Raw genomic sequence first — 105765 nt, 5'->3', positions numbered from 1 at the left:
TAAAATCTCTGACAATTTGAATGAAAAAAAAAAAAAAAAAACATTTGCTCCAAAACACTAATTATAGTCTCGTGAATGTCCAACTCATTTCCTTCAACTACCACTTATTCTTTTCCTTCCAAGTTTTCGACAAATTACGAATTTAAAAGAATTTTCTTATAGGATCTAAAGATGATTGGGCTACAACTTTGAAAAAAAAAAAGAAAAAGAAAGAGTCGTGCTAGAGTGACTTCAGTGAGGGACACACAAGGACACCTTGACTTAGTGGCGCACACATGTCCATAGATATATTTTACTCGTATCTCGGAGATACATCTCTGGGCATGTGCACGCCACCCCATCAAGTCTCCCATTGAGATCACTCCAGCATTAATAATAATAAAAACCAAAATTTATTTTGAAATGATCCACTCAATACACATAAGATAAAAATAAAATCCAATAAAATGGCTATTGCAAAATAATAATCATTGACAGTTGAAATGAGTAGATATTCCCAAGGATTTGTACAAATAGATCTCTAAGAAATCACTAATGATTCCTAGGAATCCTATGTTTCCCCTTCCATTTGACAATCAAGAAAGAAAAGAAAAAGCAAAAGCAAAAGAAAGTCATTATTAGTTGACAAAGCCAGAAAGCAATCAACGTTGGGCTCTTTGAGGGGCTTCAAACCTTAAGAGTTCAAACACAGTATCAAAATGCGTTGTAGAATTCATGAAGTTAGCTTATTTGGCATGCTTTTGAACATTCTCTCTAGTTTTATCAGCCAACACCAATGTATATATAATTTTACAAACAAAACCTAAACCCAAGGCTCCACATGGAAGACATGTCTGATGATTTATCCTACTGAGGATTTGCAACCAAAACACTTACGCAAATTAACGAGCTCTAACGATTAATACGCTAGTAGTTTATGTGCCAAATGAATTAAACAAATAATTAGCAAAAAAAGACACGATCCAATGACGTTCATCACTTCAATGATTGTCATTCTCTAGTAGTCTGATCATCACCCATTGATTGTGGTCCTCCATAGTCCATTCTACTATTAACTAGTTTTTCAATTAATATCTACCTCCCTAGTACAATTAGGATCATCTATCATCCCTTTTATTACTAGAAAATAGTGATGATTCGATCAACCGATGTAAATTTCTGTGACTTGGGACCACGACCCATCTAGTAGTCTGATCACCATATATAGGTTGATCCAATTGTTCTTTTGAGGTAGAACGAGAAGATAGGATGATATATGACGTGAGGAATTGTTGACTTGAGATCAATTTTATATGATTCTAATCTTGATTTGATTTTCAGATATATATATATATATATATATATATATATATATATATATATATATATATATATGTTTCATTTGTTTCTATACATGATTGTGAGCTCTAATTTTAATCAATAAACCCATTTTTAATGAGATCAATTACTAGGTGATGGCATGAATCAAACCCGATATGTATTTAAAACTCTTGACTTCTTAACATAAATGAGTGCTCATAAAATATAATCTTGCTCATGCACTGTAAATATGTGCCCAAAAATTTTAATCAATTTTTCTGAGCTCTACTTTAGCTTAGGAGTCTAAATTGGGCTGTCGCAACACAAGTTTTCTAATCCCAAGCTCAGAAGTAATACGAACTTCAGGTCGGACCTAAATATCATATTTCAATTTTATTTTTATTTTTTAAATTTTAAAAATGAATAAAAATCTAAATCTAAAAAAATTAAATATGAATTATTTACATCCAGCATGTCATGTTACTTGTCTAATAATTAGTGCTCCTAAAGCTATGTTTGGGTATAGAGAAGTGGAGAGAAGAGAAATTCGTTAAGATAAGAAAAGAGAAGAGAAACTCAATATCTCTCCACCACGTTTGCATTGAAAGGAGAGAATTTGGGACAACTTTGAAATTTTAAAATATCTTAAAAGTGAATTAGGGGTAAAGTTGAAATTATAAAATATTTAAAAAGGGTTTCTCTCTTCTCTCTCCCTTTTAGAGTGAAATAAAACTTACCTTTTTTTCTTTCTTCTTCTCTCCCCATTTAACAATCCAAACAAGAGAAATGGAGAGAAACTCATTTATTTTCTTTTCTCTTCTCCTCTCCATTTCTCTCAAATCCAGACACAGCATTAGTGTTTTAGACCACACAATTGTAAATGCCTCCACCTTAAAGGCTTGCATGATCATTAGCACTGAATGCATGTATATGTCATGGTTGCTGAGATAATTCTCTACACGGCTTAATATGGTCAGGCCGGGCTGATCAACCTCAAATCGATTGGGCTTCCAAAAGTAAGACCCAGGATCAGGTCTGCCCACGGGCATTTTTTTTCCAATCAAATACTTTTCATATGCCAGAATGCATTCCCCTTCTTTAACTATGCACAACAATTAGACTAGGGCTGCAACTCGATCGGGTTGGGCCGGGTTAGGGATCAACCCAGACTTGACAAACACCAACCCGCACTCTTGCCCAACCCAACCTCGAGCATGAAATGCTCAATTCAAACCCTAACTAAGTCGGGTTAATTTAATATTTGCAAGGGTTTATATAAAGATAAGTGATGTGTGAAGGAAGTTTAAATTTACAATTACTTTTTCTAAAAATGTGTTCCAAAAGTTTATATAAGTAAAATTAGAGGTTTGGTGGAGTGACCTTGAGCTGGAACCTCATATTGCACTTCTTGAAGTGAAAGTGGATAGTAACCATAGATGCTTTTCCACTTGTATCTTGATGAAAAGCATCTATGATTACCATACAGTTTCACATCAAGAATTGTGATATGAGGTTCCAGCCTAAGGTCACTTCAGCATTATTCATAAAATTATAAGAAAATTTAAATAGAGAAGAAAAAAAATAAGATTAACAAAAATAATAATTTTTTATTATTAACAATCCTAATTTTCAAGAAAAGAAAAAAAAACTTTTTAAGTTATAATATTTGTATGAAAATATAGAATTACATTTAAAACAAAACATTAATAACAAAACAATTATTTATCGAATGAAAATAATCATACATTAGTTTTGATACATAGATAAACAAAAGAGTACATATTGAAATATGAATTACAAGTGTGAAAAGATAGGAAATATTTTTTAAATTATAATCATATTAAGTTCGAGTTCGGGCAAATCAGGTAGGCCGATTTCTACGCCTGCACCCAACTCGATTTGAGTGCATTTTTTGTTGTTGCCTGTACCTAAGGCCGAAACCATGACAACTATGCCTAGACATGACCTAAGGTCAGATTCAAATCAGCAGGTTCGGGTTTTGCCTACCCAAGTTGCAGCCCTACATTAGAACCAATATTCCATGGGCCCACATTTGATTACATAAACAAACGAAAAAAAAAAACGAACTGGTAGGATGAACGAGTTGGACTTTGAAGCAGGAAGGCCGCTTCAAAATTTTGAAGGAACCCTCCTCGTTACAAGTCACGTGGCATTTTGAATTTATTTCACACCCCTACATTTCTGCCAAAATTTGGAATGACTCCTTGGAAATGCAACGTGCAATCCAATGGAGAGGGTTCCTTCAAAAAAAAAAAAATCCTAGATGAACACAATTCATCTGAATCTCAATGAAAATGAAGTAAAAGAAATGGGGAGTTCCTTGTTCAACCCCAATCAATGATACTGCAATGACAATCTCACAATACAAGGCACCATAAGTAAATAAAAAGAGTTATGGTGTCCATCAACACAGATTTAAAAAAAAGTCTCAAATGGGCACATTTGGATAGAAGAAAAGGGGAGTAAAATGTGTATTTTGAAAATCTGAATGAAACAATGAAGAAACTCAGAATGTAGGAGCACCGGTATCTTTGATGGACTCACACCAAACATACTCCATCGCCCCATCTTTGTCAACAATTTTGATCATAAAATTTGGTGGAGCAACAACAAGCCTAGATCGGAACTCAATTATGCATTTATCAACTAGATCGACTGCTTCCAGACATCCCACTATGGTAGTGTCTGTCTATCATGGAGAGAGAAATAAGACCCGTAACCAAACGCTCCCTTCTCGATCTTGTGAAGGGTAGCAATGTAGTCGATGTAGTAGAGAGATGGTCCGGTCTCCTCGTCATAACCGGCTAGAAGAATGTTGACACAAGTTTGGATTCTGAAAACCAGGATTTTCAAGTATTTGGCAACGTCAGATATCAATCATAGAGACAAAAATTAACGATGATGTCTTATTTTCTCAAGGAAATGGTGTTTAGAGCTATATTATGTCTTGTTTGCTCAAGCCCAGTAGCACAGGAGATCAAATGACAAGAAACATAAAAACGTAAAATGATGGTCTTGTAATCTGGTTTGCTAAAGCCAACAGTGTTTAGACCTAGAAAGGCCAGTGAGTAACTAGAAAGGTCAATGGTCTTGTTTGCACGGAAATTTTTTATCTATGTAATACTTGACATTCAAATCTTAAGTTTCAAGGTATAAAAAATCTGTAACTCTAGTGTTACATTTACTTCCTCTCCTAATTAATTGACAAACACTACATTATCTGCAAGAAAATTACACCAAGATCTTCCATCAAATACATGTGGTTATTCCAACTATAACAAGTGCAACAAAGTACAGACCTAGGTTAATCCCTAGTGCAACCCTACTAAAACTGGAAATTCACTTGTCTCATTGCCAACTTTTATCACGTAAGTTATCACTAAACATACCAAGCAAATTAACTCTCAACTTATTTGATCACATTTTATTTCTACGTCATTAAATAATATGAGTAGATTCTTCCTCTTTTCTCCAAACTTCTCTTCCGAATGAGAAATAGTTTCGATTGTATTGAAATATCCCTAACAGGAAGTAAAATTGGTGCTCCCGTATCGTTGTTCTTTGTCTTAACCATTTATCCATAATTCTCTCCCATAATTTCACGTAGCAACTCCTTAGTTTTTATCCATGATTTTTATAGCAACTTTGCACATCTCTCTTGTCCTTAATAAATAATTAGCATAGTACTTCTCTTCCATTCATCAAACATTTTCTAATCTCAAAAATCTTGTTAAACAACTTAGTTAGCCAGCACGACATAATCTCCCCGAAATTCCTTTTGGAAATTTCCAATTAAATCTAGGCCTAAAGCCTGTCCCATCGTCCTCTTATCCAAAGCTTCCTACAGTTCTGTAACTCTGCTCTAAACTAATGGTAGTTTCCAAATTCATGTTTTATTTTCCTTCCTTCATCAATTTTTTTAATAGAGGAAACTATCTTTTTCCGGTTATAATCCACTACCATATCCTGGGCGCATTTTACTTTCAATGGTTCTCACATACACTTTTTAATACAAACATACACAACCACTAACCTATGCTTATAATTAAATTTCCCCAGTGATAACCTTAGATTACTTGCATACTGAAAGTTTATTCCTTTTCAGAAGAAAAAAAATATATCCAAGTTTTATTAAATCCACTCCAAAATGTCAATAGATATTTTTCTTTATTTTAAAGTGCACAGTTGTTAAAATCAGATAAAATGACATGGAAACTCAAGTAATAATGTACTATAACCCCATATCATTCCTTTTCCAAACCTTAGACATCCATGCACCCGCCTATAATCTTTATTCTTTCCCTACAATCCATTTAGGGCATTTCCAAGAGTCGGTTCTGTTATTGGGTTGGCCTAGGCACCAACTTTGGGTTCTTACCGAGGTGATCTCCTTTAACAACGCTTCTTGAAAGTTAACCATCAAGTTATCAGAAAGTAACCACCATGTTGACATTCATAAGGAATATGAAATCAAGCATTTTTATATGAATGCAGGCCCACAAGAGTTAATGGAGGCTCTTGTCCCTCCACCATGCGTTGTTTTCCTTGTTCCATGGGTACATCCTCTCAATCACCATTAATAAAATCCTTTATTTATCAAAAGAGAACAATTACTGGATTGGACTAGGCACCAAGTTTGGGTTCTCGCCTAGGTGACCAAGTGAGTACCTCTAACACCATTTCTTCAAAGTTAGCCACCAAATTATCGAAAGTAAGCAATATGTTGTCTATGTATGTCAAGCATGATATTCACTACTTGGGATAGCTGAACTTGAACCCATAACCTAAAAGTTATATCAACCAACTAATCTATGGAGAATTCCAAGTAACATATCCAATATTATATACAGGGTTTAAAGAGTGTCAATCTCATATATAAGCAAACAAACATCTAAAAGATTCACAGGATGAAATATCCAAAGTTTGGATCAAACAAATGAAAAGCACTTTCCTTCCTTCATTCTGAAATTAGAAACAAACTGGAGAAGTATCAGCATGCACTAGACATATCTTAGAGATGATGTGTTGCATTAATAAAAGTTTCTGTGACTTCTTCATGTGGTGATCCATACAACGGTACTTGTCGAGTTACCCATATATTAGTCCACAACTTACAAACCAAAAACACCCAAGCTTCCAATAATAAATGTTTACTAGTTCAGCCTCTAACATCAACATCATTAAAAAGATATTCTTGAAGCAAATCCAACACTAACCAACGAGTGTTGGGCATAGTGGCCAGGGCCTCCTCCCAAAAGGGGAGAGGTCTTGAGTTCAAGCCTTCTCGTTGGCAACCCACAGGGATTTACCCTGTCTTGCCTGGATATGTGTGGTTTGTGGGGCACCCGGGGGATTCGAGCAAGGTGCTCTAAGAGGCCAGTTGCCTCACCCCTTAGTCGGGCCTAGGGCCACACACCCTGTAATCAGAAAAAAAAAAAAAAAAAAAAAAAAAGCATTTCCAACATGAAAGACCATTTGAAGACCTCTCTAGCTATTACAACATAATGGGAATCTAACCAAAAAAGAAAAAAAAAACATAATGGGAATCTAACAACTCATCTCCAGTTCAAATAGATCCAGCATGTTCCAACCCCATCCACTATGTTGCATGGCTATGGGTACAAATGCCAGTGTCAGATTTTGATACGGATATGAAGTATTAGATTGGGCAAACCCCGAAAAATAGGATTCATGGACTCAACATGAAGTATTGATATGGGTACAAATGCCAATGACCTCTCTATGAAGTATTGATACGGATATGAAGTATTAATTCCCACAACATATTTTTCCAGTGGATTCGTTTCATTTAATCAATGAATTCGCTGATAAATTATTAGTCAAATCGTTAACATGACAAAATCATTGGTATTTTATTATCGAATTTATTAATTTTAAAAGTAAGTGATGGATTCACTAGACAAACATATTTTGATAATTAAAATGAACAGTGTATTGGATGTAGAATTTTGTCATATTCAAGGAATGAAATGTAGATTCACATGTAAAAAAAATATTAAGCAAATGATTGACAACAAGTAAAAATTGAGTGGCGATAGAAATTTTCTCTTTTTATTTTTCTTAAAACTGTTTGAATGAGTTTGATAATGTTTTGTAATGTTGATATTATAATTTAAGCCAAACTTACTTTTGTAATGTTTGAAAGGTGTGTTTTAATCTTTAGTACTGTGTGGTAAATAATTTAAGAAATTGGGGTGTAATAACTAAAAGCTAGGGTACCAATAGCATCGGCGAGGACAATAATGCTCACCGACACCCGAAGTTTTAATGGGCTTAGAGTTTTTCCTTTTGGACTCCTTAACCTCACACGACGTTTGACGCTTCAGGTCCAGGCTCTCTCAATTGGGGAATCCCTAGAAGTATTTCCCATCACAACTGTTTATTTGATGGAGAGACACTAACATCGTTTGAAGCTAATTTTTTTTTTAAATTTTTAATGGATTTAAAAAGAGCCATCTAACTGTGTTGGCCCTCCAAAGCAAGATCCCAGAACTAGATTTTCGGGTCTTGAGGATAGGCAGCCATCGATTGGATTTGATATGAAACGATCTAACCCGATTCAGATATTAAGTGCTACATATTTATTCAAAATAATAGTTTTTTCTATTATAAATTAAGTGGATTGATACGATACTACAATCAAAATCTCAATCTATATCAATCACATACATTTTAAATTGAGAGTTGCTATTGGCACTCCAAATTTTACTTATTACACTTTAATTAAAATAAATAAATAAAAAGTGAATCTCTATTTCGTGCTCTGAATATAATGAAATTCTAAGTTTGATATCCTAATCATTTTAGTTCTCAAAACATGCATTAATCTACAAACTCGTGAGTTCCTCGCTTTTAATATCTATGAATTTGTAAATATATCAATGAATTCATTAATTATAAAAGTGAGAAATTCACTCAAAATGCATGTTTTGGGAATTAAATTGAATAATATACCTAAATCAGAGTTGGGATATAAGTTGCATACATTTTGGAAAAAATCCCATGAAACATTAAGTCACGGATTGAAAATAAGTAAAAGTTGGGGTGCCAATAGAATATCTCTCTCTCTCTCGAATTTTTTTTGTTTTGTTTTGTTTTTGTTTTTTGATTTAGGGTTTTATTTGTTAGATTTAGCATTTTATATGTGCTTAATACTAATTATAATACAAGTGTTGAAGAATGTGTTATAATGCTTTGAATTGTTTAGGCAATAACTTGAACATAATTTTTATAATGTTTGAATGGTGTGTTTTGATCTTTAATTAGGGTGTTATAAGTTCTTTGTTTTTTAAACTGAGTATTTGAACCTCTTAGAACACTCGACTAATCCTCTAGGCACATGCAATCCCTTCCTCTACCCTCTCCCCTCCTAACTGTCGCCATCTTCAGGGGTGAGATTACTCGTGTAGGTCAAGAATCCATTGTCGTTGTGAATCTAAATCATATACGGCAGATCAGCCAAAAGATAGACCCTCTCTACTACTATCTAGCATATAGTGCAAGCGCGTGCGGGGACAAGGATCGGGAAAGCCCATCCACCATCTATTTCAAAGAACAGCGGTCCATCCATTCCACCTGCTCCAAAGGTGATCAATCCATTCCTCAATTTTGATGAGGCGGGCTATCTTACCATAAAACAAAACAAAATATTTAATATAATTTATGTACCTTCTCACCTTTATCTATTTTATTTTTTTCAATAAATGTCCTATGCGATTAGGAAGTATGTGTGTCATCTAACACTCATTTGAAAGGTAATTAAAATGGATTCTTATCATAACTAAAATCCTCTATCCAAATTCAAAGTTTTGAGTTTGATAATTTAACGAAGAAGGATTGTTTCCAAAAAAAAATATTTTGAATTAATTAAAAAAGATATGTTTCTATGTGATTTGACAATAAAGAGCATGCTTTCAAATCCTCTCCTTTGGAAATTTTATAAATTCACAATAAAAGTTATTAAATGAAGGCTAGAATTTGAAGTATTATGAACATATATATAATAAAATACAATGGTAGGTCCCACCATCATTAGAATTAGGTGTGATGGGATTAAACGTCCCCTCCAGCTAGGGCTATCAACGGATAAATATTCGATCAGATAGTGTTATATCCGAATTCGAATTCGAAAAAAAATAATACTATTCAAATTCGAATTCGAATTCGAAAAATATATCGGATATCCGATAATATCCGATTCGATAAATTCGAAAAAAGTCCGTCTTCTTCAATCTGTTGGAGTTCGCACAATCGAAACCCAAATTTCATCAGAAAAATCACTCCAATTGGTTCAGATCGGAGAGAGAGAGAGAGAGAGAGAGAATGTACCTGGATGCTCGTCGACCGGAGAAGACGTGTTGGAGTTCACACAGTCCAAACCCGCATTTTCTTCAAAAAATCACTTCGATTGGTTCAAATCGGAGAGAGAGAGAGAGATGGTCGCCGGCGGAGAAGACAGTGGTTAAGGCAATTGAAACCACTATTCGATCGTTTGGTTATTCACGTTTGAAGGTTTGAAGAAGATAAAGTTTAAAAAAAATTTGGTTGTATAACATGAATACATAACACGATATATATACATATATAAAAGTTTTGTTGTAAAACATAAATACATAATATATATATTTTTATCGGAGTGGATATTATCAAATCGGATATCGCAATATCTGAATACATATCCGAAACTCATTCGAATGTTAAATTGACATCCGAATCCGAATCCAATATCCGAAAATTTCGGATAATATTCGATTTTTCAAATTTGAATTCGACTTCGGATACGGATTTCGGCTATCCATTGACACCCCTACCTCCAGCTATAATTAGACAAAGGAGACCACCCTGTCTTTCCTCCTCACCCCCTTCAACTTTATTTACCCCTTAACCTCAAAGAAGATGCTCATACCATAGGCATGGGCGAACTCTAGCTAATATGCATTTTCAAATTTTGGATATTTTAAAGAAATACAATTTTTATAACAAATTTAATTATTTTTAGGACATATAAGTTAATTTTAATTATGTTGGATATTATTTTTTCCAAACTAAAAGTATCATTGAAGATAACAAGCATAAACTAAAATAGAACACCCAACATACTAATCCTCCCCACAAGTCTCTAAGTTTCACCTAAACATGAAGTCCTCAAGAAAGAAATCCCTAAAATCTCTGACAATTTGAATGAAAAAAAAAAAAAAAAATTTGCTCCAAAACACTAATTATAGTCTCGTGAATGTCCAACTCATTTCCTTCAACTACCACTTATTCTTTTCCTTCCAAGTTTTCGGCAAATTACGAATTTAAAAGAATTTTCTTATAGGATCTAAAGATGATTGGGCTACAACTTTGAAAAAAAAAGAAAAAAGAAAGAGTCGTGCTAGAGTGACTTCAATGGGGGACACACAAGGACACCTTGACTTAGTGGCGCACACATGTCCATAGATATATTTTACTCGTATCTCGGAGATACATCTCTGGGCATGTGCACGCCACCCCATCAAGTCTCCCATTGAGATCACTCCAGCATTAATAATAATAAAAACCAAAATTTATTTTGAAATTATCCACTCAATACACATAAGATAAAAATAAAATCCAATAAAATGGCTATTGCAAAATAATAATCATTGACAGTTGAAATGAGTAGATATTCCCAAGGATTTGTACAAATAGATCTCTAAGAAATCACTAATGATTCCTAGGAATCCTATGTTTCCCCTTCCATTGACAATCAAAAAAGAAAAGAAAAAGCAAAAGCAAAAGAAAGTCATTATTAGTTGACAAAGCCAGAAAGCAATCAACGTTGGGCTCTTTGAGGGGCTTCAAACCTTAAGAGTTCAAACACAGTATCAAAATGCGTTGTAGAATTCATGAAGTTAGCTTATTTGGGATGCTTTTGAACATTCTCTCTAATTTTATCAGCCAACACCAATGTATATATAATTTTACAAACAAAACCTAAACCCAAGGCTCCACATGGAAGACATGTCTGATGATTTATCCTACTGAGGATTTGCAACCAAAACACTTACGCAAATTAACGAGATCTAACGATTAATACGCTAGTAGTTTATGTGCCAAATGAATTAAACAAATAATTAGCAAAAAAAGACACGATCCAATGACGTTCATCACTTCAATGATTGTCATTCTCTAGTAGTCTGATCATCACCCATTGATTGTGGTCCTCCATAGTCCATTCTACTATTAACTAGTTTTTCAATTAATATCTCCCAAGTACAATTAGGATCATCTATCATCCCTTTTATTACTAGAAAATAGTGACGATTCGATCAACCGATGTAAATTTCTGTGACTTGGGACCACGACCCATCTAGTAGTCTGATCACCATATATAGGTTGATCCAATTGTTCTTTTGAGGTAGAACGAGAAGATAGGATGATATAAGACGTGAGGAATTGTTGACTTGAGATCAATTTTATATGATTCTAATCTTGATTTGATTTTCAGATATATATATATATATATATATATATATATATATATATATATATATATATATATGTTTCATTTGTCTCTATACATGATTGTGAGCTCTAATTTTTAATCAATAAACCCATTTTTAATGAGATCAATTACTAGGTGATGGCATGAATCAAACCCGATATGTATTTAAAACTCTTGACTTCGTAACATAAATGAGTGCTCATAAAATATAATCTTGCTCATGCACTGTAAATATGTGCCGAAAAATTTTAATCAATTTTTCTGAGCTCTACTTTAGCTTAGGAGTCTAAATTGGGCTGTCGCAACACAAGTTTTCTAATCCCAAGCTCAGAAGTAATACGAACTTCAGGTCGGACCTAAATATCATATTTCAATTTTATTTTTATTTTTTAAATTTTAAAAATAAATAAAAATCTAAATCTAAAAAAATTAAATATGAATTATTTACATCCAGCATGTCATGTTACTTGTCTAATAATTAGTGCTCCTAAAGCTATGTTTGGATATAGAGAAGTGGAGAGAAGAGAAATTCGTTAAGATAATAAAAGAGAAGAGAAACTCAATTTCTCTCCACCACGTTTGCATTGAAAGGAGAGAATTTGGGACAACTTTGAAATTTTAAAATATCTTAAAAGTGAATTAGGGGTAAAGTTGAAATTATAAAATATTTAAAAAAGGTTTCTCTTCATTTCTCTCTTCTCTCTCCCTTTTAGAGTGAAATAAAACTTACCTTTTTTTCTTTCTTCTTCTCTCCCCATTTAACAATCCAAACAAGAGAAATGGAGAGAAACTCATTTATTTTCTTTTCTCTTCTCCTCTCCATTTCTCTCAAATCCAGACTCAGCATTAGTGTTTTAGACCACACAATTGTAAATGCCTCCACCTTAAAGGCTTGCATGATCATTAGCACTGAATGCATGTATATGTCATGGTTGCTGAGATAATTCTCTACACGGCTTAATATGGTCGGGCCGGGCTGATCAACCTCAAATCGATTGGGCTTCCAAAAGTAAGACCCAGGATCAGGTCTGCCCACGGGCATTTTTTTTCCAATCAAATACTTTTCATATGCCAGAATGCATTCCCCTTCTTTAACTATGCACAACAATTAGACTATTAGACTAGGGCTGCAACTCGATCGGGTTCGGCCGGGTTAGGGATCAACCCAGACTTGACAAACACCAACCCGCACTCTTGCCCAACCCAACCTCGAGCATGAAATGCTCAATTCAAATCCTAACTAAGTTGGGTTAATTTAATATTTGCAAGGGTTTATATAAAGATAAGTGATGTGTGAAGGAAGTTTAAATTTACAATTACTTTTTCTAAAAATGTGTTCCAAAAGTTTATATAAGTAAAATTAGAGGTTTGGTTGAGTGACCTCGAGCTGGAACCTCATATTGCACTTCTTGAAGTGAAAGTGGATAGTAACCATAGATGCTTTTCCACTTGTATCTTGATGAAAAGCATCTATGATTACCATACAGTTTCACATCAAGAATTGTGATATGAGGTTCCAGCCTAAGGTCACTTCAGCATTATTCATAAAATTATAAGAAAATTTAAATAGAGAAGAAAAAAAATAAGATTAACAAAAATAATAAATTTTTTATTATTAATAATCCTAATTTTCAAGAAAAAAAAAAAAAAACTTTTTAAGTTATAATATTTGTATGAAAATATACAATTACATTTAAAACAAAACATTAATAACAAAACAATTATTTATCGAATGAAAATAATCATACATTAGTTTTGATACATAGATAAACAAAAGAGTACATATTGAAATATGAATTACAAGTGTGAAAAGATAGGAAATATTTTTTAAATTATAATCATATTAAGTTCGAGTTCGGGCAAATCAGGTAGGCCGATTTCTACGCCTGCACCCAACTCGATTTGATTGCATTTTTTGTTGTTGCCTGTACCTAAGGCCGAAACCATGACAACTATGCCTAGACATGACCTAAGGTCAGATTCAAATCAGCAGGTTCGGGTTTTGCCTACCCAAGTTGCAGCCCTACATTAGAACCAATATTCCATGGGCCCACATTTGATTACATAAACAAACGAAAAAAAAAAAAACGAACTGGTAGGATGAACGAGTTGGACTTTGAAGCAGGAAGGCCGCTTCAAAATTTTGAAGGAACCCTCCTCGTTATAAGTCACGTGGCATTTTGAATTTATTTCACACCCCTACATTTCTGCCAAAATTTGGAATGACTCCTTGGAAATGCAACGTGCAATCCAATGGAGAGGGTTCCTTCAAAAAAAAAAAAAATTCCTAGACGAACACAATTCATCTGAATCTCAATGAAAATGAAGTAAAAGAAATGGGGAGTTCCTTGTTCAACCCCAATCAATGATACTGCAATGACAATCTCACAATACAAGGCACCATAAGTAAATAAAAAGAGTTATGGTGTCCATCAACACAGATAAAAAAAAAAGTCTCAAATGGGCACATTTGGATAGAAGAAAAGGGGAGTAAAATGTGTATTTTGAAAATCTGAATGAAACAATGAAGAAACTCAGAATGTAGGAGCACCGGTATCTTTGATGGACTCACACCAAACATACTCCATCGCCCCATCTTTGTCAACAATTTTGATCATAAAATTTGGTGGAGCAACAACAAGCCTAGATCGGAACTCAATTATGCATTTATCAACTAGATCGACTGCTTCCAGACATCCCACTATGGTAGTGTCTGTCTATCATGGAGAGAGAAATAAGACCCGTAACCAAACGCTCCCTTCTCGATCTTGTGAAGGGTAGCAATGTAGTCGATGTAGTAGAGAGATGGTCCGGTCTCCTCGTCATAACCGGCTAGAAGAATGTTGACACAAGTTTGGATTCTGAAAACCAGGATTTTCAAGTATTTGGCAACGTCAGATATCAATCATAGAGACAAAAATTAACGATGATGTCTTATTTTCTCAAGGAAATGGTGTTTAGAGCTATATTATGTCTTGTTTGCTCAAGCCCAGTAGCACAGGAGATCAAATGACAAGAAACATAAAAACGTAAAATGATGGTCTTGTAATCTGGTTTGCTAAAGCCAACAGTGTTTAGACCTAGAAAGGCCAGTGAGGAACTAGAAAGGCCAATGGTCTTGTTTGCACGGAAATTTTTTATCTATGTAATACTTGACATTCAAATCTTAAGTTTCAAGGTATAAAAAATCTGTAACTCTAGTGTTACATTTACTTCCTCTCCTAATTAATTGACAAACACTACATCATCTGCAAGAAAATTACACCAAGATCTTCCATCAAATACATGTGGTTATTCCAACTATAACAAGTGCAACAAAGTACAGACCTAGGTTAATCCCTAGTGCAACCCTACTAAAACTGGAAATTCACTTGTCTCATTGCCAACTTTTATCACGTAAGTTATCACTAAACATACCAACCAAATTAACTCTCAACTTATTTGATCACATTTTATTTCTACATCATTAAATAATATGAGTAGATTCTTCCTCTTTTCTCCAAACTTCTCTTCCGAATGAGAAATAGTTTCGATTGTATTGAAATATCCCTAACAGGAAGTAAAATTGGTGCTCCCGTATCGTTGTTCTTTGTCTTAACCATTTATCCATAATTCTCTCCCATAATTTCACGTAGCAACTCCTTAGTTTTTATCCATGATTTTTATAGCAACTTTGCACATCTCTCTTGTCCTTAATAAATAATTAGCATAGTACTTCTCTTCCATTCATCAAACATTTTCTAATCTCAAAAATCTTGTTAAACAACTTAGTTAGCCAGCACGACATAATCTCCCCGAAATTCCTTTTGGAAATTTCCAATTAAATCTAGGCCTAAAGCCTGTCCCATCGTCCTCTTATCCAAAGCTTCCTACAGTTCTGTAACTCTGCTCTAAACTAATGGTAGTTTCCAAATTCATGTTTTATTTTCCTTCCTTCATCAATTTTTTTTATAGAGGAAACTATCTTTTTCCGGTTATAATCCACTACCATATCCCGGGCGCATTTTACTTTCAATGGTTCTCACATACACTTTTTAATACAAACATACACAACCACTAACCTATGCTTATAATTAAATTTCCCCAGTGATAACCTTAGATTACTTGCATACTGAAAGTTTATTCCTTTTCAGAAGAAAAAAAATATATCCAAGTTTTATTAAATCCACTCCAAAATGTCAATAGATATTTTTCTTTATTTTAAAGTGCACAGTTGTTAAAATCAGATAAAATGACATGGAAACTCAAGTAATAATGTACTATAACCCCATATCATTCCTTTTCCAAACCTTAGACATCCATGCACCCGCCTATAATCTTTATTCTTTCCCTACAATCCATTTAGGGCATTTCCAAGAGTCGGTTCTGTTATTGGGTTGGCCTAGGCACCAACTTTGGGTTCTTACCGAGGTGATCGAGTGATCTCCTTTAACAACGCTTCTTGAAAGTTAACCATCAAGTTATCAGAAAGTAACCACCATGTTGACATTCATAAGGAATATGAAATCAAGCATTTTTATATGAATGCAGGCCCACAAGAGTTAATGGAGGCTCTTGTCCCTCCACCATGCGTTGTTTTCCTTGTTCCATGGGTACATCCTCTCAATCACCATTAATAAAATCCTTTATTTATCAAAAGAGAAAAATTACTGGGTTGGACTAGGCACCAAGTTTGGGTTCTCGCCTAGGTGACCAAGTGAGTACCTCTGACACCATTTCTTCAAAGTTAGCCACCAAATTATCGAAAGTAAGCAATATGTTGTCTATGTATGTCAAGCATGATATTCACTACTTGGGATAGCTGAACTTGAACCCATAACCTAAAAGTTATATCAACCAACTAATCTATGGAGAATTCCAAGTAACATATCCAATATTATATACAGGGTTTAAAGAGTGTCAATCTCATATATAAGCAAACAAACATCTAAAAGATTCACAGGATGAAATATCCAAAGTTTGGATCAAACAAATGAAAAGCACTTTCCTTCCTTCATTCTGAAATTAGAAACAAACTGGAGAAGTATCAGCATGCATTAGACATATCTTAGAGATGATGTGTTGCATTAATAAAAGTTTCTGTGACTTCTTCATGTGGTGATCCATACAACGGTACTTGTCGAGTTACCCATATATTAGTCCACAACTTACAAACCAAAAACACCCAAGCTTCCAATAATAAATGTTTACTAGTTCAGCCTCTAACATCAACATCATTAAAAAGATATTCTTGAAGCAAATCCAACACTAACCAACGAGTGTTGGGCATAGTGGCCAGGGCCTCCTCCCAAAAGGGGAGAGGTCTTGAGTTCAAGCCTTCTCGTTGGCAACCCACAGGGATTTATCCCGTCTTGCCTGGATATGTGTGGTTTGTGGGGCACCCGGGGGATTCGAGCAAGGTGCTCTAAGAGGCCAGTTGCCTCACCCCTTAGTCGGGCCTAGGGCCACACACCCTGTAATCAGAAAAGAAAAAAAAAAAAGCATTTCCAACATGAAAGACCATTTGAAGACCTCTCTAGCTATTACAACATAATGGGAATCTAACCAAAAAAGAAAAAAAAACATAATGGGAATCTAACAACTCATCTCCAATTCAAATAGATCCAGCATGTTCCAACCCCATCCACTATGTTGCATGGCTATGGGTACAAATGCCAGTGTCAGATTTTGATACGGATATGAAGTATTAGATTGGGCAAACCCCGAAAAATAGGATTCATGGACTCAACATGAAGTATTGATATGGGTACAAATGCCAATGACCTCTCTATGAAGTATTGATACGGATATGAAGTATTATATGGTAATTATAAGAACAATACTGGATTATGAGATATCATATACCTTTAGACAAGTTAGCATACATATATATTGATAAGTATAAAGATTTTATAAATATCAAAAGAAAGATAGTACAAAAGGGGCCGAGAGAGCCTTCGAGAAAGAAAGCAAAAACAGGAAAGACAAAAACAAGAGCGTGCTAGTTACATAAGCTATCCCATCTAAAAACAAAGTCCTCAAACGAAAATCCGGAGAAGTCCTTGCTTAACTTCATCCAAAAAAACAGTAACCCTAAAATCTCCATGTACACCGTATGTGAATTGTTCTCCTTAGTTTTGAACACCCTGTTGTTTCTCTCTTTTCAAAGACCTCAAGCCATGGCCGAAGGAAGGATAGCCCAAAGGTGCTTTTTTCTATGAGAGAAGACGTTGAAAGCCCAGCCTTCTAATATCAAAAAGAAGTTTTTCAAGAAAACCCAACACATATGAAACAAAGATATGAAAGACGACCAAATACCTTGGGAGAAAGAACAGTGAAGTAGGGTGTGATCCATAGACTCTCCATCGCTCTTACAAAGAGGATAAAAATTAGGAGTGATCCACCCACGAGAAATCAAGTTATCCAAAGTAAGAATCCTCCCTAAGGAGGCAAGCAAAACAAAGAAGAAAATTTTAAAAGGGATAAGAGAAGACCAAATAAAAGATACCGGAAAAGAGTTCTCCGACCTTGGAAGAATGACTTTGTAAAAGGGGCGAACAGTGAATCTCCTATCCTTCGTCTTAACCCATTCCCTCCTATCCTGATCATTCTCCCTGATTTCGACTCCATTCAAGAGATTTAGAAGAGATGTTACCTCGGTTAACTCTCAATCATTGAAATTTCTCCTAAAACCTAGATCCCAAGAAAAAGTGATATCATTACGAATCAGACAATACTCAATCATGCAATTCCTTTTAAGAGAACAAGCGTACAAAGATGGGTATTGAGTTGATAGAGTTTAATGACCGCACCACCTATCTTCCCAAAACCTCACCTTGTCCCTTAAACCTACTCTGAAACCGATCTCTCTTGTAAAATCATCTACAACCTTGAGAATACCTTTCCAAACACCATAAGACCCCTTGGCTTCCCCACTATACCACCCTAACCTTTTTTTACCATACTTAGCAGTAACAACTCTCCTCCACAAACTATCCCTCTCTACCCCGTACCTCCAAAGCCATTTGCCTAATAGAGCTCTATTTGTAAGCCTAAGACCTCGAATCCCTATACCTCCATCTCTCTTAGGGGTACACTTCAACTTCCAATTATCCAAATGATACTTTTTTCCTTCACTCTTATCATTCCACAAGCGAATCTCTACCGACTTAGGCATTGAGAAAAGGGAAAGGAAATAGATTGGACTGCTAGACAGTGTGCTTTTGATCAAAGTCATCTTACCCTCTTTTGAAAGATATCTTGTTTTCCACAAGCTCAACTTCTTTTCCATTCTATCGACAATCCTGTCTCAAATACTCTTACTGCTATACGTTGTTCCTAGAGGGAGACCCAAATAGGATGATGGGAGATTATCATTAGAGCACCCCAAGATAGTTGCTAACATCGGGAGATCATCAACAACCCAACCCCAAAGATCTGACTTTTCTGCAAATTGATATATATATATATATATTCCATGTTGTTGGTAGTTGAACTTCATTCCAGGAGATTCTTTTTGGGACTAATTTGTTTGATTTATAAATATTACTTTGTAAGAGTAATGTTTCTCCTTCTAGAGAAGTTTTGGATAAAGCTCCTGGATTTATTGTCATTTGCATCGTTTTGTAACTATTCTGAATACTAAGGCTAATGGTTGTGATCTTGGTATCATATTGTATCCTGAAGTTTGGATATTTAAACTTAAGACTTTCATTATTCCTAGGTCTGTTAGTGCTACTGTAAAATTAGGAAAATTATCAAAATAAATAGGTCCATCACAAAGACTTGATTCAACTAGTCCTAATAGGGAATCTGAGAAAATTAAGTGTCTTTTATCTCTTAGGCATAATAAGACTGAGACTTTTAAACTTATTCTAGTTAAAGGTTTAATACCTACTTGAACTAGTCCTATATGAAGAAACTTGTATTTTTGCTGATGTGTCATAATTGAATCTTTTGAAAATAATTCAACAGTTTGATGTTCTGATAGTAATGGAATTGTCTGTTCACAGACTTTTATGGTATAATCTGTTTTTGTTTTAAAGTTTACTTTTTTATATATATTTTTTATGGGTACCATTGGTTTATTCCAGTTATGTAAACTTGTTTTTATATCAACAATAGAATTTTCTTTCATATTTAAGACATCTGGATTTTCTGGATCTGAACTATGCCTTCCAGAGATAAATTTAATTAAGGAATTCATATTAAACTATGTGCTAGATAATCTTCCGGACTGTCAACGGTTTACTCCCGGAATTTGGCTCATTTGGCCTTGAAGGGATACGCGACTTGGGTCAGACGAAGATTCTGGCAGATAGTTTATTAATCTTTCCTTCAGTAAATTTGCTTTGTAAAACAATGGACCTGATACCATTCTACTCAGGATCTTAAATTTAAAATCTAAACCCTATTCGTTGTTTCAATCAACAATAGAATTTTCTTCCATATTTAAGACATCTGGGTTTTCTGGATCTAAACTATGTCTTCCAGAGACAAATTTAATTAAGGCATCATATTAAACCATGTGCTAGATAATCTTCCGGACTGTCAACGGTTTACTCCCGGAATTTGGCTCATTTGTCCCCTGAAGGGATACACGACTTGGGTCAGACGAAGATTCTGGCAGATAGTTTATTAATCTTTCCTTCAGTAAATTTGCTTTGTAAAACAATGGCTCTAATACCATTCTACTCATGATCTTAAATATTCAAGAAGTTTGATAAAACAAAAGGAAAAGAAACAACGATCCAAGACTTACAAAGAGAAATAAACCAAGTAAAAGAAGAAATTAAAAGACTAAACATAATAAGTAAAGGACAACAAGAACAAATTGATATATTAAACTTTAACAGTCATAAACAGAAAGAAGTCTTAGAAGAAGAAGAAGAAGAAAATTATATTCATATGATAAACAGAATTCAATACCAAAAATGGTTTATCAATATCCAACTAGTTGTTAACAAAGAATTCATGATAACAATTGTAACCCTAGTCGACTCAGGAGCAGATTTAAACTGTATACAAGAAGGTATTATACCAACCAAATACTTAGAAAAAACTACAGAAGGAATATCTACTGCAGATGGATCAAGTTTAAAAATAAAATACAAACTCTCAGATGTACATGTCTGTAATCAAGGCATATGTATAAATATCCATTCAATCTTAGTAAAAAATTTAACAAAACTGGTAATCCTAGGAACACCATTCTTAGCCTTAATACAACCTTTCACAATAGACCATACTGGTCTTAAATGTAAACTCTTAGAACAAGAAATACACTTTAAATTCATACAAGAACCCCAAGAAAGAGAATTAGACATAATCCAGAACAAAGCCATTAAGAATACTATTAACATAGTAACCAAGAAGGAAAAACAATTAAAATTCCTGAAACAAGAAGTAAACTTTTTAAAAATTGAAGAACAGTTAAATGACTCAAACCTCAAGATCAAAATCCAGAAGTTTAAAGAAAATTAGAAAAGGAAGTTTGTTCTAATTTACCCAATGCCTTTTGGCACAGAAAAAAACATGAGATTAGTCTTCCTTATGAACCAGATTTTGATGAAAAGACTATTAAAACTAAAGCCAGACCAATTCAAATGAATAAAGAGACTTTAGAATATTGCAAAAAAGAAATACAAGACCTATTAGAGAAAAACTTAATAAGACCCAGTAATTCTCCTTGGAGTTGTTCAGCATTTTATGTTCAAAAGCATTCAGAAATAGAGAGAGGAGCTCCCAGGCTAGTAATAAATTATAAACCTCTAAATGATGCTATCAGATGGATTAGGTACTCAATCCCAAATAAAAAGGACCTCGTAAACAGATTATATGAAGCAACAATATTTTCAAAATTTGATATGAAATCAGGATTTTGGCAAATACAAGTAGCAGAAAAAGAAAGATATAAAACTGCCTTCACAGTACCATTTGGTCATTATGAATGGAATGTAATGTCGTTTAGACTCAAAAATGCTCCAAGTGAATTTCAAAAAATTATGAATGACATCTTCAACCAAATTTCAAAATTCATAATAGTATATATAGACGATGTTTTAATATATTCCAAATCCATAGAACAACATTAGAATCACTTGGAAATCTTTATTAACACAATCAAGTTTCACGGCTTAGTAGTCTCAGCACCAAACATAGTATTATTTCAAACCCAAATAAGATTCCTAGGACACAATATAGTAAATGGAACAATAATTCCTATAGACAGGTCATTACAATTCGCAAACAAATTTCTTGATGAAATAAAAGATAAAAAATAATTACAAAGGTTTTTAGGCAGTCTTAACTATATAAAAGATTTTTATCAAAATTTTCATATTATAACTAAACCATTATTTCAAAGATTAAGAAAAAAGACTCCAGAATGGACAACAGTTCATACAGAGGCAGTTAAACAATTAAAATTAAGATTACAAGAAATTCCTTGCTTGAATATTCCAGATCCCAAATTAATAAAAATAGTAGAAACGGGATGCAAGTGACCTAAGATATGGAGGAATATTGAAACAAGAAAAAGATAAACAAGAACAACTAATCAGGTTTACTTATGGAGCTTGGAACCCAACCCAACAAAAATATTCAACAGTAAAAAAGGAGATTTTATCAATAGTTATTTGTATTTCAAAGTTCCAAGAAGATTTATTAAATCAAGAATTTCTTTTACGAATAGACTGTAAGTCAACAAAATTTGTTTTAGAAAAGGATGTTAAAATATTGCTTCAAAACATATTTTCGCCAGATGGCAAGCTATACTACCAATTTTTTATTTCAAAATAGAATATATAAAAGGAGAAGCTAACTCTATCCCAGATTTTCTTACCAGAGAATTTTTACAAGGTAAAAAAGATGACAGATAATCCTTCCCATCAAAACCCAAGTTCAAAAGCTCTTATGCTATGCCACCTCCAGTTCCTAAAGCAATTCCAGTTAATCCCTCACAATTTGGCTCACTCAGTAACCTTTCAAATAAATTCAGTATTAGGCACCACTAGTCCAGTAAAATCTTATGCCCAAACAATAACAGGTTCTTCTTCCCAGAGTCCATCAGACACTGAACATATTCCTACTTTTTCCTTGAAACCTTAGTATATCTACAAACCTAATTTAATTCCAATAATGACAGTAAAACCTGAACTAGAGAAATCATGTCAAAAAACCTTTGCTCAATCTATCTTTATAAAACCAAACCAGTTCATCTGCCTCAATTCCAACAAAAACTCAAAGGTTTTATAAATTTATTCTAGTTGATACAGATTCTACCCTTATTACCCATGTTCCAGACAAAAATGACCCCAATAAAATTTCTTATTCCAAGTGTCAGATTTTAAAAGTTCTTACCCTCACTACTTGGGGATAAACCCAAATACCATGAAAGGTTCTCCCAGACATTCAATCCCCAATTCTACAATTATTGGGATTACCAAAAAGCTTGGTTTAATACTTTTACATTTCAAAATGAACAATATAACCACTCATGATTTTTTTTGTTCAATGATCAAATCAAGGTTCAATTTCCTAATTGGTTCACTGAATGGTGGACCCAATATGGACCAATCCTGGCGATTCTACCAGTATCAGTTCATGAAGATTCCAGTTTTTTATTTAGAATTTCTCGGCTCCAAACAATTTGTTAAAAATTCCAAACTTGTTAATTTTTTTTGCACAATTTTCCCTAGCATGGATTTCTTGTTGGGAATACTATTAGGAACTATATCTCAACTCCAACCAAACCATTTTTAGCAAGGAAATTCAAGGTAAAATGGTGGGCAAACTTACGATTTGAGAAAGCCACCAAAGCAGGTGTTACAACATGTAGCTCCACAATCATCCGCAACAATCAAGAATCACTGCACCAAGTTCTTCAGAATTTCCATTATTTAAGTCACAGATCCAATCCAGATTAGCAGGTGCTACTACCAAAGCAGAAATGCGTAAACATTTGTTGGAAGTCTTATCTCAAGTTGATGAAAAAGAAGAACCAGATAATCACGAAGACTTCACTTTACTCAACAAAGATGACTGTGAGGGGATTCTTCCTCCTTGTCATTATCAGAATCAATAACTTGAAAAATCAAATCAACTAGAAAATCCGGTGTCTAGTAAATTGTAATGTTTAAAGTTAAATAATGTGAACTGTAAGGCACTAGCCACAGTTTTGTATAATTTCAAGTCTTGTAATAGATAAAGATCAATCTTTAGTGAGAAACCACCTAAAGACAACCGCTCATGTGCTGTTAAAGATTCTTCTTTAATAGGGGTCACCAAGTAGTTCTTTTCCATTCCCTTTTATTCAGCCACCTGTCACTACCTGTTTCAAACAAAATCTTATCCTCTTCTCAAAAGAGTTTTACCTTCAATTATCCGTTTCCTTTAACCAGCCAGCTGTTCCAATAAGACAATCATCATTATCTCCTTACCCATAATAGTATGCTCGTGAAACTTCCATCTCCTCAGAAATCAACCACCTGTCCCAACACTGTTCGGATTCCAAAATTCCAATTTCAAATCCGTAACCTTTAAAAAGAGATAGAAACTTCAGGAGGAGGACATTGAGTATTCCCAATCCTACATCCTCAATCAATCTTCTCTCAATTCTTCATCCTAAAACAACCTCTCATTCTCAATCTTTCATCCTAAAACAAACTTTCATTCTCAACCCTCTGTTATAAAACCATCCATTCTATCTTCCCATTCCGACTATCAAAACCAACCTTCAAAAGTCAAAGAATTACTTAGGTAATTTCTTTTTATCTTTCTTGTAATGGTGTTTTGTACAATTTGTGATAAGTTTTATTTATCGAAGTTTTAAAATTTCAATTTCATGTCTAGATATAATTTCAATATTGAAGAGCGATATCAATTGCTTAGAGTATATTTAGCAGATTTAATTACTATAGAACTTTCATATTCAGAACAAGACAGACCTAGAGATCAAAATTATTGGGATAACCATTTTTTATTAGTAGAAACTAGACAAGAGTTTAATCTAGTTTCTAAATTAAGATTTGAATAAAGAAATCATTGGGTAAGATTTTTATCAAAATAACAACGGAAAGGATTTATATTTTAAATTTAAGATTCTGAATAAAATGGTATCAGAGCCATTGTTTTACAAAGTAAATTTACTGAAGGAAAGATTAATAAACTATCTGCCAGAATCTTCGTCTGACCCAAGTCGGGTATCCCTTCAGGACAAAATAAGCCAAATTCCAGGAGTAAACCGTTGACAGTCCGGAAGATTATCTAGCACATAGTTTAATATGAATTCCTTAATTAAATTTGTCTCTGGAAGGCATAGTTCAGATCCAGAAAATCTAGATGTCTTAAATATGGAAGAAAATTCTATTGTTGATATAGAAACAAGTTTATATAACTGAAATATACCAATGGTACCCATAAAAAATATATATAAAAAAGTAAACTTTATAACAAAAACAGATTACACCATAAAAGTCTGTGAACAGACAATTCCATTACTATTAAAACATCAAACTGTTGAATTATTTTCAAAAGATTCAATTATGAAACATCGGCAAAAACACAAGTTTCTTCATATAGGACTAGTTCAAGTAGGTATTAAACCTTTAACTAGAATAGGTTTAAAAGCCTCAGTCTTATTATGCCTAAGAGATAAAAGACACTTAATTTTCTCAAATTCCCCATTAGGACTAGTTGAATCAAGTCTCTATGATGGACCTATTTATTTTGACAGCTTTCCCAATTTTACAGTAGCACTAACAGACCCAGGAATAATGAAAGTCTTAAGTTTAAATATCCAAACTTCAGTATACAATATGATACCAGGATCACAACCATTAACCTTAGTATTCAGAATAGTCTACAAAACTATGCAAACGACAATAAATCCAGGTGCTTTATCCAAAACTTCTCTAGAAGGAGAAACATTACTCTTACAAAGTAATATTTATAAATTAAACAAATTAGTCCAAAAAAGAATCTCTTGGAATGAAGTTCAACTACCAATAACGTGGAATTTAACAGGAGAAAGACAACCACAAATACCAGAAAACAAAGAACCTGAATCAATTATACAATATCCAGATGGAAATATTGAAATTAATTTTCCTTCTTTTAAGAATCAATAATATTAACAGATGAGGCCAGTTCAGTAACCACAATATCCCTACAATATGGCTTAGCCCCAGGATAATATCCACAAGTAGGGCTTCTACAAGTAGAGAATTAAAACTTAAGGGTGCTAAAGATGAGACAATCCCAATACCGTATTACCAAGACCCTAGAAAAATGACTTTTTACCCAACATTCTCCTAATTCATCTCCTTCACAGTCACAAATGCAAGATGATTCCCCCCAAATACATGTAATAGAAAAACAGGAATTCCAACCTAACATACCAAAAATAAAGTTAGAATATGTCTTATCACAGTTTAGGGAAGATTTTGAAGATAAGTCAGAAAAATATCAAGAACAGGTCTGGAATTATGATCATTTAAACAAAAATAAAATAGAAATACCATTTTTTGATTGGTATTATAGTTATTTCAAGAAACCCTTTAAAGGTAAACATATAAATGTCATAAAATCAAACCTTTGGGATGTTCCAAGAATAGGACAAATAGAATCCATTCATCCACCTCCAATAAATGAAATAGTAATCTCTGTTCATAAATACATAGTCATAGGTTTCCCTTATAAATCAGTAGAATTTAAAGACTTAAACAAAGAATCAAAAGATCTCGATAACATAATGAAACAAAACAATTATACTAACAAGTACCTCACCTCTCTTGGAGACCAATTAATAAGAATAGAAAACCTTTGTACAAAACCTCAAGTCCCTGAAAACTCAACAAAAACAATGACTTATCAAGAAAACAAAGTTCCTATTTTTATCCCTTATGAAATACAAAAAAATTTAAGAATAAATATTCTAGATGAACAAGAAATGTTACAAGAAATAAATAATAAACTTGCTAAATTAAATTTAGGAAAAGGAAAAGAAATCACAGTTCTAAATCAAAGACAGCTCAAGAATTCAGATAGTCCAGAATCAGAAACAAGTTCAGAAGTAGAAACCTCTTAAATGACTGAAACAGAACTTCAAGAACTTACCCAACAATTTCAAGAAAACCAAATAAACATGGCAACAACCCTTCATTTATCTAGGTACAATAACCAATGATGCCTAATTACCACAAGAGGCCTAACCCGATAGATACACAATACGAAGAAAGAAGTATGATGACACAATCAATCTATGATGGGAAATCCCTTCATGAATGGAATATCGATAGATTATCAGAATACATCTTATCATTACTACAAGAAATGGCAATCGTCTCTACTGCAGTCCAACCATATGCCTCTAATCACCAAATAGCCCAAAGACTAGTCTCAAATTTCACAGGATAATTAAAAGGATGGTGGATAACTATATCACACAAGACCAAAAAACTTTTATTTTAACAAAAAACAAAATCATAGAAGATGGAAGACCCATTAAGAATGACCAAGGACAGGATATAGGAGATGCAGTCAATACTCTAATCTATGCGATAATAAAACATTTCATAGGAGACCCAGACCAATATAGAGATAGATCCTCTGAACTTCTAACCAATTTAAAATGTCCAAAACTCCATGATTTTCGACGGTACAAAGATGTCTTTCTCACCAAAGTAATGATTAGAACTGACTGTAACCAAAACTTTTGGAAAGAAAAATTTATCTCAGGACTCCCCACATTATTTGCAGAAAAAGTAAGAACAAAAATCAGATCCCTTAACAACGGCAATATTCCATATAATGATCTTACATACAGACAAATCATTTGTTTTTTGAATTTTCTGGATCTGAACTATATATATATAATGTTATACAAGTTTAAAAAGGAGTTTTAGAACTATAGCCTCTTGTTTAAATTAAGCTTAATAAGGAATTATATATGACAATGTGTTAGAAATTGGTTAAATAACATAAAAGTGAAATTTAACACCAAATCCCTTGAAATCTTGATGCATTTCAGAGCATCTCCAATTGGCCTCTAAGAGCATAACCAACCCATGTCTCTAAACTTTTCTTCCCAAACCAATATGAACTCCAACCGGCCCCTTCTCAAAAACACTATTCATTCACTTAAAAAAAATAAACAAGAGTTTCTATTGGCACCCCAACTTTACTTATTACACCCCATGTAAAAAAATAAGTAAACGGTTGAGAATAAATAAAAGTTGGAGTGTCAATAGAAAATCTCTATCTTTTTTAGGATTGGTTGGATTTAGGATTTTACATGAGCTTAATCCTAATTGTAAACAATTGTTGAAGTTGTTTGAATGTGTTAGAATGCTTTTTAATGTTGAGGTAATGACTTGAACCAAATATTTGTAATGTTTGAGTGGTGTATTTTAATATTTAATTGGGGTGTGATAAATAATTTAAAAAATTGGGGTGTGATAAGTAAAAGTCAGGGTGCCAATGATAGCTCTAAAAAACAAAACAATTTAGATGGAGATAACAAATGGTTATTTTGTAGGAAAACTATGATGTTCCATTTAGTCCAAGTGGTTATTTATGTAAAACTAGTTAATGTTTACATCTTTCATTAAAAATTAATAAAAATATATTAGGAAAGATTAGTTAATGCAAGTTTAATATCAAGATGAATATATTAAGGTTAAGAGATGGAGAAAATGAAGTATCTTGCATGTTAAAAATTAGGGCAAACTACATCTTTTTTTGAAGAGAAATACTAAACAAATAAGGTTTATTGAATTCGCCAGCATTAATAATGTGGTAAGTAATCTCCTCCATACCTACCTTGATATTGATTAAAGCTATTGAAACCGTCATAACTAAGGGTAACAAATGATCCACCTACTCAAAAATCACGAATCATTTATTTTTCTAAATTTCTATTTTTCTACCATGAAAAAATTCACGTTTAATTGGATCGCTTATTGAATTAAGGTCTTTCTCCAAAAAATCTTTTTGTTATTATTCACGTTGAAATTCTAATTTGTTACAATTATTTTCAACTTATAACATCATGACTTGACAAAGCAATACATCCTTATCTAATTGAACAAATCGTTCATCCATTTTTCAAATTCTCAAGGTTTTACGATTTTCCTTTAACATACCAACAAGGAGTTGACTTTTTCAGTCGTCAACATCTTCTTCATTTGTTTTCTTTCTTCCCATAGGACGACCAGACGAATTAGTACGTACTTCGAATGACGATTGCTTATCTTCATCTGTATTCAAGTCAATGGATGATGATGTTCCTAGAGATTTTGATGCATAAGTCCCTATTTGAGACCCTTCAAAGTACTGATATCGATGTCGTTTGGGAATGGTAGTATTTTTATTTTAGGGTATGTTTGATTGCACATGGAAAACCAAATTTCATGAAAAAAGTCATTTTCCATGCGTTTGATTGTGATGGAAAATGATTTTCCACTCTTCAAAAAAAAATCCAACAAAGTGTGGATTTCATTTTCCCATAAAACCACATAAAAATGAATTCACCCCTATTTTCCATTTCCAAATCAAAATCCTAACCTCATTTCTTCTTCTCCCCACCACCATCATAATCAGCATCACATTCACCCTTTCCATTTTCTTCGCTACTGTCATCAACCACCTCCCACCTCTCTTCCTCTTCTTCTTCGTCTTTCTCTTCCTCCTACCCAACCCTCTATCTCATCTTATTCTTCTCCCTCAATTTTTTTCACATGGTTTTATCTTATAGATGAAATCAAACAATGGAATTTGATTTTCCAACTTTATCCATTTTTCCATGGAAAATCATTTTCCACACAATCAAACATACCCTTATAAAGTTCAACACAACATCCACTCTAATTCATTATTTTTGCATCACCCAAATTTGTTAACTCACTCGTAGTCATTTTGAATAATGACTTTCAGAGTAGGCTAATCACATCTACCATCTTTAGATTCTAATGAACATGGTAGTTCTTTACCACATTTTCCTGATTATATAGCAGAAATACAAGAGTAAGAGGAACAAGTATATTAATTCGATTATGTCTCAAACAATGCCGTCGACATATTCGAAATCACAAATAGATTGTCCATGTGGGATTCTCGAAAAATTAATCATTCTAAAGTCAAAAATGAGTTAATGATCTTCTTCCTTTCATGGTGTATTACAATATGTCTCGGAATTGAACCTTTACGTTTCAATTTGTAATCTTCTACAAAAGATTGAACTATGATAGTATTCTTGGAGGCAGATATAAACAAATTAATAGTATTTTTCTTCCTCCCACTCTTACATTTATGCTGCATAATTAAAGAAAAGTGATAAAAACTATATTTTTTATCAAAATCTAAAGATAGTAGATGGTAGATGAATATACCTGCTCTAAAACTCATTGTTCAAAATGACTATGAATGAACCAATAAATATGGGTAATGTAAAAATTATAAACTGGAGTTGATGGTTTGTTGACATTTCTAAAGGAAAAAAATAGGAAGTTTAAATATGGAAATGATTTTCAAAAATCTTTTAAATCAACTCAGCCATAAATCCTCTCCGACCCACACCAACCCTTGGATATAAAATTACAATTAATCTTCATAATTGGATTCAATACTTGTTTTTACACTCTATCCAAGACATCAATCACAATTTTTTTCTATCAACCACAAACCTTATCCTCCCACACCAAATCTTGGATAAAAAAGGTACAATTAATATCCACTATTGAATTATACACTTGTTCTTACATTCTATCATAATTTTAGCCCATGAATCACAAACCTTATCCTCCCACACCAACCCTTGGATGCAAAAAATATAATTAATCTCCACAATCAGATTAAACACTTGTGTTTACACTCCATCTAATACATCTATCACAATTTTTGTCCATCAACCACAAACACCATCCCTTAGATGCAAAAATGTACAATTAATCTCTACCATTGAATGAAACACTTGTACTAACACTCAGTCCATGATATCTATCACAAATTTTGTCCATCAACCCTAAAAGTAAACAAGCTCATAACTTTTCATACTAATCAGTGTATGCAAAATACAATTCATTTTGATCGTTGAACTCATTAACACAATCCACAACAAAATTTCTATAAATAATGGATTTTTTTTTTCAAAATCACAACTATTTTTCTTCTTATTTTTACAAATATTTGTTTTGTGTATTTAAACATAAATTTACCTTTTTTGATTGAATGTACTTCTAGTAAAAAACCAAAGATTCGTGGTCAATCATTCACAATTGAGGAAGATTAGATTTTACGTATTGTATGACTAGAGATATCTCAAGATCCTATATCTAGTGTCAAGTAAAGAAAAGATAAATTATGTGAGCGTATTAATAAAATTTGCGAGAATCATAAGCCCAACTATTATGATGTACCTCGAACACCCAAATTTCTGTCATGTCGTATGAGTATTATTATGAAGGCAATCAACAAATTTTGAGGATGCATTCGTCAACTCAAAAACTTTAATCAAAGCTATACTTCTTAGTTAGATATTGAAAGTATATATATTTTGAAGATATAGGAAATGCATAACGATTTGTTGTCTAGGCTTCTTTAAAAAAAATTGATTTCTTTTATTTTATTTGTAGTTAACAAATGCTAAAATCTTATTCACACAAGATCCAAATGAAAAAAAATATATTCTTATTTGTCAATTTCTGACCAATCCTTAAGGAAGTCGACAAATGAATTGATGTTATTCACAAACGACACTAATTTGAATACTCTTAAGGGTCTCAAATAGGAACTCATACATCCAAATATCTAGAAACACTATCATCCATTGATTTGAATGCGGACAAAGATGAGAAAGTGTCATTTGAAATTACACGCTGATCGTTTGGCCGCCCAATGGGAAGAAAGAAAATATGAAAGAGAGGTTGGCAATTAAAAAGACTCAACTCCTTACAAATATGTTCGAGGAAAATCGTAAAATACTTGAAACTTTGGAAAAATAATAAATGACAAGACATGAATGATTTACTCAATGGATAAGGATGAAAGATTGCAATACCATGGTATGATGTTAGAAGCTGAAATAATCATAAAAAGTTGGAGAAAAGGGTCTCATGGATAAAGACCTTGATTCCATAAGCGATCTAATCGAACGTGAATATTTTCACGATAAAAAGATAAAAAATTTAGGAAAAATGGATCGTGATTCCCAAGTAAGTAGATCCTCCACTACATTTAGTCGTTACGATTTCAGTAGCTCTAATCAGTATCAATGTGGACATGGAGGAGATGACTTACCACCTTATTAGTGATAGAGAATTTATTAAATCTTATTTATTTAGTATTTAGTATTTCTCTTCAAAGAAAATGTAGTTTTGAAGTTTGTGCTAATTTATAATAGTAAGGAAACGTTATTTTCTCCACTTCTCAACCTAGCCTACATTAACTAGTCTTGCTCAACATATTTTTATTAATTTTTTTAATGAAAACTACACAAATGAAATAATTTTACTTGAAGATAGAACTGGTTGGAGTTCAAAATGGTTCGGAGTCTTGAAATTTGAAGATGTCAATTTGATACAAACTCTACACTCTGTGTCGTAGTCCACGACGGCTGCACCCTCAAATAGCCTTTTTATGGCCGCATCTTTAGATAGCCATTTCCGAATGACGATTGCACCCTCAAATAACCTTTTCCGGTGGTTGCATCTGTAAATAACGTTTTTCCGGGAAGACGACCACAAAATTGCAACCCATACCATTTTTTGAAGACAGGGCTAGTTGGAGTTCAAAGTGGTTCGAAGTCTTCAAATTTGAAGGACGATGACACCGGAATTGCAACCCATACTATGTTTTTGAAGATGGGGCTGGTTGGAGTGCAAAGTGGGTCAAAATCTTCAAATTTGAACAAGATGTCAATTTGATACAAACTCTATAGTCTGTACCGTCATCGTGGACGATTGCACCCTCAGATAGCCTTTTTCAGTGAATTATCTTTAGGTAGCCATTTACGGGACAATGACTACGGAACTACAACCCATACTATGTTTCTGTCTTCAAATGTGGCTGCATCTTTAGGTAGCCATTTTCAGGACAATGACCGCAAAACTGCAACCCATACTATGTTTTTAAAGATGAGGTTGGTAGGAGTTCAAAGTGGTCTTGAGTCTTCAAACCATGGAACTGCAACCCATACTATGTTTTTGAAGATGGACCTAGTTGGAGTTCCAAGTGGTTTAGAGTCTTCAAAATTGAAGAAGATGCCAATTTGATACGAACTCTACACTTTCTGTCATTGTCCACGAAGGTTGCACCCTCATATAGCCTTTTCTGGTGGCTGCATCTTTAGGTAGCCATTTCTAGAAAGATGACCACGGAACCGCAAACCATACTAGGTCCGAGCCCATAGTTGACATGGTGCCAACTCTGATACCATTTGATACGAGGGCATTTTAGCTACTAATGTCGCAGGTATGAAAGTTAAGAAAATAAAGCCTTTTTCAAAGTAAATTGCTAGAAGGTCTGTTGGCTACAGTAACCCTCTATTTTTTACCAAATTACCCTTCCGTTATTTCCTCTCTTACATTCATTCTCTTTTGAAAAATAAAACCAAACGAATTGGTTTAGCTCTCCTCTCTTGAGCACCTCTTATGTTCGAACTCAATGAACCCTAAAGTAGCAATGAAATCAAAATCTCTTCTCCGTTCTTGAAGTCGACGAATCCTAAGACCATTACAGCAAACTGACCACCAAATCGTAAGTCAAACTTTATTGTACCATTAATTTCTCTTGTATTTGACAAACCCTAACCATTTTCTATTTTCTCTAACATTTTCTACCTTAAAAAAAAAAACTCGATGTATTTTCTCATCATGGTTGGAAGTATTATTAGAGCTAACAACTTATTTTTAGTTAAAGCATTAAAAATAGCCTACTTTGTACTTCAATCCAATCTGGATTTTTTTCTTCAAATTCTTTCTATTTAATTTTTTTCTTTGAATTAGGTGTATTTGGAGAGTTTCTGGATTTCTGAATCTTTGGAGTATTTGGAGTTTTTGATCTACCTCCATTGAGGAACATTCTGTTGAAATTTGGTGTAGCTATTGTGGGGGATTTATCGGATCTCCCACTCTCCTCGAGATCTGTATTGTTGACGATTATTGATCCTCAAATTTTGTGTTGATTTTCCACTTTTTGGTTGTCTTCTCCGTTAGTCTTACCTGAAAAGACATCGGTGTGACAACCAAGGAGCCTCCAATGATCAAATTAGAACTTGAAAAAATTGCAGAGTAAGGAAAAGAGATTTTTAAAGCAGAGTAGTATTGTGTCTTTTTTCACTTACCTTGAGGTGGGAGAAGTCTCCCTATTTATAGAATTAACTCATTTACTTCGAGTATGTAACCTCCTCCCAGGATGTCTATCATTGATGACTCATGATGTCATTATGAGCCACTTTCTCACCTCATAATAACTTTAATATACCACTATCTAGGCTCATAATGGCCTTGAAGCTCTACTCTCTTGGCTTTTTTAACTATTCTACAGCTGATTTGACTCGATGTTTATTTAAATCCTCGAGTTGACTCAATCGTATTAGGTACCTGAGGTTTATTCTGTCGATATCTTTACTCTTCCCTTTGATGCTACTCGGGTAGCTATTAGTTATAATGTTTGATGGAGATCTTGTCTCTCTTTAAAGGATTGATCCTTGTACTGTGTTAAGGGATTAACTCCTAAGGGAAGCCGAACCTCCTTGAGATATGAATGTGGTGAAGGGGTCGGTGCCCAAGGGAGGAATCAAAGCTCTTTGTGGTTGGAATCAATGAGGGGGCCAACTACAAAGGGGAGGCCGAACCTTCTAGAGGTTGAACATACTGAAGGGGTCGACTCCCAAGGGGAGGCCGAACCTCCTTGAGGTTGCAAACATTGAAGGAGTAGGCTCCTACTAGGAGGGCCGAACCTCTTAGAGGTTGATAACATTGAAGGGATCGGCTCCCAAGGGGAGGCCGAACCTCCTTGAGTTGGAAACATTGAAGGGATCGACCCCTAATAGGAGGTCGAACCTCCTTAGGTTGGAAACTTTGAAGGAATTGGATTCCTTAGTCCGAACCAGGTGGGGTATGGGTTTGACCCATTGTATCCATTCAATCAAGTTTGGATTGGATTGAGATGTTATTTTCTCTAATCCCTAGGATCAAATATTTTTTATTCCTACACCTATGAATATTCTTTTTTTATAATTAAGTTCTTGTTGAAATTGAGTGATATCCACAAAGAATTAGTGCAAATGTTGATAGCTTTGGTCTTGGTAGTCAGTCAAGTGCACTTCAACCACTTTTACAAGGCCCAATATAATTCAATGGAAATGAAGTGCATAGATTTAGTACAACCAAAAATACAGTTGCTAGCAAATCATCATCTACTATGTCCAACTTAGTAAAACTAGTCGTTGCAGTAATAGGGTATCTACAAATGACCCTAAACTCCAAATCTTCTTTTATACCAAATGTATCCCTAAATCTCCTACACAAATCTGGATACTTTATCATCTTATCTACTTGTACAAGTCTACTTATACCTCCAATATAATCTCCAGTCACATTCGCTAACTCTCCCACCATAAAAACAAACAATGAGCACCTTATCAATGTCCATCTCGTCAATTGATCAGGAGCACCTTCCTCAATAAACAAACAATATAAATTTAGATAATATTGATTCAAGTGACAGATTCAAGAACTGATGCCAAGAATTAATATGAAACATTTCTCACGATGCTGCTTTATTAACTTTAATTTATTCGGTAGGCTTCATTTCCAATTATGGAAGAATTGGATTCATCTGAGGTGTCCCTTATAAGGGAATTTTATCTTGTAGTCCTTTCTATTGCTGATGGGGCTACAAATTTGAGAAATTGTTTTTGAGTTAAACAATACTTTCCTTTCAGGGTATTAACCCTATTATTTAGTTTTAGTAACTTTTCCATTGCTTACTATTATGTTATACATGGCTTTTCATTTGGGCTTTTGCTGTCCTTTTAATTCAAGGGGTATATTGGTGTATTGCATCATACATACTTTACAGTTTATTTTACTTGGCAGGTAGAAATGTTCCTCAATAGAGATAGAAAAAAAAAAAAACTCCAAACATCAAAAACTTCAAATACGCCAAAGATTAAGAAATCCAGAAACTCTCCAAATACACCCAATTTAAAGAGAGAAAAAAATTAGTAGAAAGAATTCAAAATAAAAACCAGATTGGATTGAAGTATAATTTCAGAAAATGTGAGAGAAAATAGCGAATGTTTAGGGTTTGTTGAATACAAGAGAAATTAATGGTACAATAAAATTCGACTTACAGTTCTTGGTAGTCGATTTGCTGTAAGTTCGACTTACAGTAGGATTCTTCGATTGTGATGAAGACGAGATGATGCCGACGAGTTGCCCTTGTGTTCAGTAGGGTTGATCTACTTCAAGAGTTGAAATGAGATTTTCGTATGGCCGTTGTCTCAAGGTTCGTTGACTACAAGAACGGAGATGAGATTTTGATTCCATTGTTGCTTTAGGGTTCATCTAGTTCCAACATGAGAGGCGAGCCGAACCAGTTCCTTTGGTTAGATTTTCCTAAAGAGAACGAATGTAAGAGAGGAAATAACGAAAGGTTAATTTGGCCAAAATCCAAAACCGAATAATTTCAAAATTTTCTACAAAACCCTAAAAATGATAACTTTCGCAAGTTCGCCTCGGGTGAAATTAGCAGCAGCTGTCTTCAATGGAATCCCTTTATGGAACTGATACAACGCCACGTTCTTTTTATATATATTCCGTAAATTGAGCTCTGCAAGATTTAAAATTTGCTATAAATTTCACCTTTCTCACCACTAAGCGCCCAAGAGCTTGTGAGAGCCAACAACCGTGATCTTGCCTTCGTTGGATTTGTAAACCAAAATGCTGTTTACAGCCGATGTATCGGCCACAACCAAAGCGAAACCATTACCAACAAATCCGAAAACATTTTCTCACAGAGAATCCTTTCTCTGTCATCAGACGATGAAGAAAATCGTGAGTAATTATAAAAGCACCCCACGAATTAATAAAGGCAATCCAACCATAACTGAATTGTTGTCTTATATGAAGATAAAAGTTATGGAATGAACTGATTTTTGCTAGAATGATCTTTATAGTGAGAAGATTATCCTCACCAAAAATCGGTTCAATCCGAACTCATCACTATCAAAATTGATTTACAAATAAAATGAACGATTTATGATTCTTAAACTCATTTTGATAGGATTAGAATCCTCATCAAAAATCAGGTTATTCGAAAACTTTTAACTCATGTAAGACAAAACAATTCAGCTTTAGTATATAGTTGCCCTTATTAATTTCTAGGGTGCTTTTATAATTTCGCCTTCCACTTTTCACAAAGACCAAGTTGACTCGTCTGAGTTATCTTATTAAATTATGTTAATCTTCTTATTTATGATATAAAAAATAATAATTGTAACAAAAAAATATTTACTGAATTTTCATTAAGTCAGCTTAGATTTTCAAAATATCAGACAAATTTTCTCAAATCTTGAATCAGTCAATGTGATGGATGATTCATATTTGATTATCTAGGCAAAATACTAATTGTAACAAAAAAAATACTGAATTTTCATTAAGTCAACCTAGATTTTCAAAATATCAAACAAATTTTGTCAAATCTCGAATCAGTCAATGTGATGGATGATTCATATTTGATTATCTAGGCTAAGAGGACCCTTTTCTAGTGTTCTTGATTTTGGACGAGTATCAAAATCACGGTACAAAGTTGGAGTATTGGTGGATAATATGGACATAATGATTTATCTTTCAAGATTTGTCGATGGATTAGATCAAACCTAAAATTTGATCTCATAATATATGAGAACTCATATCTTGCTTTATGGAGGTAATCTTTGGACATTCTGATTTCTCCATTGAGGTTGTGGATGGATCGGATTGGATTGGATCCAAAAATTGTCAAATAATATATAGTAAACCATATTGAAATATTATGGCTTAGACCTATAACTCAGTTGGTTTGACATATTGCAAAACAATGTAAAGGTCGTGTAAGCCTCGTCCTAAAGTCGTGTTTATTTGTCTAACATTGATCTTAACATGAGTGTCCAATAATATAAACAAAATTCAAATTTCACATAAAATTTAACCCAAAATAAGTATTACAGAATATTATTAATTTTTTATTAGTATCACATAAAATATTAAGACAAAACATGAATAAAAATAGAAAATATTTCATTGTCATGATTTTTGACAGGGACTCCACGTTGTGTCTCTATTGATTTTCAAAGTTGTCCAACAATTTGTCGATGTCTCTTTCCACTAAAAATCTTTGGACCTTAAGTTTGAAATTGGGTTTCTAACTAAATTTCTTGTTGTCTTTCTCGCTCTGCCTCGTCAAACAATAAGTCATTACTCTTTTTCTTTTGTTTGCGATTATGTATGATACAACAAGTTATTACTATTTTCATTCGTATTTCAAATAAATATGATTGTATATCATCAAAATAGGAAAACATCTTCATAATATTCTAATAAATAGAATTTTTGGTTTTTTTTTTTTTTTCTTTTGTAGCTTAGGGAGTATCCCCACCTTAGGTGAGACTAGTCTAGACACATGGGGCCACACACACCAACCCACCTTGTCATGTGTTACAAGGGGTAACTAGCCACTTTACGTGGAGGGGCTTATAGAGACTCGAAGTCACAACTTGGGGAACAAACCCACCCATTCGTACCTTACCATCTTAACTAACCCCTGATGGGTGAATTTTAGGTGTTTGATTGTATATTTTCTCTAGTATTCAAATTTCACCCCAATGTGATTTTCAACTATGGGAAGGGAAATGAATTCCCTTCCCACCCAATCTCATCCCTCGGGAGAACGATTTTCTTTCCTCCCACTATTATTCTCTCATGATTATTCGACCACGAAAACTAAAAATCATAGTTTTAAAACTCAACTTGATTGAAATGTCCATTTAGTCAAGTTAGCAACTCATGAGTCAAATAAAATAGTTTAAATTTATAAATATTTAAAAATTAATTTTAATTTTTGAAATTAAGTTTTTTTTTCTCAAAATATAATTATATATAGCCAAATAATTTAAGATTTTGATATGACTAAATACATTTTCAAGCTGATTTAGCTGAGTTGACTCAATGATTTGCCAAGTTTATAGGTGAGTTGGTTACATCGATTTTTGGGGACGATTTCACCTTGAAATCTAATCAGATCGATTCTGAAGTTGACTTGACAAGTTTTAAAACTATTCTAAAACTAATTCTCTTCTCGATATTTTCCTAGGTGTAATGTAATGGTGGAAAACGAATTCCTTAGTATTCATTTTTCTAATACAATTTTCCCAAGGAATTCAAATTCCCTTGAAAATTGAATTCCCTGCAATCTAACTTGAAGGAAATGTCATCACATTTGAATATTTGCTCTGTTAGAAACAATGAATTTTCCCCCTCCTTTTTTTCTGACAAATTCCAAAAATTGGCAAGGAAAAATGGGGAATTAAATTCCTGTTCTAGCACATTATTCATTTTAATTTCTAAATTGATGAATTATGGTTTTTGGAATTAAAATATTTTACCAAAGTGGTAAAAAAATAAATAAAAATAAAGTACCACTGTATGATTTAGTGAAATTATATAAATAGCCTCACAATTGAATTTGTTGAAATATTTAAAAAGGGCACTTTTGTAACTGAACTTGACTTTACCATATCTATTTTATATATTAAAAATGGTAATTTATCATTTTTTATATTAAAATGAATATTGTGCTGAAACGGAAAATTTTCTTTTCAACTCACTGTCCTTCATATTCATTTATTTACATCAATGTAAAGATACCCCCGTATTCTTTATTTTATATGGATCTATCCACTTTATATGAAGTAAAATAAAATTCTTTGACTCCAACCAAATGATTTCGAAATTTTATGATATTCAAACTTTTATTATTTATATTTTGGTTTAATTTTGATGTCTTGCGCGGTTTAAGGAGTGATGTTCAAAGAACATTAAATCAATCCCAAGGGAAATAAAATGACAAATTGGACCTGAAAGTTGAGACGAGAGGTGGAGCCAGGATTTTGCCCATGTGGGAACAACTAAGAGTGAAAAAAAAAAAATAGTTGTAGGGGCAACTAAGATTGAAAAAAATAAATAAATCATGGGGCAATAGTGGCCAATTTTTTAATCCGCCACTAAAATCCGTCATAGTAGCTCACTAATTCATAGACTTTGAAAATTCTTGTGAGGGCAAGTGCCCCCACGCTAAATCCGCCCCTGGTTGAGACTATTGATTTAAAAGATCTAGATTTGGCGATGACCGATATCACTATTCTAGAGTTTATTGACATTGTTATTTATGTTTTTTTGGTCATGAGGTATAGGTCAACTACAAGGTTAGATCTGTTTATTTTAACTTTTTTAATTTTTATGTTTTAGTTTATTGAGTTTGATCATTTATGTTGGTGTTGATAACAACTTCTTGCTAAACATCTACATACGTTGAAAAAAGAAAAAAGAGGGTACATGTAATACCCCACAAACCACACATATTAGGTAAGCAGAAATAAATCCTTGAGGTTGGTCAATGGGGCTTGAACTCAAGATTTTTCCCTTTTTGTAGATCTCTAAGATTTGAGTTTAAAGTGTTATATAGGTGGAATCTATTTACAGATAAGTGTTCCATTAAATAATTTTCCCAAAACCTTTTGAAGAATTAATGTTCAAATCAAAATTGGTTTAGGAAAATCACCAATTAGGATTAATTTTGTTTCTCATAACATTGAAGGATAGGACAAGAAATTAAAGGGATTAGTGGGGGCTAGAAAAGATTAAAGCCCAAGGACTAGAGAGTCCTTCCTTAGCCGTTGGATTCTCACGCGATCCAACTGGTTTTGATTTTAATATTTTTTCATAGGCTTGAATAAAAGGTTTTGAAAAAATTACATAATTGGAGGACATCTTTACGTGATGGCATGCGCATGTTTGTAGATGCGTTTTCTACAATGGACAAGGGCAGATTTAAAATGAGAGTTGTGGGGGCACTTACCCCCACAAGAATTTTCAAAGTTCATATATTGTAACAGATTTTAGCGACGGATAAAAAAATTTATCACTATTACCCTCACAAATTTTTTTTTTCTCCAATCTTAATTGATCTCACAACTATTATTTTTTTCACTCCTAGTTATCCCCACAAAAAATTTCTACTCTTAATTGCTCCCACATGGGCAAAATCCTGGCTTCGCCCCTGAATTGACGAACATGCCCGTGCCACCACGTCAAAGTGTCCCCATGTGTCTACCGACGAGGTCACTCTAGCACGCACGACTATTTTCTATTTTCTACTTTGTATCTAAACGGGAGGATCTGAATTGTTTGACTAAGAAAGGTGGCCCACACATTGTCAAAGTCAATAACCTCTAATGATAATATGACATTCCACGTGGCATTGTACTGCTCAAACTTTATCTCATGCTTCTGTTAACATGGGAGATGGATACTCCACAGTCAATATCTATTAACATCCAGTCTTCCACGCAATCTAAATCTGATCTGCCATAAATAAAGGCCTCAAGATTTTCGCCCAAAACAGATTTTAAAAATCACTTAATTTTATCGATATCTATCGTACACAATTACGCACAGCTGAAGCGTTAGAGAAGTCAGAAGAAAACATAAATCGTGACATTAAAGTAAGATGACGTCACGTGATCGTCGCATGGCAGCACATGCACACCACAAGACAGAGATCACACATGCGTAAGCGTCCGTACCGTTGACGCATCAGGCGTGTGCTTGGCATAGGGACCCACACAAATCAGTTGGATGATGACCACGTTGGTGTCAGATTCTGATCACCAATCAGGTTTATGTCCTGCCAAGGTGAGCCTAAGCCAATACGTAGGTACCTCATTTGGCCTAAGTAAGCATTTTCAAGCAATATTTTAAAAACATAATATGTAATCCAATCAACATTTTGATCAACTGGTCCGATGCGGTCTGATGCGGTTCAATTTGGTTGGACTGATTTTCAAGATTTGAATATTAGTATTGTTCAATACTTCTTTTTTTTTTTAATAATATCTCTCATTATTTTATTTTTTAGTAAAAAAAATAAGACATACTAATCTTTTATGTAATAAATATATTTATTACAACATTAATAAATGCATTTATTATGTTAGTATTTATTATCAAAGCATTTATTATAATAAAGATTGTTAATTCAAAATACTTAAATGCTTATAGTATTTATTATATAAATAAATATTTATTATATCATTGCCTTTTTCACTAAAAGACAAATCTATGAAGAATATTATTGAAAAAAAAAAGTGTTGGACAATGCTAACATCCCCATAAAATAGTAAATATTAGCATTTCCCTAGAGTCGAATCATGGGACATGAGTAAAAACATATGTATTAACAATCATTTTTCAACATATGATTTAGAAGTTTTGGATTAAGTTGATTTTTTTGTGAGGATGATCACTATGATGAGAAGATCATCTTAAAAAAATATTAACCTCATCTGAAACTTCTAACCTCATCAAAAGTAATTTAAACTATGGATCGTCGATTTTTTACCAAAATTTTATGAACCACTTTTGATAGATTTAGAAGTTTCATATTTTTTTGTGAGGATGATCTTCTCATCATAGAGATCATCTTCACAAAAAAAAAAAAAATCAGCTCAATCTAAAATTTCTAATCCATATTTTGAAAAATCATTATTTTTACCTATGTTTTTTACTTATGTCCCATCATCCGCTCCTTATATATAAATTTAAGGAGAACACAAAATATTAATAAGAGTAATTGAGCTCAAATGGATTAATCAAATTGACAATCTAACTAGGATTGCAAGGGTCAACCCAAGCTAAACCCAAGTAGCAGAACCCTCAATATGAACTCTGCTCAACCTGACCATAAGGCATAAACTAAATAACCCAAGCTCAACCCCGAACTTGATTTTCTAAAATCGAGTTGAGTTCAGGTTAGTCCGAGTTAGGTAATTTTGGGTGATTTGGTTGGATTGGGCTCATTGAATAACCATAATTTCATATATATATATATATATATATATATAAAATCACACAAAACCTTCAAATCCATTATTGAGAGAATATTTAGACAAACCATCCAATCGGACTATCAGTCTAATCAGATTTTTAAAACACTATTCTCAAGTTTGACTCTAACAGATTTAGAGCAGGTTCAAGTTGATTTATAGATTGTATAAAAACACTAGAGTTTGCTCGTGCCTTAATCATCATCTTTGGGGTTAAGAGGTAAAAAATTAAAGATAACGAAGTTGTACGGGTATTATTGGAAAAGAGAAGAAAATGAAAGACACTAAAATTGAAGAGATGTTATTGAAAAGATGTAAAAGAGAAAATACAATAAAGTTGAAGGATATTCTTAGAAGAACAATGCTAGAATGATTGCGGACATTGCGTTTGACACTGAGATGACACAAAGGTGGGCTCAGAAGTCAAAACCATAGATGCTTTCCACTCATATCTTGAGGAAAAATATCTATGGTTCTGAGCACACCTCCATGTCCACACAATGTCGTAAGAAGTCATTTAAAAAATTTTCTTCTTAGAAAGGAGAGAAAATGAAATAAAGTAAAAATTATTCTACAAGATGCGTGCGAGATTGAATCTAAACCGCTCTTTTTTGGGGGATAAACATAAATGGGGGAAGATAACCATTTTGTTTTATTATATAAATTGAATTTGTGCGCCTTTTGAAATCATTTGAGGTGGTTTGATGTACATATCTTGTGTCGACTTGAGATATATATGGAACAAATATCCTAACCCAAAAGTTGAGATGGTTAATCAAAGATCTAATTCAAGGATTAGATCAATCCCAAAATTTATCTAGCCAGTGCAACAATAATGCCCTAAGGTATATGGTTTAAAGTAAAAATTTTAACTATAATTTCAACCAAATTAATGATGGAATTAACATTGTGATTGGGGTTTCCAATGGGCAAGTTTGGGTTGAGCTTGATTGACACTAAAATGGTAGGTTTTACCTTATACTAGTCCTAAACACCTATCTAGCCTAAGTTGGTTAAGTCTGAACCCAATCCTATCGGACTTGGGGCCAAACTCAGGTTGATTTTCAACCTTTATAAAAATATTAAATTCATACATCTTTCAAATACTTATAGAACCATTCTATATTATTTCCATAGGGTCCAAATTCCATAATTCATACCAGTTGAAAAATTGTTGAAGATAAAGATAAACTTGCTATTTTAAAATATAGTTTAGTTATTTTTTGTTACAAAGTCGTTCATTAAATATATTTGCTACAATTTCATCATAATCCAATCCAAATTTAATTAACATCCCGGTCATTGCACCTTATCCTTATTAAAAGTTTCTATTATAAATAGGAGTGAAAAGACATCAATTGTTTCGAGCACACCTCCATGTTAGCTCAATGTCAAATGCAATGTCTTGCATAGTCATTCTAACATTGAGTTTTTTTAGTAAAATCTCTATCTAAATGGTCCCTCACATTAAGACAATTTTGAAAGACCTAAAATACCATTTTCTTACCTCTTTTAAGTTACCTAAGTTTTTCGATTAGGATTGTGATAAGTTTTGATGAATTAGCGATTACCAACTTGGATACAAATTTTTTACGAGAAAAATCAAGGGATTTTGTTTTTGAGGCTAAAAACAAGGGCATTCAAGCCATTTGAAGTTATTCTCTTAAACAAAACCTAAGTCAAGGGGTATGTCATCAATTTAAAAGCTCAGGCATATTTATAATAGTGACCAAAATGAAGAGGGGTCTACCAAGAAAAAATTATTCTACTTGAGGGACATCGACGTGGATGCCCATCCCTTAAATGAGTATCATTATTATTATTTTTTTGAAAAAAAAAAAAGATCTTTATTAAAACATATAGTCGAGATGACCATGCAAAGAATTACAAAAGAATAAAAATAAAGAGAGGACAACAAAACCATATTACTCTTCTAAACTACACACCCAACTCCATTTTGTTACAAAATCTTCAAAATATACCCCATTTGATTCCTTGAAGACATTGCTCCAAAGAAAGATAGAACCTAAATTTGAGAAAACAATTCCATGAATCGTCGACTCCTTCCCCTCGAAATTCCTAAGATTTCTCTCCTTCCAAATCTCCCAGCAAATCGCAAAGGGAGTAATAGACCAAAGTCTCCTTTTGAAATCTAGAAGCCCACACCAATAGCTAGCCACCCATCAATAACTCTCAAAATGTCTTCAGAGCACACCAAGCCACATCGAGATGACCCAAGAAATGAGACCAAATCTATGAGGCCAACTTCCAATGAAGAAGGATATGCTTTACGAATTCGCCATCCTCCTTACATAAGCGCAAAAATTAATCGAAATAATTCCTCTTTTCACAACATTATCCCAGGTCAATATTTTTCCAACTGAAGCTACCCAAATGAAGAAGGCAATTTTAGAAGAAACCTTTGGACCCCACACCTCTACCAAGGGGAAAGGCTGAGTAAGTGTACCAATCAACCTTCCGTAGAAAGATTTGATAGAAAACATCTCATTTTTACGTAGGTCTCAAATGCGAGAGTCCTCCTCAAGGAAAAAGATCACCACAAAATTTCCGTCGAGATGAAACTAGCCAACGAGCTCATCTAAACTCGAAATCCCAAGACACATATGTTAGCGAGTTAGGCAAGAACGAGGAATGAAAGTCCCTTTATTTACAAACAACTCAAGATGCCTCAGAAACTACTCCTTCAAAGCACTTGACCCATATCATCAATCCTCCCAAAACCTTACTCTCGACCCATTCCCAACTTTAAAAGCTCGAGAGGCCCTAGGAAGGAAGATGTTCAAGGCAGTGGTGAATAGGGACTTGGCAGACTTTGGTGTTGATCTTCAAGGGCCGTTGGTTTATCATCTCCAATTTGCAGAAGATACTTTGATTTTTTTGGACACATCATTGTATTCGCTTATTGAATGTTCGTTTTATTTGTTTTGAGGCTTTCTCTGGTATTCTTTGAATTCAAGGAAAAGTAAAGTTTTTGTGGTTGAAAAGGTGGACAACATTGAAGTTCTTAGGACTTCAATGGGATGTATCTAGGTCTTTCATTGGGAACGGTGTATTCGAGCAAGGCAATTTGAGATTTTGTATTGGAAATAAAGGGTAAAAGGCTCTTCTCATGGAAATCGTGGTACCTATCAAAGGGAGGCAAATTATCTTTCTTGAAAAACACCTTGACTAGTATTTCGGAGTACTCTTTGTCCCTCTTCAATATGCCAAGCTTTGTGGAACATAAGTTGAGTAAGTCATTTAGAAATTTTCTTTTGCATGATAAATAAGGGAGTATGAAGTTTGAAGGTCAGTGGACTTGGGGTGAGGAATCTAAAGAAGATGAATAAAGCACTCTTAAGCAAGTGGCTATGAAGGTTTGGTACTAAGAGGAATAATCTATGGAGGTCAATCATTGCAGCAAAGTTTGGTGAGGGGTCTCTTGAGTGGGTCATTGATGCATCTCGATTTTCTTATGGAAATGAATGTCATTGTTCCCAAAACAAATAAAAGAACAATGAATTTATGTGCAAATGTGACCACGGAATAGTGGACATCAATCAAGTCATGCTTTGATCTCTCTCTCTCTCTCTACATGTATGGTTTGGGATTAGGTGCAATCCTTATTTGAAATTCTAGTTGACAACCCTTTGTCTTATAGGCTTAAAAGACCATCTATCTCTATGGACCACAAGTCAATGGCACCTAAAAACATCATCAAGCTGATTTTTCACCTTTGGATTTAAATTTTAAATATGGGAGTTTAGTGATTGTCCATTTTCAAACTCAAGATTTGACCTTCAAAAAATATCTTTTCTTATTATTAAAAAAAAAAAAAAAAACCAAATCTAAATCACATAATCAAGAGTGTTAAGATGTCAATTGGACCAACGTGGTGATCCATGTGACTCAATTGTGGACCTTGATCTAGGCTCTACATGGTCCATCAGATAGTACAACTTAGAGTTTTCCATGCTTACGACACATGCATCCTCTTTGGGGTTAAAGGGTAAAAAATGAAAGATAGTAAAATCAAACGTATTATTGAAAGGGGGGAGGAAAGGAAAGATGATAAAATCATAAGAGGGAGAAGATGATAGGCAAAATGTGGGATTGTGTGAATCTCAATCTTATATCCATGCAAAATTATAGTAGAGTGGGTGTATCGGTGTGTTTCATTTTATATATATATGGGATTGTATGAATCTCAATCATTTGTCTCAATCTTATATCCATGCAAAATTATGGTAGAATAGGTGCAACGGTGTGTTTTATCATATATATATAATGTGGGATTGTGTGAATTTCAATCATTTGTCTCAATCTTATATTCATGCAAAATTATAATAGAGTGGGTGCAACGTTGTGTTTTATTATATATATATGAAACTAAAAAGAAATCAACTATTACTTAAATAAAAGTCTAACTTTATATATTCGTCCTATAATAAATTACTAATGTCTTAGGAATTAACCTATTTTCTTGTGAGTGTCCAACAATATCCTTCAATCTCAGCCATTCATTTGATGTAAAGCCTCGAACCTCCAACATCTTTTGAGGTTGGTATCGTCAATCAATAAATAGGAAAATGCAAGGCTATACATCAAATCAAGGATTTATATGGGAAAATACTTCCAAGGATTCTCAAGGAAATGTATCCACAGAAAAATCTATTCTAAACCCTAGAAAGCAAGAACTCATCTGTGGTAACTTTGTAATCTTCCCTCTCTTCTCAAGCCTCTGTTTAATGGGGAGCTTCAAACATCTGGTTTGACGTTGGAAAAGTCCAAATAAATAGAGTGAAAATGACATTGATATAATTTTTAGAGGGGAAATGACTAAAAGAGTTACATTTTTTGCTGAAATTATTGACTCAAGCAAAAAAAAAACAGTTAATATTTACAAAAATGATCATATATCCAATTTTGTAATTACATTTTCTTCTTATGAATGGCAATTTTGAATCAATAAGCGGTGAAAGTTTGTAGGTCGTGAGTTCTCAATACCCAGTATTAGAATTAATTCCTCAGGGGCCACCTGCAAAAGCGCACGCTCACTTACCTGGTGTGTGTGATGTGCGGGCATTGCTCGTGCCCCAGGACTAGTCCTTGGACAAGATCATGGTCTATGGACTGTGCAAAGTCCAAATAGGGATATGGTCTGCCGTCTACAAGGATTCCCGATTATAAAAAAATAAAAATAAAAGATTATAAAATGTGGGGAGGTAGGGGTGTCAATGGGTACCCATTTAACTGAAATCAAATCGAAACCGGAACTGAATACCCTGGTTCCGGATCCCTTTTTATTGGAACCGATTAGAGCTGGGTCTAAAATAGAACCGAACCAATAGGAACCGGAACCGATTTATTTTGTCATTTCTTTCCATACTATAAATGATTTAAGGTATTTTTTATTTAAAAAATAAACACATATTATATAAAATCTTCAATTTTTCATATAAATTATCAATCGAAACTTAAAAGGAGTTACTCTTCTAAAAAATTATCATTTTTAACAAAGATAAATTTTTATTTTTGAAAAGAAAATTAATTTTTATCTTAAGTATAACAAATTATAACTTAGTTAACAATTTTATTTATAATATGTTAATTTTTTGAAAGGAATTTTTTTTTAAATAATAATTTGAAATATGTTTTTTTGTCATTCGATTCTTGATAATCGGAACTGATGGATACCCATGATTTTTTACGGTTCTGGTTCCGATTCTAATTTCGATTTCGATTCCATTTATATTTATTTTGAAATCGGATCCGAAACCGATAAGAACTAGAACCAAACTAAGATAATGGTTATGGTTCTAAGTTCCCTAGGAACCAACCCATTGACACCTCTATGGGGAAGTACAATTTGATGAATTTATTTTTTATGTGTTCGAGGAGAATGTAGATTCTTAGATGGGTAAATAAGTAAATTGGAAATGTGACCTAATAATATGTAAGGGTCTTGTAAATGTAAATAATTATGGATCTATGTCAGTTTTTAAAATTGTAAAAAAAAAAAAAAAAGGGCAGCTTAGTATGTTTTATTTTTATTTTTATAAAATACTTGATTTCCCATAATACATCCTTTTTAGAGTCTTTCACACACAAAATGTATTTTGAACCTAATAAACACATAAAACTGTTGCATTCATGTGAAGCTACTATGGCATTGCTGATAAAAAAAAAAATATGCATTTTCTATTTTGTTTTCATTCAAAAATTGTACTCCAATTTTGTTGATAGTCTTCAAACTCAGATGCCACACTTTACATAACTCAGCCATGAATGAATTTTTTTCATGCGTTTCTAACTTTAGATGATGTTCATTCCTTTATCATTTCACTCTCGACAAGTTTATATTGTGTGAAAGAGCACACCACCATGTTGCATACTGGGAAAAGTTATTCTATAAATAAAAAATCAGCCCATTCCAAAACCTCCAACCTATGTTTTGAAAAATGTTTTGCCAAAATGTTTGTTGCTGAACATTTCCCAAAAAATAATTGTCACTAAAAACTCTTATCACGGACGGGCCTCCCTGGAAAATCAGAGCCATAATCCAGAATGAATCAAGTTAATTCCATGTTGAAGCTGGCACAGTATTGGAATCAGCCGCTACGGCTACCTCTAAAATCAAGGTATTAAAAGATAACATAGAATGCTTGAAAAGTTACTGAGAGATTTGTAAATGGCACAATATTGGAATAAATGGAGTTTGGGATTTCTGGATCTCGAAACAAGTTTTTATACACACCGGAGAGTGTGATCAAATATTTTAAACTCTAGTATTCTAAACTTCCAAAACTATTTTCTACATTAATCCCTCGTCATATTATAATATTAGAAACGATTTACTGTTCTAATTTTAAGAATTTTTTATTATGAAAGAGAAATGAAGTTGGAATAAAAAACAGAAACAAGGAAATAGAAAGTTAAATTTAATAATTATGAACATAATTCGTTCAATAAAAGGTTCCAAGGGGAAAAATCTAGTTTTGTTGATTTCAGGAAGGCAATTGTAATACATCACATTAATAAAGGACATAATTTCAAAAACCCTTTGTAAAATTGTAATAAAGCCTTCAAAAAATTTGACTTTTCAAAATAACTGTCACTGTATAAGGCTGTTGTCTGCTTTTCTTCTCCTCAACTTTTATGATTTCTCTTACATGAAAGGATCAAAAAGAGTAGTGGAGGATCAGATAATCAATCAAAATGCTCTTTTTCAGTAAAATCATAAGATGTATCAGAACTTGTGCATCGAATGTATGATAACTTTCATTTCTTTTTTGATCACTTTTCTGCTTTGATTGACAGAAAATAATAATAATAATAATAATAATAATAATAACAACAATAATAATAATTTTGATCACCCTTCACTCCTCTCAATCTGAAACAATTAATTCTCCAAGCATTTTGTTACAAAAAAATTAATCTCCAGAAAAATTAAATAAAATAATCCATCGAGACCCACATGTTGCTATCGGGTTGAGCACGTTCATCCTGCATGGGCAAGAGTAAGATGTTTTAATCATAAAAGTACTTAAATCATAATTAGGAACAATGGGTCATTTACAGACATCTCTTACCTGATCGTAAAGCAGGAATCATAGTTGCTTGTTTTGTCTTTCGAGAGGCTCCGAGAATATTGGATCTATGGGTGTAATCAAATCAGGAAACAGATTTGCTAACTAGGAATGGGTGATGAAAATATTGCAAATTGCAGATGTATGGAGTTATCAACAAAATTAGAAAATTTATACATGTCAAGATCAGGTGGAGGGCATGGAGACGATTAAAAACGACAATGGTGAAATTCAAAGAGATGAGATTCAATGAGTAAAATTTCTCCAATTTGAGAAAAAAAAATACTCAGACCTTATTTTTTTGGGTTTTGGTTTGGTGTGGGGCTATGGGATGCAATGTCTTCATCACCTTTTGAGGCAGAGGTTTTCATCATATCAATCACCGCCTGCATCCGGGGACCATAACAGATAAGAATGGAGACATGAAAGAAATCAGGGACCATTACAAGATAAAATAGATACAAGCAAGAAAAATGTCATTTAAAACATCACTTTCAGATATTCAAATCTAGAACATGTGTGTTGGAAGCATAGATTTAAATAACTGACATTCCTAAATTGTTGAAGGACCCAATTTTTATGAGTTCAAAACTCCGGGGTTTGAGGGATCCATGACGTTTAAGCCAGAGATTTAAACATAATATGGTAGCTTGTCGAGCATACGAATCCCCATCATGACAAAAGATGTTGAATCGATGGAAATATTGAGATAAAAAGGAAATAGGATATCCACCTGTTTTGTTAAGGATATTATTCATCTTTGGATTTCAAAACCCAATCGAAATTCTTCCAACAGATTTGAAAGTTGCAAGAATTAACCCACAAGAAATCATTTCCATTAGAGCAAAAAAGCTCAAGTAACTGCAACAAGAAAGAATTTCAATAAAATGTTGTCATGTTATAAAAGAATTGGTAGCTTTAATTAGACAAATATTGGTTTTCCAAAGAAAACACAGGAAGAAATAGGAGAGAAGGATAGAGAGCATACTTGAACCAGGGTTATGACAGGTTTCCGACACCATTCAATAGAAATTAAGTTCAGTGTATCCATGTAAATGCGGCAACAATTCTTCCACTTCAATCCGAGAATTTGAGCAACTCATACTTTTCTTAGTTCTAGTATGGTGGATTGACTCAACTTCTACAGAGAAAATGCTATAAACCGGTCTATGATCTGAGAATCTAGACTCCCCGCGAACATAAGATAATTGATGGAGACCTCTTCCATACCACAAGATACGATCACACCTTCACTCAGATAATTACCTAAATCAGTTAATCTTAGGAAACAAAATACCAAATTATCAACTTTTTTTTTTCTTTTAGATCTAAAGAAGTTTCTACCATGCTGGGGTCCGTCGCTTCGCTTTAGGATGCATATCGTCCCCTGTGTATCTATCTGAATTATTCGAATATTTGTAAGTTGGTGGAAAATATATCTTCCCTTCATTCCATCCTCCAAAGACACGACCCCGCTTCTGTTCTATCCGAAGCTGCAAAGAAATCAAACAACATTCAGATTGGATAGTTTCTATGAGAGAAAAGGAATAAGAACCCATGCGGAGTCTCAAATTCTCTGATCCTTGAGAAAACTTCAAGTAATTTAAAATTTCTGAAAGATAAAACTTCGGGTAATTTAAGTAAATGGGAGAGGCATAGATATCTTGCCTGATCTTTTTCTAGCAATGCCCTCCAATTGTGCATCTCAACAAGTGCCTTTGCAGAACGATACGAGAGTGAAATTCGGTAATTCAAATCTCCAAGCCATATTATTCGACTAGACCAAGTGAAACACCAGTTTGGATATTAAAAACAATCCCCATTATAAGCAAAAATACATCCCCTTAGCCAATAAAATAGTTACAAAATTACAATGGTAGCGTAAATTTGAGAAAAAAAAAAAAAGAAATAAGACAACTGACTCAACCTCATAGATTGATAAGCAAAGCCTTACTCATGCTCGAGGATTGTTTCAGGGGATTTCTCATCCTCTAACCCATGGACCCGTGGAAATCTCGTCTTTTTCAGGATCTCCATGACATCAGAATTCCGTCTTAGCTCGTCCCCCTCCTTTTGTCCCGATGTTAAATGACTACAGATGAAACAGAAGCTTGTTTGGTGCAAAGACATACTGATTGAGATCGAGCCCTGAAAAATATCCACACAATTGTTTCCTGAGATTTAAGCAAAAAAATCTGAGAAATTTCATAACAACAAAAATATTACAAGCAAAACTACCCAAATTCTTGTAAACATTGTACCTTATTTCCGAGATACCCCATAAGTCCTCTTCCAACGCAAGACACTTTTATGTTCCGAACAACATTCGCTAAGTCGCCCCTTACCCACACCGTGAGAAATATTCCTACCATTTGCTTGCTAGTGACCAAGCAATACCTCGAGTGTCCCGATGGTCTCTCGCCGTCCTCCATTAATGAGGACCCAACATAAGACAATGGTGAGAAGATTACGTTATTTGGAGAATCTTCATCCCCGTTCTCATCATCAGACGAATCCCATTTGTTATTGGGGTCATAATCGCTTGGTCTATGGGCGAAAATAACCCTATCGCAAAAACTGAATCGCCGATCAAGTCGGGGCTGTGGAACATACATGTCATTGTCCATTCTCAAGCTACGACTCAAGGACTGGAATGATCGGCGGTTGAAGAAAGATGAAGCCTTTTCCCTTGATGACCCCTCAAAATCGGCATCCAGTTCCACAATTGGATCCGAAAAGGGGAAATTCGTGTATCTTCCCGAGCTTACACTGGTGCCAGGAAGGTTGTTTAGAGTCTTTCGGATTAGAGCGAGCCATTTTTTTGCAGGGCCATTGTCTTCTGCCCCCAAAACATTTCCAGCGTTTAACGGAACAATTTCTTGAAACCTGAAATAAAGGGAATAAAAGGGACTTGTTTTAGTATTGAAAGAGTTGTAGAATTATAGAATAAAATTGATTAACAAGTGAACATTACCCAAGAACATATATATCTGCTGGAGGTGAAGTATGGAGCCAATCTTCAAGATTCAAATACTTTGGTGGAGATTTTCCACCAACATTCCATGTAGCCACAAAGACACTACTCCCCCAAATCAAAGTAAAAAAGGAGAAACAAAAGTTAACACCAAGTCAACAAAATAAATCAATTTAGACTTAGAGAAGAACATTAAATACCTGTAATTCTCCACATCATTAACTTGAGCGGTGTCAAGATCAATCCTTCCTCGCTGAACCCGATCAGAATTATTCTTGTTTAAGCTCTCTGTGCACCAAAGTGAGAAAGAGAGATTAGAGAATTCAAATAAAAAGGGGGCAAGAATCATGAGTAACTGAATCATAGTTTTTGGTGGGGATGAAATAGAACCTTTAAACAAGTTAAAAATTATGCTTGAAATAATTGTTAATGGAGTCAACCCCATATCTTCAAATGCAACAAATAGAACAAAAAAAAAAGAAAAATGAGATCTTTGACAAAAGAAGAGGAAATTGCAGAAGTAATCAAATAAAGAAATTAGGAACTTTGTTGGAGACCAAAACCAAAACCAAAACCCAGTTTTTATTTCTGGATGAAGGCCAAGATTCTTATTTTTAATATACATTTTTTTCAAAAGAGAGAGAATATGTAGAGACAAAGAAAGGAATCTAACAATCAGAAAACAACAAAAAAACGAAGATACCCACCTCCATAAACAACATTATCTGCATGAAAATCCTCAGCTTTGCTCTTGATATTGAACCATTTTCTAACAATATTCTTGGACCATGAGAGCTTGCTTTTCTTCAAGTTTTCATCTCTCATTGTTTCAGTACTTCTTCATACAGCTCTCTACCTTGAATTTTTTTTTTTTTGTTTCTTTGGATTTTTGGGTTAATGAAGCAAAATATAACACAGGAAAGCTCAGCAATAAAAAAAGAGATCAAATATTTCTGGGTTTTTTCCAAAAAGACCAGAGAATCAAAGAGAAGAAGCTCAGGTCTCTGTTTCTAAGAAATGCAAGCTCACTACTTCACAAAAGAGACGGAAATAACAAATGGGCATCCTCTGTTTTCTTTGTTTATCAACCAAAAACACGAATTAGAGAAGAAATACGAACTTCTCTGTAATACAGTTTTTGGGTTTATTACAGTAAACAAGATTCAATAAAACCCAGTTAAAATCTGTTTTAAAAAGTACGGATTACCGAAGAGAAGAAACTCAGAATTCAAAGAAGAGCAATGGAGTTATAGACGCATGTAGAGAGAGAAAGAGTAGCAAGAAGGTGAGATTTTGAAGGTAGAACAAGACAATGTAGCAGACGTAAGAGAGAGAGAGTACTCTCCTCGAAACCTCGTTCGTGAGTGGAGCAAAGTATCGAATTTGAAGATAATAAAGTGCAGCAAAACACCACCCCCTCGAGGCTTTTTTAACTCTAAATCCAACATAAAAACCTGCCCAAAACACTGCCAGTGCATACTTCTCTCTCTGCACTAGCAGTGCCCTTGGTCAGCAAAGTCAGGGTTCGGTCATTTAAATCCCACCTGTTCTTCGTCTTCTATGCGACAAGAATAAAAAAGAAAAAGATAAAAAAACAAACAAACAAACAAAAATGCACATAAATACACATGGCTCATTCGGTACAGTAACACTCGTAATAGAAGTGCTTCTATGGAATCACTTCTATGAGAATTGTGATTTGTGACATTGATTGTTTTGGTAGCATTGTTCAAAAGAAGTGCTTTTCAAGCATAAAAGTGATTCCAAAAGTTATGGAATGTTTGGAGAAAAATAGTTTGTGAACGTTTTGATCATTAAATTAAAACTTTAAAAACATTGGAAAGATATTTTTTTGGTGATGTAGGGTGTCTCAGATACATGCAATCATCTGCAAACCATGGGAACACATTCGGGAAGGGTTGGAAAGGTATTCACATTTATGTAGACTCAGAAATCAAAAATATGTCCATACCCACTTTTCGATTGTAGTTTCTACAAGATTTCAGAAGCTAAATGCATATCAAACTATGATTTTAATCCCAAAGCTGCTTTTGGAGGTATAGAAGTTAGAAAATGCATCTTGAAAAGGGCTAGACAATGCTAAGTTGTGTGTGTTTTTAGGATCTATTCGATTTGATAATTTTGGAGGGTATGTTTAGGGAGAGCTTTTGTATTGGGAAGGAGGGTTAATGTAGGATTATCTAATATGGGTTTCTAGGGTTTGGAGTTGTAGAGAATTTCAAAGGTGTCTTAGACTAGTAAAATATGTTTATTCAAAATAATAATGTGTTACTTTGTTGTGTGGAACAATGTGCAAGTTCTTTTGGCTCAATTTAGGATAGTTGTCCCAATTTAGGGTTTTTAAAGTTGTCTATGTTTCTCTAGTTCTTGAAAGCTTGACAGGTTCTTGTGTTATGAATGAGTTAATGTGGATTTTGTGCATGGGTATCCCCCTCATTGGGAAAAATCCTTGTAGTATTGGTGTGGGATCTTGTTGGGTTAACCTAGGTTCGTGATCTGCTCCATATGCCACACCCAAATCCACTGCCTTCTATGGAAGACCCTGTATTATTCCCTCAATTAAGTCTTAATTTCTATATTTATAGGGTCTTTAGCGATTAAATAGTACATTAGTTTATATGTTTAATTAGAGTTCACTTGTGCCCAGGGGCAAAGTCAGGATTTTATTATAGTGGGGGTAAACTATAATTAATGGTACAGTTGAAAAGCTTAAATATGAATAGTTTTGGAGAGAAATTCAAAAAAATTAGATTGGAAGTTGAAGAAAAGACTATTTAAGTATTTTTCAATTAGTCCATGAAAGAAGGTCCAATCAAGAGACAATGTCATCTTCAAAAATTGTAAGGGGGTTGGGGAAAAAATTGGAGGGAGGTGATGGGGTGGGGGCAAATAAAGAGGGATATGAGTGAGTGGGGGCAAACGAGGCATGCCTTTAGTTTAAAATATAGGACTGTCTCAAAGTTCTATGGGGGCAATTGCCCCCACAAGCTCCTTACTAGCTTCGTCCCTGCTTGTGCCTACAACATGGGCATCCTCTCTTGGGTTCAGGGGGTAAAAGCGAAAAAAATATAGTGGGAATACGTGGTGGCAATTTTAACATGACTCGAAAACGATATGCAATTAGTATGTTTAAGGGATAATTTAGGTGACCCTAAACTGACCCACAACCCGGTCCTATGAACCCTACCCCACCACCCACTAACCTAGTGAAGCTTCCACTTGCATGATAGGCATATGGGTCCCAATTAGAGAAGGCTTAAACTTGTTTATGTCATTGTAGTTGTCTAATCAAAAGCTTAGTTGTCGAAGACATGTGGATTACAATTTATTCTCTGGTTTTAGGGACAAATTCCTTACCTGTCAATTCTCGACATGTTTAACTAGTGGACTTCGCATGAGTTTTTTGCAACAAACTTGATATCTATGAGCCTCCCTAAGATGGGCTTTTTTGTATAAGTTCTAGACACTTTATGTTCATGTTTGCTTCCCCTAATTGGGTATTAGGAATAATTTTGAAGCAAACAGGGAAAGTAGAGCAGTGTCAATTAAAAGAAGGATGGACCCTAACAGTTAAATGTGGATCCCATACACTTGGAATATTTTTTTGTGGAGAATCTTGATCCACCATTGTCAATAAATGGGATCTAAGGAGACACCATATATTTCAATTCAATGAAGACATCATGAGTTTATGATCATAATATCTCATCATCATCATCATTTCCATCGAAGTCTTATTCCAAAACTTTGGAGTCATTGAATGTATCATGTTTTTTCAGTCAATTTTGTTTAAAGTCATGTATGTTGTTATTGCAAACGTGCTTACATCCATTCTCTTTGTCCCAATTCACGTTCTTTTTGTTATTAATTTCTATTGTTATTTTAAAACCTTCAACTTGCAAATTCCTTTATATTATAATTATAATTGGAGTTCTTTGCATGATTTAAAATCTAGGTTTAGTTGTAATGTTGGACCTACAAATTAGGGTGATTTATAAGGTAAAACAACACTTGTGAAATAGTCGAATTAGACCTGTAGTTATGAGAAAAAAATATTTGCTCATGGATTTTTTTTGTTCACAATGCTCACAGAGTCCGGGATCCACCAATCACATGAGCCTGTGTAATGGCATCCCCTGTGTGTAGAGCTACCCATATTAGTTACAAAACTACCCTTGCTATGCTTGAAGTGGCACGCATTGGAGTCTGTGAGCTAAATTTTTTTAGTAATCTCTTGTATAATTCAAAGAAAGTATTTTACTTTTGGATTATTGAATTATTCGGAATTATTCATGCACTTTAAGTTTAAAAAAAGGGATAAACTTTATATTTTGTTTTGATGAATTTTTATAAAATTCCATAAAAAAATAACACTACTTAGTGTGTTGTATGTTGTAAAGTGTAAATTTGCAAGTTGTAATGTGTGACACAAGTCCGATTTTAAAACGGCAACGCTTCAAAATTTTGGAAGAACCTACCCTTTTGGGTGACACGAGTCTCTTTTATCTTCTCAAAAATAAATTGCATGTCCTACTGTATTTATTTGAGATATCACTTTAATTTTCCAAAATAATTATTTGCCCATTGACTTTAGTCTTATTTTATAAATCAATGAAAACTAACCTCAATACCTTAGTTACCATGACCATCATCATCATTAGAGTCACCTTCACTATCACCATCACCACTATATCATCACCTTTACCATCAACATTATATTACCGAATTTTTTATTTTTGAACTTGGGTGTATTATACATGTATAAAGCTTATGCCGCATATTTCCCATTTATTGAATTTTTCATGAAAATTTTCGCAACCCAAAATCAAATAGAACTCGAATTTTTCATATATTGCTTTTTTGCCATATTCTAATTGCTAACAAAGGTTATGAGTGTCTAATAAGAACAATCTTAGCTCCAACTAGATGCCAAATGGTGTCAGATTATTTTGAGAAAATGATCTTAACCATCCATAGTATCCAATTGTTTATAAGGGGTGATTTATCAAAATATTTACTAATGGCATACTGTTCATTTTAATTCCAAAATTGATAATTTGGCATTTTAGATTTTAAAATATTTTTGTTAAAGTAGGGAAAAAATTCATTGTTTTATAAAACAAAACTTTGTTTTAACTGTTTTACGAAAATTAAAATGGGGAAAGTATTTACTGTTTTAAAGAATAGGATTTTTTTTTCTACTTTTATGAAAATATTTTGATTCTGAAAATGATAATTTACCATTTTAAGAATCGAAATGAATAATATAATGTTTTTGAAAATTTTCAATTTTTGTCTATTTTTCGAGAATTTTCCCTTTATTAATATATCTCTATATTTTATAGAACAACAACAACAACAACAAAGCGTTATCCCAAAGATTTGGGATCCGCTCAACGAATCTTGTTCCTCTATTCCACTCTATATGTAGTGCCAGATCATTCCGACTTTGAGAATTTCTAGATAGGATCTATTCAATTGTGGATCTTATGGGCAAAGAAAATATTCCAAAAAGATATTTTACTGTGCGGAGATGATCCAAGACTGCCCTTTACTTTATCAAAGCAAAATAATGGACAAGGGGGCAGTCAAATGATGTTTTATTTGTGTCCTAGGCAAAGTATCTCTCTATTTTGGGATTTATTTCCTTTTTTTGCTTTTCAACTTTGAAACACTCCATTGCTTTTTCTCTCTTTTTGATTCTACCCATTTGGGGTAATGGGGTGTAGGTACTCACCATTTTGATGATCAAAGAGCTAGATCTCTTGAGTATGAATCAATGTGTTAGAAGACTTATAACCATATTCTTTAGGATTGCTCAAGCACAATTTAGTTAAATAAAAACCAAAGACCATGGTAAGTCACCTCTGGATCAACCCATAAACCAAAGTCAGACCAATTGAATGATCCTAGCCATCAATTTAACTGATTGTGTTACTTGGGCCATAATCCTTTTTTTTTTTTTTGATGACGGGGGTATCTGAACTTATGTCTAACTAGTGGGAACGGAAGAACCAAAGACTGGGCCAAGGAGTGTGGGTCCCTTCCCAAGCACATGCAACGTCCGCCTCTCACACACATTGGGTAAGTGAGAGTGCGCCATCGCGTGTGGCCTCGAGGAATTAATGCTCATACTAGATATCGAACTCATGACCTATGGACTTTCACCGCTTATCAGTTCAAAATTGTCACTAAGCCAATCCCTCAGGGTTTTCATAATCCAAATTTGATACATCATTTCTACTTTTGCCCTTATGAAACAAAGTTAAGCTCATAGCTCTCAATTCAGATGGCTAAGATCACTCAAATCAGCATGAGTTTCAAAACATGGCCTCATCAGAACTTAACCCAACATCATGTGTCAAGTAAGGCCGCTGAATGCCATGTGGCAGCATTGGATCCTTTTCTGTGTGGGGTCTGTGAGCCCAAAATGCCACATAACATTCTTTGGGCCCACCACCTGGTAGTCCCCCACAACCTCAATTGGCTTGGAGTCACCAATCAAAATTTTGTCAAGAGGTAGGCAAATTATTAAAGAGCCACTACACAGAGAGACAGAGAGAGAGAGAGAGAGTGTGTGTGTGTGTGTGTGTCGTGCTTGTCACTTTCATGTTCCTAGCCTTCATCACCTTCCATGTTGCCTATCAAATCATATAATGTCTTTGTATATGTTTCACCATCTCTGCTTCCTTTGAGCCTTAACCTTCATCATCTTTAGTATTGGGTTGTTGATAGTTACTAACACTAATCTACTATACCAACCTAATCAAGACATCTAGAAAGATTTGTAAGATTTATATTTCATTCTGCTATCGTTCTTTTTAGACGTTGATGTCATCGTAAGTGATTGCTTTTACTTTGGTACTTTTCTTTTCAAAACTACTCCAAATAACTTTTTCCCGAAGACCCTTCTTTCGAGATTCAAATTAGATATTTGGCATTTATTCTGATCCCATTTGATATGAACCTAACAAACACATCAAAAGTACCTATGAAAAGTTAGGACTTATCACCTAAGTTTATAATGGGCAACTTAGGTTTCTTAGTGTATATTTGAGATATTCTTGTGTTTTAAAATAGATGAGATATCTCTTGACCTTGCTTTTCTATATCTTTACATGAACTAAAATCTCTCCTTCTTCAACATCTATCCAAATGCCTTTTATTTATTTTTACCTCAATTTCAAAATGGTAGAATTACTGCTTAGGAAATTTACTGCAAAATGCAATACGTGATCTTCGTCCTTTAATTGAAAGTCAACATTATTAATTAAGAGAATTAATAGTACCCTTACAAAATGGGCAAAATTAGGGATGCTCCCTGCGAAATGCAAGGTGAGGATTCCCCCTTGACAAGAGTCAGCATTATTGACTAGCGAAGAATTAATGATAAAATTTTGATTTTATTTAAACACCCTCCTAGGAAAATTATTAAATTGCCATGGAAAATTTAAAAAGAAAGAAAAGAATCAAACATAAACAATTAAAGTGAAGAGTTTGTCTTCTTTATCGAATCGTTTTATTCTTTAGGGTTTTGTTCATCAGTTTCTGATGTTCACTAAATTAAATCGTCCTAGGGTTTTACTCATATTTTCTCCATTAAGATAATTTTAATCATGCAACATCAAACTTAAAAACTTTGATTTCATGCTATTGGCTGGGATCAAATGGCTTGAGTTCTCTTGACTTTGATTCTTTCTCGAGATCTTGAGTTGATGGACCATTTTCTATGGTTAGATCGACGATTGGAAGATGTGATTGATTTTCAATTGCATCACGTTGTTAAATATTGTACCAAAGTATTGATCCTGAGATCATCACTAGCAACAAAAACCAAAAACATCTTTCTACATCCCTTATTGCCATTGCCTTGGAACATCAAGTGATAGAAGCCAATCTTGCCACTTCATTGACCCTTGACCAATCATGCACTTCAAAATATATATATATATATCAACATGACCAAGTGGAACCATGTTTGGTCCGAAATAATGCAATCAACTGACTTTGAATGATTGTTGTCATCTTGTTAATTAGTGAATTTATCAAATATAATGAAGATAGGACCACAACATAAGTGGGCTGACCCGAGCTCAACCCGATTGATGGGTGAGCCTGGGCGAGCTAAGTAGACATGAGTTGAGCCTGATTTTGAATAATTCAACACGACCTTAACTCAGATTGAGCTTGGGTTGAGGTTTCGAATAACCCAACTCAACTTAAAGTTGACGTTCTACAATCATATATAAATATTTTAATATTAATTGTACATTTTTATTTAGAGTCTTGCTAATATGACTCGCCAGGTGGCATATTCAATTGACTCCCTGACATGAACAAGTTTGAGAATCGTAGATATGTACACCTTGAGAGACTTGGTTCCTTCGGGATACACTTTTTTATGGGGAAGTGCAATTGTGTATCTCGAGGCGTACATATCTACAGTTCTCGAACTTATCACGTCAAGGAGTCAGTTGAGTATGCCACTTGGCTAGTTATATTATCAGGACTCTTTTATTTATTGTTAAAATATTTTTTAATTATTTCTTATTTAAGATATAAAATATTCATTTGTATTTCTTGTTTAAGGTATAAATTTTTTTTTGCTAATCAAAACAAAATTAGGCTTGTTTCAAAGAGTCCAGCCCGCTCAACCTATCTAAAACTATCTAATTCGGGTTAATCCAAGTTTAAAACCTCAAGCTCAAGTTGAGCTTATGCTCAATGCTTTGGTTGAGGGCTCAGTCATTCCTGTTTGAGCTTGGGTTGACCCTCCAACCTGCCCTATATGAAAATACAAGGCTTGCACTTTGTCGGAGACGTTCAATGTCATGGCTTCGCTCATGATAAAAAAGGAATCTGATATTGTCAAGGTCACAAAAGATGACAAGATCAATATCATTATCAACAATCCATTCGTACGTTTGGCAATCCTTCGGTCAAGATTATAAAATGTAGCTACTTTTATCATGGAAGACATTCGGCCATTGATTTCAAGTTATTTTGTTTGGGTTGAGAGAAGTGGAGATAATAGAAACTCATTAAGAGAAGAGAAACTTAGTTTCTTTCCACCATGTTTGGATCGACAGAAGAGAAATTGGAACAACTTTAGAATTATAAAAAATTTTAAAATGGCTTCTCTTCATTTCTTTCCAAATCTCTCAATTTTCAGAGAGAGAAAATTCACTATTCTTCTCTTGTCCTTTCTCCCCAATTAACAATCTAAACAAGAGAAATGAAGAGAAATTCATTTATTTTCTCTTTTCTTCTCTCTGATTCTCTCAATTCAAACACATGTGTATGTTTAGGGCTTAAAACGGGTTGGGTTCAGACTGTATATGAGTGTGTTCATATCTATATCCAAATCTAACTCGAATCATACTAGTTAAGATCATATCCTAACCATTTTACTTTCATTAAAACCATATTTGGATTCAATCTGACTGAAATAATTGATTCAGGTCGGATAATGTCAAACTATTTTAAATTATTTCTAACAAAATTACTAAAATATAGCTAAACTTGGAAAAACTCTCCAATTTGGAGAGAGGCCTTAACCACTATACCCAACCATTGTTAGTTAATGAAAGATGACTTAAAAAATATAATAATACAATCTACAAAATAATATATCATTCGAATTTTGATGAATATAAGGATGGAATCGTATCCAACCTAGATCAAACTCGGATCAAGGGACATCAAGTCATCAACTCACATCTAAATCATATTTTAATTCAGATATACTTAATGAAACCAAACCTGCTAACTTCATATTCAGATCACTCAAATTTCGAAAAAAATCCGTACCATTTTAAGCCCTATGTATGTTATCGAGTTGGATACTTTGAAGAAGAATTGCTTGATAAAAAATATGGGATCTTTTACTTTTGTAATTTGTTCTTCAAAGATAAAAAAGAGAGAAAAGATGTTCATTTATTCTTATATTCCCACATTTGATGTGGAATAAGGAAACTTTAGTGTGGAAATAGAAATGATCGCAAAGTTAAAGAAGGGTTAATTCTCTTAGAAAAACAAACTGAGAGCAAATCCAATCTGAGTCGTCAGTGATTGTGAAGGAAGCTCTCAGTAAAAGACTACATCGTCGAGTAAGTTTTCTTTCCTCTTTTTTTTTTTTCAAGATTTCTATTATCCTCATAGCTACTTCAAAGCCCCAAATCTCTGTTTTTTTCCTGAAACCCTAGATTTTTATATTTTAAATTCCAGGGATACTTTTCATCTAATAACATGAAGAGGGGAAGGCCATGGAGTTCTGAGGTTGCTTCATTATCAGATGAATCTTCCTCAGAATCGGATTCGGACTCTGATTTAGAAGGTGATGCCTAAGCTTATTCTTTTAATTGAATTATTTATACCAGTTAATTTTTATGGTAAATGATGTGTAGGTTGTTTGTGATCCCCACTTGCCAACTTCGAAGAATTTCTCTTTTTTTTTTTTTTTTGTTTTCAAGTAATATGGCTAATTGTATCAAATTCTGTCATGTTCTTCACCCTTTAATTTCATATATTTATGTTTAAAGTGACTGTTGTATGGTTTTTTTCCTACTTTTGAGTAAAAATCAGTGCTGTTGGGGTTTGGGGTTAGACAGCTTTTGGAGATTTCTAATTTGGGCTAGGGTTTAGCCTTTAATATGTAGTTCTTATTGTGATGGTTCTCACATTACCTTATTGAAAATGTGATGTGGTGACTGCATACTATTAAGTTATTCCAAGTTCAAGATAGGTCAAATGCCTTTAAAAGTACTATTGAATCCTAACCTTAGTTTATTGACTCGGTAGTTTGAAAGAGAACTCATAAATCAAACTATCCCAAGCCCACGGTCCTTGAAACTAAACTTTCCAAATTTGAGGGAGATTAGGAGACAAAACTATACTAGTGTCTGATCTATCGTTCATCTAGACCGCGCCGTAACTGTTTAAAAGTGTGAAAACCCAACCTTATAGGGGCAGGGTAAAATTTCCATCCCTAGTTGTCAGGTTTGTGTGGCACAGTAGGGGGTGTTTCTTGCGTGGTTATTTTGTCTTGCTGCTTGGTTTTTGTTGTTGGTAGAAAGTTATTTGGGGCCAGGCATTGAGAGTGAATTAAGCGTTTATTTCAGTGGAAGTTTATTTATGGATGGGAAACTAACCTTAGCCAAAAGTAGACTATCAAACATCCCTATGTATTTCCTCGCCACATTTACCATGCCCAGCTTGAAATTGGACAAATTAACTCATGATTTCTTTTGGAATGATATGGAGGGGATGTATAAAACCACCTTGTTAATTGAAAGACCATTTGTTGTCCAAAAAAGTGGAGTGTTGAGATTTTGTATTACCAAGTTTATGAAACTACATTGCTTGGTAAGTGGTTGTGGAGATTTGGAGAGGATCACAAGAGTCTATGGAGAAAGTATGGGAGTGGGAATTTGGGCTGGGAGAGTATTGACACTGTCTTATGGATATGAAGTATGGAAAGGTATTTGAAATGTGTGGCTTATTTTTTTGGGGGAAAAAATAGTTTTAGAATAGGAAAAAGGGGCATTTGGTTTTTGGGAAGTATTTTCTTAGAATACGATTTCTATATCTCTATTCAATTTCTAGCAAGAAAGAAATTTTCTGATTCTAAATTTCATGATTTGTTTTGAGGATGGGATCTCTTGGGATGTTGGTTCGAGGAAAAGTTTTAATAATTGAGAGGTTGAGGTGGTGTTTGATTCCGCGTTAAAAGTGCTTTTTGCACTTTTTGTGGGTCAAAAATGCAAAATTTTAAAGTGTTTTCCGTTTGGTAAAAAAAATCACATTTAATAACCGCTTATTTTAACGTGATTTGGTCGACCAAGTTTCAAGAGCTTTTCAAATATGCGTTTGCGGGAGAAGCAAATACCGTCAAAATGGGTCACGTGAAATGACTAAAATGACCTTAGCCAAATTAAAATATTACAAAAACTATCCTCTTTCTTGTACCATCTTCTTCAACCGAAGCTACTCATCATTTTCAATGAACCCTAAAACCAGCAAGCGCTTGTGATCATTCGAGTTCAACCTTTGACTAATGGCAACCACCATCGTTGTCGACTTCGTTCAACTGCCGGTATCGCATCAACTCCAATCGACTTCAAAAATACTGGTATTTTTAATGAAAAACAATTGAAATTTCATGGGTTTTTGGTCAATTGATGTTTTGTGGGTTCATAAATTGATGAAAAATATGAAATCTTGTGGTTTTATTGTTCGATTTATGGCAAAAAATCAGAAATTTGTATTTACATAATTTGATTGATGAAAATCTGAAATTTCATGGGTTTTTGGTCGATCGAACCTTGTGGGTATATAATTGATGAAGAAAACCAAAATTCTGTGGTTCTATAGTTCAATTGATGGCAAAAAAATCTAACATTTGTATTTAATATAGTTTGATTGATGAAAATCTGAAATTTCATGGGTTTTTGGTTGATCGAACCTCATGAGTTTATAATTGAAGAAAACCGAAATTTTGAGATTTAATAGTTCAATTCATGGCAAAAAGATTTGAAATTTGTATTTCATATAATTCAATTGATGAAATTCTGAAATTTCATAGGTTTTTGGTCAGCCAAACCTTGTGGGTTTATAATTGATGAAGAAAACCAAAAATATTTGTGGTCTTATAGTTCAATTGATGGCAAAAAAATGTGCTAATTGCATTTATATAGTTGGATTAACGAAGAAATCGAAATTTTGTTGTTTTATAGTTTGATTGATGGCAAAAAATCTTAAATTTGTATTTATATCATTTGATTGATGAATAATATGAAATTTCATGGCTTTTTGGTCGATTCATAAATAGCATATAATGAATTTTTAGAGTCATTTTTTACCATTGTTCAATGGAGGATAACAATTCAAATAGTGTAAAAGCAGATTTTGAGGATGATGCTACTACTACTGTACCCCCACCCACAGACCCCGTTCAACGTAAATGTGGCGATACTCTACAGCCTCAAGGTCGTAAAAAGAAGATGACTACTACTGTGCAAATTGACCAGACACTGGATAAACTTGTAGATGTAGTTTACTCCGAGACATCTGTTACTAGCAACTACATTCCTGTTAAAAAAGCTAGTATTCAAGAGTCCATCAACCTCTTAGACCAGTTAACAAATGTAACCCCCAACGGTGATCTCTATCATTTTGCATTGAAGATGTTTATGAAGAGTAAGCCATTCAGAGAGATTTTTTGTGCGTTACGATCAGCAGTTGTTCGTCTTGAGTGGTTGGAGGGCGAGATGGCTGATTTTCTGGCTGGAAAGGATATTTAGGTCTTTTTTCATGTTCAAGTTATTTTTATGGTTTTTTTATGATGCACTATAAGGTGCAATATATTTTGGTTACTTTTTGCACTAAATATAGTATGAAATATATCTTGTACGCATTTGTTGAATGCATATTTTTCATGTTTTTATTTATTTCAGTTCTACTTATTATATTAATTATAGTTATTATGTTTAAATGATGTCAGAATATAAATGCGATATTATGTGAATGTGTTATATATATGGGATGTTATGTGGATGTTGGATTGTGTATTATGCAGGTATTTTCTTATTAGGAAAATTTCATATGTCCATTTTTAAGAGGAGATATTACCGAAATTTCAATAAAATTATAAAATTATAAAATTTATTAAAATTAAAATTATATATATTAGGGTATTCTAGTCATTTTTTGTGCATTTTGGGTGTATTATCAAATATTAAGGGTATTTTGGTCATTTTACCAGAGTACAGTAAAATCCTGCAGTTGTATCAAACAATAATTACCAAATTTTGATAAATAGCACAACATTTTTATAAGACTCTATCGAACAAGTTTTTCATTGTTCAAGTTTTTTATATCTGTTTCTGACAATTGCTTTTAGTTTCAGAATCTGATAGCAAAAGTTAACAACGTTATCAACAGGGCCTGAGTTGCTCGCGCCACTCTTGTTAGTCACATATTTTTCCCTTAAATGAACATCGATGGGTTTGGACAAAGATTTAGGATGGAGCTTTCTCAATCAAATGTTTTTACCAATCTATAGTCCATGTCTTTGTTTTCCTAGATCAATTACTTGGGGATCTAAAATCCCATCCAAGTTTTTTTTTCCCCATTTGGGCAATTGACTTGGATAAGAACATATTATCTCTCATGGTATAATCATTGTTGATTTTGCTATTTATGCAAATCTAGTGGTGAATATGTAGATCACCTACTCATTCATTGTAAATTTTCTCAAGCCACTTGGTCCCATTTTACTCATCTTTTTTGTATCAATTGGATCTTTCCTTGATCATTTATACAAAATTCCAAGTTAGCAGACCACAACTGTTATCTCAAGATCTGAATAAGGTGGAGTTTGATTCCATTTGTTTTTTTTTGTTGAGGCCTCTAGAAGGAGAGAAATGGGTGAGTTTTGGAGGGGAAAGTGTAGTCAAACTATGGGTGAGTTTTGTATCAATTGGATGTTTCCTTGATCATTTATACAAAATTCCAAGTTAGCAGACCACATCTGTTATCTCAAGAACCGAATAAGGTGGAGTTTGATTCCATTTGTTTTTTTTGTTGAGGCCTCTAGAAGGAGAGAAATGGGTGAGTTTTGGAGGGGAAAGTGTAGTCAAACTATGGGTGAGTTTTGTATCAATTGGATCTTTCCTTGATCATTTATACAAAATTCCAAGTTAGCAGACCACAACTGTTATCTCAAGATCCGAATAAGGTGGAGTTTGATTCCATTTGTTTTTTTTTTTGTTGAGGCCTCTAGAAGGAGAGAAATGGTGAGTTTTGGAGGGGAAAGTGTAGTCAAACTATGGGTGAGTTTTGTATCAATTGGATGTTTCCTTGATCATTTATACAAAATTCCAAGTTAGCAGACCACATCTGTTATCTCAAGAACCAAATAAGGTGGAGTTTGATTCCATTTGTTTTTTTTGTTGAGGCCTCTAGAAGCAGAGAAATGGGTGAGTTTTGGAGGGGAAAGTGTAGTCAAACTATGGGTGAGTTTTGTATCAATTGGATGTTTCCTTGATCATTTATACAAAATTCCAAGTTTGCAGACGACAACTGTTATCTCAAGAACCGAATAAGGTGGAGTTTGATTCCATTTGTTTTTTTTGTTGATGCCTCTAGAAGGAGAGAAATGGGTGAGTTTTGGAGGGGAAAGTGTAGTCAAACTATGGTCATCATTAGCATTTTAGGCCAATTTTTATTTGTTTAAAGTCTTCAATGAGTTTAGGAGCCTCTGTTTTTGAGGATTTCATATTTAGGTGGCTGCTTGTTTGTAAGGACAGCAGATAGTTGTGTGTTTTTGTTCTTTCTTTGTTATTCCTTGGTCTTCTTCCCTAGTTAGGTATCCTCGACCTCTGTTATTTCCTCTCTTTTTCTGGTATTATATTGCAATTACACTTATCAAATGAAGGAAAAGAATGCTTAGGGACAAATACTTTTCTAGATTTGAAATTTGATCAAGATTTCACCAAATTCACGTTTGAGTTTAGGATATTCAAGAAATAATATTTCCTACTAAGCCATTATGATTTCCTTGTTATGCAAGTTGGAGTGTTGACGTCCTATTGCCCTTCAACATTTCAAAGCTAAATGAATGAAACTTTATATTCTTATTTAGAAAGAAGAAGAAAAATTTGTAATAGTATTCTTTGATGACATTTTAGTCTATTGTAAGTTTTGGACCATAGAATTTGTTTTTTTACTTTGAGCCATAGAATATGCAATATGGTCCTGAAAAAAAGACGGAGAAACTCAATAAATTTGAATCATTTTGTCGTTTAGATTTTGATGAAGAGGATGACCAAAGTGGAATCCATTAAATGTTGGTTTTGCTCACAATCACAGCTATGTTATTTGTAGGGAGACTCCGGATCTTGTCGTAGAATTTTTATTTTTTAGTTATCTCAATTATGCAAATTGCTTGAACTTGGTTGGCTGTGTCAATACAGTTAAGCTTGGAAAACCAAAGGGTGGTGCTGTCATAGACTTTGAAGCCCTAAATAGGCATGGTTACAAAGGTGGACTCTCAGTGCTGAGTGTTCCTCCACCAAAGGCTGAGCTCAAAGAGCAAGATTGGTCTTGGTCCACTGGCAGGGAGAGTGGTGCACACCAAGTAGAGAGAGAAGAATCATATGAAGAGCATGAGAGAACTCGGGCTGCGATAGCTGATGGAGAGAAGCTAATGAACGCGAAAACTAGGAAGGAAAAGGAAAAGGAGAAGGAGAAGGAGAAAGAGAAAGAGAAAGAAAGAGAGAAGGAGAAGAATCTTTCTTTCTCACAGAAGGAGAAGAGGAAGAGAGATCTTGGTCAAGCGAGTAGGGGTAAGAATTATGTTGAAGAAGAGAAGCGGCTTTTGAGGGAGAGTGGTATTTACTCTGGTTTCGATTCTTGATCTACTATGCTTTTAATCAAAATATTCCTCACCATGCATGCAAAAGCTGGGTTTGCTAGGACCTTATCCTTTTTTTTTTGTATAATAATGATGACTCTTCTCAAATGATTTTCTACATTACACAGTTAGATATTTCCCGTTTAAATGAAACACAACTTAATCTGTAATTTTCGATTTTGTGTAATGAGTTGAGTAGATAGGATCTTTTGTACTTCTTTTAGAGAATTTTTCATTTAGCCTTTTTTTTTTTTTTTTTTACTTCACTGTAGGGTACCTAATGACAAAAAATTTCTATGGAAAATCCAATTTCTGATATATTATTAATGTCTTGATAAAGGAACAGAAATCAATGTGAATTCTGAGGTCATGCAATAATAATGAGTGAAGAAGGAAATCAAGACATGGCAAGGGCACAGGATCATAGATATTTTTCTTTGGGATACACAGAAAAAAAATCAATGGTTTTGTGACCTTCCCATGTCAGCCACGTACAGACCTCGTATATTTTAGCAAAAAATGGATTAGCAATGCTCGACTTCTATAAGCATATTTTTTTCTTTCTAACATTGCTAACCACTAATCGATAAAATAAGATTTCAGACCCACATGTTTGAAGAGTTGTCACCACTCACTCACTCACTCAATCAAATCAGGATCTTTATTCCAAAACTAATGACATTCATGATGAACTGAACATACTTTCCCTATGGTTTTAAGCCTAAGATACTACTATCAATATTCACAGGCAAGTGACTTTGCTTCAGATTATGAAGTTTTTCAATTTACAAGATACTACTATCAAATAAATTCAATTTTCAATGTGCAAGGAATATTCAATGCTTAAGGAACACATGCAAGAATGAATGAAACGGGCATCGATAGCAAGTAATACAATTCCCAGCCTAGACAATTTGTATGAACGGTTTGAACGACACACTCTTCAATATTCATTTCTAACTATTAAAAGCATTGGGATATATTTCATTTAATCAATGAAATTTTTTTTACCTTCTGCTTAATTCTTTGGAGGACTCTTTTCAACTTATCCTGTAATATTTTTTCTATGACTAATGATAAAATGACTCGTTAAAACATATGCAGTTTATATGCACAGAACCATAGATCTTTTTCCTTGTGTATCCGGAAGAAAAAGATCTATAGTTCTGATCACTTGCCATGTCAACTGTGCATATAGAGGACGTTGTTTTCGAGTCTGATTATCACAACTAGTTTTCTATCCTCACCTACATATTTGTAAAATAACTTCATCATAAATAACATAAATCAAAAATATTTGTTCAAACAGGAATCTCTTTTGTCTATCCATGTCAAGATATTTGTAAATAACTTCTTCATAAATAACATAAACCAAAAATATTTGTTCAAACAGGAATCTCTTTTGTCAATCCATGTCAAGATATTTGTAAAATAACTTCATCATACCCAAGAATCTCTTTAATTCTAAGGATATGTTTGTACCCCTGCTTGGGACTTGCAATATGGTAACAAGAATTGTTCTCCAGATAGCAATTGTTGTGTGTGGCCCATCACCCACAGGTACACTTCAGAATAAATATCATGTAAACAAATTGTGGATATAGAATACATTCTCAGATAAACCCTATATTTTGCTTCTAAATGAAAGAACATACAATTCCAGTTGTGTTTGGGATAAAACGTCGAAAAGTGAATAACTTTGCTCTGCTCTACTAAGGTGTGGTTAAACCAAACCCTGCCTATAATTTATCTAGTTAAGTTTCTCGCAAACATGAAGACTACGCAATATTTCAAAATTGAAGGGGAAAAAAAGACATCGATAAAGAAGGAATGCTAGTTAAGCCCCAACAACTTCGGTCTCACCTTCTGCCATTGGTTCCTCAGCTGGTCTCTCCAACTTCACACCGACGTCTTCAGAGTAGTCACCATGAACCTAAAAAATCAGACCAAATTAAGAACATATTGTAGATAAAACCAACCTAAATACTAGAGGCATCAATCATGGTCCACACATAATGCATTGATATTTTCTGAACCAATAACTAGTGCCAAAGAAAATTACTACTGCGTATCTACATGTCCAATCAAAACCACTAACTTTGGGATTTAAACGATTATTTCATTAAGGAAGAAACTGATCTTGCAACTGGACTCAGCAGTAAAAGAATAACTATCTAGGCATAAAACTCTTTTAACCATATGTTGGCTCCTCTGGGGAAGGAGTAATCACATAGGAGGTCTTCCAGGCAGTACTTCCCCTAGAGAATCTTGAATGTTGTCCTGAACACGTACTGAGAGATCCTGATTGACATGATGCCATAGTCTTGATTAAGGACAATCATCCACTTCATCAACGAATTTGTGGTTAGAATAATCGGATCATCTGTCAATCACCTGTGATACCGTCATAAGAGAGGGACTCCCACTGTGGAATCTTTTCTTAAAGGGTTGATCGATCTACAGAAACTGATATTAGTGCCTGACTATAGGAGCTTGGTTTTCCAGAAATAGGATCACTCTCAACCAAAAGTGGATTTCTCCAAGGATGAATCCATCAGGGAGTAGCGATCAACCGGAGGTGATTTGATGGGAAGCAAGCAGGCGAAATAGGCTTAACCAGTGGTCATGGGAAATTGGGATGTGGGCTGGCCCCAAAACTAATCCAATTCCATTCTCACCCCACCCTAATTGAAACCCTTCAAAAAAGGCCCAAAAATAATAGAACTTTCAAGAACGTGGTGCAAGGACAGATCATTTGCTCAGTTCCAGACTTGCCTCATGAGCCATACAGGCCTAATTTGAAGAGAGTCCAAATCCAGCAGCTGGCCCGAACTCTGATGATTCCTATCATAGATCTCTAGATAAAGATTTCTGTTGTTTTGGGGGGCTGACTCCTGTCAAGTGGTCGGAACTTGACATAACTGCTTCCACCAGCTTGGCTTCGGAATTGACCGCCTTCATCTTGCTCAAGTCCTCCACACGTACGCCCAAGCGTGCGTTCCTCTCTGGAGATGAAGTTGTGACTGGCTCCAATGTTGACCAACGTCTTGGTCGTCTTTCCATTGAGATGTACATCTGGCTCGAGTCCTCCACGTGTAGGACCAAGCGTGCATTCCTCTCTGGAGATGAAGTTGTGACTGGCTCCAATGTTGAACGTCTTGGTCGTCTTTCCATTGAGATGTACATCCAACTACATCAACTTTGAGGATGGTTTTAGGGGTCATTACCCCCCCAAAAGAATTTGTACAGTACATAGAGCTCTGGATGACAAAGACTGAAAACACCATCGATTGCTTGCATTCTTTGACATAAGAGCTTCATACGACTTGATTTTGCTAGGATAAGCAAATCTTGAGATGTGAGATCCAACCCTTTTTTCCTGATTTTGCGACCCTTCAATTTAGATTGGTTGGGGTTTGCTTGAGAAACTGAAACACCTTCCTGAGAATCAACCAGCAAACGGCTGGCTTTGAAGATCATAGGGGTTTGGCTTAATGAATCAATGACAATGAAAGGAGGATGGGAAACATCGGATCCCATTGCACATGGATGATGATGATGAGAATTTTGAGCTTGATCAGCTGTTCTCAACTGACAGGCTACAGACCCACCTTAGGGAACATAGGATTCTTTTTTTGAGAGGAAATGCAATTAGGTACCGACTTTGAAACAAGGCTAGGATTGAAGAGAGAAAATACCAAGTCATTTGGAATAACAATATATAGTGACCCATACCAACCAAGAGAAGTAACATTGATCAAAATGTGGTTAATTGATTCTTTGGATGATTTTCATAAAGAGCAGAAATTTATAGAAGCAACTCCCCTTGCCACAATGAAATCAATGGATGTGATTTTGAGGAAGCAAGCTGCCCAAACAAAGAATAAAATCTTGGATGGAACTTTTGGCCCCCAAATGGTAGTGCTAGGAAAGGAAATAAATTATGATTTGAGCCAATGATTTATAAAAAGATTTCATAGAGAACTCTTTATCCTTACTACTATTAAGGATTTCATGTTCTCTCAAAAAGTTGATATTGAACTGAAAAATTCAAGCAATTAAATTCGCAACCCATTGTATCTTCCAAATCATTAAAGCCCCTTCTAAACCCCAAATTGCATGAATGAAACATGAAATCCTTAATAGGAGCCTCTTTTTAGCGAGATAAGGAGAACATGTTCAGAAACTGGGATGTAAGAGGCAGAACTCTACACTAATGACCATCCCAGAACCTTACTTTATCCCCCCTTTTTACTCTGAATGCAATCCTTTTATGAAATTCCGACAATATATTTCAGAAACATTTCCATGGCCCACCCGTATAGATAACACCAGACCGCTCCATGAACCTATACAATCAACCGCGTATTTAGCCTTGATAATCGATTTCCTTTATAGAGAAATTTACCAAAACGGTACTGTTTTCGAAATTAATTACCAAAATGGTAGACTGTAGCAATTAATTCCGAAAACAATAAATTTACTGTTTTCGGAAATAATTTTTTTTACCAAAACAATAAAATGTAATTTTTTTTATACCGAAAATACCCTTTTTTATTTTACATATGCATTTACCATTTTAACCTTATAAATAAATCAAAATCCAACTAAATCTCTCTTCTTTTTAATCTTCCCAACACTAACAAAAACCTGCACTTCGTCTTCTCTTGGGTTGTGATTGGTTCTTGGAACAAATGGGGCCGATCTTAGGAAGGTGAGAATCTGGTTTGTGCTAACCATTTTGCATTTTGGATTTATCTAGGGTTTCTGAACTCAACCCAACTTCCATTGAAGCTTTTCTTGAAATGGGTATCTAATTTCACACAGAAAACCAAAAGAAGAAGAGAGAGAGAGAGAGAGAGGCTAAGAAGCTAAGGAAGAAAGGATTAGAGCGAGAAGATTTGGGGATTATTGAGGAGAGAGAGAAAGAATAGTGAAGAGAATCATTTTTAGGATTTTTTTTTCCAGTTTTTCTTCTTTGCTGAGAGTGATGCAAGTGAGTGAGAGTAAGATTTTTTCATTATTTCAGTCAAAAAATAAAAAAAGGTATTTTCGGTAAACAAAATTTACATTTTACTATTTTTACTGTTTTGGTAAAAAAATTATTTTCGAAAACGGTAAATTTAACGTTTTCGAAATTAATTACTACAGTCTACCGTTTTGATAAATAGTCGAAATGTGGAGCATGTTTTGGTAAATTTACCTAAATTATAACTATCGTCCGCAAACCTCCATAGCCACTTCTCAAGAATAACCTTATTCACCATCCCAATTTTCCTGATACCAAGCCCACCCTTTCTCTTGGGAAGGCGAATCTGATTCTACTTGATGAGGTCGAATTTTCTGTTACCCACCTTACCATTTCACATGAAATTTCAAATCTATAACTCCATCCAAACATCAACACTTCTGGGCATGGTAAACAACGATAGGAAGCAAATTGGGATGCTTGATAAGGTACTCTTGATCAAAATCATTTTTCCTCCTTTTAAGAGGTATATTGATTTCCAAGACCTATCCTTTCTAAGCCCACCAAAGGATCCTTTATCAGCACAAAACCACCTTAATGAAAGTAATAGCCAATGTTTTTAGAGGCGTTTGAGGCATAAGACTCGAGGTGAGGTGCACCAAAAGGGTGTCGAGGTGTTGGGGTGAGGCGACCAAACATCTAAGGCATGGTCAAGGCATATAAAAGGTGTACGCCTCAACTGAGACGCAAGTATTTTTGCTGAGGCATAAACCTCAGATGTAAATCAATTTTTTTTTAAAATTCACTATTAATTTCATGTAAGTATTTTTATACACCTATACTTTCAATACTACTACACATGTTATGGATGTTTTAGAAAACGATACCACATGATCTAATCAAGAAGAAGATGATATGTATGTGTAGAAGAATCCGGAAATCTGATCTCATAGAATCAAGAAAATAGGATATTCTTCTTGATTATTCTTGATTACTCTTAACTTTCTAGAATATTCCTGTAATGTTCTACAATAGGATAGTTGGTTTATTATTCTAGAATATTCTTGAAGTTCTAGATTATTCTTGTAATAGGATAGTTGGTCTATAAATACCACTATTGGGGCATTTGTAATGATCATCCAAAAATTCTCAATAAATTCAATTTTTCTACATGGTATCAGAGCACTAGGTTCTGATCTAGGGATTACCTATGGCGGGCCAAAATCCGTGGAAGACGGCTTTAACCGATGCGACTAGCAAGGACTCAATGGTGTCAGGGGAAAGCACCACAAGTCCGAACCTGAACTCCTCCATCTCATTTAGTGGTTCGGAAGGATTCACGAATTCGTTCCAATTAAATATCCAAAATGGAAAAAACTACACGGAATGGTCGCAAATCGTTCGTTTGATTTTGGAAGGCAAGGGGAAGTTTGGATATCTGATAGGAGAAGTGACAAAACCTGCCGATGTAGATTCGACTCTCAAGACCTGGAAATCAGAAAATTATTTGATTATTGTGTGGTTGGTGAACTCAATGGAACCCGCAATTGGCAAGCCCTTCATGTTCCTGCCGACGGCCAAAGATGTTTGGGAAGCAGTTAGGGATACGTATTCCGATATAGAAAATTCATCGCAGATTTTTGGTTTAAAATCCAAACTTTGGCACGCGAAACAGGGTGACCGAGATGTAACCTCCTACTACAACGAGTTGATGACATTGTGGCAAGAGTTAGACCTCTGTTATGATGATGTTTGGGAGTGTGCGAATGATAGTGTCCGGTTCATGAAACGACAGGAGAATGATCGTGTATTTATGTTCTTGGCAGGACTTAACAAAGAATTAGACGAGGTGCGGGGCCGAATTTTAGGAAAAACTCCTCTGCCAACAATTCGTGAGGCCTTCTCAGATGTTCGGAGAGAAGAAGCACGGCAGAGTGTGATGCTTAACAACAAATCGGTTCCTAGTACTACTAACTCGGAAGTAGAAAGTTCTGCCCTTGCAACTCGGGGTTTTCAGGAGGAGGTGAAGAAAGATGGTAAGCGTTCTGAACGGCCGTGGTGCGATCACTGCAAACGTCCGTGGCACACACGGGAAACCTGTTGGAAAATTCATGGCAAACCTCAAAACTGGAAGAAGTCTGATGGAGAGGGGCGTGCACTTCAGGCCAGTGTCTCGGATCAAGAGCAGCAGTCTTCTTCAAGTTCGTTTCCTTTCACCAAGGAGCAGATAGACCAACTATACAAGTTTCTCGAGTCTCAAAAAAATCCTTCTTGTTCTTTGGCTCAAAAAGGTAATTACCTGAAAACAGCTCTCATTGGTGTCAACCCTGATCGCACCTGGATCATCGATTCAGGTGCAACCGATCATATGACAGGGTTGTCAAATCTTTTTTCTTCGTATAATCCTTGTGCAGGTAATCAGAATATTAAGATTGCAGATGACTCTCTTCAACCATTGCAGGAAAAGGTTCTATTATGGTATCTCCATCACTCACTCTTCACGATGTTCTTCACGTTCCCAAACTTTCCTGTAATCTTTTGTCTGTCAGCAAGCTAACCCGTGATCAAAATTGTCAAACTAATTTTTTCCCAACTCATTGTGTGTTCCAGGATTTGACCTCGGGGAGGATGATTGGCAGTGCTAAACAGAGTGGAGGACTCTACTTCCTTGATGATGGATTTGAATCGAGGCGACAATCTCAACAAATAAGTTCCTGCTTTGAATCTATTTATGTTTCCAATAATAATATTATGTTATGGCATTTAAGATTAGGTCATCCAAGTTTCAAATATTTAAAACATTTATTTCTTAAGTTGTTTGCCAATAAAGATCCATCTATGTTTCATTGTGAAATATGTGAATTTGCAAAACACCACCGTACATCTTTTCCTTCACAACCATATAAACCATCAAAACCTTTCACTATTATTCACAGTGATGTTTGGGGTCCTAATAAGATAAGTACACCTTCTAGCAAGAGATGGTTCATCACATTTACGGATGATCATACTCGACTCTGTTAGGTGTATTTATTGAAAGAAAAATCAGAGGCCGAACGCGTTTTTAAAAATTTTTACAATATGGTGCAGACTCAATTTCAAACTAACATACAAGTTTTCAGGAGCGATAATGGGAAAGAGTATTTTAACACGACCTTGGAAAAAAAATTTCTTGAAAAAGGAATAATTCATCACAGTTCTTGCATCGATACACCCCAATAGAATGGTGTTGCAGAAAGAAAAAATAAACATCTGTTGGAGGTGGCTCGTGCATTACTTTTTGCAACTAAAGTTCCCAAGTATCTATGGGGAGAGGCTGTTTTAACTGCTGCGTACTTAATAAACAGAATGCCCTCCAAAGTTTTACAATTTCGAACTCCTTTCCAAGTTTTCACAAATTGTTTTCCAACTACTAGACCTTTTGCTGATCTACCTCTAAAAATATTTGGTTGTACGGTTTTTGTTCATGAACATCGAAAAATTGGAAAACTTGAGCCCAGAGCTATAAAATGTGTCTTCATTGGTTACTCCCCAACTCAGAAAAGCTATAAATGTTTTGACCCGATATCGAAAAAATGTTTTGTAACAATGGATGTTACATTTTTTGAAAAACAATCTGAGTCTGTACAGGTAATTCTCTTTCTCTTTCCAACAGTCAGTCTAAGCCTTCTGATTTAGACATTCCTATAGCTCTTCGTAAATGGGTTAGATCTTATACTAGTCATCCACTGTCTAAATTTGTATCATACTCGAAATTGTCTTCATCTCTTGCTCTTTTACCTCTCAATTGTCCAGTGTAGAAATTCCTAATAGTGTACAGGAGGCTCTAAAGATTCCAAAGTGGAAGGAAGCAATACTTGAAGAGATGAAAGCTCTTGAGAAGAACAATACTTAGAGTGTTGAGGCATTGCCAGCTGGGAAGACCACTGTGGGTTGTAAATGGGTCTTCATTGTGAAGTACAACTCTGATGGTTCAATGGAAAGATACAAGGCTAGGTTGGTAGCAAAGGGATTCACCCAGACATATGGCATTGATTATTCTGAGACTTTTGCTCCTGTTGCAAAATTAAACACGGTGAGAGTACTTTTATCTATTGCTGCTAATCTGGACTGGCCCTTGCAACAACTAGATATGAAGAATGCCTTCCTCAATGGTGACTTGGAGGAAGAAGTGTACATGGATAGTCCGCCGGGCTTTGAGGAGAAGTTTGGCTCAAGAATATGCAAACTAAAAAAATCCCTGTATGGTCTCAAACAGTCTCCAAGGGCTTGGTTTGAGAAGTTCACACAGTCTGTCAAAAAATAAGGATATTCTCAAGGACAAGCTGATCATACCTTGTTTTTCAAGTTCTCTCATGAAGGAAAGGTTGCTGAGCTAATAGTTTATGTTGATGATATTATTCTTATAGGTAATGATGTGATCGAAATAGAGAGATTAAAGAAGAGCCTTGCTTTAGAATTCGAGATCAAGGATTTGGGAGCGCTAAGATATTTCTTTGGCATGGAAGTTTCTCGTTCAAGGAAAGGAATCGTTGTCTCTCAACGAAAGTATATTCTTGATCTTTTGAAGGAAACCGGGTTAAGTGGTTGCAGACCGGCTGAGACTCCCATGGATCCCAATGTAAAGCTTTGGGAAGAGGGAAGTGTTCCTGTTGATACTGGTAGATACCAGAGATTGGTTGGAAAACTAATCTATTTATCTCATACTCGACCGGATATTGCCTTCTCTGTCAGTGTTGTTAGTCAATTTATGCACGCACCTTATGAAGAACACCTCGAGGCGGTCTACCGAATTTTGAGATATTTAAAGTCTACTCCTGGAAAAGGTCTGTTTTTCAAAAAGACAAATCAAAGGAGTGTTGAGGTATTTACTGATGCAGATTGGGCAAGTTCGGTGAATGACAGGAGATCTACTTCAGGGTATTGCACCTTTGTGTGGGGAAACTTGGTTACCTAACGAAGCAAGAAGCAAAATGTTGTTGTCAGAAGTAGCGCAGAGGCTGAGTTTAGAGTAATGGCTCAAGGGATCTGTGAGGTATTGTGGATATACAGAATCCTCGAAGAACTCAAGATGACTGTGGAACTTCCTCTGAAGCTGTACTGCGACAACAAGGCTGCAATAAGTATTGCTCACAATCCTGTCCAGCATGATAGGACGAAGCACATTGAGATTGATCGACATTTCATTAAGGAAAAAATTGAAGTTGGAACTGTTTGCTTGTCATTTGTGCCTTCTAATCAGCAAATAGCCGACATCTTGACTAAGGGGCTTGCTAGACCTAATTTTGAACATCTGATAAGCAAATTGGGCATGATTGACATCTATGCACCAACTTGAGGGGGAGTGTAGAAGAATCCGGAAATCTGATCTCATAGAATCAAGAAAATAGGATATTCTTCTTGATTATTCTTGATTACTCTTAACTTTCTAGAATATTCCTGTAATGTTCTATAATAGGATAGTTGGTTTATTATTCTAGAATATTCTTGAAGTTCTAGATTATTCTTGTAATAGGATAGTTGGTCTATAAATACCACTATTGGGGCATTTGTAATGATCATCCAAAAATTCTCAATAAATTCAATTTTTCTACAGTATAATATAAAAGCATTTCGTATGGTAGAAGATAGCAAGTGATTGGGTCTTGAGATTATTATTTAGTGGTGAACGTGAACTTTCTAATTTTATTTTTTGGTTACCAACTCTTAATCATATAGGGGATTGAAATTTGGAATTTTAAAATTAGAAATATATGGTGGTTATCTTATTTTTTATTTTTTATTTAAAAAATTTATATATTTTATACTATTTATTTAAAAAAATTCATGCGCATGAGGCTTACGCCTCGCCTCACACCTTAGCGCCTGAAAACATTGGTAATAACCATGTTTTCATGATTGTGGGTTTGGTCTCTGACAGCAAACCCCTAAGGTTGAACCAATCTTTAAAAAAATGGTATCCAATGAGAAAAGGAGACCCCATTTCTCAATCGAGGCTTCTTCTTTGAGTGATTAACAAAATTTCCCATTAAATTGGGCCCACCACCTTTTAAAAGACACTAAAAGGTCATGAACTTTGATCAATGAGGGATTGCAAAAGAACAAGAAGTCATATTTATATTTTGAGATGAATGGTGCCTATCATGCTCCCTTTGAGGATACATGATGTTCAGAAGACACCATTGAAGAGATAACTTCTTCAACATCATCCCATAAAAATATCCATGAAGGAAACTTCACACAAATGGCCCACCTCCACACTCCAAATCCTTTCATCTTCATGCAAATCGCCTAATGAACCTCCAAAGGTCGACAAACCCTTTCCCTGAGCTCCATTCTTGATCTGCTTAGTTTCACCTTTAGGCAAAGACACTTCTTTTAGACTGAGAGATTCCCTTTGGCATTTCTTTCCATCGACACTACCCAAGACAGATCATTGGCTACTCATTTCCATCCTTTATTCCCAATATCCTCATGAATCATAATTGTATGCGTGCTATTGGCTTCATTTAGGTCGAATGCATGGACAAACTAGCCATTGATGTACTTGCATCTTTTTACGAACAAAACCATTACTAAAAAATTTCTTCGAAAATACATTATCCTTGGGCGATTTCATCACCTTTGATAACATATCGATGAGCCAAAAAACTTATGAGTCTTATATCATCATTGATCACATCCAATCCTTCCTCTTCTCAATTAACCAAATTCCTTTTTAACTTTTTGATTCAATATTGATCGGCCTTTTTTAAGATAATATCTGATAAATTATACCAAAGAATAAACATTACTGAAACGTGATCCACACGAATGATGGAAGATGATCGGTGATCACTATCAGTTTAAGGGAAGATAATAAAGTATTAAATATGATAGATTGCAATAAGGTCCATAGATACACAAGGGAAGATGATCGGTAATCACTATAACTTTAAGGGAAGATCATGAAGTATTAAATATGATAGATTGCAATAAGGTCCATAGATGCATACATTATAACTCAATTGTTACTACCTATACTCATTTTTTTTCTATATTCAAAAGAATTTCACGAGAAACTAAATAATTCTAATTATTCTTGTTATAAAACCCTATCATAGTATCAGAGCTTTTGATCCTTCAATCAATGTTGAAGTTACTGACCTTCCTAGCGGGGGTGTCGCTACCGCTTGTTAAATATCTATTGAAACTCGTGGCAAATCAACGTCATCTAATTGTTAGAAAAAACACTTAAGAGCCTAAGATTGCAGAGTAGGTATCGATTGAGTTGACAAGCAAAGGTAGCATTGCTCATTGAAATGGCCATGAACTTCAAACTTCATCGGAAGATCAAAAACTCCAACACCATGATAGGATTCTAAACAATTTGAATAATTGAGGACTATGCGATCTCTCGTGAGATCCATTAAATAGATAAAATAGATAAACATAGTAACTTAAAATCAAGTTACATGTATCTAATTGTGAGCACATTTATCCCAACTAACTGATTTAATCCTAATCACAATCTACACTTAAGAAGAAAATGATCTAGCAAGAATCCACATTATTACAATGCATCGCATTTAGAAATCTACTAAAATATCTACATATACATTTCAATGGAATGAAATAGCATGAATTAATGAAATCCAGATCCTCAAAGCAGAGAACCAATTGGGATCTCAATTCTATAGTGCAACCTACAGAATCTTTGTATAAAGGAAGCCACAATTAGCTTTCCTTTCTTTTTTTCCTCTCTAATTTAATTTTACTTGTTACCAGTGGGAGCACTTGTTTTATGGAATGGCAATAAGATATCATCTCTTTCAATAACAAGTCGACTTGAAATTCACTAAGTCAATCCAAGCCAACAAGAAACTAAATTCAATGCAATCTATGAGGACTCAAGATGACTTGTCAAATCTTCATAACGTGAAATGATTAAAGCAATAATTTATTAATTTGAGTTTCCAACCTTTTGAATTTTAATGATGTTCATTACACTCATGACTTGGTCAAAGAATGTTTATCAAACTGGCCTAACTTGGTTTTATCAAAAATAGGAAAAAAAAAAAAAACTTTGTTGCTTTGAGCTAACTTTTTACCTTTGTGTAAAAAGAGTGGGAATCAATTAATCATTTTTTTCTACACTGCACAGTTGCGGTCAAGGCTTGGCGGTTTGTCTTTAATTTTTTTGGGGTGTATGCTTCTCTTCCTTCCACTTTCGGGTCTTGGATTGCTTTGTGGTCCCAGTTAGGCACCTCCTTCACGATTGCCCAGAAATGACTGTGGAGCATTGTTTTATTCGTGGTGCCTTGGGGTTTATGGTTTGAAAGAAATAGTCATTCTTTCAAGGGCAAAGAACATGAAGTGCATCATGTGATCATGTTCATTTTTTGTTTTGTGTTTTCTTGGGGGTAAGGTCTTCAAAGAATTCGACGTGTGTTCTTTGAGGACTTTGCTTGCCATTGGGATTGGGTTTGTGTTATTGACTGTAATTAGTTTGCTTGTATTTGGTTGTGGCTTAGTTGGTCATCTCGACCGACTTTGCTTCTTTTTAATGAAATTTTACCAATAAAAAACAATATTCATTACAGTTTTCAAATAATGATGTAAAATTACAGCACCTAAATCCACTCTCAAAATCTCTCTTTCCTTCATTTTTTTAGGTGAAGTGTTTGTGTTTTTTTTCCCCTTTTCAACCATGTGCATCAGATTAGGGATGGCAATTTTGCCCAAACCTGCCCCTATAGGGCCGGTTTTATACTACCTTAAACAGTTTTCGGGGCGGTTTTGGTAATAAAAATAAAAACCGATTTGGTTTCGGGGCGGGGACAGTTTTGAAAATGGTGAAAAAAGAACTATAAAAAGGTTAAAGGAATATGAAACTTGCCTCCATCAACTTTCCAAGATCAAATTTTGGGGCCTTCAAGATCTTGACTTTTCGAATGAAGACATTTTGTAGAGGGTAAATGCTGGATGTTTACCTTCTCTATCTCCTTGCCAATCACCTCAGGAATGAACTTCTGCACCAACTCCTTCAGGTCACAAGATGTCGCCTGGTTTAACATGATTTCTCTCATCTTACGGCGAATCTGAAAATATAAGACATAAATGCAAATCTATCATACATTCATAATCAGGAAAAAAAATTGTAGGTTTATCATATACTGAAATGGAGCATACAATCAATGCAGACTGCAAACTAAGAACTTAGTTGACACGCAGAAAAGAACAAACCATGAATATAGAATAAAAGGATCATGGATTTGCAAATGGTAACTCTTTTTTTGCAAAGGTTCTCTTGACCTGGTTAGGGTGCCTTTTAGTGAATCCAATGCAGAACATCCTTAAACTGTAGTTGTCTGTTGTCTTCACATCGACATGTGCCTCAATCAATGTCTGCCATTTATGCACGAGAGATCTCAACTTGTCTGTCGTGAAATCCATTCCCTGAATTATACAACTTGGATTAGTATTCCCCCTTTTTTTTTTCTACTTTTCATTTGAAGCATGAGATATGAGGAAGAAGAAATAAGTTTAGATAGTCACCCAAAAGTTGGTGAGGACATTCCTCCCTTGGACATCCTCTGCTCTCAATCGGATCTACCTATAGGACTGATCCTCATCTGCCTGAAGATCAGCCAAGGAAACCTCAAACACTCGATGCTTGAGTCCTTCTGATGCGATCTGTGCAACAAAGAACAAAAACAGCCAAGGATTCATTTTGCTTCAGGAAACAAATTCAATAATCTCATCACGGAGTTTCCCAAATAAAACCTAGAAAAAGAATCACAACAACTGTTTTTTAAAAACTAATCAAATGTTTTAATTAATCTGAAAAGAATGATGTTGGGGGGTAATGGGATAAATGATAAAGGGATTATAGAGCTGTGATCCAATTGAGACAGGGCACTGGCATTTTGAGATGTCAATTCTATATATGATTCTCCTCCAACTGCAATTTGAGATTCATGCTTTAGTATCTGCAAGTTGGTAAACCAATGGAAACTTGCCTCTCAGAGGAACATGAGTTTTGCAAAGAAAACTTAAAGGGGTTGGGGAGTCAATTGGAGAGGCCATTTGAAGTGGTGAGGAAGGAGTAATTTGCAGTCAAGGGGTTCGACCAGACTGTCCCTCCAAGTTTAGAACACTGACCTTGACCATGAAAACAATCCACATGCAAAATGGTTAGAATTGTTTGGGGAAAGGTGGGGTATTGTTTCCATTTATCTGTTACTCTCTTTAAATTGAATAGCAAACAGAACATATGAACACAAAACAAAGATACATTTGTCCGGAATGGGTAAATGAACCCCAATTCCTTCCGCTACTATGTGAGTAAGGCCCTCTGGGAGGTAAAGCATGAAAGCTGACACCTGAACATACAGGTAGGGGCAATTATATGGAACATCATGAAACATTAGACCAACAATTGTTCCTTCTAAAAAAAAACTACCATATCCTTAATGAAAAAACTGATAATCACTAAAATTCCATTATAGGAGAATGATTTATAGAGAATCGGTTTGGAAAAGAAAATTCAAACACATGATCTACTGAAATGTTAGAAGATCTAAAATAGATAGAAAATTTCTTAAATCTAATGTTTATTCCACATTTATTTTTCCCACTCTTTCTTTTCCTAGCTCATAATATAACTTTTACTTAAGCTTGATTAGGCGAATTGGGTTATCTTTTTTAAGCTTTTCCGATCTTAAGGATTGATCGATTTCATAGTCCCACCGTGACATCTTTTGGCAGACACTGTTCGATGATGCCCTGTTGGTTAGCACCCAACTAGCCTAATATTCGTAAGGCTTCCCATCAGAGAAGCTTCCTTGACCAATAGAGTAGATCAAGAAAACAGTTAGCAGCAGCTGCAACAAGAGCCAAATATGCAACAGAAATCCTTAAATCATATAGATGTAGCTAGGGGTGTCAATGGATCATTCTGGTTCGGTTCCTAAGGTACTTAGAACCATAACCATTATATTTTTCGGTTTCAGTTCTTGTTGTTTCTGATTCCAGTCCTAAAATAAGTGGAACAAGAACCACTAAAAAACACGGGTATCCATAGGTTCTAGTTCTCAAGAATGGAAAAACAATATTTTAAATCATTTTAATGTTTTTCCCCTTTGAAAAATCAACATATTGTGTACAAGTATCAACTTAATTATACTTTGTTCTACTAATGATATGAGTTAATTTTTTTTTTTTTTAAATAAAATTATTGTTTTTTAGGAGTAAACTTTTAGAAGAGATGGTCCATCTTAAGCGCCAATACATAGTTTATATGAACAAGTGAATAACTTTATATAATATGTATTAATTAAAAAATGTAGAAAAACCATGAATAATATAAAAAGACGAGTCGCTCTAAACTAAATTCCATCGACACTGCACTCAAGACTGCGCTGATGTGACAGTGTGCAGAGAACCATAGATTTTTCCCTTGAGATACAAGGAAAAATAATATAAGGTTCTTTGCACACTGCCACGTCAACGTAGTGCCAAAGGAAGTTAATTCAACATTTTCCTAAAAAGAAATGACAAAATAAATTGGTTCCAAATACCCATGGGTACTCATCAAATAGAACCCAACGGTTCATCTTCCTATTGGTACGGTTCATTTAGACCCGACTCTAAGCGGTTCCAATAAAAAGGGAATCGGAACCGGGGTAAACAGTTCCAGTTAAATGAGTACCCATTGACACCCGTACAAGTTGCAGACTCTTGAAATGCAATTGTTAGGGTTTTGAGGAATCAAAAGGGTCTGAAAGATTTTGCACTGAACTACTGTGGGGAGCTATTAGAGTTGACTCAACCCACGAATTACAAATACAAATACGGAATCTACACGAAACTTTCAGAATAACTATCACATCTGACAGGAACTAGAGTATCAACCATGAGAAGTAATAGAGCTGTTTAAATCAATCCATTTTCGAATAACAAGGGTCTCAATGTAAAGCCTCTCTATTGCCGAAAATTTTATCCTTTTGGATTATTACTGCAATAACATCTACTTTGGTAAGTGAAAAATCCAACAACGCATCCATATTCATAGGGCTCAAAAAGTTTTAAAAAAAAGGCATCATAAATTTACTAGCATGCAAGTAATCATTGTTAAGAGATTAATTCAATTAGCCAAAGTTCCAAAGACGATGCATCATGGGTCGTGATCACATCAGACAAACAAATAAACACATAATACATTAATTCAATAAATCGAAGGAAAAATTAACACATAAACTGAAGACTAATTCTAAAAAATTACAACTTTGATCTACTGACCTAAAACTTATGATTCCTAAGAGATGGTTGACATTCAATTAAGAGATGTGAGGGCATCTTCTAAGGATGACGTACATCCTATGTTGACAACCGAGTTCACGGCATATATATCCCTACTATCATACATCAATGGTGAAACTTGGGAGGACGCCAACATTTTATAACATAATTACACAATCTTAGTAGGGTTTACGTATCAGGGTTAATTATGTCATCAAGTTAATTTTCAAGCTGTAAAGCACACAGATTACAAAGTAACGAAACAAAAGCACAAAAATGGAGATAAACCAATCAACAAAAATACAACGAGAGAAGAAAAAACGGACCTTGGTTCCCTGAGTTCTAGAAACTAGGTTTTGCCGACATTCCTGGTGTTAAAGATCGTAGGCGCCTTGATATCATACCAATCCTTCTTAATGAAAGGATCGACCCTGTGAAAACGAAAATCAATCCAAACAGATGGAAATGAGAAACAACAATAAAAAATAAAAATATTTTTTTAGTATTTTTTCAGAGTTTTGATGTAAGAAATTACTCACGCCTTCTTCTTTCCTCCCTTCTTCCCTTTCGAGATCCTCTTATTCTTCCTGTAATAGAAATCAAGAAAAAGAGTTCACCAGCTGTGATTAAATAAAACCAGAGAAAGATAGTGTGACGAAGATATGAGAGAGAGAAGTACCCAACCGCCATTGACGACTGACTGAGGACGTAAGTACCACTAGTTTTCAATTAAATGTTACAAGAACGGAAATTTATAAAATAATAATTTTGGCGGCAAAAGATCGCATCAGCTGGTAAAGAGATCGTAGACATGTAACTCGTTGCTGTATTAATTGGAGTCGTTGTCATTCTTTCATTAAATGAGTGTGAATGAGCACCTAAAATAATTTTAAAATTAATTTATTATTAATGTCATTTATTTATTAAAAAAGATATGTCTATTTAATATTAAATAAAGAGGTTCCATTAAAGGGGAAATGTGTTAAACACCTTATCTTCTTCACCAACATAATCTTGAAATTTGATTAACCTTTTGAAAAATTTAAGAAAATAAAAAATACATGTTTGGAGGTGATGTATGTAATAAGTGAAAATATTTCTTTAAAAGGAAGATTTGATGTCAATGTGAGATATTGGGATATCCTATGAAAAATGATGACTCTTACATTATTTTTATGAGTAGTAATGTTAGTTTGGAATTTTTTAGAGAGACTCCATGATAGAATTCTTTTAATGTCGCAATCTTAATACATGTATAGAAGGCTAAAAACTTAGTTATTACATGTACCTTACCAACATCGTTCTCCCAAAAGTCAACAAGTCAATTTCACTCTGTTTGATCCACATAAGACGGATAATTCTTCTTGGTTTCATCTAGAGCACCCATAAAATCTACATGGTATGACTTCTTAATCTTGAACTTTTTATCCTTTCATTTATTATCGAAGGACTCAATAACCCAATCTTTTCGTTCAACATCAATCTTAAACACCCCCTACGTCACATTTATTAGGAATATGAGTAAAGTGTTTTGAAATAAAAAATAAATGCTTGGACATAGAGAATAAACATAAATAATTGGTAAATTTTATGTGATTTTTAGATTACCTGAACAGTTTACCAAATGGTTTCTTTGGTTTCAATTGGCACCCATTTCCAATATGAATGCATGAAAGAGCAAAATCGTGGCTTTAGTACCACAGTGCTTACGAATTGCCCAAGCAAGTTGGCTCCATCACCAATAGGTTGTTTATATATAAATTTTTTCTTTCGAACATGTTTCTTTACATACTCTACGCCAATGTTTCAATACGTTTCGAGACGTGTGTTGCCTCGCCTACGCTTTCAATGCATCTCAGTAGTCCCTATAAGGAAACATGTATAAGAAATAAATGAAATTGCATCATTTAAGTATCTTATATATTTAAGTAGTAAAATTAGACAAAATTAATTTATCTTACTGACTATGGAAGCAGACGTCTGTTGTGGAGAGGAAGTCGTGCCAATTTGCGTAGATTACAAGTGTACATCCTTCTTTTGGGACAGTTGTGAATCGCAACAAGACATCCTACAATAAAAATCAAGAAAATAATTGCTTATCTTGGGAACTTAAAAAGAAATTATTTTGGGTTTACGACAACGAAAAATTATTTCATTACCTATGAGGATATTAAATAATTAATAATAAAATCCATATCAGCAAATGCATAGAACTTAAAAGCAGAATTGTACAAAAACAATTTCAAGCAAGGCCATCACATTGAAATCTACCTCGTCCACATCAATATTCTTGAGATCCGACCCATTTATATTATCCTCTCTAATCTCATCAGTGATAGTTAGATACATTTATAATTGTTCTAGACACACATGGTTTATCTAAAGTTATGTTTTCGTTGCCAATAATCATATGCTAGTGATTCAAGCACTTGGTTAAAATCTTATTAAGACAACACTAACAACATGTCTAAAGATTTCCTTCTATTAATTAGAAAAACACACTGATCATAACATTAAGGTCACACCATGAATAATAACTTAATAAGACAACACTAAGTTATGTTTTGGTGTTTTCATGGTGTTGGCAACACCAATGCCCAAAATCCAGTCTAGCCTAGTTATTACAAAACCAAATACCTTATACATTATTGTTTTATGGAGAGACAAATCCAAAAGTGTTAAACAAAACATAAGTAGAATAAAAATTTCATAGCAATAAGTCTCGACATTATAAATAATTTCATAATCACTCTAACTAGTGCATCATATGGAAATCCAAAAATAGCACACAAAAGAACAAAAGCAATGAAATAATTGCCTTGGGTCTTATTCAATCTGGTACAACTTGTAAACAGTAAAAAAAAAATCAACCAAAAAAAATGGAAAAACCCTTTTCAATTGGGAAAAATATTCTTTTAAAATTTGATGAGATTGTAAGTAGAAAAACTAAAAAAATTAATGAAAAAATTGAAAAACACTCTTCAACGGGGAGATATATTTTTAACTTAAAAAACAATCAGATTGACATTAGAAACACTCAAAAGCCCTTTGAATTGGGAAAAATGAAAATGTTAACACAAAAAAATGATTAAATCTCATTTTTTAACCACTTGTAAGAACCATTTCATTCTTCTAAACAAATACATAGAAGAAATTGAAGAGAATTAGCCCAAAGATTGAGTTAGATGACAAAAAGAGCACACCACAAAGCAAGCAAACGAAATAGCGAACCCCACGCCGAGAGAGTAAGGGAGCGAGCGAGAAAACCACATACACACACACACACATGTCTAAAGCTGGAGAGGCATGAGAAGAAAGAAAAGATGAGAGCAAATAGAAAAATCCAAAACACGCATAGATTGATAGAAGAAAATAAGTATTTTTTAATAAAACAAATATTTAACTATAGTGGAGGATACATCCGCTGCTTCAGATATCCTAATTTAGCAGGAAACGACTTTTGCATTAAAATGTTTCAGGCGTGGGACCATGTAAAGTCAATTATTTTATCCGTCGTTATATTTGTCGCTACACGTATCCCAATTAAGCAGGAAACAACTTTTGCGCTAAAATATTTCACGTACGGGACACTATAATGTCAGATTATTTTATCCTCTGCAATGGGTAATACTAATTGCTACATACATCACTATCTGTCATGATAAAGTATCCTATTGAGTTGGATATCATTATCCGCCACTATAACCCATTGCTATAGGTAAAAAATGTTGTAGTGCTCACCCCTCACTTTGTCTTAGAGATAAGATTTTTATAGTTGAAATCCATAAACAGATATCACCACACAACTAATCCTAGTGTAAGATAAGTTGGATAGTTATGATGCACTTGAGTACTTTGGAAGTTGTGCCCATCACTCCTAACCCCGTCAAAAGTGGTTTCAAATTAACGATAAAATTTAATGGTCCACTATTCTTGAACTTATAAATTAGGATTAGAAGTTTCTAAATAGGTTGATTTTTTGTGAGAATGATCTCCTCACCATATAGACCACCCTCACAAAAAATCAGCTCATTGCGAAACTTTTAGCCCATATAAGACAAAACACTTTAGCTGTTGAACCCGACCTTATACATATATGCATTTTACCCTCTCCGCATAGTTTCAATCCCTTGTTTGGGTTATTCAAGATCGAGAACCCATACTTCAAAACCTTATCAGAATGATGAAGCTTAAGCTTTCTAATGAGATAGAGATACTCCCAAGCACCTTCTCCGCCATTAACAACTTGATTCTTAAGCCTACTCAACTAGGCTTCCTCTATTGCTCCCACCATTTTTGTGAATTCAACAAAGCTTCGTTTGGTTTCAAATAATTTTGTTCGATGAGATGAGATTGTAAGGTTCACATTAGAGAGGAGGTATTCTCTATCTTTCTTTTTTACTCTTGTTCTTTATCTTTGCGACTTTGGATCTATTGTAACAAATTAAGAGAGATTCTATTTGCACACTGACTTACTTACAACACACCAAAGGCTCACTCAACATACCCTGGATTCTAAAAGAATAACTCCAACGTACTTGGGCTCTACATTCTATCCCAACTGTCACTTTGAAAAGATAAAGATCTTTGAAACCACTCGATTGCACTCTGCATTAAGCTTGCTTCTTTTACCTCTCTTTTTTCCCCTATTGGAAGTAAAAAACGATGGCAGTTGGGTAACATTTTAGTGTAGCTGAATTTTGGATGGAATTAAAAAAATATATCAAAATATTTATGGAGAGCCATTTTGGCTAGTAAGGTTGGAGTAAAAATCCCTTGAATGGCAAAAACGACTCTTTATAATAAAATGCCTACCATTTAAAGCGAAGACTCATGCTTCAAATGGACAACATCTCACTTGCATTCACTAAAGAATGTGTTGTTGGCGTTTCTTGTGCCTAAAGGTAGTGTATATTAATAAAAGCTCTATAATTATCCATTTAGAGATTTTCCTTAAAAACATGCGCAACTTTTGAAAAAAAATTATTTTGATACATTGTTCTTTTAATGGTCAAAACATGTTTTTGAACAAGTTCATTGGTAGGTATTCTAATTTAAAGTAATGAATTCGTTGGTACATTTAAAGAGAAATATCCTTATTTTTTAATGGCAAAATCACTAGTAATTGTCAACGAGTTCTTCACATTTTATCAACAAGACCGTTAGTTTAAATTAGAATACCTTTTAACGAACTCACTCAAAAACATGTTACGGGAATTAAAAAGAACAATGTATTGGACTCTTGGAATTTCATCATATTCAGCACACAAAATGATATTTTGCCCTACATGTTTGTTTTTTAGTTTCTATTTTCACATCATCTCATCTTTATGACACATCAATGTTTATGCGTCACCAGACAATTAATTTATTTAATAAAACATAACTGTAGGGCCCACTTTGCTAGACTTGTGTAAGGGATAAACGTCTCATCCACTACAATTTAATATGGAACAAACATCCCGTCTTTTGTGGGGCCCATTTTTTTTACATTTCCTTTTCACCCCTCAAACTTTGTTGTATTTTCTCTTTAACCCTTTTATCCCACTTTATTATTTTTCATCTTTTACACTCCTTAATCTCAAATTGTTAGTAATACCCCTCTAACTTTATTTTTCCCATTTTTACCCCCCTTAACCTCAAGGGGGATGCATGTGCCATAGGCATTGGCAAACTCTCGTAAACTTTATAAATTCTTGTAAACAATTTTTTTTGTCTTGTTATTAGTTGTTGTCGCACATAAGTCTTTATAAATTTTAAAAATTCTTGTGGAGACAAGTGTCCCCCTTGCCCCGACTGTGAATTTGTCCTAACCAACCATTTAATTTGAACCCTTCTGTCATTCCTTGATTAGCATAGAGATTAGAGAGGGCTTTTATATTTAAGCTTTTAAGTTATCTTTGTCATGGTCTCTGCCAAAAAAAAAAATGACTTCAAGGTGAGATTTTATCTCTATCGACGTTTAATAATGGTTTTGTTTTCCTCCCCAATCAAAAGCTTTCGAAATCATGCAGATTTTTGGATTTTCTTTTCTTTTGGTTTTGAGAAATGTTTGGACATCTCATGTCCTCTATTTTTCAGTAATGGGTAAGATTCACTTGGTAGTAAGTTCCACTTTGCTGAGTTGGTAAAAAAGAAGAAGAAGAAGTTCTCTATGCCAAAACCAAGAGTTATTCCCCCTCCCCCTTTTAACAAGAGGTTGAATGAGGGCATTTAGGTCATTTTCTTGATATTTTGAAAGAAAAGACCATTGTCAAGAAGTATGTCTAAATTATCCAAACTCTGGTGATTTTGTAATTTCCATATCAAAACCTATCATCATCATTATTATGAGGGACCAACTAGTTGCAGATCAACTTATACCAATTGCACAACATCACCAAAAAATTCACCTCGCATTCCAACAAAAGGGGAAAAAAAAACGTTGCACTCCCTCTTCGTCGTGATCTAGACCATCAAGATTGGAAGTCGCATTTATAAAAGAAATCCTCCTCATTCTTGGAACAACATTCAAGTTGTTCATCTCAAATAAATGATTAGCATAGCAACCAAATTAATTCGATTAGATAGAATAACTATATTTCAGCATTAAACTCGATTTCAACGCTTGGATCTCCATGATATCACCTTAATTTGGAGCTTGAACTCTTGTTTACAAAGATCTGATCCGTTAAACGTGATGCCTATTAAGCCCAACCATGTTGCTTCCTTGTGATAATTAAATTTTATAATTTATCTTAATTCAGCATTTGGACCTAATTACATTTAAATTTCACAATTGTCAAAAAACTCCAAAATATTTAACTTTATTTCTGAAATCATAATCTACAAATCACTAAAAATTTAAGAAAACTACAATTATTACATAGAAGGGAAGATTGATTTGATTGGTCTATCATGCACTGGATATGAGACATATGGCATCGTCCCATTTTTTTTTTCCGAGATACACACTGTTTTGATACAATGGGGGTCAGAAATATTATAAGCATCAGTGGTTCCTGGCCTTTGAAGGTCATACATTGTTGTCGTGTGCGTTGGATTCAACTTTGGTGGGGCCTGGCTTGCATGTGTGAAGCATGTAGTTACATGCACTCACTGCCTCTCCCACCGTCAGATATATCCACTCTTGACCAATTTCTTCAATGAACTTTGACTTGTCTAGTTTCTTCATCACCTCGCTTCCAGGATTCGCCAACACAAGCTGATCATTCAAATTCAAATAAATTAAATACAAGAAAATTTAGAATTAGGCCCATTTAGTTATCAGATTGGGTAGTTTCTAGGCTCGCTACATGCACTTTTAAGGCCAGATTCAGTCTTGTGAGGTAAGCCTGCTAGGTGGCCCAACCTAGTCCAATGGCTATATTATTATTATTATTTTATTATTGTACATAACTATTATATGTATAAGAAAATTTACAAGCAGAACCATTTATAGGCCTTAAATACGTATGAGTCGTGTCGGTAATCCGACCCAACTATTAGATGGGCTGAGTTTGAGCAAAGATTTTGAGGCCCAATTAGCATCGAATCATTTAAGGCTCGATCCACTGGTAACTCTAGTTAAACTTAATCATAGTAAGGGACAAGGGGCCTAATTCTAAATTTTTAGAAGTGTCTTGACGTGGACAAGTTCGGGAACCGTAGATCTGTATGCCTCAAGATATATACACAGTTCCCTTGGGATACATTTTTTTTATGGAGAAGTGCAATAATGTATCCCGAGACACGCAGATCTACGGTTCCCAAACTTATCACATCAGAGAATCGATTGAGTATGCCACCTGGCAAGTCATACCAACTTAATATAGAGAAGAGATATGTAATGCAGAAGATGTCATTATGGGGTCTATTACCAAAGGTTCTAAAAGAACAACAGAAACACTCAGAATAACATAAATTAAGATATATAAACAAAAAGAAAAGGGCAACAAAAGTGATACCATGAGCTCTCTTCTAACCACATTTTTCTTGACTTCCTCGAGCATACTAATCCCACTAGTGTCAATGTTACTGACCGCTGTCGACAAAAGAATTCTAATGTGTGAGTTTGGTATTATAATATAGATTACAAAGGAACATGTTTAATTAAATTATGTTTTAACCTGAGTCAACTTAGAAATTCAGGGTCAGATTAGGATGTAGTAGACTCAATTACTTATATATTATGGGCAATGTTCCTTTTAGAAGAATAGCATAAATATAATTTTACATTTTTAAAATCAAGTGTTTATGATCGATCGCTTACCACCCATGTCTAGGATAACATATTGTAAGCTGGTTTCTCCTAATGATTTTAGCTTCTCTTCTTCCTCATCGATCCATCTCGAGATCCTAATTGTAGTTTTATATAGTACGGAACATGAGTACCACGACGTCCATGAATCTACACATGTGCACATACATGTGTGTGCGACAATTAAAAAAAAATTCATGTATTTATTGTATTTTTTTAAGTACCTTTCCCTTAAGTAGCCAGCATTAGTGAAGTAAATAGGAGCATCAATGTGAAGTATGAGAACTCCAGGAACGGTATCGGCCACTGGGTACTGATCTACACTTCTGTAGATCATGGAGTTAGGGATGTTGCCCATGACACAGGTTCTTGGCCTTGCTACAAACAATAGTACTCTCAGCATGGATATCGAAACCTGCATTTACATAGATAATTAATTGATAGATATTAAAACCTCCATTTCCATTTTTTTCTTCTTTCTTATACTCTGGAGAAAAACTCTTCAAACTCTAAAAAGTAGAAAACAAAAAAAGATTAGTAACGAGAATGAGAGTGATTGAGGAAGAAATCAAAAGTTGACTCCTATAGTCACAATTTTCCTTTTTTTTTTTTTTTTTGTTACAAATCCTTCTTCAATATGTTGATACTTATATCCTCATTTTATGTTTTATGTATAAGTAGAGTTTGCTTGTGCCTATGACACGATCATCTTCTTTGGGGTTAATGAGGAAAAAGAGGAAAGACAATAAAGTTGTTGAGGTATTATTGGGAAAATGATGGAAAAGTAAAGACAACAAAGTTGGAGGGGTATTATTGAAAAATGGTAGAAAAAAAAAAGTAATAAAGTTGAAAGGGTATTATATGAAAGGGAGAAGAGAAAAGAGAATAAAATTGAAATTGTTCTACGAGGTATAAACATTGGGGGAAGATATCCGTTCTATTTTATTATATGGACTTCATTAATTGGTGTATTATTAGAAAAAATCAGTGTGGAAATATAAGTTCTCTAGATGAAGGAAGGGAGTGGTGCAATGGCCTAATTCTCTATGGCCATGTCACTTACCGCTAAGACTAAGCCAATCTCAACACTGCCAAAGACCACACCAACATATGCACCCATGCACACGAGAAAGTCGAACTTGTCGACCTTCCAGAGATGGATGGCGGCATCATAGTCAATGAGGCCAAGCATTGCCGCGATGATTATAGAGGATAGCACCACCAAGGGAGTGTAATGGAACAATGGCGTCAAGAACACGAGCGTTAACATCACTGCTATTGCCATCACAACGTTAGAAACTGCTGTTTTGCATCCTGCATTGAAGTTCACTGCCGATCGTGAAAATGGCCCTGAAATTCCAAGTATATTCCACTTATTAGCAATGAAAAAAAATTCGTTAAAATGAATTTTCTCATAAGATGATTGTTGATGTTTGATTGTACTTGGGAAAATGTCAAAAATAAGGATTTGGGAGAGAATGACATGGAGATCTTACCACCCTTATGAGAAAATCATTTTAGTGGGATTAGGTGGGAGAATATATTTCCAATCAGGATAGGAAAATCGTTTACCAAGAAAAATGATTTTTTTTTTCATGAAATTGAACAATCATATACATTTGCAAATCACATTTTATCGGGAAGAAAAATCATTATGTCACCGATCATGAATATAACATAAATTTAAGGGGAAATTCTATTTCAATGAACTATTCATTTTAATTTTGAAAATGACAAATCTACCTTTCTTTTGGAATTAAAATATTTAATGTAAGTGGGGAAAAGATTTACTTTTTTTTTAAATAAAATAATAGATATTTTTCCAGCTTCAATTTTAGTATATGTAGTTAAAAAAATTCCACTTTATAATTTTTTATTATTATTATTATCACTTAATTAAAATATTTTAATTTAAAAAATGATAGATTTTATTAAGGTCCACAGGCGTAACTCAACCTCAAAACCATGATTATAAGGTGAGGGTTGTCTTCTCCTTATATACTACGTTCAGAGCCAGAGAAACGCTTCCACACATCCAAAAATAGAAAGGTTCAACGCTTTTCCATATTAATGTCCATGAACTTAACTCAACCTCAAAACCATGGTTTTAAGGTAAGAATTACCTTCTCCTTTATATATCGCACGGATTGGGCTCCTATGGGCGATGTGGAGCTATTGTTCTAACATATTTGTCATTTTCAAAATAAAAATGAATTGTAAGTTGGAATAGGAATTTTACAATTTTTAGTACATGTTTCAGTAAATTAGCCTAAATTTAAATTATTTAAACATATGCATATAATTTAGTTGTATGTAACAAAAACTTAAAAAAAAAAAAAAAAAAAAAAAAAAAGACACTGAGATAGTAAAATCAAATATGAACACATTCCCAATAATAATAGAAAGCACAACTTTGATAATGTTCTAAAGAGCCTTTAATAAATTGGAGTAGAGTCAGATTTAAATTCCATATTGTCAAATCATGGGTTTGATCCAAACCCAATCTGTAGAATCCAATACTTTGATCCAAAACCGACCCTATCAGATTGAATCCAATCACTATCTGGAACCAACCCATTTGACTTTGGCAATTTGATAGTATAATTTAGTCATTTAAATGGACGGTGAAGGATAATTGATCATAGAAAAAAGACCTGTGGTCAAGTAGCAAGAAGTGCAAGATCCAACAATGTTCATCATCCCAAAAGCAATCATCTCTTTGTTCCCATCAATGTGATAATTCTTGAACATAGCAAAACTTCTCCCCACTGCGATTCCCTCCTGCGTTATCCATCACCCCAATCTCTACAACATTAGCTGAATCTAGAAAGAAAAAGGCTAACGTACGCCCTTATTCGCTAAAATTCACCACACAAGTGGATATGATGCTTAGGCCACGTGGAAAGGAAAGAGCATAGGAGGAGGACTTACAGCGAGAGCGATGACACCAGTGATAATTCCAGTTTTAATAGCTGTCGACAGATAAGATGACCCAAAAGCTAAGTCGGTCAAAGATGGTGGGTTCAAGCCTCTCTTGAGGTGCCCAATCTGGAAAATAAAGTTACAAACAGATGCAGGGAATCAAAACCTTTACTATCGCTAGCATGGAGATTGAGATACCCCACGATTGTGACAATGAAGGCGGTCCCACCATCGACATCAAGCTTTTTAGTGATTGCAAAGGTGGTGGGACCCACTACTCTTTTAATTTTTTCTTCAAGTGGTAGATTGTAACACAAGGTTATTCTACATCAATATAATTTTTACGAGATACTATCATTTTCAGTCTACTTGTTGGACTTTTTTGCCCATAATTTAATGTTTCCAATCCGTTTCGTTCCATAAATTTTCCATTGATATGTAGGGTATCCCCACATGTTTAGTATGGGACACAACTAATCCCTACTATTGTACACCTCATGAAAGTTTTTCATTGCACTATAGAATAAGTCAAGAGGGAATCTAATTAATTTCGAACGCATAATTAGAGGGAACAAATATTTATCGAAATATTTGATTTAGGTAATTTTCATCATGATCAATCAAATGATTAGAAATCTCCAATCAAACTAAGATGCGACAAATATCCATGGGTGATTGAGGAATGAGAGAGACATATTCACAAAATACTTTCTAATGTCTCGTATGAGGGTGATCAATGGATATGATATGGATCGGAACAAGTCAATGTGGGACCAATCCAATAAAGATATAAGAATTAGATTGAATATTAGTATTAGGATCCAAATCTAATCTAATAATAATTGAATTGATCTGGATCTGATTAAGGTGATGTGATATATATAAATAAAATTTATATATTTTAACACATCAGAACATCATTAAACTAAACTCTATCTGATCCCCAATTAAAAATAAAGGAAATAAGTGAATGGTTGAGAATAAGTAAAAGTTGTAGTGACGACATAAACCGTTTAATATCTTTTTTTTCCTAAATTTCTATTTTTTTGGTTTAAGATTTTATATGAACCTAATTATAATTGTAAATAATTATTGAACTTATTTGAATGTGTTTTATAATATTGGGATTATAATTTGAGCCAAACCTTCGTAATGTTCAAAGAGAGTGTTTTAATTTTTAATTGGGATATGATATTGATAAATAATTTAAGAAATTGGGATATAATAAGTAAAAATTGGGATGCCAATAGTAACAGTAAGCATGAATAGTTATAGGGATCAGATCTTCAACTCAATGTTAACTTACCATATAATTAAGAGTCGTGCTAGGATGACATAAAAGGAGACACAAAAGTGACAAAATGATGTGGTGTCGCACATATTATCAGTAGATGTTTTTTTGCGAGATACGAGTAAAAAGCATTTACGGTTATGAACGCGCCGTCACATCATTTTTATCATTTTTGTGTTTCCATTTGTGTCATTCCAGTATTTTCATATAATAATTAAAAACGGATCAGATTTTGAATCTGATCCGATCCATTAATTTATCCATCTGTTACAGGTAGGTTGTGGACCACTTACTTACTTAGTGGTTATGAGAGAGAAGATCACGGGAGTAACTTACCACTTGAACACCGTGTTTGTCTGCGTGTGTAAGATAAACGAGCAAACTTCCCAAAATAACTGACGTCAGCGGAGCCATGGCTGAAATCCAAAACAACTTTGGTCGTCTCTTGCTCTACTTGTCGTCAACACCAACACATATGACAAAATAATATTAAAAAACAATTTTTATTTTTATTAGTCAGATAATAATTATATATTTAAATTACCAAAACAACCCTCATATCATTATGGGCCATGTACTACGTGGCTTGCTTGCTTGGTAGGCCGCATATCGACATAAAACAAAAATTCGCTGCAAATTATCGCCATTTTCATCAATTATAATTTAGAGATCAGCTATTAGCACACCATCTTTTACTTGTAACAAATTAATTTATATGTAAAAAATTATTGATGTGTTGTAAATAAAAATTAGTGTGACAAAGGAATATCTCATAGTTTATAAAGGATTGTTTTTACCATGCCATTATGTTTCAAAGAAACATCATAAGTCATTTTAATAACTTTTCTCTGAGACTTGTTTTTCTAACTTTGAAGGATTAAAAATTTATATTGTAAAACACCATCAACTTGTATTAGAAATTTATATCGTAAAACTTTGAAAAAAAAAAATTTTTGTTTTTTTTTCTTACAAAGCAAGCGATAGCCATATAATTGAACAATGGTAGCCACACACGTTAAGCCAACTTATGAATTGTGATTGATTGGATGGCTGTCAGGATCACCATTAATATCAGTTATGATTTATGAATGGGACTATAGTTAATTACCTAGAAGGTACGAAAGGGCAGTTTTCATCGGCAGTATTAATTTTAGTTAAAGATAATCTCTGAAAAAAAATATATATACTAATGTTTTGGACCTTAGTAAAATCCTTATATATACTAAGCTACAATGTTAAATGCTAATTATAAGAGACTATTTTCGAATTTGTTGAGTCATCTTGAACTTGACCAAGTCGATACAACAAATTTTGAGATGACTCAACTCCAAAACTTGATTGAATCTTAGGAACTTAGAGACAATTTAATTACTTGAACAAGTCATTTTGAAAATGCAATGAGTTAGGTTGAGAGTTTTGCTATTATATTTCATATTTTTGTGGAGAGTAACGTTATAAAAATTAATTTTATAAATTTAATATATTGTATAATTTAGGAGGTAGACGGTTTGAGGATGAAAGAAGACTTGTGAGAGAGGGTAAGACAAAGAGAAATTATTTTGTTTGTATTATTAATATTATTGTTGGTGGTGTTGTCATTATATGCCTTTATACATAACAAGTGGGGCAGTAGAAAACAAAGTTTGGTGAACCTTATTTATGTTTTCTTGAATTTAATTTCAAGATTGGTAATTTACCATTTTCAAAGTAAAAAATGATTAGTGTACTAAAATTGAAATTTCACAAATTTTATCTACTTTTTTAATAATTTTGCCAAAGCTGTAAGATAAGAAAGTAAATAGGTTTTGCTTTTTTTACTTACAAAGTACTTGGTGAGGATAAGGAAGAAGAGGAAGCAACAACCCAAAACACCACTTTCCCATCTCCACTGCAACAAATCAACAACCCAAGACACCATTTCAGATTCATATAAGTTGAAGAAACTAATAAATTATTAAAGTTGAAAATGAGTGAAATATATATTTTTTATTCTCTTAAACTCCCAAATTTTTTGACAAAAGTATACTAAAATTAGCATATTTGTAATCAAGCTAGGCCTTTTCTTGATAAAGGATCTTATGAGAAGGATTAAATTAAGGATATTTTTACTTAGCTAACTTAGTAATATTGTATATAAGAAACGTCTCCCTTGATGTAAAAGAGAGTTTAAATTATAAAACATGCAGCTCAAATTATTTTGCATATATCCAAGGAGGCAATTACAATATGCTATATTATGATAAAACCCAAAAAATGACTAAAATATAAAATGTAGAAACACACAAAAATTCTTCTTGTATCACGTGAAGTATCCATAGTTATTACTGAAGTGAAAGTACACATGCAGTGTTTTCTGGTACTTTTGAAGAGAGTTTTATTTAAGAGGCCGGAATGTCAGTTTTATTAAAAAACAAAAAAGAGGACCTGATGTGTTTGGCTGAAGATGGAACGCATGACAGAGATAAGGTCAGTTCCATGGGTGAAGTGTTCCAATCCAAGAATCCCTTTAAGCTGTTGCAGACACACAACCGTGGCTGCTCCTGCCATGAACCCCACTATGGTTGCATGTGATAGAAAATCCACAATAAACCCTAACCTGCACCAATAAAAATAAAAATAAATTAATTATTAGAAAAAAAATAGAAGTCTATTAACATATTTTCTCTTTCTTCTCTCTTTTTTTGTAAAAAAAAATATTTTTTTAAATCTAATGTTGGGGGACTAATTTTGGTGTGGAATGCATTCATGATTTGATGTGTTATAAAAATAAGTTGGTGTGGCAATATAAACTCTTAAATTTACCCAACCATATCAAGCTAGAAAGAGAAGAAAAAATTAATTTTGAATCTGCTTTTTCTATCTTTTAATTAAGACACCTACCTTAAGAAGCCCAAGGCAGCTTGAAAAACTCCGGCGAAGAAGGTGGCAGTAAAAGCGAGGTGAAGATAAAGCTTGGGATTTTCGGAAGCATTAACCTCATTCCCCAACATAGAAGCTGTGAGAAGAGATGCAACAGCTACGGTGCCCACCGCCAAATCTCTCGAACTACCCATCATCGCATACACCAATGGCGGAATAAAGCTTGAATCTGATAATATATAACTCATAATTTATTAATCTGTTATACTCAAATTTCAACAAAAATTTTGATATTTAAATCAAAATTCAACTACTCACATAGGCCTAAAATTGGTGGTAAGTTAGCTAGCTTTGCGTAACTGATTCCTTGAGGGATTGCAAGGCTAGCAATTGTGATTCCTGAAATAAGATCAGCTTTGAAATACTGGAAAGTATATCGAGGAGCCCATTCTAGGATGGGTAGGAAGTATTGTAGGCCTAGTATGATTTTTTTAGATAAGGGTTGGTTCTTGAATTGACGAAGAGGATCGTCAGGGAAGAAAGTTTCTTTGAGAGATGATTTAAGTGATTTGAAGAAGGGTTGGGGTGGTGGAATCGCGACACGATGAGTGGTACTATCAACGTTATTTGTTGATGAGAAGACGAGATCAGGGTTGCCCATTTGTAATACTAGCTTACACTAGTGGTGGTGGTGGTGGTTTGGAGCTAAATTTGTTTGTGGATCAGCTAAATTTGGCAATGCTTTTGGTTAGAGATAGTGCAAGGGAGTTAGTTTAATGATGGTGATGGTGAGGTTTGAGTTGTTTACTACTAGTGATGAAAATTAAGCTAAATTTAGAGAAGGTTCCGCTAAATTCAGAGGAATTGTGGTGGTGCTGGTGAGACTGAGGTGAGGGAGGAGGAACTGGGGACTATAAAGAGGAGAGGGTGGGGGATCTCTCTACGTGGGACCCACAAGAGAGTTTACACGTGGGAAATTAAGTATGTGGCGAGCGTTCAAATTTCTTTCTGAACTACCCACTTTAAGAAGTAACTAAGCCTTTCTTGGTTTAGGAGATGCATATTCTAATTAAGAGCGGTGCCACACTTACATCCTAATTCCTACAAGACTGTTTGAACAGAGAATCACTGATTTTTCTTAATTGTGCGACACATGTATCTGAAGGAAAATCATCTATGATTCTATAAACACTACCACATCAACACAATGCTTCTGTCAGTGTTGCAGGAAGTGTATTTAGCAATAACTAAGTTTATTACCCAACAAACCTTACTCTATCGAGCATGATTTTTAAACTCGTCCGAGATCAAGACGTATCGTCCGAGTTAACTCTGTATTGAAATTGAACAAGACCAACTCACAAAGTATTTTGAGACAATCGCGTATCGTGAGAGAAGCGAGTCGTTTCGAATGACATTTTTCAATATCTCTGACGATAAAATGAGACAACACAAAAAATAATTAACTCACGAGTTAAACGAGATGTATCGGACGAGATTTTTAAAATCTCGTCTGAGTTAACCAAGACAAACGAGTTAAAGCCTCAACATTTTATTCTTTCACCCTCAAATCGAATTTTTTTTTTAATTTATATTTTTTTGGATTCATTTTTTAATATGAATTATTTCTGAATTTTTTCAAAAATTTTCAATTTTTTTAAATGGTTAAAAATCATTGTCTCAATGTCCAGCAAAACAATTTGAACGAGACGAGACGTATCGTCTGAGTCAACTTGGTATCGAAGCTGAATGAGACGAGACGTGATACTGAGTTTAAAAACCATGCTATCAAGATTGTCACCCAACAAATCGGGAGCAGATCCTTTGTAGCCCATTTCTCTTGTAGCTCTCTTTAGCCCATATCAATATTTGAGGGTGTGTCACATCATCAAGACGATTGCATCCTATCTTTTCAATATTAAAGTACAATGACCGTCCATTTTTGAACACCTGATTAAGATTCAAAAAAAGTTTTTTATTTTTTATTTTTTATTTTATTTTATTTATAATTTGGTTTTTCAAATATGATCTATACCATGAATCCAAGAAGGCTGTGTTATTATTTTCCTTGAATGCGGTGTTCTATGGATTGTAAAACAAGAGTTATAGGAGAAATGGGCTACAGAGGGTCTAGTCCCAACAAACCTTGGAGTGGATCATACTCACATCAATTTGTAGCATTGAAAAATGTGATCTAATGCCACAAGATTATAAAGGATAAAATTCTAAGAATTTTGAATTTTTAAAAATAAAAGATGATTTTCACTATTGAATTTTAATTTTAAATTTGGGAATTCGGCAGCCATCCATTTTCAATACCTTGGATCACATTTATTTTTAACGACTTGGATCAAATCCAAAAATGAATTTTTTTTCTTTTCTTTTGTTGAATCTGAGTTTTTTCCATGACATTTAGAAGACTGTTGTGTTGGATTGTCAATTTGATAATCCATATCGGCTTAGGGAACCTTATTAAGATTTGAAATCTTACTAAATTAGTCATGCTTACTCTATTCATAAAGTAAGGGAGTCTTTGTAATAAAATTGCAACAGATAATTCTCATTATAGATAATATAATAACTCTTTCTAAATCTCTCACCACTCACCGCTTATATTGTTCTCATTATAGATAATGGGTCCCATTCGACACCCAATGCGTTTTGTCCTACATGGGTTAGAAGTTTTGAAATAGGCTGATTTTTTGTGAGGATGATCTCTATAGTGAGGAGATCATCCTCACCAAAAATCAACCCATTCCAAAACTTGTAATCCATCAAAAATTATTTTTAAAAAATGGATGGTCCACGATTTTTCAACTTGTAAATATAGGACTAGAAATTTCGGAATATGTTGATTTTTTGTGAGGAGGGTCTTCTAACCATAGAGATCATTCTCACCAAAAATCAATCCATTCCAAAACTTCTAATCCATATAGGATAAAACACGTAGGATAAAGTGTAGGGTGACCAACATTTTCCATATATAATATAATATTTTTTAGGATCACTGGTCATCGTCGTTGATAAGATTTTTCTAATCTCAAACAACGCTTTGATGCCTTCCATCAAACATACGGTAGAAAAGAGAGGAAAACACGGTATATTTCTCATCCCAGCTGTCACTTGAGGATTATTCTTTCTAAAAATAGATATCGAGAAGTTACGAGTAAACGAGAAACTCGGCGAGTACTACTTTTAGAAATTTTTTTTCTCTCACAAGACTACTTTTTAAATTAGGAATGCTATTCAATACACGTGGGTACATGTTAT

The 105765-nt window shown here is 34.1% G+C and overlaps 4 protein-coding genes, 1 long non-coding RNA gene and 1 pseudogene across 7 annotated transcripts; 2 read left to right on the top strand and 4 right to left on the bottom strand.

Moving 5' to 3' along the window:
• Positions 1–14132: 14132 nt before the first annotated feature.
• Positions 14133–36913, bottom strand: LOC147404474 (uncharacterized). The gene is made up of 5 exons (XR_015177790.1): positions 36655–36913; positions 36144–36408; positions 26576–26631; positions 26382–26451; positions 14133–14670 (listed from the first exon to the last, which is right to left on the bottom strand). It is a non-coding gene; the product is annotated as an uncharacterized LOC147404474 (long non-coding RNA).
• A 13326-nt stretch (positions 36914–50239) lies between these two features.
• On the bottom strand, positions 50240–54752 carry LOC147404473 (type IV inositol polyphosphate 5-phosphatase 7-like). Its single transcript, XM_086440454.1, has 11 exons — positions 54206–54752; positions 53699–53786; positions 53499–53603; positions 52786–53410; positions 52479–52672; positions 52193–52301; positions 51869–52017; positions 51513–51772; positions 51258–51385; positions 50528–50910; positions 50240–50441 (listed from the first exon to the last, which is right to left on the bottom strand). The coding sequence occupies exons 1-8, from the start codon at positions 54321–54323 to the stop codon at positions 51547–51549; spliced, it is 1614 nt and encodes a 537-aa protein (XP_086296580.1). The 5' UTR covers positions 54324–54752; the 3' UTR covers positions 50240–50441; positions 50528–50910; positions 51258–51385; positions 51513–51546.
• An 8706-nt stretch (positions 54753–63458) lies between these two features.
• LOC147404472 (uncharacterized) lies at positions 63459–70152 on the top strand. Of its 2 annotated transcripts, XM_086440453.1 has the most exons (4): positions 63459–63628; positions 63747–63855; positions 66423–66820; positions 69494–69585. In XM_086440453.1, exons 2-3 carry the CDS (start codon positions 63768–63770, stop codon positions 66818–66820), a joined length of 486 nt encoding a protein of 161 aa, XP_086296579.1. In that variant the 5' UTR covers positions 63459–63628; positions 63747–63767; the 3' UTR covers positions 69494–69585. The 2 variants fall into 2 exon arrangements, with proteins under 2 accessions (XP_086296579.1, XP_086296578.1); XM_086440452.1 differs by lacking the exon at positions 66423–66820 and having other exon boundaries at positions 63471–63628; positions 69494–70152.
• Positions 70153–70951: 799 nt separating this feature from the next.
• On the bottom strand, positions 70952–88028 carry LOC147404470 (small ribosomal subunit protein eS1z-like; annotated as a pseudogene). The gene is made up of 7 exons (XR_015177789.1): positions 87864–88028; positions 87724–87771; positions 87511–87615; positions 84440–84577; positions 84197–84340; positions 83781–83982; positions 70952–71866 (listed from the first exon to the last, which is right to left on the bottom strand). The product of XR_015177789.1 is annotated as a small ribosomal subunit protein eS1z-like (transcript).
• LOC147404471 (uncharacterized) lies at positions 76113–78023 on the top strand. The gene is made up of 2 exons (XM_086437523.1): positions 76113–77193; positions 77513–78023. Exons 1-2 carry the CDS (start codon positions 76113–76115, stop codon positions 77545–77547), a joined length of 1116 nt encoding a protein of 371 aa, XP_086293649.1. The 3' UTR covers positions 77548–78023.
• A 5926-nt stretch (positions 88029–93954) lies between the features above and the next one.
• LOC147404469 (sulfate transporter 3.1-like) lies at positions 93955–103420 on the bottom strand. The gene is made up of 12 exons (XM_086440451.1): positions 102814–103420; positions 102517–102724; positions 102061–102232; positions 101459–101524; positions 99973–100086; positions 98355–98471; positions 98078–98204; positions 96487–96773; positions 95648–95838; positions 95436–95521; positions 95131–95207; positions 93955–94388 (listed from the first exon to the last, which is right to left on the bottom strand). Exons 1-12 carry the CDS (start codon positions 103154–103156, stop codon positions 94200–94202), a joined length of 1977 nt encoding a protein of 658 aa, XP_086296577.1. The 5' UTR covers positions 103157–103420; the 3' UTR covers positions 93955–94199.
• Positions 103421–105765: the final 2345 nt, after the last annotated feature.

Source organism: Akebia trifoliata, chromosome 4 (assembly GCF_017979445.1).
Source record: "Akebia trifoliata isolate Shusen 1 chromosome 4, ASM1797944v1, whole genome shotgun sequence".
NCBI classification, from domain to species: domain Eukaryota; kingdom Viridiplantae; phylum Streptophyta; class Magnoliopsida; order Ranunculales; family Lardizabalaceae; genus Akebia; species Akebia trifoliata.
The sequence above is the reverse complement of the archived record's forward strand: the minus strand, read 5'-3'. Positions and strand labels throughout refer to the sequence as shown.

What these genes read in the sequence shown, in the direction of transcription:
- LOC147404469 (XM_086440451.1), bottom strand. Translation starts at nt 103,156, where the DNA reads ATGGGCAACCCTGATCTCGTCTTCTCATCAACAAATAACGTTGATAGT. An exon ending in ACCACCAATTTTAGGCCTAT is followed by an intron (nt 102,725 to 102,813) that starts GTGAGTAGTTGA and finishes ATATATTATCAG; the next exon opens with ATTCAAGCTTTATTCCGCCA. An exon ending in GCTGGCTACTTAAGGGAAAG is followed by an intron (nt 95,522 to 95,647) that starts GTACTTAAAAAA and finishes AACTACAATTAG; the next exon opens with GATCTCGAGATGGATCGATG.
- LOC147404473 (XM_086440454.1), bottom strand. Translation starts at nt 54,323, where the DNA reads ATGAGAGATGAAAACTTGAAGAAAAGCAAGCTCTCATGGTCCAAGAAT. An exon ending in AGATAATGTTGTTTATGGAG is followed by an intron (nt 53,787 to 54,205) that starts GTGGGTATCTTC and finishes TTTGGTGCACAG; the next exon opens with AGAGCTTAAACAAGAATAAT. An exon ending in AAGCGACGGACCCCAGCATG is followed by an intron (nt 51,773 to 51,868) that starts GTAGAAACTTCT and finishes ATCTGAGTGAAG; the next exon opens with GTGTGATCGTATCTTGTGGT.
- LOC147404472 (XM_086440452.1), top strand. Translation starts at nt 63,768, where the DNA reads ATGAAGAGGGGAAGGCCATGGAGTTCTGAGGTTGCTTCATTATCAGAT. An exon ending in TTCGGACTCTGATTTAGAAG is followed by an intron (nt 63,856 to 69,493) that starts GTGATGCCTAAG and finishes GTGTCAATACAG; the next exon opens with TTAAGCTTGGAAAACCAAAG.
- LOC147404471 (XM_086437523.1), top strand. Translation starts at nt 76,113, where the DNA reads ATGGCGGGCCAAAATCCGTGGAAGACGGCTTTAACCGATGCGACTAGC. An exon ending in TTGTTCTTTGGCTCAAAAAG is followed by an intron (nt 77,194 to 77,512) that starts GTAATTACCTGA and finishes TGTGTGTTCCAG; the next exon opens with GATTTGACCTCGGGGAGGAT.